The sequence below is a fragment of the Microcebus murinus genome, chromosome 18 (genome assembly GCF_040939455.1).
Source record: "Microcebus murinus isolate Inina chromosome 18, M.murinus_Inina_mat1.0, whole genome shotgun sequence".
Taxonomy (NCBI): Eukaryota; Metazoa; Chordata; class Mammalia; order Primates; family Cheirogaleidae; genus Microcebus; species Microcebus murinus.
The window spans coordinates 17909511-18052099 of record NC_134121.1 but is presented as its reverse complement, the minus strand read 5'-3'; the positions used below and the strand labels follow the sequence as shown (position 1 = coordinate 18052099).

At 46.8% G+C, this 142589-nt stretch overlaps 3 protein-coding genes across 3 annotated transcripts in view; all 3 read right to left on the bottom strand.

The window, feature by feature from the left end:
* The window catches only part of LOC105866826 (uncharacterized), a 4102-nt gene extending 1933 nt beyond the window's left edge, over positions 1-2169 (bottom strand). Inside the window, exons 1-4 of the mRNA XM_075993939.1 lie at positions 1974-2169; positions 1253-1298; positions 603-663; positions 1-323 (exon numbers count right to left, since the gene is read on the bottom strand). The exon at positions 1-323 is cut by the window's left edge and continues 1933 nt beyond it. Coding sequence (XP_075850054.1) covers positions 1-323; positions 603-663; positions 1253-1298; positions 1974-2147 — 604 coding nt within the window. The 5' untranslated portion in view covers positions 2148-2169. The remainder of the gene's footprint in view (positions 324-602; positions 664-1252; positions 1299-1973) is intronic.
* A 7853-nt stretch (positions 2170-10022) lies between these two features.
* LOC142861035 (uncharacterized) lies at positions 10023-45150 on the bottom strand. Its single transcript, XM_075993901.1, has 6 exons — positions 44374-45150; positions 42017-42088; positions 41123-41173; positions 13222-13267; positions 12571-12631; positions 10023-12304 (listed from the first exon to the last, which is right to left on the bottom strand). Exons 1-6 carry the CDS (start codon positions 45148-45150, stop codon positions 10075-10077), a joined length of 3237 nt encoding a protein of 1078 aa, XP_075850016.1. The 3' UTR covers positions 10023-10074.
* Positions 45151-67121: 21971 nt separating this feature from the next.
* Positions 67122-132487, bottom strand: LOC105866821 (NACHT, LRR and PYD domains-containing protein 1-like). Its single transcript, XM_075993900.1, has 16 exons — positions 132399-132487; positions 102124-102294; positions 99339-99509; positions 97078-97167; positions 96202-96362; positions 94735-94900; positions 92437-92660; positions 83538-83800; positions 82930-83055; positions 79658-79799; positions 77744-77788; positions 77041-77313; positions 72667-72728; positions 69079-69124; positions 68316-68368; positions 67122-67223 (listed from the first exon to the last, which is right to left on the bottom strand). The coding sequence occupies exons 1-16, from the start codon at positions 132485-132487 to the stop codon at positions 67122-67124; spliced, it is 2184 nt and encodes a 727-aa protein (XP_075850015.1).
* Between the last annotated feature and the right edge of the window lie 10102 nt (positions 132488-142589).

Sequence of the window (142589 nt, the reverse complement as noted above, 5' to 3'; positions counted from 1 at the left end):
TATTCTCCCACGAGACAGTGGCCTCTGGTTTGAGAAGCGGCCGTGCTCGTGGAGTGTGACCTGAGGGATGGGGAACGGCAAGAGGCTGGGGCGCAGAAGGGTGGGGCGGAGGGGCTGGAGGCAGGAGTCCTGGAAGGCTTGCTGACGGCGAGGCGGTGCTGGAGGCGAAAGGAGCCGCAGAGGGAGCAGCAGCATGGAGGGATTCCCTGAGCAGGGATGGTGGGGCTTTCCTTGCTGTTTTGTGGCACAGCTCACAGAGGGGGTGTGGGTGTGCCGGGTGATGTAGATGGAAGATGATGTTCATATGGCTGTGTTGCAGGGGTCTGCAGAAGACAGGAGGTACAAAGCTGCAGCCAGGACCATGACAAGGGAAGGAAAGCCTGCACATGTACTGGGGTGGGGCCCCCTGCAGCCTGCCGCCCCCTCCTGTGACATCACAATCCACTTGCTAGCCTCCCCCAAGCCCTTTGCTCACTGTCCTGTTCCCATGGCGACACCCCCGCCCCCCCCCCCCCGAGGCCCTGTCAGGGTGCTCTGAATCCCTGAAATGCACCGAAAATGCTTTCAACAGGGCCCTGGAGACAAGGGGAAAGATCCATCACCTTTCCGTGGAAGACAGTAGCCTCTGTCTCTCCGCGGCCTCTATCGGGGTCATTCTCTGAGCTGAGAACCAAGAGAGAAGGTGATATGTGAGGAAGGTAGAAGATTAGGATCACCCGGGGCTCCCTTTATGGGAGACCCTGGGCTTGTTAAGCTCTGGCAGCCCAGATATCAGCAGATGTGGTCAAATGGTCAACAGTAATATTAGCAAGGTTCACGTGTGTGTGGGTTCATCTAGAAAGTCCTGTCCCACCCTTTGTCCCACATGATGCTCAAAAGCACCAGGTGAAGCCCAGAAGTCAGTGGTTCCCTCAGAGCAACCCGAGCACCCAGGTAGTCGGGGCTCTTATGCAGACTCAGGGGACAGAAGTGCTGACTCCAGACCCACCGGGAGTCCTTCCTGGACGTCTCCCATGGCCGCTTACTGGGGAGACCCAGGGCCCCGGCCCATCCCTCAGTCATGCCCACAGGTGGGCAGAGCGGGACTCTGAGAAGTGTCTCAGGTCCCAATGCCTTCCTGTGAGCCTCCCCTGAGCTCTGCTTTCCCAGACACTGTGCCCAGCACCTGACAGCCTTGAGATCATGGACCTGGGGCCCCATGGGAGGAACAGGAGGCTCCCCTGGAGAGCTGAGGGACGAGAGAGAACCTTACCCCTCAGGGTCGCGCCGTTCCTCCTCCTCTTTGCTCTGCCCTGGTGCTGGGAACAAAAGGAAAATAATGAGGTGCGGTCACTAGCCTCTCTGCCTCCTCTTCTCTAAGAAGCTGTTCATTCTCCAACGTTAACATGACTATCCACTTTCATTACTAGAAATGTGTTCCTTTTACCCATTTTTAAAGTGATGAATGAATTTCAATGTTTCCTTTTTTGAGAAACTCAAAGGAGGATTTGTCTGTGAAATCCCCACTTGGTGTTCTCCCAAGTGCTGTGCTCGAGGAGGACACACTAGAGCAGAAGGCAGCTGTCACTTCTGCGCCTTCAGGACCCTGTATCCTGGGGACAGAGCATGGACGCCTGGACAGTGTCTCCTGATCAGCCAACATGTTGGAAGGCTTGGTCAAGTGACACCTGACATGGAGAGTGAGGATCCAGTGTCAGGGGAGACTGTCCTCCTGAGAACCCGCACTGTGAGCACAGGCCAATCCAGCAGCTCGAAGTCCCTGTGTTTGGGGGTTTGCGCTGGATCCTCCACCACAGCCTGGCAGGGAGCCTGTGAGCCTGAGGTGGAAACCTTCCTCCTCCCGAGCCCCAGCCCTGCCCACCTCTTCCCCTGGAAGACTGCCGTCATGTCACTCTCCAAGCCACCCAGACTCTGGTAGAATGTGGGATAGGAATGGGAGCCAACAGCAAAGTATCTCTCTGGGTGTCCCTTACCTTTATGAAGATTATATAATTCCGGGTGGGTTTAACAGGTTTTATAAAAACATAGCAAATACATATGAATAGGAAAATCAGAGTCCTCAAGAAGGTGAGGATAGGGATTGTCTCCCCTAAGGATGAGCCATGTGGCTCAGAGTCATTTATAAAATCAAGAGTGCTCTCCATCATGAGAACAGTCGGGCTGCCTGAAGCAACTGAGTGCTGAGGGGGCCCGGGCTGGCCTATAGCCTCAGGCCCGCATCACCCAGAACAGGAGAGTCACAAAGGGGTCCTAGGTGACAAAGAGAGGAGGGTGTGGCCAAAGCCCCTGTCCCACCTGCCAGGACAGCAGATCCCTCCTGCCTTCCTGGTTCCATGGGTCCCTCTGCCCTCCCCTGCCATCCCATTGTCCAAGTCCACCCTTTCTTCCTAGCACATGTTTGCCTCAGTGACATGTTCTGTGCATTTCATCTGGAGCTAGATATGAGCTGAGTCCCCCTTTACTTGGCAGAGCCCTTGACTTGTACCTTGAAAGTCTGAAATACAACCTGGGATCCACTTGTACCCAGACATTTGTACTCTCGTGACCACGTTTGCAAATCCAGACTATCTACAGAATGAATGTTTGCCTTTTTCTAACCGAGATAGAAAACCTAACATTCTTTTACACTTATTTAGTTTTATGAATGTTGCCTAGCAAACACTGTGTTCTCAAGTCAGCCTTTACTGTTTTAAGTCGGGGGAATGACTCAGTTAAAACTAATAATTGATTACTCAACATCCACAAAAGTAAAATAAGTGCAAAATAAATGTATATAATCACAAGAGGTGTGTGACTCCCCAGAACCAGGACCAGGTCACAGTGTGATAGCAATTTTCTCCCTCCGTCCCTGGTGGCAGAGTAGGACTTGGGAGTATCATAGCCTTAGGGCAGAACCTAGTCTTGAGCAGCCTGATCTGATTATCCCCTGGGCCATGTGAGTGAGTGTGACGTTTTCCTGACAATGCCTTTGAGTGAGCACGCACACACACACACACACACACACACACACACGGGCGTGCACGCACTTGTCACACACGCAAACCTTAAGAAGATCTGCTCTGTGTAATCGCTCCTGCAATGTCCAGATAGCGACTAATATGTCACATGTAATTCAGGCTCTTCTTGCCAGGTTTAAACAGTCCTCACATTCCCCGATCCCTTTTCCTCCACCTTCTTTTCTAAAGTCTTTATCAGCTGACAGCTGTCCTCTGAGCTGTCTCCTAGTTACTCATGTCTGTCTTAAACTGTGCAGCATGTCACTTGGCACCCATGGGCCAACACTGTGACTTGATCTCTTGGAGGGGAGAGACAGCCCTCCAGCCTGGCCACGTCTCCCTTCAGTTTTGCAGGAGCAGGTAGCCTGCCTTGAGGAGAAAATCTGCCAAGACTTGTCATTTCCTCCCCTCTCTGATATGCATCCTCAGTCATTTTTTCATTTAAAATATATTTACTTCCTGTCGCTGGGAGTCACACACATGTGTAATTTGGGGGCTCTGTCCTTGACCTCATCATGCAGGTTTAGCATGAAGGTCTGCCTAGCTGAAGAGCTACACAACTGCAGGGAAGAGGTGTCCCCAGTCCCAGCATTTGTGACTATCCAATGGTCTCTGGGACAAATCAGATACTGTGGAGCTAACTACTCAGACATATCATGCTCCTTAACAAAGCGTTTCTGATAGTCTGTCCTCCCCAGTTTTCTGATATGAATTAGTGATTCTTTGAGAATTGGTCAAAGAACAGCTTTTTTCTTTCAAATAGCATTTCCTTGGCTCAGTAGCCTTGCAAGTAAATATATGTGTGCCTAGAGTTAAATCCTACAAGAAGCTTCAATAGAGAAGGCTTTTCCTCAAATTCTGGTAAGATACCATTTCTGAACCTTGTAGAAGCTCCTTCAAAATTGAAAGGAACAGGCTGGGCGAGGTGGCTCACGCCTGTAATCCTAGCACTCTGGGAGGCCGAGGAGGGTGGATTGCTGAAGGTCAGGAGTTCAAAACTAGCCTGAGCAAGAGCGAGACCCTGTCTCTACTAAAAGTAGAAAGAAATTAATTGGCCAACTAAAAATATATAGAGAAAATTAGCCAGACATTGTGGTGCATGCCTGTAGTTCCAGCTACTCGGGAGGCTGAGGCAGAAAGATCGCTTGAGTCCAGGAGTTTGAAGTTGCTGTGAGCTAGAGTGATGCCATAGCACTCTGGGTCCGGCAACATAGTGAGATGCTGTCTCAAAAAAAAGAAAAAAAAATTGAAAGGAACAAGAGTTGAAAGGTACAACATTTAGTGTTTTTGCACCAACTACAATGGACTGCATTGACACTGTGTGGCAGAGCTTCATAGCATGCAGCCTTTCTACACGAGCATCAACTTTAATAATAAATTTGCTTGTCTAATTTATAAATGGTTTTTCTTACACTCTTCTCAGTGCATTTGTACAACCATCCTGTGAGGTAAGCAGATCAGGTATTATTGTGCCCATTTTATCAATGAATAAAGCCAGTTACAGCAAGAGGTATGCTGTAGTTGTGAGCTTGCTGTTCGCAGTCAGTTGTATACCTTCAGATGATCTCTTATTTCTCAGTAAAGTCCCGTTGTTTTGCATATTGAAGAACTCCTTTTAACATTTTTTGTAGAACGGCACTGGTATTAATGAAATCCCTCCACTTTTGTGTGTCTGGGAAAGTTTTTATTTCTCCTTCATGTTCAAGGATATATTTGCATTTTTGCATTATATAATAGAGTGTCACCCACTCTCTCGTGGCCTGTAAGGTTTCCCATGAGAAGTCTGCTGTCAATCCTATGAGAACCGCTTCATATGTTATTTTTTTCTTTTTCCTTGCTTCCCTTAGGGCCTTTTCTTTATGTGTGACCTTTTTGAGCTTGATTATGTAAAGCTTTGAGGTTGTCTCATTCCAGTGCACCGTTTCTCCTTCTTCACCTTCTGGTCACTCTTGGGCACATTTTAATCCATTGTCCATCTTCATCAGTCTACTGAAATTGTTGCTCAAGGTTCTGAATACATTCTAACTGCCAGACCCAGTGGTCATTTTAGAAGTCATTACCTAATCACATCTCTACCACTCTCTTTTGAATTTTTTTTAAAATCATTCCTTCCCCATTTCGTTTTTAGAAACTTTGATCCACCTTTTAAATGCTGATGTTTTTGAAGTACCTGGACTTTCCAGGAATTCTTCACCTAAGGTCCATACATTCCCGAAATTTTATAAAATATTTAACTCACATTTTTATGTGTGTATTGTTTTTCTAGAGGAGTGTATTCGTCAGCTTCTTAGGGGTCAATTGCTGTTACCCAAGATACTCCTTCCAAGAGAGTCCACCGACTCTCACAGTCTCCACTGCCATCCCTCAGTGGGTGTCTTCTGCATGTTTTCCTCAAGCTCAGATCTTGCTGTCAATTATGAATTTGATTTTCCCTCGACATCGCTTTCAACATGTCACATAGGTTTCTCACCTCGGCATGTAAAAGATTAAATCTTTTTTTCCCCAAACCAGTTTCTTTTCTCGGTGTTCTCCATGTCTATTTTACTTAGCATCACCCAACCAGTATCCAACCTGGTAACAAAAAGCTCATTCTCTCCCCTCCTTCTCAGCTTCCTCCTCTCTGCCACCACCCCCACCTCCACTGCTGCCACCATCCAAATCAGTCCCAAGGTCTGGCTCATACTGCCTTTTCAGCATCCTCTCTGTGCTCTGGTCTCTTCATCCTGGTACTACTGTTGCACATTCCTAAACCATTTTCTAGCCCTCTGTCAAGTTCCATTCACATTCAGTCCTCACACAGTTTCCAGGATGCATATAAAAGGTAGTTATAAACACATAGGTGTTTCGGTGGCTTCCTATCACCTACACTGGATTGGGAAACACTGTCTACTGGCCCACTGCTTGTTTTTATAAATAAAGTTTTATTGCAACATAGCCAATTTGTGTTGTCTGTGGCTGTCTTCATGCTATAATTGCAGGGTCGAGTAGTTGCAATGCAGAGTGTATGACGAGTAAAGCCTACGATATTTACCCTCTGTTAGGAATGAAATGTTTTCTGATCCCTGGCCTCCAGGGTCAAGTTAAAACTCCCATAACATGGCACGTCAGGAAGTTTATTACCTGGGCCTGTGTCCAAGACATGATATCCCCCTCTTTTTCCTTAGCAGTCACTCTCACTAACACAGGCCTGCTTTCGGGTCTGTTTCATGATCTTTCCACCCACGGGCTCTATCATGCCTCCATGCACTTCTGGTCCCTCTTTCCCTGGACATCTGCTACTACTCACCTAGACCAAGATGAGGCATGACCCCCTCTTGTGACAATTCCTGTGCCTTATGTCTCACATCTTTCACGTAGGAGCCCACTTTGGCGTTTATAATAATATTCTTTTTTTAGTATTTTTTTTATTTCAGCATATTATGGGTGTAGAAATGTTTAGGTTACATGTGTTGCCTTTCCTCCCATTCCCCTCCCCAGAATCAGAGCTTGAAACGCGCCCATCCCCCAGACAGTGCGCATCACACCCATTATGTATGTATATACCCATCCCCTCCTCCCCCCTGCTACCTGCCTGATGCCCGAGAAATGTTATTCTTAATAGAGATCATTCCATGTCCATGTTTCATAATTATTGTTTCTTTCACGCCCCTACAAACCGACACACACTAACTACTAGGTTGTGAATTTTGAAGATAGTGCCTTTCCATTATAGGAAATTAATGATCAATTGATTGATCAAAAGAAATAGTTTAAGGTTGAAACCGACTCTTCAGGCTTGTAAGCCAACCCCTTGTTTTATGAAAGTGGAACTGAGATTCTGTAGGTTTGTTGAAAGTGCAGAGGACTTGAGTTGCTTATTTGGAGTAAGAACCCTGCAATTGGCTCTGGGTGTACCTACTCTTCCCAGGATATTCTAGTCCAGAAGAAGAAAAGCACGTTGGTGATTCAAGTTATACCTGCACTTTCAGTCATTAATAAATGTGGCAGAGAACTAAAATTTTGTCTCAGTTTTCTGTGTCCATAGGAGGGTCATAGTAATATTTGTATCTACTTTTCTTCAATGAGTATTTATACACATAAAGCTGCCTCCTAAGTGCCCTGAGTGTGCGGGTGTGTGTTATTAAGTGTTGAGTGTTGCTTGGGTGCGGTAGCTCAGGCCTGCAACCCCAGCACTTTAGAAGGCTGAGATGGGAGGAGTTCAAGAATAGACTGGGCAACAGTATTCCTCTATATGTTTGAAAACATTTATATGGCAATCTTAAGTACTTATCAACATAGAAGGTTGTCTGCTTCTGTAGTCCTTTCCCGTTATGGTCACCTTGTGAGACACGGGCGGCAACGTTGTGCTGAGTGTGTGTGTGCAGATCGCTGCTTGCAGGGAGCGGGGAGGGGGAGCAGGCGGCTCCTCAGGGCTGACACAACGCGGAGCAGAGCCCACGCCAAAGCCAGTAACTCAGTGTGTTTCGGTCACCGAGGCTGCGTCGGTGCGCTGTGGGTGAGTGTGGCAAGTACCAAGGAACGTGGGAGCATTGACACAGGGCACGTAGCAGGTCTTCGGAGGGTTAGTTGGAAGATGTTTGGTGGGCTTTTATACTTTCATCACTGTGTAAAAGATGGGTTCATCGTGCCTGGTAGTTGTGAAGGCTGAATGGTGGAATGGGGGATACGTTGTTCTCTCTGCTCTTGTGTATGTTTAAACATGTTTGTAGTCAAAAGCTTTAAAAATAAAAGGTGTGGAGTGCCTCCTGAGGAGGTGCGGGACAGTAAGGACACCTGGCAGCGGTGGGCCTGTCCCTCAGGACTGTATTTGATCTCTCTCCCGCGGAGTCATTTCTGAAAGTGCAACTATGAGAAAGCAGAGGGAGAGCAGAGGGAGGAGGTGAAGGTGGAGGTGGAGCTGTGCTGTCACCCCTGTGAGCCGGGCTCCTGATGATCAGTGTCAGGAGTGGCAGTAGCTGAGCTGGAATGCAGGTAGAGAAAACAAAGGTGGGAGGAGGAGGAAGTTAGAGGCCGGGTTAGTGGCTGACCTCTCCGCGTGGATGTCGGGTCCTCCACTGATTCTCCACCTCCACAGTTCCTCCCTCCAGACCCATCCCTCCTTTCGTCCTTCCCAGGGCCTCCCAAGACTCTGCATTCCTTCAGCAACCCTGGGCTTCACACACTGAGGGTCAATGGCATAGCTCGGAGATGTAGAGGCAGAGTCGAGGCTGCAGTGCACATCTGTTGTTTGTTTGTGTTCTGACAGCCAGCATTCACAAATTGTTTTTTCTGGAAAAGCTATCTCAAGTGTCCTGCAGGAAACTCACCTATCTTTGAGTCCAGTCCCTGTCTGTCCTAGTGGAGTTGCCTTCTCTCCAGACCTCTATTTGATGGGTGGCCGGTCGTGGCCAAAAAGACTGTTCTGTCAATGTCCATTGGAAGCCCCAAATCTCAGCAATCCTGGGCACAGTCCAGGGCTCACCTGTGGAGCATGAGGGGCAGGTGTTCTGGGGGATAGCTACGGTGGCTCCCCCAGGCCCGTGAAGATCACAGGTGGCCCCTCAATCCTGATGGATGAACTGTGCACACTAAGGGAAGACCTTGCAAGCCGTCACCAAGCATAGACGGAAGGAGGGCACTGAGGTCACCTTCCCTAAGGGGGCAATTGTTGAGCCCGACAACAGCCTTGCAGATGTTGCTTTGGTGCCCAGAGAACAGCCCCGTGTACGCTTCTTCCAAACGCCATCAGTGAGCTGAGCAGCGCCCTGATGAGCCTCACGGAAGTGGTGCCTGGATCAGACTGGGAAGGGGGAGCAGGACAGGGGCACGACAAGGGCAGAGACACCTTTATACCCCAGGAAGGACATTCTTTCCCATCTTCATTTTTTTCTCCTTACTTTTCCACTTATGTGAGGCATGTTTTCCTTATACCGTGTTTCCCCGAAAATAAGACAGGGTTTTATATTTATTTTTTCTCAAGAAGGCACTCTAGAGCTTATTTCCAGGGGATGTGTTATTTTCCCCTCCAAGCCTCAGCTTGCGGCACATAAGACAGCTGGGACCTGACGGGGGTGCTGACCTTGGTGGGGCTGCCTGCACCTTTCAGGTCACCTCTGGGATAGTAGCTGTCACGATGGGCAGATGAGAAGGGCTGCTCATCTTTTTTACCACTCCGGGACGAAAGGCATGGGTTGTGCAGATGCACTGTGTAGCCATGCCCATCACTAGGTCTTATTTTCGGGGTGGGTTTATATTATGAAAATGCTTAGAAATCCTGCTAGGGCTTATTTTATGGGTAGGTCTTATTTTCAGGGAAAGACAGTATCAACTGTATTTGACCCTGGGAGGTCAGGGATTGCCTGGGCGACATTGCTGCATGTGATAACACAGTGATCCTTTTGAACTACAAATGTCATCAGTCCTGGCAACCTGTGAAATGTGCCAGGGAGGGGCCACTTCCCACGGGGACTTGCAGAACGGACACCACAGCATCAGGGTCCACGTGTGCTTCCCCAACTCCTGAGCCAGCCCCACGGGACAGGTTCTTGGGCAGCATCTGCCGTTCCTCAGCCCTCCCCCACCCAGGCCAGCCCCCACTGCAGCAGTGACGCCCCCACCCTGCACCCACGCATGTGATCCTCTAGTCACGGACAGATGTTTCTTAGAAATGATTCAGCCACTATGTTCTTAAACATTTGCCTGTCTTTGCCCTGGTCTTCAGCTATGGAAGACTCGTTGTCTTTACTGCCCTAAAGGCTGTGAACAACATGAGGGGGAAGGCGTGAGCTGCAGCGTAATGTCACGAGGCAAAGCTACGTGGAAGGACACAGAGCCCATCTACTCCAACTTCAGGCAGGGAACGAGTGTGGGGCCACATGGTAGCCATTCCTCCACAAGAGCTCCAGGGGAATGGTCACCTTTTGGAAGCCAAAAGAGGCCATGAGGAAGTGCTGAACTAACTCCAGCCTGTCCCTACGAAGCACGTGCTCTAGGTGACTCGAAACTTGTGCCCCCAACACAACACACGCAACAGATATCACTCTTGCAGAGCATTTATTCAGAGAACCATGTTGAAGTTTTTGGGGAGTGATTTTCCCCCTCAGCAAATGCAGGGGAAAAGTTTCCTAATTCTTCCAGTGTTCTGAGGACGGGAAGGGGTGGCCGGAGGACCGTGGACTCCCTGAGCCCTGGAGGGGGAGCTGGGAGCGTGCTGAGGCCCCCCAAGGAGGGCAGTTGAGGAAGTCTCTTGAGACGACAGGGAGCTGCCCTCCCACAGACAATTCTTTTGCCCCTTGGGCTTTCTTCTGGGCTTACGAAGCCACTGCCACAGTCGGAGCATTCGCTTTCTCAAGCGTGGTTGATCCGGAGGCTGTCCCTCCGCTGGCGTGGCTGGGGAAGTAGCGCTCCCAGGGGACTCCTGTAACATGTCATCTGTGCTGCCCTGAGGGGGCTGCAGGCCAGTCTGCCTGCCATCCTCAGCTGTCCAGACGTTCTCTGGAAGTTCACAGTTGGCACCAGAGGGGGACGGTCTTAGGTCTCCCTGTGCCCCTTTTCCCGCAGGGGATGAGGCAGGGAGGGGATGATGCAGGCTGGGAGCTGATTGTGTTGTTCTGACTTTTTCTCCAAGAAATTCTTTAAAGCTTCTTCCTGTGGACTTGGAGATTCCATGTTTTGAATTTTTTGTGCTCAGATGAACTCTTGCGCCATTCTTCTTGCTTAGTTCCTGATTCTTGCTGACATCCTTCTTTAGTGGGATTTTTGAGCTGGTCTCTCGGAAGCTAGGTGGGCTGAAGAGCAAATATTGAAGGTCTTTTCTGCCATGACCGCGTATGAACGAAACCCAGGAGAGGGGACGATGGCACATTGACATGGACATGGCGCGAGTTTGTCTGTGATCAGTTACTAGTGACCGACACCCACGGGTGCAGCAGGTGTTGCATGAGCCCCACCCGGGTGGTATGAGCCTGGGTTGACAGTGGACTCCGGTTTTCTTCTGAAGGAAACTCACCCCACAGATCTGAATCGGGCCTAGAGGCCCAGGTGGTGGGATGGGGAGTGGGGATAGAAATGGGGCCAGAGGCCGGACCTGGGTGAGGGTTAGGGACTGAGACTGGGGCAGGGTTTGGGGCAAGCACAGAAGGTCGAGGTGGTCAATTGCCAGGAATCCTTCAGCTTTGAAGGTATGTGAGCTTGTGGTGATGAAGACTAATGTGGGGAGACAGCTGTCTTGGACAAGGACTACAGAGTGCAGGGACTTGCCACACAGAGACAGCAGCTGCCAGAGCAGCTCCAGGTGTTTTTGCTGCTGTTCGTCTTCTGAGGTGTCAGGGCACAGGGGCTGTGGGCGCAGGTGCAGCTCCGCTGCTTTCCCTTCGCTGCTGCAGCGAGGGAAGGAACCTGGGGTGCCCTGCTGAGTGGCAGCTGCTGCCAACGTGGTCCCTGAAGCAGTGAGATGTTCGCCTGGCCTCAGATGGTTTAGAATAGAGCCCACGTATAGTTCCACTCCCTTCCACATCAGGAAATTCCCCCTCTTGCTAACTAGTCTCTCCCAGAGAGCCAGCAGGGCAGAGTTGGGCAGGGAGAGGGAAGCAGACACTCCGAGGCTGGCTGCAGGGTCTCCTGCATATGAGGCTTCAGAACAGCGGAGGGCGAGAAGCTGCATCTTAAAATCACATGGTGCCCATTTGGAGGGGAACAAGTCCTGGGCATGAGGCTGCCACCAGAAGAATGCTGACACTGTCAGCTTTGGAGGGTCAGTGCCTCTCTTTGGAGAGAAAAGAGGGGACGGTTCACGAGTGCTACCACCACAGAACATGTCCAGACCAAGGTTCTGAATGGCGCGAGCTGGTTTAGGTGGAGTCATCCCTAAAGTGCCATCTGGCGGTGGTGGAGCAGACGGGGCTGGCGGTGCGTGGTGACGCGCACCGGCGTGAGTGGGATGCGTGGCCGGGGATGAAAGTGGAAAGTGGAAAGTATCTCGGGAAAGGCAGAGGCCGAAAAACAGTATGTTCTCCAACGAGACAGTGGCCTGAGGTTTGAGAAGCGGCTGTGCTCGTGGAGTGTGATCTGAGGGACAGGGAACGTCAAGAGGCTGGGGTGCAGAAGGGTGGGGCGGAGGGGCTGGAGGCTGGTGTCCTGGAAGGCTTGCTGACAGCGAGGCGGTGTTGGAGGCGAAAGGGGCCGCAGAGGGAGCAGCAGCATGGAGGGATTCCCTGGGCAGGGATGGTGTGCCTTTCCTTGCTGTTTTCTGGCACAGGTCACAGAGGGGGTGTGGGTGTGCCGGGTGATGTAGATGGAAGACGATATTCATATGGCTGTGTCCCAGGGGTCTGCAGAAGACAGGAGGTACTAAGCTGCAGCCAGGACCGTGACAAGGGAAGGGGAGCCTGCAGGTGCAGTGGGGTGGGGCCCCATGAAGCCTGCTGCCCCCTCCCGTGACATCACAATCCACTTGCTAGCCTCCCCCAAGCCCTTCGCTCACAGTCCTGTTCCCATGGCGACCCCTCCCATGGCCTTGGCAGTGGGCACTTAATCCCTGAAAGGCACAGAACATGCTTTCAACAGGGCCGTGGAGACAAGGGGAAAGATCCATCACCTTTCCACAGAAGACAGTAGCCTCCGTCTCTCAGCGGCCTCTCTCGGTATCATTCTCTGAGCTGGGAACCAGGAGAGAAGGTGATATGTGAGGAAGGTAGACGATTAGAATTACCTGGGGCTCCCTTTATGGGAGACCCTGGGCTTATTAAGCTCTGGCGGTCCCGAAATCAGCAGACGTGGTCAAATGGTCAACAGTAATATTAGCAAGGTTCACGTGTGTGTGTGGATTCATCTAGAAAGTCCTGTTCCACCCATTGTCCCACGTGATGCTCAAAAGCACCAGGTGAAACCTAGATGTCAGTGGTTCCCTCAGAGCAACCCGAGCACCCAGGAATTTGTGCTCTTATGCAGAGTCAGGGGACAGAAGTGCTGACTCCAGACACACCGGGAGTCCTTCCTGGACGTCTCCCATGGCCGCCTACTGGGGAGACCCAGGGCCCAGGACCATCCCTGCGTCATGCCCACAGGTGGGCAGAGCAGGAATCTGAGAAGTGTCTCAGGTCCCACTGCCTTCCTGTGAGCCTCCCCTGAGCTCTGCTTTCCCAGACACTGTGCCCAGCACCTGACAGCCTTGAGATCATGGACCTGGGGCCCCATGGGAGGAACAGGAGGCTCCCCTGGAGAGCTGAGGGATGAGAGAGAACCTTACCCCTCAGGGTCGCGCCGTTCCTCCTCCTCTTTGCTCTGCCCTGGTGCTGGGAACAAAAGGAAAATAATGAGGTGCGGTCACTAGCCTCTCTGCCTCCTCTTCTCTAAGAAGCTGTTCATTCTCCAACGTTAACATGACTATCCACTTTCATTACTAGAAATGTGTTCCTTTTACCCATTTTTAAAGTGATGAATGAATTTCAATGTTTCCTTTTTTGAGAAACTCAAAGGAGGATTTGTCTGTGAAATCCCCTTTTGGTGTTCTCTCAAGTGCTGTGCTCGAGGAGGACACACTAGAGCAGAAGGCAACTGTCACTTCTGTGCCTTCAGGACCCTGTATCCTGGGGACAGAGCGTGGATGCCTGGACAGTGTCTCCTTATCAGCCAACATGTTGGAAGGCTTGGTCAAGTGACACCTGACATGGAGAGTGAGGATCCAGTGTCAGGGGAGACTGTCCTCCTGAGAACCCGCACTGTGAGCACAACCAATCCAGCAGCTCGAAGTCCCTGTGTTTGGGGGTTTGCGCTGGATCCTCCACCACAGCCTGGCAGAGAGCCTGTGTGCCTGAGGTGGAAACCTTCCTCCTCCCGAACCCCAGCCCTGCCCACCTCTTCCCCTGGAATAGTGCCGTCCTGTTACTCTCCAAGCCACCAGACTCTGGTAGAATGTGGGGTAGGAATGGGAGCCAACAGCAAAGGATCTCTCTCGGTGTCCCTTACCTTTATGAAGATTATATAATTCCGGGTGGGTTTAACAGGTTTTATAAAAACATAGCAAATACATATGAATAGGAAAATCAGACCCCTCAGGAAGGTGGGGATAGGGATTGTCTCCCCTAAGGATGAGCCATGTGGCTCACAGTCATTTATAAAATCAAGAGTGCTCTCCATCATGAGAACAGTCGGGCTGCCTGAAGCAACTGAGTGCTGAGGGGTCCCGGGCTGGCCTATAGCCTCAGGCCCGCATCACCCAGAACAGGAGAGTCACAATGGGGTCCTAAGTGACAAAAAGAGGAGGGTGTGGCCAGAGCCCCTGTCCCACCTGCCAGGGCAGCAGATCCCTCCTGCCCTCCTGGTTCCATGGGTCCCTCTGCCCTCCCCTGCCATCCCATTCTCCAACTCCACCCTTTCCTCCTAGCACATGTTTGCCTCAGTGACATGTTCTGTGCATTTCATTTGGAGTCTAGATATGAGCTGAGTCCCCTTTACTTGGCAAAGCCTTTGACTTGTACCTTGAAAGTCTGAAATACAACCTGGGATCCACTTGTACCCAGACATTTGTACTCTCGTGACCACATGTTTGCAAATCCAGACTATCTACAGAATGAATGTTTGCCTTTTTCTAACCGAGATAGAAAACCTAACATTCTTTTACACTTATTTAGTTTCATGAATGTTGCCTAGCAAACACTGTGTTCTCAAGTCAGCCTTTACTGTTTTAAGTCAGAGGAGTGACTCAATTAAAACTAATAATTGATTACTCAACATCCACAAAAGTAAAATAAGTGCAAAATAAATGTATATAATCACAAGAGGTGTGTGACTCCCCAGAACCAGGACCAGGTCACAGTGTGATAGCAATTTTCTCCCTCCGTCCCGGGTGGAAGAGTAGGACTTGGGAATATCATAGCCTTAGGGCAGAACCTAGTCTTGAGCAGCCTGATCTGATTTTCCCCTGGGCCATGTGAGTGAGTGTGACCTTTTCCTGACAATGCCTTTGAGTGAGCATGCACACACACAGACACACAGACACACACACACACACACACACGGGTGTGCGGGCACTTGTCACACACACAAAGCTTAAGAAGATCTGCTCTATGTAATCGCTCCTGCAAATGTCCAGATAGCAACTAATATGTCACATGTAATTCAGGCTCTTCTTGCCAGGTTTAGACAATCCTCACATTCCCCCAGCCCTTTTCTTCCACCTTCTTTTCTAAACTCTTTGTCAGCTGACAGCTGTCCTCTGAGCTGTCTCCTAGTTGCTCATGTCTGTCTTAAACTGTGCAGCCTGGCACTTGGCACCCGTGGGCCAACACTGTGACTTGATCTCTTGGAGGGGACAGACAGCCCTCCAGCCTGGCCACGTCTCCCTTCAGTTCTCAGGAGCAGGTAGCCTGCCGTGAGGAGAAAATCTGCTAAGACTTGTCATTTCCTCCCCTCTTTGATATGCATCCTCTGTCATTTTTTCATTTAAAATATATTTACTTCCTGACGCTGGGAGTCACACACATGTGTAATTTGGGGGCTGTGTCCTTGACCTCACCATGCAGGTTTAGCATGAAGCTCTTCCTAGCTGAAGAGCTACACAACTGCAGGGAAGAGGTGCCCCAGTCCCAGCATTTGTGACTATCCAATGGTCTCTGGGACAAATCAGATACTGTGGAGCTAACTACTCAGACACATCATGCTCCTTAGCAACGCATTCCTGAACCTCTGCCCTCCCCAGTTTTCTGATATGAATTAGTGATTCTTTGAAAATTGGTCAAAGAATAGCTTTTTTCTTTCAAATAGCATTTCCTTGGCTCAGTAGCCTTGCAAGTAAATATATGTGTGCCTAGAGTTAAATCCTACAAGAAACTTCAATAGAGAAGGCTTTTCCTCAAATTCTAGTAAGATACCTTTTCTGAACCTGGTAGAAGCTCCTTCAAAATTGAAAGGAGCAGGCCGGGCACGGTGGCTCACGCCTGTAATCCCAGCACTCTGGGAGGCCTAGGTGGGTGGATTGCTGAAGGTCAGGAGTTCGAAACCAGCCTGAGCAAGAGCGAGACCCTGTCTCTACTAAAAGTAGAAAGAAATTAATTGGCCAACTAAAAATATATAGAGAAAATTAGCCAGGCATTGTGGCACATGCCTGTAGTTCCAGCTACTCGGGAGGCTGAGGCAGAACGATCGCTTGAGTCCAGGAGTTTGAGGTTGCTGTGAGCTAGACTGATGCCACAGCACTCTAGGTCCGGCAAATAGCGAGATGCTGTCTCAAAAAAAAGAAAAAAAAAATTGAAAGGGAACAAGAGTTGAAAGGTACAACATTTAGTGTTTTTGCACCAACTACAATGAACTGCATTGACACTGTGTGGCAGAGCTTCATAGCATGCAGCCTTTCTACACGAGCATCAACTTTAATAACAAATTTGCTTGTCTAATTTATAAAGGGTTTTTCTTACACCCTTCTCAGTGGATTTGTACAACCATCCTGTGAGGTAAGCAGACCAGATATTATTGTGCCCATTTTATCAATGAATAAAGCCAATTACAGCAAGAGGTATGCTGTAGTTGTGAGCTTGCTGTTCGCAGTCAGTTGTATACCTTCAGATGATCTCTTATTTCTCAGTAAAGTCCCGTTGTTTTGCATATTGAAGAACTCCTTTTAACATTTTTTGTAGAACGGCACTGGTATTAATGAAATCCCTCCACTTTTGTGTGTCTGGGAAAGTTTTTATTTCTCCTTCATGTTCAAGGATATATTTGCAGTTTTGCATTATGTAATAGAGTGTCACCCACTCTCTCGTGGCCTGTAAGGTTTCCCATGAGAAGTCTGCTGTCAATCCTATGAGAGCGGCTTCTATGTTATTTTTTTCTCTTTCCTTGCTTCCCTTAGGGCCTTTTCTTTATGTGTGACCTTTTTGAGCTTGATTATGTAAAGCTTTGAGGTTGTCTCATTCCAGTGAAATCTGCTTGGTGAAAGAAGAGACGACACACACCGTTTCTCCTTCTTCACCTTCTGGCCACTCTTTGGCACATTTTAATCCATTGTCCATCTCCATCAGTCTACTGAAATTGTTGCTCAAGGTTCTGAATACATTCTAACTGCCAGACCCAGTGGTCATTTTAGAAGTCATTACCTAATCACATCTCTACCACTCTCTTTTGAATTTTTTTTAAAATCATTCCTTCCCCATTTCGTTTATAGAAACTTTGATCCACCTTTTAAATGCTGATGTTTTTGAAGTACCTGGACTTTCCAGGACTTCTTCACCTAAGGTCCATACATTCCTGAAATTTTATAAAATATTTACCTCACATTTTTACGTGTGTATTGTTTTTCTAGAGGAGTGTATTCGTCAGCTTCTTAGGGGTCAATTGCTGTTACCCAAGATACTCCTTCCAAGAGAGTCCACTGTCTCTCACAGTCTCCACTGCCATCCCTCAGTAGGTGTCTTCTGCATGTTTTCCTCAAGCTCAGATCTTGCTGTCAATTATGAATTTGATTTTCCCTCGACATCGCTTTCAACATGTCACATAGGTTTCTTACCTGGGCATTTAAAAGATTAAATCTTCTTTTCCCAAACCGTTTTTTTTTTTTTCGGCGTTCTCCATGTCTATTTTAGTTAGCATCACCCAACCAGTATCCAACCTAGTAACAAAAAGCTCATTCTCTCCCCTCCTTCTCAGCTTCCTCCTCTCTGCCACCACCCCCACCTCCACTGCTGCCACCATCCAAATCAGTCCCAAGGTCTGGCTCATACTGCCTTTTCAGCATCCTCTCTGTGCTCTGGTCTCTTCATCCTGGTACTACAGTTGCACATTCCTAAACCATTTTCTAGCCCTCTGTCAAGTTCCATTCACATTCATTCCTCACACAGTTTCCAGGATGCATATAAAAGGTAGTTATAAACACATAGGTGTTTTAGTGGCTTCCTATCACCTACACTGGATTGGGAAACACTGTCTACTGGCCCACTGCTTGTTTTTATAAATAAAGTTTTATTGCAACATAGCCAATTTGTGTTGTCTGTGGCTGTCTTCATGCTATAATTGCAGGGTCGAGTAGTTGCAATGCAGAGTGTATGACGAGTAAAGCCTACGATATTTACCCTCTGTTAGGAATGAAATGCTTTCTGATCCCTGGCCTCCAGGGTCAAGTTAAAACTCCCATAACATGGCACATCAGGAGGTTTATTACCTGGGCCTGTGTCCAAGACATGATAGCCCCCTCTTTTTCCTTAGCATTCACTCTCACTAACACAGGCCTGCTTTCGGGTCTGTTTCATGATCTTTCCACCCACGGGCTCTATCATGCCTCCATGCACTTCTGATCACTCTTTCCCTGGACATCTGCTACTACTCACCTAGACCAAGATGAGGCATGACCCCCTCTTGTGACAATTCCTGTGCCTTATGTCCCACCTCTTTCACGTAGGAGCCCTCTTTGGCGTTTATAATAATATTCTTTTTTTAGTATTTTTTTTATTTCAGCATATTATAGGTGTAGAAATGTTTAGGTTACATGTGTTGCCTTTCCTCCCATCCCCCTCCCCGGAATCAGAGCTTGAAACGCGCCCATCCCCCAGACAGTGCGCATCACACCCATTATGTATGTATATACCCATCCCCTCCTCCTCCCTGCTACCTGCCTGATGCCCGATAAATGTTGTTCTTAATAGAGATCATTCCATGTCCATGTTTCACAATTATTGTTTCTTTCACGCCCCTACAACCCGACACACACTAACTACTAGGTTGTGAATTTTGAGGATAGTGCCTTTCCATTATAGGAAATTAATGATCAATTGATTGATCAAAAGAAATAGTTTAAGGTTGAAACCGACTCTTCAGTTTTGTAGGCCAACCCCTTGTTTTATGAAAGTGGAACTGAGATTCTGTAGGTTTGTTGAAAGTGCAGAGGACTTGTGTTGCTTATTTGGAGTAAGAACCCTGCAATTGGCTCTGGGTGTACCTACTCTGCCCAGGATATTCTTGTCCAAAAGAAGAAAAGCACGTTGGTGATTCAAGTTATACCTGCACTTTCAGTCATTAATAAATGTGGCAGAGAACTAAAATTTTGTCTCAGTTTTCTGTGTCCATAGGAGGGTCATAGTAATATTTGTATCTACTTTTCTTCAAGGAGTATTTATACACATAAAGCTGCATCCTAAGTGCCCTGAGTGTGTGGGTTGTGTGTTATTAAGTGTTGAGTGTTGGTTGGGTGCGGTAGCTCAGGCCTGCAACCCCAGCACTTTAGAAGGCTGAGATGGGAGGAGTTCAAGACTAGACTGGGCAACAGAGCCAGGCCTTATCACTACAGAAAGTTTAACATTAGCTGGGTCCAGTGGCATGCATTTGTAGTCCCAGCTACGTGGAAGGCTGAGGCGGGAGGATTGCTTGAGCCGGAAAGTTCCAGGCTGCAGTGAGTAATGAACTCGCCACTACACACCAGCCTGGGCGACAGTGCCTCTAAAGAAATATTTTTAAATATTTATTTTGAAAGATTCCTATATTCCTTATTATATGTTTGGTGTTTACTTAATTGATATATTCATAAAATATTTCATATTTGTGCCCACTTTTACAAAATTTATTCATTTTCCTTTTTAGAGACAATCTCACTCTGTTGCCCAGGTTGGAGTGCATGGCATGATCTTAGCTCAAGCAGCCTCAAACTCCTGGGCTCAAGGGATCCTTCCTTCTCAGCCTCCTGAGCATCTGGGAGTATAGGTGTGCACCCCCACGCCTGGCTAACTTTTATTTTTTTATTTTTGTATAGGTGGGGTCTTGCTATATGGCCCAGGATGGTCTTGAACCCCTGGCCTTAAGTGATCCTGCCTTTTTGGCCTCTTAACGTGCTGATATTACAGGCATCAACCACTGCAGCTAGACAATTTTCTTGTAACAACAATTTTCATGGGGAAAATTTATAAATTTATTAATGGAATAACAAAGATGAACAAACCCAGCGTCTGAAGCAGTTAGGTGGCTCCTCTGATTTTCTTGCACAGATTCCAATCCCGCAGCCTTGGATGTGCCGTGTTGGTGCTCCAACCCCATCCCCGTCAGTCTGCTGGTCACTCTGGCAATTGTGAAATATATTCAGGCTCAGTAGATAAACTGGGTGAGTATTAAAATATGCATGTTTTTAGAAATTCACTCTTGAGCTGTGGCTTTCGTTTTTCTTTAGCAAAAGGTGGACGTAACCGAGTCCCCACGGGAGGCTGCTGCACTGCGGGCGGCTGCGCTCTGGACAGACAGGCTCAGCGCTGTCCCAGCCTGGCGCAGCCGCGCGTGCGCTTCGTGATGTTCATTCACCTCCACCGCTTTTATTTTCGTATTATTTTAGCTGATAGGAAAGATTTAAGAGATACTACTTGATAGTTGGTTAGTAGTGTTGAGCACCTCTTCTATATCTTTAATGACCTTTTGTTTTCTCTCGTATCCATTATTATTGAGGGGGAGATACTGAAATCTGTAACTGTCCTGGTGGATTTGGGTTTAGCTTGACGTTGTTTTAGCTTTTGCTTTGCATATTTTTTATGTTGTTGTTGTTGTTTTTTTAGCTCGTGAGTGGTAGGTGGGAGTGGGACGGTCCCCCCACCCTGCCGCGGGGAGGGTCTCGCGGGGCAACGACCGCAAAGGCGGGCGAGGGCTGCCCGCTGAGTCACGGGGACCCCGACCTGACGCCAGGAGGCCGAGGGCTGGGGCGCAGGGAGGTCGCCGGACACCCCGCACCCCGCCCCTCCCAGCAGCCGCGGGCGGAGGACAGAGAGGCCCCGCGGGCAGAGCGGGAAGAGCCGCCGTCAGCCGGCACGGCCGGTCCCTCGCCTGGCGCGAGGTCAACGCCCGGAGAGCGCGACGTCACCGCGTCCGTCTGCGTCCCGGGTTTAACCTCTCTTGTTAGGTACGTGGAGATTGAGGGCTGTTTTCCCTATTGATTAATTGGCCTGTTTGTCACAGTGAAATGATTTTTTTCATCCTTGTCAATATTCTTTACTATGAAATCTATGTCGCCTGACACAGACAGGGCAGTTTTCTCTTGATTAGTGGCTGTTTGGGTTATTTTTTACTTTCTTTTAACCAATGTGTGTCTATATTGTCTATGTTTCTACTTAATGTTTTGAAAATACAGACTACAGTTAAAAGAACTCTTCATTAAATGGTCTGTTTATTTTAATATCTGTATCCTGCTTGGGTCAATATTGATTTATTGAATTATCTCCTAATTTGGTGATGTTTTTTCCTACTTTTTTAGCATGTCTGATAATTTTTGATTGAATGTCATACATTTTTAATTTTGTCTTATTGGGTGTTGGAGTATTAAAAAGGTTTTTGTTTCAGATAATTGTATATTTTGCTGAAAATAGTGTCATTGTAACAAAGAATGCAGAGAAACCTTATATACACTTCACTCAGTTTCCCCCAATGCTAACATTTTGCATAACTCAAGTGCAATGGAACAACCACGAAACTGACATTGATATAAGCCACCAATCTTATTCTGATTTCAGATTATATGCACTCATTTCTGTAGTTGTATGTGTGAATTTTGTTTTGTGTAATTCTTAAAGGTGGTAAAAAACTTTACATAAAGTGTACCATGCTAACCATTTTTAAGAGTAAAATTTAGTAGTGTTAAGGTCATTCACTTTGTTGTGCAACCAATGTGTTTATGCAATTTTACCCTATGTGTAGATTTGTGTGACCAGCAACACCATCGGGTATTGGATCTCCTTGTATTCATATAATTAGCTTGAACTTTGTTTTAGAACATGTTTATGTTACTTGGAATAGATGCATTCAAACCTGGTTTTAAGATTTGTTGACTGTGTCTGTAGCAGTGCTCAATTAGGACAAACTATTTCCCACTCGTGAGTGAAGATGTTTCCGAGTCCTCTACCCAGTGGTTCATAAATCATGAGTTTCTCCAGTTTGGCTGATGGGAATAGGCATTGTATATCTGTCTCTATGTGAGCCTTGGGAACCTCTACCCCTAATTGCTTCTAGTGGTTCTTTCTTTGGAATCTGACACTGTCTTTATATGCATTAATCAGCACTCAGCTTGCTATTTGAGGGGTTCTCCTGATCTTTGGAGTTCTCTTTATGCAGCTTCTTCTGTTTGGCACTCTGCCCCATAAATACTAGTTTTCTGATCTTACTAGGATCTCAACTCCATTTGCTCAACTGAAAATGTCCACTGGACTTCATCTGCATTCCTTCTCCCTGCACCTTGGACTAGGAAACTCTCTCAAAACAATGAGCTGGGCAATCACTGGGCTCACCTTCTTTGATTCCTGTCTCTCCGGCATCACTATCCTTGTTGCCCAATGCTCAGTAGCGTGAAAACCATTGTTTCATACGTACAGATCCTGTCCCTTCCCCTCCAGTTTCTACATGTTTTACTCTCCCTTTGTTTCATAGCCTGTTGGTTGTAAAACTGAAGACACTTTGGGCTCACCAATCCATTTTATAAATGCTTTGGTGAACAGTGTGACCGTTATCAAAATTATTGTAGGAAAGTTGCGGGAGGGAGTTTATATTGTTTATATCTCAGCCTCTCATTTCCAACAGCAAAGCACTTAAAAAAGCATATTCAAAATGTTGGAAACATGCCTCTACCATCATGCTTAGCCCACCTTTCCTCTTCCTGCTCCGCCATGGAGGTGGTGGAAATCAGGCTCTTCCATTCTGCACCCTCCCAACTGCACAATCAAGCTCATCTCAGGCTCAGCCCAACAGATGTCCAGGAAGTGTAACCCATGCTCCTTAGAGGGCACGGCAGGCATTATTTGACACTGGCTCAGCCCACTGATGTCTCATGGCCTCTAGTCTCAGCTCTCCCCTCACCAGAGAAAGCATCACATGAAAGTGTTTCCTCCAGTCATTTATAGTCCTCCCTGTACTAGCAAATTTGTAATAAAAGATTCACCATTTTGTTACAAATTTATAACAGTATATTTTCTATTGGATCTATTTCATCCTAACTTGCACGGAATGAAAATACATTTTTTCCATAATCTCAGAAGAGTACAGGAAGGTACTGTGAATTGTTAAACTGTACCTGAAATATGTAGCAAGAAATTCAAGTTAACGTTTTCTCTCTTTGCTTTGTTCTTGACCAATAGCGTCTCTGATCTTGGAGTGTCTGTTGAAGAGAGTTCCACTTGGGCTGCGACCGCCTAACTGCTTCTTCAGGGCTAGCAAGTTGGCTTGCCTTTGAAGAATGTAGGATGTGGCATTATTTCTGGTAAGTGTCATGTTTAATAGATTTTATTTTTTATTTCTCGGATAAATTTGAGGATATGTAAAGCAATGGAATGTCTCATTACTCTCCCTGCTTTGTGGTCTTCTCCATCATGTTTTATTGGCAGTGATCGGACTTAGTTTTCTTTAAAACGACTCCACCAATCCATACGTTAAAGCTTATTTCTAAGTCGTTCTGGACTTGTAGTTTCACTGTGGGTGCTCAAACTCCTTCACACCTATTAGATCTAACAATACAATTGTAAAGTAGTATTTACAATTCTGCCTGGAAGGCTTATATAAGATTTTAATCAGGGGGAATTTTTGTATAGGATAAAGTGATTTATGAAAGACTTTCCTGGAATTCTGTTTGCGAAGGAGACATTAACTCATCTAGAATATTTTGCCAGAGATGGTAAGTAAAAATTGTTTGGAATCTCATTCCCTCTAGAAATGCTATTCTTAAATGTTGAAATTACAACCTGAATACATGCCATAGATGCTTATTGGGCACATAGGTGGACAACGGTAACATATGTGTGATTTTGCAATGGCTTTTGTTTGCTTAAATGTATGTGGTTTCCAAAAGACACCCTAGGGAGATACTATTATTCCATTATTTTCCTCTTTTTCCCCTCTCTAGCAATTTAGTTTATAAGCTGATGCTTCATACAGCCACATGTGTCTAACCTTAAAGTATGGGTGTTTTGAAAGGTTGTACATTGGCCCTTTTATTGTTATCTTAAAATATAGATGTGTTGTAGGCAGGTTGCACCAGGTAGAAATATTTATTAACTATATTATAATTGAATACAAAAATGAATAACTTCTGTGTATCTCTTATGTGGAGAGTTAATTTCTATGGAAGCCACAAAACTCTGGATATTTTATAGGCTTTAGCCTAAAATATTAGAGTATGTTATGGATTTAAAATTTCTAAAGTCCTTGAAAAATAAAATTTAAATGAATTTTCCGTTGTTTTTGAGATTATTTGATAAGTGACTAAAAACCTGAACCCTTGTTGATTCTTTTATAGATTTAACAAATTGTTGTTGAGCATCTACTAAATGCCATCCAGTGTTCAGAGCCTTTGGAACAGTAGTGCATGAAACACAGGAAGCTCAAGCCTTGAACAAATTTACCAATAAGTAGGTACTGTCAGGTGGCACTATGTGCTGGGAATAAAAATACAGCAGGTAAGGGAGCAGAGAGTGATTCCGTGCTCCTTCTATAGGGTGACTTAAGCAGAGGCTGCAGGGAGGAAGGTAGAGCTGTGTCCCACCAGGGTAAAGTTTTCCAGGTAAAGGGTAAAGAAACTACAAGAATGTGGAAGTAAGCTGTCTAGCTGGGATGCCATAGGAAGTAATGAGAAGCAGGGAAGAGAGAGCAGGGGAGCCAGAGGCAGACTGGATAGGGCCATGTGAAGAACTTCACGTTTCCGTGAATGCTCTTGAATTTCATTTTCAAATGCTCCACTTCTCCCTGATCACTGGTTGCATGACCAAGTTCTACTACGTTCTTTCTTGCAGGTCTGAGAACTCTCTGTGTTGCTTATAGAGATTCAATGAGAAGGAATATAAACAATGGTTGCAGAAGTATAAAAAAGCTAGTACGGGTTTATACAACAGAATTCAAAGAATGGACAAATGTTATGATAGTATGAAAAAGGTAACATTGCCCATATGTCCTCTGCATGCTAAGATAAATAAGTGAAGGAAATCCATTTATTAATATTTTTATATCTTAATGTTTAAATTAATTATTCAAACAGTAAAATTTTGTTTTTTTCTGCAAAAATGTAAATCTGTTTTATCACACTGAAAATTCATAAAATGTCTTTATAAAATATTTCAAAATATTTTTTCTTCTGAATCATATTATAGTCACTCATCATCTTTTTTTAATAACTTTTCCCATTTCGAAAGAATTACACATTAATTATAGAAAAACAAGGTGGCATAAAGAATAGAATGATAATGAAAGTACAATATAATATAATGAATAATAATAATAATGAATAGAATAGAATAATGGCCTTCTGTATATTATTGGGCTAAATGACTTCTAGTGTATAAATTTCCAATCTCTCCTCTTTTTTTCTATGTTTGTGTTGCATATATAATATTCCATAGTATATATTTAACACGAACACTAATTTTTCCAATTAAAATTAGAATGTGCTGTGCAGACTGCTTGAATGATACATTTTTCACTTAATAAATTGAGAACTTTTTCATATTATTGAATATTCTTAACTGTTATCTTTGTCAGCCTAAATAACAGAGGGAGACTTTCTAAAAGAAAATGATATGTATATAATGAGTGAGATGTGCACCATCTTGGGGATGGTCATGCTGGAGAGACAGACTTGTGGAGGGAGGGGAGGAATGGGCATTTATTGAACCTTAAAATCTGTACCCCCATAATATGCCAAAATAAAAAAAAAAGAAACTGAAAGGTTCATAAAACTGATAATCATGATCAAGCAAAACAAAAACAATGACATGAAATTAAGTAGTTAATAAAGATAATGTTTTTATTACAAAAAAAGAAGAAAGAAAGAAAATGATATGTATTCAGGAATAGGCCTCTGCAAGGAAACTGCATGTGCGATAGTGGACTATGTGTGTGTGTATTCAGGGAGGTAAGGCAAATCTTACCTTAAAGAAAACAGTGAGGAAGATTGCATAATGATTTTGAGATAATTATTCTTGGCTACAAGGATCAATAACAAGGGTGATGCCAGTCTGAGGTTGTACAGGCAGCTGGTGGGCAGAGGCTCCTGCAGAAGTATTTTTTTATGAAAGGTTGTGAGGGCCTTTGTGCAAGGTTGTAGTTTTCTGTGGTCCTTCGTGATAGTTTTGATGAGGTATTTATGCATGAGAACCCTACCTGTATGGCCGTTCCTAGCATGATATGTCAGGGTTTCTTATTAAAACACGGTGACTCCATTTTGATTGTGACAATTTTCATATTTCCCCCTTTTGATCAAGATGTTTCCCAAAAGCATTGCTGATGACTGCACTGACAGTTCGGTTTTGATGTCTATTGGTGCCAGGATGGACCTGCCCCGGGTTGCTGGTCCGATCCCACATGGGAGGAAATAAATGGCAGCTGGGAATCAGTGTCAAAACCTTTTAAACCAAATTTGAGTAACAAGGGAGGTTTCAAGGAAGTGGCTCTCAGGCTCAGTCTACCTGGAGTCCATTATAAAGTTCATTTTTGTCTGCCTGGTAGAGGTGATGGTTATCATCTCAAAGAGATGGGCCACTATTATTCTATTGGGAGTTGTACTTCTGCAACAATTTAACAAGTAACAGATACAAAATTTAAAGAGGGAAATATAAACTACAGTTAATAGTAACTTGATAATCCTAGCTTGGATAATAGTTTTCAGCCTTGAACTGAGGCTTAAAGGTAACCCATCTATTGAATAACTCAGATGACAATTATCCCGTGAAGTGAAAAAAAATGTAGTCACTAAGAGAAGTAAGAGTCTCCTTGGTATATGAAGTGTTGTTCTGACATCTTGGGAAAATCATATACAGAGTGAAAACATCCTCTGATTTTGGCTTGCTGTTTAAATGTCTCTGATTATGGCATCAGGCAATTCAGTGCACTTTTAGTGTGGCCTGTACATCAGACATGAGACTTGTTCCTTCCAAATTGTCTAGTTTTAGCTTATAGGGCTGTAGGAACAGGGAGTTTTCTGTTTTTGGTAATTCCATGGAAGAAAATTAGGTTGGAAAAAATACAGGATCTAGTAAAATCTCTCCGTAGATCACAAGAACTTGAAAAGAATGCACAGAGCTATAATTTAACAACAGGTATATTGTAGCATTTCTGTGGAAACATAACTTTTTTGCTCTCTACATTTTTGACCACATAGGAATACCAGATATAACAATATCCTGAAGCTAGGAAGCAAAACCAAAACAGATTTTAGATATTACTTATAGTCTTAAAGTTCCTGGGCCTGCCAGGAAATGACCATTTCTACTCACCCACCGTAAGCTGGGGAATATTGAAATCAAGCATTCTATGCACACTCTCAAATATGACATTGCAGTCCAAGCCCTGGTAATATAATCAGTTATTTTAATTGTATCCTATTATGAAGACAGGGCATATTTTTATTGAACTCATACAAATGGCCATATTGTCATAAATAAGAAGAATACTCATGAATAGTTTTAGAATTTTGAAGCGATTCATTAGGGGAAAAAAGCAAATGCTTCCATCTCTCTCCAAAAAAAGAATACTTGACAAGGGTTGTAAATGATAGATAGATTAGGGGAAAATAAACCCCCTCGAATCTTGAAAATAAAAGATTTAAGTAAAGAAACGATAATGTTTGAAATAAAAGTTATAAAAATGATTTTCATTAGCTCAGCTCACGTAATTAATTTATATTCTGCTCCATCTTGATTCATGGTTTCATGAATTCATCAGTTTCTTCATTAAATTTCTGAAAAAATTGTATTTATTCCATTAATCTAAAGTAATGAGAAATCTGCATTTAAGGGTACTTATTAGTGTTTTTCATGAATCTGATTGCAGAGGTGCCTCAGGGAAAAGGCAAAACTACGAATGACAGAGACTTAGAATAACCAAGGTTAAAAGTCTGATGGAAGTTCCATATGATCCACAATTGACAAGGAAATGTGGTGGTTTTTGTGACATACAAATGATAAGCAGAATTATCACTGATGTCATATTAGATTTCTAAGAGTTTTATATAATTTTAGAACATCCGTATCAGTAACATAACCATAAATTTAAATGAAAGAAGACCTGGTATCATTTATCATTTAGCAATGTCTCCCATCTAACTTACCAGATCAACTTATTTATGTCAAATCTACCCTTCCTTGGTGTGAGTGAACAGAAGGGACATCACTTGTTGACCCCGGTCAGATATGATGAGCAGCAGTTACTTGTGTTCTTTTGTCATCTCTCTTTTGCCCAGTGACTCAAACAGACATTATAATGAACTGGATTTTTACATTTATTATGTCCTACTGATTGCTCACTTTTACCATGATAGCCCTTAGCATATTACTCATGGTTATTTCAAATTTTTCATCTGATAATCACAAAGTCTTTGCTGTACCTGAATCTGTTTCTGATGTTGGCTTTGTCCCTTTAGATGTGATGTTTGCCTTTTAATGACAGCCAGACAGGGTATATGAGGGAAAGCAATGAGGTAAACAGACCTTTACTGTGATATTTGATGTTTATCTGGCTAGAAATTAGGCTGTGTTAACTGTTTGCAGTAGCTGTGGTATCAGAGGTTAAAATTTTAGCTAGTGTCTTTTTTTTTTTTTTGTCTTGTCCATTGTCTTGGAGTTTCCCAGGAAACTGTTTCCTTCCTAAACAGTGTCTGAGACTTGTACTTCTTTCATCTGAAATCCGTTTTTTGTTTTTAAATTTTTTATTTCAAATTTTAAGGGGGAATAAATGTTTTTGGTTATATGGATAGCTTTTTTTTCGTTAATTTTCTTTACATATGATTGATTGATTTTATTTCAGCATATTAGGGGGTACAAATGCTTAGGTTATGTATATTTACCTTGCCCTTCCCCCCGAGTCAGAGCTTCAAGCGTGCCCATCCCCCAGACAGTGCACATCGCACTCATTATGTATGTATATACCCGTCCCCTTCTCTCTACTCCTATCTACCGGACACCTGTTGAATGTTATTCCTATATATGCCCTTAGGTGTTGATCGGTTAAAACCGGTTTGATAGTGAGTATATATGGTGCATATTTTTCCAATTTTGGCATACTTCATTTAGTAGAATGGGTTGCAGCTCCATCCAGGAAAATACAAGAGGTGTGCTATATCACCATTGTTTCTTATAGCTGAATAGTACTCCGTGGTATACATATACCACATTTTATTAATCCACTCATGTATTGATGGGCACTTGGACTGTTTCCACATCTTTGCAATTATGAATTGTGCTGCTATAAACATTCAAGTGCAGATGTCTTTTTTATAAAATGTATTTTGTTCTTTGGGGTAGATGCCCAGTAATGGGATTGCTGGATCTAATGGTAGATCTACTTGTATCTCTTTAAGGTATCTCCGTATTGCTTTCCACAGAGGTTGCACTAGTTTGCAGTCCTACCAGCAGTGTATGAATGTTTCTATCTCTCTCAATCCATACCAACATCTATTGTTTTGGGACTTTTTGATAAAGGTCATTCTCACCTGAGATAAGTGATATCTCATTGTGCTTTTGTTTGCATTTCACTGATGATTAGGGATGCGGGCATTTTCTCATGTTTGTTGGCCATTATTCTGTATTCTTCGGAAAAGTTTCTGTTCATGTCCTTTGCCCACTTTTTGATAGGGTTGTTTGATTTCTTTGTCTTGTTGATTTTCCAGAGTTCTGAATAGATTCTAGTTATTAGCCTTTTATCAGATGTGTAACATGCGAATCTTCTCCCATTCTGTAGGTTGTCTGTTGCCCTCGTGATAGTTTCTTTGGCTATGCAGAAGCTTTTTTGTTTGATCAGGTTCCATTTATTTATTTTCGTTGTTGCTGTGATTGCCTTTGGGGTCTTGTTCATAAATTCTTTGCCTAGGCCAATGTCTAGAAGAGTATTTCCAATGTTTTCCTCTAGAATTCTTATAGTTTCACTTCTTTGGTTTAAGTCTGTTATCCAGCGTGAGTTGATTTTTGTGAGAGGTGAAAGGTGTGGATCTGTTTCAGTCTTCTCCATGTGGCTATCCAGTTTTCCTAGCTCCATTTATTGAATAAAGGATTCTTTTCCCCAGTGTTTGCTTTTGTCTGTTTTGTCAAAAATTAGATAGCTAAATGAGGATGGTTTTATATCTGGGTTCTCAGTTCTATCCCACTGGTCTATGTCCCTGTTCTTGTGCCAGTCCCAAGATGTTTTAGTTGCTATTGCCTTGTAGTTTAGCTTGAAGTCTCGTAAACCAATGCCTCCTATTTTTCTGTTTTTACCTAGAATTGCTTTTGCTATATCGGGTCTTCCCTGGTTCCATATGAAGTGTAAAATTATTTTTTCTATATCTGTGAAAAATGATGATGGTATTTTAATAGGGATTGCATGGAATCTGTAGATCTCTTGGGGTAGACATTTTAACAATGTTGATTCTGCTGACCTACAAGAATGCTATGGTTTTGCATCTGTTTACATCCTCTGCTATTTCCTTCCTTAGTTTTTCATAGTTCTCCCTGCAGAGGTCTTTTACCTCCTTAGTTAAATATATTTCTAGGTATTTTATTTCCTTTGTTGCTATCGTGAAGAGTATTGTGTCTTTGATTTGGTTCTCAGTTTGACGGTTATTGTTGTTTATGAATGCCTCTGATTTGTGTGTATTGATTTAGTATCCTGAGACTTTACTGAATTCATTTACCAATTCCAAGAGTCTCTTGGTTGAATCATTGGGATTTTCTAGATATAATATCATATCATCAGCAAAGAGTGATAGTTTGATGTCTTCTGTCCCCATTTGGATGCCGTTTATTCTGCTGTCTTGTCCAATTGCTCCAGCAAGATCTGCCAGCACTATGTGGAATAGAATTGGAGATAGTGGGCAACCTTGTTTGGTTGCAATTTTAAGTGGGAATACTTTCAGTTTTTCCCCATAGAGTATGATGTTGGCTGTGGGTTTGTGATATATGACTTGTATCATTTTTAGGTAAGCCCTGTCTATGCATATTTTGTTAAGTGTTCTTATCATAAAAGGGTTTTGAATTTCATCAAATGATTTTCTGCATCTATTGTGAGGATCATACGGTCTTTGTTTTTGCTTCTGTTTATGTGGTGAAATACATTTATAGATTTGCATATGTTGAACCATCCCTGCATCCCTGGGATGAAGCTCACTTGGTCCTGATGGACCATTTTCTTGATAAGCACCTGAATTCAGTTTACTAGGATTTAGTTGAGAAATTTTGTATCTATATTGTTAAGGGATATTGGTGTGTAGTTTTCTTTTTTTGTGGCATCCTTTCCTGTTTTGGGTATCAGGGTTATGTTGTCTTCATAAAATGTGTTGGAGAGGAATCCATCCTTCTCGATGTTGTGGAATAATTTCTGCAGAATGGGCATCAATTCTTCCTTGTAGGTGTGGTAAAATTCAGGTGTGAAACCATCTTGTCTGGGACTTTTCTTTTTAGGATAGTTTTTCATTTCTGTTTCAATTTCAGTACTTGATATTGGTCTGTTCAGGAATTCTATTTCTTTCTGGATGAGCCTAGGAAGGCTGTGTTTTTCTATAAATATATAGCTCAAATATAAATAAAACTTATGATATTGTTTAGAAAAAAAGATGCAATAAGTGTATTTTTAAGGGTTTTTTCCCCCAGAATAGTATTGCCTGAGAGAGGAAATAAAGCAATAGGATTAAGGAGGGATATGCAGGAGTCTTCAAATTCAATTCAGTTCAAATGCAGAAACTGGGTACTAGGTAGGATATTTGCCTTATTGTTTTATTTTTTTTATTTTATTTTTGATTTCAGCATATTATGGGGGTGCAAATTTTAAGGTTGCAAATAATGCCCTTGGCCCACCTCCCCTCCCACGTCTAAGCTGCAAGTGTGACCATCCCCCAGACGGTGCACATCTCAATCATTATCTCTGTATATACCTGCCCCCTCCCCCCGGCCCTCTACTCAATTAATGTAGTTCCTATGTGTCCACTTAGGTGCTATTCAGTTAATACCAGTTTGCTGGTGAGTATATGTGGTGCTTGTTTTTCCATTCTTGGCATACTTCACTTAGTAGTATGGGTTCCAGCTCTATCCAGGAAAATACAATAGGTGCTATATCACCATTGTTTCTTATAGCTGAATAGTACTCCATGGATTACATATACCACATTTTATTAATTCACGCATGTATTAATGGGCACTTGGATTGTTTCCCCAGCTTTGCAATTGTGAATTGTGCTGCTATAAACATTTGAGTGCAGGTGTCTTTATTGTAGATTGTCCTTTGTTCTTTTTGGTAGATGCCCAGTAGTAGGAGTGCTGGATCAAATGGTAGATCTACTTGTATCACTTTAAGGTATCTCTATATTGTTTTCTACAGAGGTTGAACTAGTTTGCAGTCCCACCAGCAGTGTAGGAGTCTCCTGATTGAATCTATGGGATTTTCTAAATAATATCATATCATTAGCATACAGTGAAAGTTTGATCTCTTCTGCCCACATTTGGATACCCTTAATTCTGTTTTCATGTCTGATTGCTATAGCCAGGACTTCCAGCACTATGTTGAATAGAAGTGTATATATTGGGCAACCTTGCCTGGTTCCAGTTCTATGTAGGAATGCTTTCAAGTTTTCCCCATTCAGTCTGATGTTGGCTGTGGGTTTGTCATATATAGCTTGTGTCACTTGTACGTATGGCCCTTGTATGCCAATTTTATTAAGTGTTCTTATCATGAAAGGGTGATGAATTTTGTCAAATGCTTTTTCTGCATCTATTGAATGGATCATATGGTCTTTGTTTTTCTTCTGTTTATGTGGTGAGTTATATTTATAGATTTGCATATGTTGAACCATGCCTGCATCCCTGGGATGAAGCCAACTAGGTTGTGATAGATTATTTTTCTTGATAAGCATCTGGATTTGGTCAACTAGGGTTTTATTGAGAATTTTTGCATCTATATTCGTAAGTGATATTGGTGTGTATTTTTCTTTCTTAGTGGCATCCTTTCCTGGCTTTGGTTTGAAAGTGATATTGGCTTCATAGGATGACTTGGGTGAGTTTGCTTCCTTCTTACTGTTGTGGAATCATTTTTAAAAATAGCACCAGTTCTTCTTTGTAGGTGTGGTAACATTTGGGTGTGAAATCCTCTGGTCGGAGAATTTTCTTTTTAGGAAGGTTTTTAATTGCTGTTTCTATTTGGGCTCTTGATATTGGTCTGTTCAGGAATTCTATTTCTTCCTGGTTGATCCTAGGGAGGCTGTGTGTTTCTAGAAATTTGTCCATTTCCTCCTCATTTTTCAGTTTGTATGCAAAAAGGTTTTTGTTGTATTGAGAGATTATGTATTGTATCTCTGTGGGATCATTTGTGATATCTCCTTTTTTGTTCCTGATACAGCTTATTAGAGATTTGTCTTTTCTGCTTTTCTTGTTACTCTAGCCAAAGGCTTGTCAATTTTGTTTGTTTTTCCAAGGACCAACTTTTTGTTTTATTAATCTTCTGTATAGTTTCCCTGTTGTCAATTTCATTTAGTTGTGATTTGATCTTGTTAATTTCAGTTCTTCTGGATTGGTCTGTTCTTCTTTTTCCAGCTCTTTGAGTCAATTCATGAGATTGTCTACTTGTGATCTTTCTGACTTTTGGATATAGGCATTTATGGAAATAAGCTTTCCTCTCAGTACTGCTTTAGCTGTGTCCCAGAGGATTTGATAACTTGTCTCCCCATTGTCATTAAGTTCAATGAATTGTTTGATTTCCTCATTTATGAAGTAATCATTTATCAGAAGGTTGTTTAATTTCCACATTTGTGTGTAGAAATGTGAGTTTCTGTTAGGGTTGATTTCTACTTTTATTCCATTGTGATCTGAGAATATACATGACATAATTTCTGTGTTTTAAAATTTTTTTGAGACTTTGTGGCCTAGGATATGGGGAATCTTAGAGAATGTCCCATGAGCTGATGAGAAGAATGTATATTCAGAGGATTTGGGGTAGAATGTCCTGTAAATGTCCGTCAGTCCCAAATGTTCTAGAGTTTTGTTTAAGTCCATTATTTCTTTATTAATTTTCTGTTTGGAGGATCTGTCCCATGCAGTCAGTGTGGTGTTGAAATCTCTGGCTGTTATGGGGCTGCTGTTTATCAATTTGCTTAGATCCAGTAAGGTTTGCTTTATGAATCTGGGTGCACTAAGTTCAGTGCATATATATTTAAAATTGTTATGTCTTCTTATTGAACTGTACCCTTCACCATTATATAATGACCCTCTTTGTGTTTGACTTGTTTTGTTGGTTTAAAAACTAAGTTATCTGAAATCAGAACTGCCACACCAGCCTTCTTTTGGCTTCTGTGTGCTTGAAATACTGATCTCCACCCTTTTACCTTTAGGCTAAATGCATCCTTGAAATTTAGTTGTGTTTCTTGAAGACAGCAGATAAATGGTTTGTATTTTTTTTATCCATTCTGCCAGCCTATGTCTTTTGAGCGGGGAATTTAAGCCATTCACATTTATTGAGATAACTGATAGGTGGGGCAGATTTCTGTTCATTCTATTGGGTTGGTCACTGTTGCTTTGTTTGCTCTCTAGATTCATTGTGATATCTGGCCTTTAGTCTTTAGCTTCTGGGTGCTTTTACGTTCATGAGCATTTATTATGGTGATCTGTGTGTGACACTGTTTTCAGTACTTCTTGTAGGGCTGGTCTTTCTCAATGAATTCTCTCGGTCTTTGCTTATCTGAGAATGTCTTGATTTCTCCTTCATACATAAAACTTAATTTTGCAGGGTACAAGATTCTAGGTTGGGCATTATTCTATTTCAGAAGAGTGAGAATCGGCTGCAGTGTCTCCTTGGTTGTAATGTTTCAGTTGACAAGTCTGGCATTACTTGAATCAGTTTTCTTTTGTATGTATCTTGCTTCTTTCACCTTACAGCTTGTAGAAGTGTCTCTTTTGTTGATATATTCGTCAGTGTGATGACTACGTGTTGTGGTGTTTTCCAGTATGCACTGTATCCAGGGGTCCTTTGAGCTTCTTGTACTTGGATATCTACCTTTTCAGGAGACCTGGGAACTTTTCTTCAATTATGTCTTCAAATAGCTTATCCAACCCTTGGGTTTTTTCTTCCACCCCTTCCAGAATCCATAATACCCTCAGGTTATATTTCTTCAATCCTACAATTCTTGTAAACTTTGCTAATGTCCCTTATTTTTCTGCTCTATCTCTGTGATAAACTTATTTGATACGAAGGTGTTATCTTCAATCTCTAAGATTCTTTCTTCTGTTTGGTCCACCCTATTTTGAGGCTTTCCACTGTGTTTTGTAGTTCCCTGAATAAATTCTTCATTTCCAGGAGATCGGATTGACTTTTCTATAAGATCTCGATTTCTTTAGTGAATTATCCATCTACCTCCTGGAGTTTTTTTGTGGGTTCTTTGTGTTGGTTATCCATTTTTTCTTGTATATCATTGAGCTTTCTCACAGTCCAATTATGACTGTCATTTTAGTATTTTGGGTTTGGTTAATATCCATTGCTTGAGAGCTGGTATATGCTTTTGGGGAGTGTTTTTGGTTTGATTCTTCATAGATCCAGAATTCTTTTGCTGAGGCCTCCCCATCTGAATCAGCTGTTGTTTCTTCATATGATACGTAACTGACTCTGTGTATACACTATTTCTGTCGGTGTTATACGAACGAAGCACCCTGGGCGTCCTCCCTTCTGTGGTTTCTTGATCTCCCACTGAGGGAAGCTCTTCCACCACATTTGGCAAGCTACCCCCGATGGGAGGGGTTACTTGTGCAGCCTATTGTGGGCACTTGCAGGGGATTTGTTCCTTGACCATGGCCCTTACTGTTGGCAGCTGACCGGGTGAGGAGATCCAGCCCCAGCGTTTTGATCAACTGGGGGACCTAAACCAGTCTGGATAGCAAAGTCATTAGGCTGTCAGTTATTAATCAGTGCCAGGGCCTGGAGGATTCACCCTAGATCAGGGGGAAAGAGGCTTTTCTTGTCTCACCCAGACTCCACAAGTGAGCCTACTCCTTTCGGCAGGAAAGATACTGGTAGGTGTAGGAGGTTGCTCCCCAGTCTGCCCAGCACCCCAGCATCTGTAACTCCCTTGGTGTTAGTCCCCTCAGCACTAGAGTTCAGAGTTCCTTGATCGAGACAGGCCTGACTAGTTGATCATAGATTGTGTAAGGGCGGAGTTTGTCAGGAGAGTCTCTGGCGTGGAGGAGGGGATCTGTCTGCCACACTGTATCACACCACAGCGACTGGGCTGTAGACCCCCTGAATGGTGACCGCTTGCCCTCTCGCAGAGTACCAGAACTGGGGGTGACTGTTTAGGAGGTGACAGGTGCCGAATGGGGAGCTGGGTCATCAGGACACCCCGTTGTCTCCTCTATGCCGCCTTCCCACTGGCTCACGCCTGTTCAGCCATAGCTGTCACTCTTACCGTCCCACCCCGGGTGAGCCTATTCGCCTGAGGCAGTCGCAGCTTGGAGTCCCTGACTTGGTGAACAGCTCTGTGGGACTGGCCCCACTGGGTATCAGAGGCAAGATATGTAACTGGGTCCCCTAGCAGTTTAGACCAGTTTCCTCTCCACTTGATGCCGTCCTAGCATGGAGCTCCAGGGTGTTCAAGGTGCTTTCTGCTAATGACCACTCTCTAACGCACCCACTGCTCCTGCTGCGATGTTGCACCAACTTCACGCAGGTCCCTGGCTGAGTGGGTGTGGAGGTCAATGGGGAAGCAAGCAGTTCTCGTGTGGGTCTGATCCCACTTCACTCCCTGGCCTGGTGGGCTGGAGCCCTCCCACTCTCTATGCCCTATTGTTTGTTTTGCACTCTCCAGAGAATGTGATCTTATCTCTGGTTCACCTTGTTTTTCCCATTTTTGAGAGTCCCATGCTGAACCTCTGGTGATTCACAACGCTGTTCTCGTGGAGTGAGATGCACTCGTGTGTAGGAGAACAAGATCTATGCTTTTTTCTCTTGGAACAGGATATTGGGGGGTGACCTTTACTCTGCCATTTTTTCTCCTATTATTCCTTTTTAAAATTCAGGTATAATTTACAAACAGTAAAATTCACCCTGTGCAGGTGCCTAGTTCTATAAGTTTTCACCAATGTATACAGTTGTGTAACCACAATGCCTATCAAGATGTAGAGTATTTCCAGCATTCCAAAAGGTCTTCCATGCCCATTGTAGTCAGGGCCACTCTCCCATCCCTGTTTTCTGGAAACCACTGACCTGTTTGTCCTTCACCACCATCTGTTTGTTTTGCCTCTTTGAGAATGTCATACAGAGATGATTATATGGCCTTTTGTGTCTACCTTCTTTCACTTAGCAAAATGGTTTGAGATTCAGCCGTGTGATGCTGGCGTAGTCGTTGGTTCCTTTTCATCCCTGGGTAGGATTCCATTATATGGACATACTACATGTTTTCTATTTCCCAGGTGGTGGACATTGGAATTGTTTCAGTTTGTGGTGATTATGAATAAAGCTGCTATAAATATTCACAAGCAAATATTTGCATAGGCACATGTTTTTATTTATCTTGAGTAAATACCAAGAAATGGGATTGCCGAGGCATATGGTATCTGTATGTTTAAATTTACAGGAAGCTGTCAGCTGCACTGTAGTTCATGCTCACTAGAAATGTATACAAGTTCCCATTGCTCCATATCCTTACTTATGAAAATACCTCTGTTTTAATTCCTATAGCTTTGTTAATATATTTTTATATCCAATGTTCAATTTCTCCTTCCTTTTACTTAATTATCAAACTTTTTAGGCTATTCTCCCACAATTACCAATCCATATGAAATTTATAATCATATTAATAAGTTCCATAAAAATAGTGAGGCATTTGAAATTGTTATTTGTTGGTGTTGTTTGCCTTCTGACTCATAATTGCTCTTGGGATTCAATTGTAAACAGAACTGTCACTCTGTTATGAATAATCTGCTGTTTCTCTCTGAAGGTTTTTCAGATACCACTCTCACATTAGGGTGATGTGTTTCACTGTGATTTTTAAGGTGTGCATTTCTTTTTATATATGTATTTGAGATTTGTGGTGCTTCCTGATTCTGAAGATTCTTTGTTTACTTCTTGAAAATTCCCACCCATTAACTCTCAAAATATTGCCTTGATTCCTTTTCTTTATTACCCTCTTTTGGAGCTGTTAGATAAATGATATATGCTATCTTCTTATGCTGTCATTCAGGTCTGTTAATGACTCTTTTATAGTTTATATTCCTTTGTATCTCTCTGTGTGGCTTTCTGTGCAATTATATCAGAACTATCTTTTAGTCCACTCATTGTTTTGTCAATTGTTTTTATTCTGATGTTTAACTCATCCATTTATTTTAAATTAAATCATCATATTTTTCATCTATAAAAGTTATTTTTAGTATTTTTAAATCTCCTTGATTAAGTTTTAGTAGTCTCTTTTTTCTGTATCATCTTTTTCTTTTATTTTTCATCTTAGCTGAATGGATACTTTTTAATCTTTGTGTGTGTGTGTGTGTGAGTGTGTGTGTGTGTTTTATTTTTTGAAAGGTTCTAAGCCATGTCTTCAAATTCACTAAACTTATTTTCTGCAGTGTGTGTAATCTGGTGTTAATACCATCTAGTATATATTTTTTTCAGATACTGTATTTTTACTGTTTAGAGCATGAGTCCTCACACTTCGGCCTGCCGTCCACATGTGTCTTGCCCAGGACATTTATCCGGCTTGCCGGGTGTTTTTGCTGCCACTGCCTGTTCTGCTTAGCAGCCATTTCGCCTACTTAGGAGAATATTCTTTTTTCGAGACATACGCAATGAAATATTCAAGGAGAAGCTGCAAGATGTATGAAATATATTTACAGATATTTAGGAATGTAAGTGTATTTTCCGTTTGTGAGTGTGTGTGTTTGTGTGTGTGAAGAGAAAGAAAAAAGGGAATGAGGGAAGGAGAAAGATCATAAATGGGTCAAAATATTACGAATAGGTGAGTCTGGATAAAGGTGTACTGAAGTTGACCATCCATGCCATTTTTCTGCAAATTTAATGACTTTCAAAGAAATACATTTTAAAGATGGACAGTTGACTATATTGTCTCAGTTTTACATAATGTTTCCGATTTTTGGCTTTGATTCTCGCAGTTGCCACACCACACCCAGCCCCCGGCAGTGTGCACTGCAAGCTTAAAACAATGGTCTCAGGGTCTGTCCCAGACAAGAACCTGGGATCCTCTTTCCACATTTGCAGCATGCTGACATTTCAACAACATTTTAGAAAATACTGAAAAAGAGTAAAAGCGACCCAACCAATTTTTAACACATTATATAGAATGTAAAACAAAAAAGGAAAAAAAATTTGAAGAACCATGTTTATAGCATATAACTGCCAATCCTTATTTGGTGCCACCATGTCACTTTTTTCCTGGGGTTTTGTGGTGAGAACTGGTTTGCCGGTGTTTTCTCTGCTTTGCTAAATCGTTTACCTGGATTTCTATCTTCCAAAAACTTGCTGACCTCTTCTGCTGTATCCACTCCTGATTTTGTCATCCTTACACACTTCCTCTCTTTAAATGCTTTATTTTTTTAACAGTTTTACTGAAATATGATTCATAGACCATAGAATTGACCCACCTAGAGTGTGTAATTTAATGATTCTTAGTTGATCACAGAGTTATACATCTATCACCAAATCTATCCATCAGTTTTATAATATTTTCATCAGTTTTAATTAAACAAAAAAAGCCTATACTCCTTCCGTCCCTGATTCCCCCAGCCCTGAGCAGTGACTTATCCACTCTCTGTGCCTGTCGATTCCCTGCTCTGAACATTTCATAACAAGGATGCACCTATGGTCCTTTGCTCCTGGATTCTCTTGCTTAGTGTAATGTTTTCAGATCCATCCCTGTGTGGCAGGTGTGAACAGGTCATGGCTTCTCATGGCCGAATAGTGTTAAGCTGGACATGTGGGTGTTTCCAGCTTTTGGCTATTACGAATAATGCTGCCATGAACCTGTGCATGGGAGTTTCTGTGTGGACACATGTTTTCCTTTTTCTTAGGTGTGTACCGAGGAGGGGGATTGCTGGGTCATAGGTCAAGCCCATTGAATGATGTGAGGAACAGCCAGACTGTTTCCGAAACAGACATTTCCATTCCCGCCAGCAGTGGGTGAGGCTGCCAGCTTCTCCACACTCTCTCGAGCACTTAACTGACTTCCTCTTTCTACCCATCCTGGTGTGGGTGTCCTGCTGTCTCTTAGTGTTTTGTGTTTTTTTTCATTTCAAGAAACTATGAGAGCACAAACATTTTGGTTGTATTTTATATCTTTGCCTCTCCCTAGCAAGGGTTAGAGCTATGCCTTTCCTCCACATTGATCTTCCCATCCCTCAGATGTGGGTCTACCCACAGACCCCCGAATCCCTGGTGAACAGCACCACCATTTGAGCACCATAGTGTTAATCAGTCAGTACCAATTTGATGACTCATAGTGGTTTTGACTCATGGTAATAGTTCCCTGATGATGAATGATTTTGACCGGCTTTTCATATGATCCTTTAGTTTTAATAACGTGTAGGGAAAGAGACAAGATAGACGGGTACATGTGATCTATTGTATTTAACTGGAAACACAGTACGTCATTTTAAATGTGTGACAGAAAAAAATGTATTCCTCTATATGTTTGAAAACATTTATATGGCAATCTTAAGTACTTATCAACATGGAAAGTTGTCTGCTTCTGTAGTCCTTTCCCGTTATGGTCACCTTGTGAGACACGGGCGGCAATGTTGTGCTGAGTGTGTGTGTGCAGATCGCTGCTTGCAGGGAGCGGGGAGGGGGAGCAGGCGGCTCCTCAGGGCTGACACAACGCGGAGCAGAGCCCACGCCAAAGCCAGTAACTCAGTGTGTTTCGGTCACCGAGGCTGCGTCCCTGTGCTGTGGGTGAGTGTGGCAAGTACCAAAGGAACGTGGGAGCATTGACACAGGGCACGTAGCAGGTCTTCGAAGGGATAGTTGGAAGATGTTTGACGGACTTTTATACTTTCATCACTGTGTAAAAGATGGGTTCATCGTGCCTGGTAGTTGTGAAGGCTGAATGGTGTAATGGGGGATACGTTGTTCTCTCTGCTCTTGTGTATGTTTAAGCATGTTTGTAGTCAAAAGCTTTAAAAATAAAAGGTGGGGAGTGCCACTGAGGAGGTGCGGGACAGTAAGGACAGCTGACAGCGGTGGGCCTGTCCCTCAGCACTGTATTTGCTTACTGTCCTGGGAGAAATTTCAGGAAGTGCAACAATGAGAAACTGAGGGCCCCGCTGGGAGAGAGAGGGAGGAGGTGAAGGTGGAGGTGGAGCTGTGCTGTCACCCGTGTGAGCCGGGCTCCTGATGATCAGTGTCAGGAGTGGCAGTAGCTGAGCTGGAATGCAGGTAGAGGACACGAAGGTGGGAGGTGGAGGAAGTGAGAGGCGGGTTACTGGCTGACGTCTCCGCGTGGATGTCGGGTCCTCCACTGATTCTCCACCTCTAGAGTTCCTCCCCCCGGACGCATCCCGCCTTTCGTCCTTCCCAGGGCCTCCCGAGACTCTGCATTCCTTCAGCAACCGTGGACTTCAGACACTGAGGGTCAATGGCATAGCTCGGAGATGTAGAGGCAGAGTCGAGGCTGCAGTGCACATCTGCTGTTTGTGTTTTGACAGCCAGCATTCACAAATTGTTTTTCTGGAAAAGCTATCTCCAGTGTCCTGCAGGAAACTCACCCTATCTTTGAGTCCAATCCCTGTCTGTCCTAGTGGAGTTGCCTTCTCTCCAGACCTCTACTTGATGGGTGGCCAGTCGTGGCCAAAGAGAGCATTCTGTCAATGTCCATTGGAAGCACCAAATCTCGGCAATCCTGTGCACAGTCCAGGGCTCACCTGTGGAGCATGAGGGGCAGGTGTTCTGGGGGATAGCTACCGTGGCTCCCCTAAGCCCGTGAAGATCACATGTGGCCCCTCCATCCTGATGGGCGAACTGTGCACACTAAGGGCGAGGACTTGCAAGCCGTCACAAGAATAGACGGAAGGAGGGCACTGAGGTCACCTTCCCTAAGAGGGCAGTTGTTGAGCCCGACAACAGCCTTGCAGATGTTGCTTTGGTGCCCAGAGAACAGCCCCGTGTACGCTTCTGCCAAACGGCATCAGTGAGCTGAGCAGCGCCCTGATGAGCCTCACGGAAGTGGTGCCTGGATCAGACTGGGAAGGGGGAGCAGGACAGGGGCACGACAAGGGCAGAGACACCTTTATCCCCCAGCAAGGACGTTCTTTCCCATCTTCATTTTTTTCTCCTTACTTTTCCACTTATGTGAGGCATGTTTTCCTTATACCGTGTTTCGCCGAAAATAAGACAGGGTTTTATATTTATTTTTTCTCAAGAAGGCACTCTAGAGCTTATTTCCAGGGAATGTGTTATTTTCCCCTCCAAGCCTCAGCTTGCAGCACACAAGACAGCTGGGACCTGACAGCGGTGCTGACCTTGGTGGGGCTGCCTGCACCTTTCAGGTCACCTCTGGGATAGTAGCTGTCACGATGGGCAGATGAGAAGGGCTGCTCATCTTTTTTACCACTCCGGGACGAAAGGCATGGGTTGTGCAGATGCACTGTGTAGCCAGGCCCATCACAAGGTCTTATTTTCGGGGTGGGTTTATATTATGAAAATGCTTAGAAATCCTGCTAGGGCTTATTTTATGGGTAGGTCTTATTTTCAGGGAAAGACAGTATCAACTGTATTTGACCCTGGGAGGTCAGGGATTGCCTGGGCGACATTGCTGCCACTGACAACACAGTGATCCTTTTGAACTACAAATGTCATCAGTCCTGGCAACCTGTGAAATGTGCCAGGGAGGGGCCACTTCCCACGGTGACTGGCAGGAATGACACCACAGCTTCAGGGTCCACGTGTGCTACCCCAACTCCTGAGCCAGCCCCACGGGACAGGTTCTTGGGCAGCGTCTGCCGTTCCTCAGCCCTCCCCCACCCAGGCCAGCCCCCACTGCAGCAGTGACGCCCCCACCCTGCACCCATGCATGTGATCCTCTAGTCACGGACAGCTGTTTCTTAGAAATGATTCGGCCACTATGTTCTTAAACTTTTCCTGTCTTTGACCCGGTCTTCAGCTATGGAAGACCAGTCGTCTTTACTGCCCTAAAGGCTGTGAACCACATGAGGGGGAAGGCGTGGGCTGTAGCGTAATGTCACGAGGCAAAGCTACGTGGAAGGACACAGAGCCCATCTACTCCAACTTCAGGCAGGGAACGAGTGTGGGGCCACATGGTAGCCATTCCTCCACAAGAGCTCCAGGGAACTGGTCACCTTTTGGAAGCCAAAAGAGGCCATGAGAAAGTGGTGAACTAACTCTAGCCTGTCCCTACGAAGCACGTGCTCTAGGTGACTCAAAACTTGTGCCCCCAACACAGCACAGGCAACAGACATAACTCTTGCAGAGCATTTATTCAGAGAACCATGTTCAAATTTTTGGGGAGTGATTTTCCCCCTCAGCAAATGCAGGGGAAAAGTTTCCTAATTCTTCCAGTGTTCTGAGGACGGGAAGGGGTGGCCAGAGGACCGTGGAGTCCCTGAGCCCTGGAGGGGGAGCTGGGAGGGTGTTGAGGCCCCCCAAGGAGGGCAGTTGAGGAAGTCTCCTGAGACGACAGGGAGCTGCCCTCCCACAGACAATTCTTTTGCCCCTTGGGCTTTCTTCTGGGCTTACGAAGCCACTGCCACAGTCGGAGCATTCGCTTTCTCAAGCGTGGTTGATCCGGACGCTGTCCCTCTGCTGGTGTGGCTGGGGAAGTAGCGCTCCCAGGGGACTCCTGTAACATGTCATCTGTGCTGCCCTGAGGGGGCTGCAGGCCAGTCTGCCTGCCGTCCTCAGCTGTCCAGACCTTCTCTGGAAGTTCACAGTTGGCACCAGAGGGGCACGGTCTTAGGTCTCCCTGTGCCCCCTTTCCCGCAGGGGATGAGGCAGGGAGGGGATGATGCAGGCTGGGAGCTGATTTTGTTGTTTTGACTTTTTCTCCAAGAAATTCTTTAAAGCTTCTTCCTGTGGACTTGGAGATTCCATGTTTTGAATTTTTTGTGCTCAGATGAACTTTTGCGCCATTCTTCTTACTTAGTTCCTGATTCTTGCTGGCATCCTTCTTTAGTGGGATTTTTGAGCTGGTCTCTCGGAAGCTAGGTGGGCTGAAGAGCAAATATTGAAGGTCTTTTCTGCCATGACCGCGTATGAACGAAACCCAGGAGAGGGGACGATGGCACATTGACATGGACATGGCGTGAGTTTGTCTGTGATCAGTTACTAGTGACCGACACCCACGGGTGCAGCAGGTGTTGCATGAGCCCCACTCGGGTGGTATGAGCCTGGGTTGACAGTGGACTCCGGTTTTCTTCTGAAGCAAGCTCACCCCACAGATCTGAATCGGGCCTAGAGGCCCAGGTGGTGGGATGGGGTGTGGGGATAGAAATGGGGCCAGAGGCCGGACCTGGGTGAGGGTTAGGGACTGAGACTTGGGCAGGGTTTGGGGCAAGCACAGAGGGTCGAGGTGGTCAATTGCCAGGAATCCTTCAGCTTTGAAGGTTCGTGAGCTTGTGGTGATGAAGACTAATGTGGGGAGACAGCTGTCTTGGACAAGGACCACAGAGTGCAGGGACTTGCCACACAGAGACAGCAGCTGCCAGAGCAGCTCCAGGTGTTTTTGCTGCTGGTCGTCTTCCGAGGTGTCAGGATGCAGGGGCTGTGGGCGCAGGTGCAGCTCCGCTGCTTTCCCTTCACAGCTGCAGCGAGGGAGGTAACCTGGGGCGCCCTGCTGACTGGCAGCTGCTGCCAACGTGGTCCTTGAAGCAGTGAGATGTTCGCCTGGCCTCAGATGGTTTAGAATAGAGCCCACGTATTGTTCCACTCCCTTCCACATCAGGAAATTCCCCCTCTTGCTAACTAGTCTCTCCCAGAGAGCCAGCAGGGCAGAGTTGGGCAGGGAGAGGGAAGCAGACACTATGAGGCTGGCTGCAGGGTCTCCTGCAAATAAGGCCTCAGAATAGCGGAGGGCGAGAAGCTGTTTCTTAAAATCACAGGGTGCCCATTTGGAGGGGAACAAGTCCTGGGCATGAGGCTGCCACCAGAAGAATGCTGACACTGTCAGCTTTGGAGGGTCAGTGCCTCTCTTTGGAGAGAAAAGAGGGGACGGTTCAGGAGTGCTACCAGCACAGAACATGTCCAGACCAAGGTTCTGAATGGCGCGAGCTGGTTTAGGTGGAGTCATCCCTAAAGTGCCATCTGGCGGTGGTGGAGCAGACCGGGCTGGGTGAGTGGGATGCGTGGCCGGGGATGAAAGTGGAAAGTGGAAAGTGTCTCGGGAAAGGCGGAGGCCGAAAAACAGTATGTTCTCCAACGAGACAGTGGCCTGAGGTTTGAGAAGCGGCTGTGCTCGTGGAGTGTGATCTGAGGGACAGGGAACGTCAAGAGGCTGGGGTGCAGAAGGGTGGGGCGGAGGGGCTGGAGGCAAGTGTCCTGGAAGGCTTGCTGACAGCGAGGCGGTGTTGGAGGCGAAAGGGGCCGCAGAGGGAGCAGCAGCATGGAGGGATTCCCTGGGCAGGGATGGTGTGCCTTTCCTTGCTGTTTTCTGGCACAGGTCACAGAGGGGGTGTGGGTGTGCCGGGTGATGTAGATGGAAGACGATATTCATATGGCTGTGTCCCAGGGGTCTGCAGAAGACAGGAGGTACTAAGCTGCAGCCAGGACCGTGACAAGGGAAGGGGAGCCTGCAGGTGCAGTGGGGTGGGGCCCCATGAAGCCTGCTGCCCCCTCCCGTGACATCACAATCCACTTGCTAGCCTCCCCCAAGCCCTTCGCTCACAGTCCTGTTCCCATGGCGACCCCTCCCATGGCCTTGGCAGGGGGCACTGAATCCCTGAAAGGCACAGAACATGCTTTCAACAGGGCCCTGGAGACAAGGGGAAAGATCCATCACCTTTCCACGGAAGACAGTAGCCTCCGTCTCTCAGCGGCCTCTCTCGGTATCATTCTCCGAGCTGGGAACCAGGAGAGAAGGTGATATGTGAGGAAGGTAGACGATTAGAATTACCTGGGGCTCCCTTTATGGGAGACCCTGGGCTTATTAAGCTCTGGCAGCCCCGAAATCAGCAGACGTGGTCAAATGGTCAACAGTAATATTAGCAAGGTTCACGTGTGTGTGTGGTCTCATCTAGAAAGTACTGTCCCACCCATGTCCCACGTGATGCTCAAAAGCACCAGGTGAAGCCTAGATGTCAGTGGTTCCCTCAGAGCAACCCGAGCACCCAGGAAGTTGTGCTCTTATGCAGAGTCAGGGGACAGAAGTGCTGACTCCAGACCCACCGGGAGTCCTTCCTGGACGTCTCCCATGGCCGCTTACTGGGGAGACCCATGGCCCAGGCCCATCCCTGCGTCATGCCCACAGGTGGGCAGAGCGGGACTCTGAGAAGTGTCTCAGGTCCCACTGTCCTCCTGTGAGCCTCCCCTGAGCTCTGCTTTCCTAGACACTGTGCCCAGCACCTGACAGCCTTGAGATCATGGACCTGGGGCCCCATGGGAGGAGCAGGAGGCTCCCCTGGAGAGCTGGGGACAAGACAGAACCTTACCTCTCAGGGTCACGCCGTTCCTCCTCCTCTTCCCTCTGCCCTCGCGCTGGGAACAAAAGGAAAATAATGAGGGGCTGGACTCGCCTGTCTGCCTCCTCTTCTCTAAGAAGCTGTTCATTCTCCAGGGATAACGTGACTATCCATTTTCGTGACTAGAAATATCTTTCTTTTACCCATTTTTAAAAGTGATGAATGAATTCTAATGTTTCTTTTTTTTAGAAACTCAAAGGAGGATTTGTCTGTGAAGTCCCCACTTGGTGTTCTCCCAAGTGCTGTGTTGAGGAGGACACAGGAACAGAAGGCAACAGTCACTTCTGCTCCCTCAGAGCTTTCTATATCCTGGGGACAGATCGTGGACGCTCTGGACAGTGTCTCCTGCTCATCCCAAGCAGAGGGAAGGCTTGGTCAAGTGACACCTGACATAGAGAGTGAGGATCCAGTGTCAGGGGAGACTGTCCTCCTGAGAACAGCACTGTGAGTACAGGCCGATCCAGCAGCGCGAGGTCGCTGTGTTTGGGGGTTTGCGCTGGATCCTCCACCACAGCCTGGCAGGGAGCCTGTGAGCCTGAGGTGGAAACCTTCCTCCTCCCGAGCCCCTCGCCCTGCCCACCTCTTCCCCTGGAAGAGTGCCGTCCTGTCACCCTCCAAGCCACCCAGACTCTGGTTGAATGTGGGGTTGGAATGGGAGCCAACAGCTAAGGATCTCTCTGGGGTGTCCCTTACCTTCTGGAATGTTTTGTATTTCCAGGTTGGTTTAACAAGTTTTTTTATAAAAAAATAGAAAATAATTATCAGAAGTAAGCCCAGAGCCCTCTGGAAGGTGAGGGTTAGGATTGTCTTCTGTAAGTTTGAGCCATGTGGCTCAGAGTCATTTATAAAATCAAGAGTGCTCTCCATCATGAGAACAGTCGGGCTGCCTGAAGCAACTGAGTGCTGAGGGGGCCCGGGCTGGCCTATAGCCTCAGGCCCGCATCACCCAGAACAGAAGAGTCACAAAGGGGTCCGAGGTGACAAGGAGAGGAGGGCGTGGGCACAGCCCCTCCCCCACCCGCCAGCCCAGCAGATCCCTCGTGTCCTACTGGCCCTCTGGGTCCCTCTGCCCTCCCCTACAATCCCATTCTCCAACTCCACCTTTTCCTCCTAGCACATGTTTGCCTCAGTGACATGTTCTGTCCATTTCATCTGGAGTCTAGATATGAGCTGTGTCCCCCTTTACTTGGCAGAGCCCTTGACTTGGACCTCGAAAGTCTGCAATACAACCTGGGATCCACTTGTACCCGGACATTTGTACTCTCACAACCACTCGTGTGTAAATCGAGAGTATCTACAAAATGGATGTTTGCCTTACTCTAACCCAGACAGAAAACCTAACATTCTTTTTTTTTTCTTATTTAGCATGATCTCCAGAATATATTATTATTTTTTTTGGCAAATTATGGGGGTACAGATTTTAAGGTTTCAATAAATGCCCATTTCCCCCCCTCCCCCCACAAGTCTGAATTTCCAGCATGACCATCCCCCAGATGGTGCACATCTCACTCATTATGTATATATATACCCGCCCCCCGCCCCCCTCCCCTCTGCCCAATACCCTATTACTGTAGTACCTATGTGTCCACTTAGGTGCTACTCAGTTAATACCAGTATGCTGGTGAATATATGTGGTGCTTGTTTTTCCATTCTTGGGATACTTCACTTAATAGTATGGGTTCCAGCTCTAACCAGGAAAATATAAGATGTGCTATGTCACCATTGTTTCTTAGAGCTGAATAGTACTCCATGGCATACATATACCACATTTTATTAATCCATTCTTGGATTGATGGGCACTTGGGCTGTTTCCATAGCCTGCAATTGTAAATTGTGCTGCTATAAACATTCGAGTGCAGGTGTCTTTTTTGTAGAGTGTCATTGGATCTTTTGGGTAGATGCCCAGCAATGGGATTGCTGGATCAAATGGTAGATTCACTTGTATCGCTTTAAGGTATCTCCATATTGCTTTCCACAGAGGTTGGACTAGTTTGCAGTCCCACCAGCAGTGTAGGAGTGTTCCTCTCTCTCCGCATCCATGCCAGCATTGTTATTTGGAGACTTTTTGATAAAGGCTATTCTCACTGGAGTTAAGTGATATCTCATTGTGGTTTTGATTTGCATTTCCCTGATGATTAGAGATGATGAGCATCCTAGGATATGGTCAATCTTAGAGAATGTCCCGTGAGCTGATGAGAAGAATGTATATTCAGTGCATTTTGGGTAGAATGTTCTGTAAATGTCAGTCAGACCCAATTGTTCTAGAGTTTTGTTTAAGTCCATTATTTCTTTATTAATGTTCTGTTTGTAGGATCTGTCTTGTGCCTTCAGTCAGGTGTTGAAATCTCCGGTGATTATGGAGTTGCTATTAATCCATTTGCTTAGTTCCAGTAATGTTTGCTTTATGAATCTAGGTGCACCTAAGTTGGGTGCATATATATTTAAAATTGTTATCTCTTCTTATTGAACTGTGCCCTTCACCATTATATAATGACCCTCTTTGTCTTTCACTACTTTTGTTGCTTTAAAAACTAAATCATCTGAAATTAGAACTGCCACGCCAGCCTTCTTTTGGCTTCCATTTGCTTGGAATACTGAGCATCCTTGCAGGTTAGATGTGTTTCCTGAAGACAGAATATACTTGGCCTGTATTTTCTTATCCATTTGGCCAGCTTATGTCTCTTGAGTGGAGAGTTTAAGCCATTCACATTTATTGAGAGAACTGATAGGTAAGGTAGATTACTGTTCATTCTGTTGGGTTGGATGTTGTTGCTATGATTTCTGTCTTGAGCTATTGTAATATCTGGCCTTTAATCTTTGGGTTTTGGTTGTTTTTATATTCGTGGGTTGCTATTATGATGTTCCGTGCGTAACGCTGTTTTGAGTACTTCTTGTAGGGCTGGTCTTGTCGTGGTGAATTCTCTGAGCCTTTGCTTGTCTGAGAATGTTTTTATTTCTCCTTCATATACGAAGCTTAGCTTTGCAGGGAATAAGATTCTAGGCTGGGCATTGTTTTGTTTCAAAAGAGTGAGAATGGGGCCCCAGTCTCTCCTTGCTTGTAAAGTCTCATTAGAGAAGTCTGGTGTTATTCGAATTGGCTTTCCCTTGTATGTCACTTGCTTCTTTCGTCTTACAGCTCTTAGAAGGGCCTCTTTAGTTGATATTTTGGTCAGTCTGATGACTGCATGTCGTGACGTCTTCCTGTATGCATTGAATCTCCCAGGGGTCCTCTGAGCTTCTTGAACTTGTATATCGAGATTTTGAGCAAGGCCTGGGAAATTTTCTTCTATTATATCTTCAAATAGCTTGTCCAACCCATGAGTGTTGTCTTCTTCCCCTTCTGATAACCCTATGACTCTCACATTGGGTTTCTTCACATAATTCCACATCTCTTGTAGGCTTTTCTTTTTTCTCTTGTTTCTCTGCTCTATTTCTGTGACTGATTTATTTAATTGGAGGGTGTTATCTTCAAGCTCTGAGATTCTTTCTTCTGTTTCATCTACCCTGTTCTTGAGACTTTCCACTGTATTTTGTACTTCCCTGAATTGATTCTTCATTTCTAGGAGTTCGGTTAAACTTTTCTTAATTGTATCTATTTCTTTAGTGAACTTTTTTTCCAGATCCTGGAGGCTTTTTGTGGTTTCTTTGTGTTGGTTATTGAGTTGTTCTTGCAGGTCGGTGAGTGTTCTTATGATCTACATACAAAATTCCTCCTCTGTCATTTTGGTTGCCTGATTTTGGTTGGTGCCCGTTTCTAGGGGGCTGAGGCTCCTCTTTGGGGGTGTGTTTTCTGCTTGGTTCTTCATATTTCCAGAGTTCCTTTGCTGATTTCTTCCCATGTTGATCAGTTGTTGTTTCTTTTTTTTTAGGTTTTTGTTTGGGTATTCACACGCCTTCTTTAGTTTCTGATCCGGTAGGTGGTGTCGCTCACTGGCAGCAGGTCTCTCCACTTGCTGGGGAGCCCACCAGCAGTCCGGGATGCAGGGAAGGGGAAACGGACTATCCACCTACACTTCCCACTGGTCTCTGGGCTGCTCCAACTTCCAGTTCTTCTCCATGACCTCCTCCTGTGGAGTCTCCCATGGTCTCAGGTACTCCACCTTCTGACCCTCATCTGATGTAGGCTGGTCTTCTTGCTTCTTTCTTCTAATTTCTGCTAGAATCTATCTTTTCTGCAGAGACACTCTTTTTGGTGGTGTTTCTCATCCGCCATCTTCTCTGAATCTCCTCCCTAACATTCTTTTATACTTACTTAGTTTTATGAATGTGGACTAGCAAACATTTTGTTTAAAGTCAGCCTTTGCTGTTAGTGTTGTCAATCAGAGTACTTACTCAAGTAATTAAAACTAATAATTCATCACACTAAAATAAGTGTAAAATCAACATATATGATTAAAACATCAGGTGATTTGGGGGTGATAAATTTATGGCACTTATTTTTCTGAAGTTATTGTAGCTTGAATTGTTCAAAGACTTTTGGGACATGCTCTCCACACACACACACCATTTCACAAATCAGTCCAGTATATTCAAATCCGGGAATTGATCATTTCCTCTTGTATTGCAATCTTCTATTCATTATATTGACGACAATTTTTCTAATCCTTCCTAAAATACAGATAGTCCCAGCCCTCTACATCAGCTTCACAACAGGTGTGTGACTGTGTGACTCCCTAGATCCAGGCCCAGGTCAGAGTCTGATAAGCTTTGAGTCCCTGAGCCCCTGGTGGCAGGTTAGGACTTTGTAGTGCCACCGCCTTAGGGCAGAATCTAATCTTGAGCAGCATCACTTGATTATACCATGAGCCATGAGAATGTGACCTTTTATTGACAATGCCTTGGCATGAGCGCGCTCACACAAACACACACGCGCACACACCCACACACATACACGTGGTCATGCACACACACAAACACATGTGCTCAAAGTTCGAGATTATCTGCTCTATGTAGTCACCCCTGCAAATGTCCAGATAGCAACTACTATGTCACACTTAATTCAGGCTCTTCTTGTCAGGTTTAAACAATCGTCACATCTCCCAGCCCTTTTCCTACACCTATTTTTCTAAAGTCTTTATCAGGTGACAGCTGTCCTCTCAGCTGTCTTGTAGCTGCTCATGTCTGTCTTGAACTGTGCAGCCTGTCACTTGGCACGCATGGGCCAACACTGTGACTTGATCTCTTGGAGGGGACAGACAGCCCTCCAGCGTGGCCACATCTCCCTTCGGTTCTGCAGGAGCAGGTAGCCTGCCTTGAGGAGAAAATCTGCCAAGACGTGTCATTTCCTCCCCTCTTTGATATGCATCCTCTGTCATTGTTTCATTTAATATATATTTACTTCCTGAAGCTGGGAGTCACACATGTGTAATTTGTGGGCTATCTCCTTGACCTCACCATGCAGGTTTAGCATGAAGCTCTGCCTAGCTGAAGAGCTACACAACTGCAGGGAAGAGGTGTCCCCACCCCCAGCATTTGTGAATGCCCAATGATCTCTGGGACAAATCAGATACTGTGGAGCTAACTACTCAGACACATCATGCTCCTTCGCAAAGCGTTCCTGAACCTCTGCCCTCTCCAGTTTTCTGATATGAAGTAGTGATTCTTTGAGAATTGGTCAAAGAATAACTTTTTTCTTTTCAAATAGCATTCCTTAGCTAGATATCCCTGCAGGTACATGTGTGCCTAGAGCTAACACCTACAAGAAGCTTCAATAGAGAAGGCTTTTCCCCAAATGCTGGTAAGATTCCTTTTCTGAACCTGGTAGAAGCTCCTTCAAAATTGAAAGGAACAAGAGATAAAGGTACAACATTTAGTTTTTTTGTACCAGCAACAATAAACCGCATTGACACTGAGTAGCAGAGCTTCGTAGCACTCAGCCTTTCTCAAGTAGCATCAACCGTAAATTATAAATTTGCTTGTCTAATTTATAAAGAGGTTTTCTTACACTGTTCTCAGTGCATTTGTACAAGCATCCTGTAGGTAAGCAGAGCAGGTATTATTGCGCCCATTTTATCAATGAAGAAAACCAATTACAGCAATACCTATGCTGTACTTGTGTGCCTGCTGTTCGCAGTCAGGTGTATACCTTCAGATGACCTCTTCTCAGTAAAGTCCCTTTTTGCATATCGAAGAACTCCTTTTAACATTTTTTGTATAACGGCACTGGTATTAAAGAAATCCCTCAACTTTGTGTGTCTGGGAAAGTTTTTCTTTCTCCTTCATGTTTCAAGGATATATTTGCATTTTTGCAGTATATAATATTCTAGAGCTAAGGTTTTCTTTTTTTTCCTTCAACACTTTGAATATGTCACCCACTCTCTCATGGACTGTAAGGTTTACCATGAGAAGTCTGCAGTCAGACCTGTGAGAGCTGCTTCATAGGTTATTTTTTTCTTTTTTCTTGCTTCCCTTAGGGCCCTTTCTCTATGTGTGATCTTTTTGAGCTTGATTATGAAATGCCATGAGGTTATCTGATTCCACTTAAATCTAATGGTGAAAGAAGAGACGACACACACTGTTTCTCCTTCTTCACGTTCTGGTCACTCTTGGGCACATTTTAGTCCATTGTCCACCTCCATCAGTCTACTGATATTATTGCTCAAGGTTCTGAATACATTCTAACTGCCAGACCCAGTGGTCTTTCTAGAAGTCATTACCTAATCACATCTCTGCCACTCTCTTTTGAATTTTTTTTAAATCATTCCATCCCCATTTGGTTCATAGAAACTTGGGATCCACCTTTTGAATGCTGATATTTTTCAAGCACCTGGACTTACCAAGAATTCTTCATCTTAGATCCATAAATCCCTGAAAGTTTGTAAAATATTTAACTCCTATATGTATGTGTGTATTGTTTTTTCTAGAGGAGAGTGTTCGTCAGCTTCTTAGGGGTCAATTGCTGTTACCCAAGATACTCCTTCCAAGAGAGTCCACCGACTCTCACAGTCTCCACTGTCATCCCTCAGTGGGTGTCTTCTGCATGGTGTCCTCCAGCCCAGATCTTGCTGTCAATTATTAACTCAATTTTGCCTGGACATTGCTTTCCACATGTCACATGGGTTTCTCAGCTGGGCATGTAAAAGATTAAATCTTTTTTTTTTTCCCCAAACCGGTTTCTTTTTTCAGTGTTCTCCATGTAAATTGTAGGTAGCTTCATCCAACCAGCATCCAAGCTAGAAACAAAAAGGTCATTCTCTCCCCTTCTTCTGAGCTTCCTCCTCTCTGCCACCACCCCCACCTCCACTGCTGCCACCATCCAAATCAGTCACAAGGTCTTGCTCATACTGCCTTTTCAGCATATTCTCTGTGCTCTGGTCTCTTTAATTTGGTTCAACCGTTGCAGAATTCCTAAGCCATCTTCTAGCCGTCTGTCGAGTTCCATTCACATTCATTCCTCAGGCAGTTTCCAGGATGCATATAAAGGTAGTTATAAACTGTTTCAGTGGCCTGTCTATAAAATAGTCATACTAATATTTGTCTCTACTTTTCTTAAAAGAAGATTTATACACATAAAGCTGCATCCTAAGTGCCCTGAGGGCACGGGCTGTGTCTTCTTCAGTCTTGAATCTTGCTTGGTTGCTTTAGTTCAGGCCTCCAATCCCAGCGCTTTGGAAGGATGAGGTGTGAGGGGTTCAAGACTAGACTAGGCAACAGAGCCAGTCCTTATCACTACAGAAAGTTTAAAATTAGCTGGGTCCAGTGGCATGCACTTGTAGTCCCAGCTACCTGGAAGGCTGAGGCAGGAGGATTGCTTGAGCCAGAAAGTTTGAGGATGCAGTGAGTTATGATCTTGCCAGTACACACCACCCTGGGCGACAGACCGTGTCTCTAAAAAAAAGTTTTTTAAAAATGTTTAATTTGAAAGCTTCCTGTACTCTTTGTTATATGTTTGGTGTTTAACTAATGAATATATTCTTAAAACATTTCATATTTGTGCCCACTTTTAAAAACTTTATAATCATTTTGTTTTTTAGAGACAGTCTCACTCTAATGCCCAGGCTGGAGTGCAATGGCATGATTTTATCTCAGGCAGCCTCAAACTGCTGGGCTCAAGGGATCCTTCCATATTACCCTCCTGAGTAGCTGGGAGTATAGGCATATGCCACTAGGCCTGCCTAACTTTTATTTTTTATTTTTTGTAGAGATGTAGTCTTACTATGTTGCCCACAATGGTCTTGAACTCCTGGCGTGAAGTGATCCTGCCTATTTGGCCTCTCTCAAAGTCCTGGGTTTACAGGTGTGAGTTACTGCAGCCAGACTGTATCCAGTTTTAACAATAATTTTCGTGGAGAAAATTTTTTAATGTGACAGTGCAAACAAAGATGAACAAACCCAGTGTCCGAAGCAGTGATGTGGCTCCTCTGATTTTCTTGCACTGATTCCAATCCCGCAGGCTTAGATGTGCCGTGTTGGTGCTCATCGTCTTGTACCTCAACCCCATCCCCGTCAGTCTGCTGGTCACTCTTGCAATTGTGAAATATATTCAGGGCCAGTTGAAAAACTGGGTGAGTATTAAAATCAGAATGTCTTTCTTTCTTTTTTTTTCTTTGTTTTAATTTTAGCGTATTATGGGGGTACAAGTGTTAAGGTTACATACATTGTCCTTGCCCCCCTCTCCTCTCTAGAAGAGCTTCAAGCGTGACCATAGAAAATCACTCTTAAGCTATGGTTTTTGGTTTTCTTTTGTAAAGAATCAAATTAACTGAGTCTCCACGGGAGGCTGCTGCACTGCGGGGCGGCTGCACTCTGGACAGACAGGCTCAGCGCTGTCCCAGCCTGGCTCAGCAGCGCGTGCGCTTGGTGATGTTCACCGCCACCGGTTTTTTTTTGTTGTTTGTTTGTTTGTTTTTCTTTTTTTTTTTTTAGGTGATAAGATTCAAGAGACATTAGTTGAGAGCTGGTTCATAGTGTTGTGCACCTCTTCTATATCTTTGATGACTTTTTGTTTACTTGCTCTATCAGTTATTGAGAGGGAGATTTGAAATCTGTAACTGTAATTGTGGATCTGTGTTGACCTTGTCGTACTTTTAGATTTGCTTTGCATATTTTATTTATTGACCTTGACGTGCTTTTAGATTTGCTTTGCATATTGTATTTATTTGTTATTTTTAGCTCGTGACCCTACTGCAGAGCGGTCCCCCCACCCTGCCGCGGGGAGGGTCTCGCGGGGCAACGACCGCAAAGGCGGGTGAGGGCTGCCCGCTGAGTCACGGGGACCCCCGACCTGACGCCAGGAGGCCGAGGGCTGGGGCGCAGCGAGGTCGCCGGACAGCCCGCACCCCGCCCCTCCCAGCAGCCGCGGGCGGAGGAGAGAGAGGCGCCTCGGGCAGAGCGGGAAGAGCCGCCGTCAGCCGGCACGGCCGGTCCCTCGCCTGGCGCGAGGTCAACGCCCGGAGAGCGCGACGTCACCGTCTGCGTCCCGGGATTTAACCTCTCTTATTAGGTACGTGGAGATTGAGGGCTGTTTTCCCTATTGATTAATTGGCCTGTTTGTCATTGTGAAAAGATTTTCTTTATCCTTGTCAATATTCTTTACTATGAAATCTATGTCGTCTGACACAGACAGGGCAGTTTTCTCTTGATTAGTGGCTGTTTGGTATATATTTTACTTTCTTTTAACCAATGTGTGTCTATACGTTTAAATGGTGTTTCTTCTAGGAAGCATTTGGTGGCTCCTGTGGTTGTGATTCCTTCTGAAAACCTCTGCTGTTTAACTGGGGCGGTTAGATCACGTGCATGGTGTTGTTATTGCTATGGCTGGGTTTAAATACATAATTTTACCATTTACTTTCCGTTTGTTCCATCTTTTCTTTTTTCCCCAACCTTCTTTGGATTACTTTTTTATTCCAATGTTTCTCCTTTAAAAACTATTTTAGTAGTTTATAGTAAGTGTTTTTAATTTATTACCATCTACCTTCAAATGTTGTTATTCTATTTCACATATAGCATGAAAACCATACAATTCCACTTTTCTCCTCAAAATCTTTGTGCTATTGTGATTATAATTTTAATTTTATTTGTATTTATTTTTTCATTTTAGCATATTATGAGGGTACAAGTGTTAAGGTTATGTATATGGTCCATGCACCCCTCCACCCTTGAGTCCAAGGTTCAAGTATTTCCATCCCCCAAATGTTGCACATCTTACTTCTAGTGTTTTGTATATACACATCCCCTCCTCCCCCCTCCCACCTGCCTGACACCCAATAAATGTAACTCCTATATGTCCACTTAGGTGTTGCTCTGTTAATACCAATTTGCTGGTGAGTACATGTGGTGCTTGTTTTTCCATTCTTGAGATACTTCACTTAGTAGAATGGGTTCCAGCTCTATCCACGAATATACAAGAGGTGCTATATCACCATTGTTTCTCAAAACTGAGTAGTACTCCATGGTATACCACATAAATAAAACATATACCACATTTTATTAATCCACTCATGAATTGATGGGCACTTGGGTTGTTTCCACAGTTTTGCAATTGTGAATCCTGCTGCTATAAACATTCGAGTGCAGGTATCTTTTTCATAAAGTGACTTTTGATCTTTTGGGTAGATGCCCTGTAGTGGGATTGCTGGATCAAATGGTAGATCCACTTGTATCACCTTGAGGTATCTCCATATTGCTTTCCACAGAGGTTGAACTAGTTTGCAGTCCCACCAGCAGTGTAGGAGTGTTCCTATCTCTCTACATCCATGCCAGCATTTATTGTTTGGGGACTTCTTGACAAAGGCCATTCTCACTGGAGTTAAGTGATATCTCGTTGTGGTTTTGATTTGCATTTCCCTGATGATTAGAGATGTTGAGCATTTTTTCATATGTTTGTTGGCCATTATTCTGTCTTCTTTGGAAAAGTTTCTGTTTATGTCCTTTGCCCAATTTTGATGGGGTTGTTTGATTTTTTTCTTGCTGATTTTCCTGAGTTCTAAATATATTCTAGTTATCAGCCCTTTATCAGATGTGTAGCTTCCAAAAATATTCTCCCATTCTGTGGGTTGTCTGTTTGCTCTCCTGACAGTTTCTTTGGCTGTGCAGAAGGTTTTTACTATGATCAGGTTCCATTTGTTTATTTTTGTTGCTTCTGTGATTGCCTTTGGGGTCTTCTTCATAAATTACTTGCCTAGGCCAATGTCTAGAAGAGTATTTCCAACATTTTCCTCTCGAATTCTAATAGCTTCACACCTAAGGTTCAAGTCTGTTACCCAGTGTGAGTTGATTTTTGTGAGAGGTGAAAGGTGTGGGTCTTGTTTTAATCTTCTACATGTGGCTATCCAGTTTTCCCAGCACAATTTGTTGAATAAGGATTCTTTTACCCAGTGTATGTTTTTGTCTGCTTTGTCCAAGATTAGTTGGCTGTCTGAGGATGGTTTTATATCTGGGTTCTCTGCTCTGTTCCACTGGTCAATGTCCCTGATCTTGCACCAGTCACAAGCTGTTTTAATGACTATAGCCTTGTAGTATAGTTTGAAGTCTGGTAAATTGATACCTCCTATTTTGTTTTTATTGCCTAGGATTGATTTAGCTATAAGGGGTCTTGTCTGGTTCCATACGAAATGTAAAATAATTTTTTTATATCTGTGAAAAATGATGATGGCATTTTGATAGGGATTGCATTGACTCTGTAGGTCACTTTGGGTAGTATACACATTTTAATAATATTGATTCTGGCAACCCATGAGCATGGTATATTCTTCCATCTGTTTACTTCCTCTGCTATTTATTCTTCAGTGTTTCATAGTTCTCCCTGTAGAGGTCTTTTACCTCCTTAGTTAAATATATTCCAAGGTACTTTATTTTCTTTGTTGCTATTTTGAAGGGAATTGAGTCTTTGATTTGGTTCTCACTTTTACTGTTGGCATATATGAATGCCTCTGATTCTGTGTATTGATTTTGTATCCTGAGATTTTACCAAATTCATTTATCAATTCAAGGAGTCTCTTGGTTGAATCCTTGGGGTTTTCTAGTTATAATCATGTCGTCAACAAAGAGTGATAGTTTGATCTCTTCTGCTACCATTTGGATGCCCTTAATTCTCCTCTCTTGTCTTATTGTTGTAGCAAGGACTTCCAGCACTATGTTGAATAGAAATGGAGACAGTGGGTAACCTTGTCTTGTTCCAGTTTTAAGTGGGAATGCTTTCAATTTTTCCCCATTCAGTGTGATATTGGCTGTGGGTTTGTCAAACATATGTGGCTTGTATCATTTTTAGGTAAGCCCTGTCTGTGCCTATTTTGTTGAGCGTTCTTATCATAAAAGGGTGTTGAATCTTGTTGAATGCTTTTTCTGTGTCGATTGAGAGTATCATATGGACTTTGTTTTTGCTTCTGTTTATATGGTGAATTACATTTATAGATTTGTGTATGTTGAACCATCCCTGCATCCCTGGGATGAAGCCCACTTGGTTGGGATGGATTATCTTCTTGACAAGCACCTGAATTCGATTGGCTAGGATTTTGTTGAGAATTTTTGCATCTATATTCATAAGGGATATTGGTCTGTACTTTTATTTGTTTGTTGCATCCTTTCCTGGTTTTAGTATAAGAGTAATGTTTGCTTCATAAAATGTGTTGGGGAGTATTCCATCCTTCTCGATGTTGTAGAATAATTTCTGCAAGATAGGCACCAGTTCTTCCTTGTAGGTGTGGTAACATTCAGGTGTGAAACCATCTGGTCTAGGACTTTTTTTTAGGAAGGTTTTTTATTTCTGTTTTATTTTCAGTACTTGATATTAGTCTGTTCAGGAATTCTATTTCTTCCTTATTGAGCCTAGGGAGGCTGTGTGTTTCTAAGAAATTGTCCATTTCCTCTACATTTTCCAGGTTGTGTGCATAGAGGTTTTTGTAGTATTCATGAATTCTATGTTGTATCTCTGTGGCATCTGTTGCAATTTCTCTCTTATTGTTCCTGATGGAGCTTGTTAGAGATTTTTCTTTTCTGCTTTTTGTTAGTCTAGCCAAAGGTGTGTCAATTTTGTTTATTTTTCAAAGAACCGTTGCTTTGTTTTGTTAATCTTCTGTTTAGTTTCTCTGTTGTAAATTTTGTTTAGTTCTTATTTGATCTTAATGATTTCAGTTCTTCTGCTGGGTTTGGGGTTGGTCTGTTCTTTTTCTAGCTCTTGGAGATGATTCATTTGGTTGTCTATTTGTGATCTTTTATAGTTTTGGATATAGGCTTTTATGGAAATAAACTTTCCTCTCAGGACTGCTTTAGCTGTGTCCCACAGGTTTTGATAACTTGTGTCTCCTTTGTCATTTAGTTCAAAGAATGTTTTGATTTCCATCTTGATTTCCTCATTTATGACGTGGTCATGCAGCAAAAGGTTATTTACTTTCCATGACTTTGTGTAGAAATGAGAGTGTTAGGGTTGATTTCTACTTTTATTACATTCTTATCTGAAAAGATATATGGTAAAATTTCTATTTTTTAAAATTGTTTGAAACATACTTTGTGTCCTAGGATATGGTCAATCATTGAGAATGACCCATGAGCTGATGAGAAGAACATATATTCAGTGGTTTTGGGGTAGAATGTCCTGTAAATGTCAGTCAGGCCCATTTGTTCTAGAGTTCTGCTTAAGTACATTGTTCCTTTGTTGTTTTTTTGTTTGGAGGGTCTGTCCTGTGCTGTCAATGGGGCGTTAAATTCTCCCACTATTATGGTGGTGTTGTTTATCCATTTGTTTAGATCAAGTAGAGTTTGCCTCATGAATCCGGGTGCAGCATAGTTGGGTGCATATATTTTTAGAATTGTTATGTCTTCTTGTTGAACTGTACCCTTCACCATTATATAGTGACCTTCTTTGTCTTTTATTACTTTTATTGATTTAAAAACTAAGTTATCTGTAATCAGCACCACCACGCCAGCTTTCTTTTGGCTTCTGTTTGCTTGAAATATTGTTCTCCACCCCTTTACCTTTAGTCTATATGCATCCTTGCAGGTTAGATGTGTTTCCTGAAGGCAGCAGACACTTTGCTTGTGTTTCTTTATCCATTCGGCCAGTCTGTGTCTCTTGAGTGGGGAGTTCAAGCCATTCACATTTATTGAGATAACTGATAGGTGGGGCAGATTTCTGTTCATTATGTTGGGTTGAACTTTGTTGCTTTGTTTTCTGTCTTGAGCCATTTGGTTTCTGGGCTTTTATCCTTAGCTTTGAGTAGATTTACATTCGTGAGTGTTTATTGTGCTGATCCACGTATAACACTGTTTTGCGTACTTCTTGAAGACCTTGTCTTGTTTTGGTGAATTCCCTCAGTCTTTGCTTACCTGAGAATGTCTTAGTTTCTCCTTCTTATACAAAACTTAGTTTTGCAGGGAATAAGATTCTAGGCTGGGTGTTATTCTGTTTCAAAAGAGTGAGAATGGGGCCCCAGTCTCTCCTTGCTTGTAAAGTTTCAGTAGCGAAGTCTTGTGATATTTGGATTGGCTTTCCTTTGTATGTAACTTGCTTCTTTTGCCGTATAGCTCATAGAAGGGCCTTTTAGTTGATATTTTGGTCAATCTGATGACTGCATGTCATGATGTCTTTCTGTTGGCATTGAATCTCCCAGGGGTCCTCTGAGCTTCTTGAACTTGTATGTCGAGATTTTTTAGCAAGGCCTGGGAAATTTTCCTCTATTATATCTTCGAATAGCTTGTCCAACCCTTGAGTGTTGTCTTCTTCCCCTTCTGGCAACCCTATGACCCTCACATTACGTTTCTTCACATAATCCTGCATCGCTTGTAGGCTTTGCTCTTTTCTCTTTTTCTCTGCTCTATCTCCATGACTGATTTATTTAATTGGAAAGTGTTATCTTTGATCTCTGAGATTCTTTCTTCTGTTTGATCTACCCTGTTTTTGAGGCTTTTCATTGTGTTTTGTAGTTCCCTGAATTGATTCTTTATTTCTAGGAGTTCCGTTAGACTATTCTTCATTGTATCAATTTCTTTAATGAATTTTTATTCCAGGTTCTGGAGTCTTTTTGAGTTTTCTTTGTGTTGATTATGCAGTTTTTCTTGCAACTCATTGAATTTTCTTATGATCCATACTTGTAATTCTTCTGTCATTTTAGTGGTCTGATTTTGGTTGGTGTCCATTTCTAAGGGGTTGGTGTTCCTCTTTGGTGGTGTGCATTCTGTTTGTGTTTTCATATTTCCAGAGTTCCTTTGCTGATTTCTTCCCATCTTGATCAGTTGTTGCTTCTTTCCTTTAAGTTTTCATTTGGGGAATGACACACCCTGTTTAGTCTCTGAGCCAGTAGGTGGTGTTTGTGGGTGAGAGTCAACCATAGCCTGTATGATGAGTCAGTAGGTGCTGTGAAAAGGATGTGCAGAATGTCCTCCCTGTCAGTAGGTGGCGCATGCTTCAAGGAATAGGCTACGCTGTTGCTTTTGGGTCCTGTAACCAGTTCTTGTTCCTCTGGAGAGGCACTCTAGTGCTTCAGGTGGTGGGTGGGGCCCTGGGACTACCAGGTGCATCCTTATTCTCCCCCTCAGTGAGGGCTGGTTGGGGAGTGAGTCTGGGCAGATCTGGGTTGAGTAAGCCTGCCCTCAGCCACCACCGATGCTGTTAACAGGAGTCAAAGTTCTGTTCTGTGCTTCCAGAAAAAGCTGTCAGGGTGGGTTTGGAATGCCCCCACTCAGTCACATAGTCTGCGTGTGGGGGTGGGGCTGTCTGAAACCTGCAGTCTAGAACAGGCCTCACTCCTTTCCCCCCTTCCCAATTCCGCGGCTTCTCTTAGGCCTCTACCAGCAGGCCAGACCTCAAGCTACCATGTCTCCCCTGGCTGTGATGCGGGCCAGGAGGTTCACTGCGCAGGGTCACCGCCTGGGCTGGGCGCACGGACTCCCTTTGGGAGGAGGGTTGCCTTCTTGGATGCTGATCTGCCCTTTATGGCACACACACCTCAGTAAGCTGTTCATGAATATCCCGTCTGTGCCCTGGGCAATGCAAGACCTTGGTGCTCGGGATCTGGTCCACAGGTCTGACCTCTGGGCCCCAGAGTTCAAACTATATCCCCACCAGGGAGAGGAGTGCCAGTCCCAATTCACCCCCAGGAAGTCCAAGCTGGGTCTGTGTCTCTCAGCCTCAGGGTCTGCCCTGTTCTCTTGGAGTCACCAGGCCAGCAGCACCTGGGAGGGCTGGTGGGTAGGGAGCTCACAGTCTGAGTACTCCTCAGTCAGCTGAAGGGCCCCAAAAGGGAATGTCTCGTTCCCAGGTGATGCCTCCAGCTGGTGGCTATATAGTCTCTCTCGGTGCCCTTGTTAGGGTCATGGGAAGAGAGAATGGAGCAATATGGCGTCTGCCACATGCCTTGGGTCTGTGCACAGGGAGGTGCACCTCAGGAGTTGGGAGTTTGGTAGTTCACTGGCCGTGGCCGTCTCTGGCCTGGTGTCCGCGGGTCTGTCCTCCCACTGGGGAGCCCACCAGCAGTCTGAGATGCAAGAGAGGGGAAAGTTAAGCACTGCACCTACCCTTGCTGCTGGTCCCCAGACTGCTTGGGAGGTCTCTGCTTCCAGTTCTCCTCTGTAACCTCCTCCTGTGGAGTCTCTCCCATAGTGTCTGGTACCCCTCCTTCTTACCTTTGGTGGATGTATGCTCGTCTGCTTGCTTCTTACGTCTGATTTCTTCTATATACAGACTTTTTTACAGCGACACTGTGTCTGGCAGTGTTTCTTGTCCGCAATCTTGCTCCGCCCCCTATAATTTGAATTTTAGAAACATACTTAATACTATATTGTTATTAGTTTCATTTAAATAGTCAATTATGCTTTAAAAAGAATTAAATAACAAAAGATTTGTACATATGCTCATGTCATATTCATTTCCAATGCTCCTTAGATCCGTCATTCCATTTGAGATCATTTTTCTTCTACCTGAAGGGCTCTCTTTACCATATCTTACAGTATGGATTTGCTGATAATAACCTGTTTTTCAGCTTGTTTATGTCTAATAAAATCCTCATTCATTTTTGCACCTTTATTTTGCAATAAACTTTGGCTTAGTTTGTAATTATAGTTTGACGTTTTTTCGTTTGATACTTTAAATATGTTGCTCCACTGGCTTCTCACTTGCATTGTTTCACTGAGAAATCCACTGTCATCCTTATCTTTATTCTTCTGTATGGAACATATCATTTTTTTCTCATTTGGCTTCTTCTCATTTGGCTTAGTCAGAAGGAGGGGTACCAGACACTATGGGAGACTCCACGGGAGGAGGTTACAGAGGAGAACTGGAAGCAGAGACCTCCTGAGCAGTCTGGGGACCAGCGGCAAGGGTAGGTGAAGCAGCCCCCAACTCTATCACCTGCCTACAGTGCAGTGGTGTCATCCTAGCTCATAGCAAGCTCAAATTCCTGGGCTCAAGTGATCCTCCAGCCTAAGCCTCCTGAGTAGCTGGGAGTACAGGCACATGCTGCCAAACCCAGCTGATTTGTTTTATAGAGATGGAGTCTTTCTTCTGCTTAGGCTGATATCAAACTCCTGACCCCAAGTTGTCCTCCCTCCTTGACCTGCCAGGGTGCTAGGATTATAGATGTGAGCCACCATGCCTGGCTTCCCTCTGGTTCTTTGAAGATTTTCTTTTTATCACCTCTGAGAAATTCGATTATGATGTGCCCTAGTATAGTTTTGTACTTGTTAATAGTGGGTTTATAACGCTTTTTCTACTACTTACACTTAATGCCCCCTAGGTCATTTACTGTTTTCCTTCCTCCAGCCCTGAGCAATGACTAATCCACTCTCTGTCTGTCGATTCCCTGTTCTGAGCATTCCATAAGAAGGATGCACATGTGGTCTTTTGTTTCTGGCTTTCCTCCCTTAGAGTAGTGTTTTCAGGTCCATCCCTGCGTGGCAGGTGTTATTAGGTCATCACTAATTATGGCTGAACAGTGCTATGTTGTGTGGACACAGCGCATGTTGTTCACCCATTCCTCAGTTGGTGGACGTGTGGGTGTTTCCAGCTTTTGGCTATTACGAATAATGCTGCCATGAACCTTTGCATACAGGTTTCTGTGTGGACACAAGTTTTCATTCCTCTTGAGTATGTATCTAGGAGGGGATTGCTGGATCATAGGCCAAGTCCATTGAATGATGTGAGGAACTTCCAGACTGTTTCCCAAACAGCCATTTCCATTCCCGCCAGCAGTGCGTGAGGCTGCCAGCTTCTCCACACTCTCTCGAGCACTTACCTGACTTTCTCTTTCTACCCACCCTGGTGGGGGTGATGTGGCCTCTCATAGTGGTGTTTTTTTTTTTATTTTCAGAAATATGAGAGTACACATATTTTGATTGTATTTTTTATCTTTGCCTCACCCTGGTGCCTGGATCTGACTGGGAAGGAGGAGCAGGACAGGGACACGGCAAGGGCAGACACACCTTTGTTCCACCAGCAAGGACAGTCTTTCCCATCTTCATTTTTTTCTCCTTACTTTTCCACTTATGTGGGGCATGCTTTCCTTATGTCAACTATATTTTACCCTGGGAGGTCAGTGTCTGCCTGGGCAACATTGCTGCCACTGAAAAGTGGGTGATCTGTAAATGCAATCAATCCCGGCAACCTGAAGATGTGTGCAGGGGAGGGCCCACTTCCCACGGTGACTTGCAGGACAGACACCACACCATCAGGGTCCACGTGTGCTTCCCCAACACCTGAGCCAGCCCCATGGGACAGGTTCTTGGGCAGCGTCTGCTGTTCCTCAGCCCTCCCCCACCCAGCCCAGTCCCCATTGCAGCAGTGACGCCCCCCAACCTGCACCCACGTGTGTCATCCTCTGGTCACTGAGAGCTGTTTCTTATAAATGATTCAGCCACTATGTTCTGAAATGTGTACCTATCTAACCCTGTCTTGCTATGGAAGACCTATTGTCTTTAAAGCTCCAAAGGCTTGCTCAATGAGGGGGAAGCTGTGAGCTGTAACTTACTGTCACGAGGCAAAGCTATGAGGAAGGGCACAGAGCCCATCTCCCCAAACTTCATCAGGTGGGAACGGGTGTGGGGCCACATGGTAGCCATTCCTCCACAAGAGCTCCAGGGGACTGGTCACCTTTTGGAAGCCAAACTAGGCCATGAGGAAGTGGTGAACTAACTCCAGCCTGTCCCTACAAAACATGTGCTCTAGCTGACTCGAAACTTGTGCCCCCAGCACAGCACATGCAACAGACATCACTCTTCCATAGCATTTATTCAGAGAACCATGTTGAAGTTTTTGGGAAGTGATTTCCCCCCTCAGCAAATGCAGGGGGAAAGTCTAAATCTTCATGTGTTCTAATGATGGGAAGGGGTGGGTAGAGGACGGTGGAGTCCCTGAGCCCTGGAGGGGGAGCTGGGAGGTTGCTGAGGCCCCCCGAGGAGGGCAGTTGAGGAAGTCTCCTGAGACGACAGGGAGCTGCCCTCCCTCAGAGAATTCTTTTGCCCCTTGGGCTTTCTTCTGTGCTTAGGAAGCCACTGCCACAGTCGGAGCATTCGCTTTCTCAAGCATGGTTGAGCAGGAGGCTGTCCCTCTGCTGGCGTGGCTGGGGAAGATGCGCCCCCAGGGGACTCCTGTAACATGTCGTCTGTGCTGCCCTGAGGGGGCTGCAGGCCAGTCTGTCTGCCGTCCTCAGCTGTCCAGACCTTCTCTGGAAGGTCACGGTTGGCGCCAGAGGGAGATGGTCTTAAGTCTCCCTGTGCCCCTTTTCCCGCAGGGGAAGAGGCAGGGAGGGGATGATGCAGGCTGGGAGCTGATTTTGTTGTTCTGACTTTTTCTCCAGGAAAAGGTTTAAGAGCTTCTTCTAGGGGACATGGACATCCCACCTCCTGAATGTCTTCTTCCCAGATGATATTTTGGGCCATTCTTCAGGCTTCGTTCCTGATCGTTTCTCGCATCTTTCTTAAGTGGAGGCATTTCTGAGCCTGCCTCTCGGAACCTTCCAGATGGGCTGAATACCAAATTCTCTAGGACTTTTCTGCTGTGACTTGAATGAAAGAAATCGAGGAGAGGGGACGATGGCACATGGACACAGATGTCTCAGGAGTTTCTCTCCGAGGACTAAACAGTGACAGAGACCTATGGATGCAGCAGGTGTTGGATGAGCCCCACCCGTGTGGGATGAGCCTCAGTTGATGGTGGAGTCCGGCTTTATTCTGAAGCTCTGTGCTGGGAGAATTGGAAGGTAGACCTTGGAGGACTGGCTGAGCCATGTGAGGCAGGGACCTGGAGGACAAAAGTCTTCCGGAAATTTCTGGATTGCGGAGCATAAACCCCAACCGTTTCCTGATCTTTCTGGGGCACGTTTGCTTGCAGGTGGGGAATGTCAGATGTCACAAGACACCAGGCCTCATTCTGGGGTTTATGCAAACTCACCCCATAGGCCGAATCGGTCATAGAGGCCCGGGTGGTGAGATCGGGAGTGTGGATTGAAATGGGGCCTGAGCCGGACCTGGGTGAGGGTTAGGGACTGAGACGGGAGCAGGGTTTGGGGCAGGCACAACAGTTGGAGACGGTTAAGTGCCGGAGATCCTTCAGCTTTGAAGGAACTTGAGATTGACTGAGGAACACAAATTTGGAGGAATAGCCACCTGGGAGAAGGACAACAGAGCGCAGGGACTCGCCATGCAGAGACAGCAGGTGCTAGAAGAGCTGGAGATATCTTTGCTGCAGGTCGTCCTCCAAGGTCTCATAATTCAGGGGCTCTTGGTGCATGTGCTGCTCCTCTGCTTTGCCTTCGTGTCTCTGGCGAGGAAGGGAAACTGCCGCATCCTACTGAATGGCAGCTGTGGCCACATAGTCCTTGAAGAATTGAGACGGTTGCCTGGCCTGAGCTGCTTTGGAATAGACCCCACTTTGTGTTCCTTTCGCTTGCACATCAGAAACTGCACCCAATTGCTAACTAGTCTCTCCCAGAGAGCCAGCAGGGCAGAGTTGGGCAGGGAGAGGTGAGCAGACACTACAAGGCTGGCTGCAGGGTATCCTGAAAATGAGGCCTCAAAAGAGTGGAGGGTGAGAAGCTCTTGATTGAAATCACGGGGTGCCCAGTCAGAGGGGAACAAGTCCTGGGCATGAAGATGCCACCAGGAGAATGCTAACACTGCCAGCTTTGGAGGGTCAGTTCTTCTCTTTGTAACCACACAAGGGGTCAGTTCACGAGCGCTACCAGGAGAGAACATCTCCAGAGGAAGCTTCAGTAAGGCGGGAGCCGGTTTAGGTGGAGTCACGGCTAAAGTGCCGTCTGGCGGTGGTGGAGCAGACGGGGCTGGCGGTGCGTGGTGACGAGCACGGGCATGAGTGGGATGCGTGACAGGGGATGGATGGGGAAAGGGGCCGATGTATCATGAAAGGCTGGGGTCAAATACCATGGTGGTGTTCCACGAGAAAGTGGCCTTTGGTTGGAGAAGAGTATGTGCTTGAGGAGTATGACATGGGGGACGGGGAACGGCAAGAGGCTGGGGTGCGGAAGGGTCAGGCGGAGGGCTGGAGGCAGGTGTCCTGGAGGGCTTTCTGAGAGCGCGGTCATGCTGGAGGCCAAAGGGGCCACAGAGGGAGCAGCAGCATGGAGAGATTCCCTGGGCAGGGATGGTGTGGCTTTTCTTTCTGTTTTGCGGCAGAGCTCACAGAGGGGGTGTGGGTGTGCCGGGTGATGCAGGTGGAAGATGACATCAATATTACACTGTCCCAGGGGTCTGCAGAAGACAGGAAGTACAAAGCTGCAGCCAGGACCGTGACAAGGGAAGGGGAGCCTGTACGTCCAGTGGGGCCCCTGCAGCCTGCCGCCCCCTCCCCTGACTTCACAATCCACTGTCTAGCCTCCCCAAGCCCTTCCCTCACATTCCCATTCCCATGGCGACCCCTCCTATGGCCTTGGTAGGGGCCTTGAATCCCTGAAATGCACAGAACATGCTTTCGACAAGACCCAGAGACAAGGGGAAAGATCCATCACCTTTCCACGGAAGAAAGCAGCCTCCGTCCATCTGTGGCCTCTCTCAGGATCATTCTCAGAGCTGGGAACCAGGAGAGAAGGTGATATGTGAGGAAGGTAGAAGCAGAGAATCACACGGGGCTCCCTTTATGGGAGACCCTGGGCCTGTTAAGCTCTGGCAGCCCCAACATCAGCAGACGTGGTCAAATGCTCAACAGTAATATTAACAAGGGTCACGTGTGTTTGTGGTCTCATCTAGAAAGTACTGTCCCACCCATTGTCCCACGTGATGCTCAAAAGCACCAGGTGAAGCCCAGATGTCAGTGGTTCCCTCAGAGCAACCCGAGCACCTAGGAGTCAGGGCTCTTATGCAGAGTCAGGGGACAGAAGTGCTGACTCCAGACCCACCGGGAGTCCTTCCTGGACGTCTCCCATGGCCGCCTACTGGGGAGACCCATGGCCCAGGCCCATCCCTGCGTCATGCCCACAGGTGGGCAGAGCGGAACTCCGAGAAGTGTCTCAGGTCCCACTGCCTTCCTGTGAGCCTCCCCTGAGCTCTGCTTTCCCAGACACTGTGCCCAGCACCTGACAGCCTAGAGATCATGGACCTGGGGCCCCATGGGAGGAACAGGAGGCTCCCCTGGAGAGCTCAGGGACGAGACAGAACCTTACCTCTCAGGGTCCCGCCGTTCTTCCTCCTCTTCACTCTGCCCTCGCGCTGGGAACAAAAGGAACATAATGAGGGGCTGGGACTCGCCTCTCTGCCTCCTCTCCTCTAAGAAATTGTTCATTCTCTAACGATAGTGTGACTCTCCATTTTTGTGAATAGAAATGTGTTTCTTTTACCCATTTTTATAAGCAGTAAATGAATTCCAAAGTTTCCTTGTTTGAGAAACTCAAAGGAGGATTTGTCTGTGAAATCCCCACTTGGTGTTCTCCCAAGTGCCGTGCTCAAGGAGGACACATGAGCAGAAGGCAACTGTCACTTCTGCTCCCTCAGAGCTTTCTATATCCTGGGGACAGACCGTGGACGCTCTGGACAGTGTCTCCTGCTCAGCCCAAGCAGAGGGAAGGCTTGGTCAAGTGACACCTGACATGGAGAGTGAGGATCCAGTGTCAGGGGAGACTGTCCTCCTGAGAACCCGCACTGAGTGCACAGGCCGATCCAGCAGTGCGAGGTCGCTGTGTTTGGGGGTTTGTGCTGGATCCTCCACCACAGCCTGGCAGGGAGCCTGTGAGCCTGAGGTGGAAACCTTCTTCCTCCCGAGCCCCTCGCCCTGCCCACCTCTTCCCCTGGAAGAGTGCTGTCCTGTCTCTCTCCAAGCCACCCAGACTCTTGTAGAACGTGGGGTAGGAATGGGAGCCAACAGCAAAGGATCTCTCTGGGGTGTCCCTTACCTTCTGGAAGGTTTTTCATTTTCATATTTTGATGTCCATAAACTGTGTCAAGTTCTGCATCTCATATAAATAATCTTTTCTTCTTTTTGATCAGAAATCTTGAAAGAAGAGGTGACACACATTATTTCTCCCTCTTCACCTCCTGGTCACTCTTGGGCACATTTTAATCCACTGTCCACCTCAATCAGTCTACTGAAATTGTTGCTCAAGGTTCTGAATACATTGTAACTGCCAAACCCAGTGGTCATTTTAGAAGTCATTACCTAATCACATCTCTGCCACTCTCTTTTGAATTCTTAATAAAACCATCACTTCCGTGTTTGGTTCATAGAAACCTTGAATGCACTTTTAAATGCTGATGTTTTTCAGGATCTAGAACTTACCTTAGGTAATTCTTCACCTTAGGTCTTTAAATCCTCCAAATTTTGTAATATATTTTACTCATATATGTATGTGTGTATTTTCTTTTTCTAGAGTAGAATCTTATCAGCTTCTTAGAGGTCAATTATTGTTACCCAAGATAATCCTTCTAAGAGCGTCCACCTACTCTAATGGTCTCCACTGTCATCTCTCAGTGGATGTCTTCTGTATGTTTCCCTACAGCCCAGATCTTGCTGTCATTTATTAACTTGATTTTGCCTGGACATCGCTTTTCACATGTCACAGGTTTCTCACCTCAGCATGTAAAAGATTAAATCTATCTTTCCCCCCCAAATCAGTTTCCTTTCTTCAGTGTTCTCCATGTCAATTGTAGGTAGCATCATCCAACCAACGTCCAAGCTAGAAACAAACAGGTCATGCTCTCCCCTCCTTCTCAGCTTCCTCCTCTCCTCCACCACCCCCACCTCCACTGCTGCCACCATCCAAATCAGTCACAAGGTCTTACTCATACTGCCTTTTCAGCATCTTCTCTGTGCTCTGGTCTCTTTATCCTGGGCCTACTGTTGCAGATTCCTAAATTGTTTTCTAGCCCTCTGTCGAGTCCATTCACATTCATTCCTCAGGCACTTTCTAGGAGGCACATAAAAGGTAGCTATAAACATATAAATTAGGCAAATTCAATTCCTATCCCTTTCTGCTTAGCAGTTTCCTTCTCTCTCAGGCTTGTATTGAGTGGTGTGTGCTCTGGCCAGATTTATGGAGGGGTCTTCTCTGACACTGTCCCAGCTGAGACAGCCCTATGCCTGTAGCCCCTGAATCCTGTGCAGCCTCTAAGGTGACAGTGTTGGGATTCAGGGAACTCCTGCAGCCACTTCTGACTCACCCGCTACCCACCGTGTGCTCTGAATGGGACCTCGGAGGATTGCCTACTGTTGGGACCACTTTGTGATGTATTTTAAAACATGGATTTTTCTTTTTTCCTGCATTTCGCTTATTTGCATCAAAAGGGTGGTTCATGTTGTTAGTTCATCATATTGCACTGAAGGGAAGATCACTTTTGCCCTTTCCAGTAGTAGATCTTTGTTCACCTTCCAATATCAACTTCTTGTTTTAATTTCATAATTTATTTTTACCAGGAGATTAGCCATCATCTCGGCTAGTTTAATAATTTGTTAGAGTTGCAAGTAATAGTTTTAAAATCTCTTATGTATCTATAGTTAATATCTCCTTTTTATTTCTCATCTTATATATTTTAACACACACTCTTCCTTTTCCTTAAGGATTCTCATACAGACTGTATTATTGATCTTTATAGCAAATCAAATTTAAGATTTATTTATAATTCCAGTAATTTATATTTAATTTCAGTCCTTTTAGTTTTCTATTCTTACTAATTCCTTCACCTGTTTATTTTTACTTATTTTCTGTGTTTTCTTAAACTAAGCAATAAATTCTTCTACTTTGAGGTTTTAGTATTTAATAATGAAATATTTCTACATATTTCCTTCTGCTTGCAGCTGTGACTGAATCCTATACATTTTGTTATGGAGAACTTTCCTTATGTCTTTTTAGATGATTTATTTATTATATCCAGGTTGATTTTCTCATTGACTGAAATTAACAGTGTATTTCTTCATTTCCAGGTAGTTAAGGTTTTTGGTCCCCACCTGTGCCTCACTCAGAATCTTACAGTGTGAGCTTCGAGCCTCTGTTGAGTGCACGGATGGAGGAAGAAAAGCTCTTGGGAGGTGTTCACGCAGCATTTCCGACCCCTCCAGGATGGTAGATCTGTGGGTTTAGTGCGGGTGTCGGACTTGGGAACAGCATGGCTGGCAGGAAGCCAGGACCCACGCACCGTCACAGGGACCACACCCTCAGCAATGGTCCTGTGTCCAAATGAGCTTTCAGGGATTTTTTGACAGGCTGCTTCTCTGGGCCTCTGAGTAAGCAATTATCTCATTTATACCTCTGGAGCCTAATCCATTTCCCATCTGCCTCCTCCTCCTCCTCAACATTCTGTGGAACCTTCAGTGAGCTGTTTCTTGAACCTGTGCATGGATCCTCTGGGCATCTCTCCAGATCTTGCCTTGGGTTCCTGCTTGGGTCCTTGTTTCTTCCACCCTCATGGAGCCCTTCCTGGAGATTCTTCCCAGCACAAAACCCACAAATCTGCCATCCTGCAGGGGACATAAATGCTGCATGATCACCTCCCAGGAGCTCTCTTCCTCGATCTGTGCACTCAACAGATACTTGAAGGTCACATTGGAAGGTTCCGGGTTAGGCACAGGTGGGGCTGAAACCTCCAGTCGTTGGAGACCATAGAACTCAAGGCAGGGCACTGGCCACTTCCACATGCTGCTTTTCCCCCTGGGCCATCAGTGAGTTCGGGGACGACTCTATAGGTGAGGTTGACAATTTCCTGAGAGAACATCCTTGGAGAGGTCCAGGAGAGAAGGTGACAACAGAGAAGTAAATCCTCACCTTGACCGGTTTTCTCTCTGTCCTCTCACCTGTGACAGAGGACGTCCCTAGACGGCTGCAGTCTGGGGACAACCGTGGGCACTTAGAGGCCCCTCCCACTGGACGGGGGGGGGAGGTGACCTTCTCAGCTGCTCACATTCAACCACGGAACCTGGCACAGTACGACTCTCCAGGGGATCAGGAGAGGCAGGGCAGTGCCAAGTCCAAGTCCAAGGAATGTGTCAGGGGAGGAGAAGGAGAGTTTGGCCTCAGGAGACCCCTTCAGTAGCGGAGCAGTGCTGGAGCTGAGCTGCGGGTGTGAATCCTGAGAACCCAGGAGACCATAGAGGCTGAGGAGGAGAAGACTCCTGCTTGGAAAGTCACCTTGGGAGTAAGTGTGATCACAGACTACCAGACCATCGATGTGAATCTGAGTTCAGGCTCTCTGGGGACCAGTAAGAGCTCCCCATTCTCTAGAATTTCTCCCAGCCAGGATCCAGGAAACCTATGCCTCAAAGCAGAGGTTGTGAGTTAGTGTGAGTTCAAAGTGGAAGTAGAGTCAGAGAACCAGCTTCAAGGTTCTGCCACTGGTGTCCTTCTCCAAGAGTGTGACACTGGCCTGGCTTTCCAGGCTGTCCCAGTGACGTTGCCTCCCTCCGACCCCCGTAGACATGTTGTCTTCTCAGGTCCCTATGTCTTATTCCTTGAGTGTATCCAGTAGGGATGTCATCCTCCTAGGGGCTATGTGACCCCACGTGGAAGGGAGGGAGCAGCCAGGGCGGCAGGAGCCCAGCAGCCCCAAATTCAAGGTGCCGTGGAAGAGTCAGAGGAGAATTTTGTTCCTACTGAGAAGACAGAGTCCTGTGAGAGGCCCAAACTAGCAGAGCACTAATAAAAATCTGCAGGACCAAGGACTTCCCAAGACGGTGGGATGAGCCGTGCTGCCTGGGTCAGGGAATATTATCATTTTCTGGCAAAACATTTACAGAAGAAAGCAGCTTCAGTAAAGGGAACACTTTCTGCAGTGCCTGAAGCCCAATAAAAAAGGCAAAAGGCAGGAAGGTCCCCTGTAGAAAGGCAAGCCTGGGTCAGCTCCAACCCAGAGCTCAGGGCCAGCCACTAGAAGAGTGTCTGTGCACAGCAGGGCTGCTCAAGTCCCTGCACTCGTTACACTAGTTGGACAGATCCTAGTGGAGAAATTGGGGTTCAGGTAGGACTTAGTCCCTTGGAGTTCAGTTGTCACAAGGAGGAACTCCAGGCCCTGGCATGTGTGTGTTTCTGCTACCCCAGGGAACCCTTCGACTAAGAGCAAAAGAGAGTGATGCAAGATGTGACCTGTGGTCACTACACTACCACCGTAGGCTACAGCCATCCTAGGAAGAACAGGGAGGTCCAAAACAGGGACAGCAGTTGGGCTTCTCCACTCAGGGAGCTGGTGCCCCCAGCCAGTTCCTGCCACCATGAGCTAAGGATGGCAAGAGCCTTGGGCCACCTTCACTATCACCCGACATGGTTGTCTGCTCCACCAGACCATGCTGCTCATGCCTTTCATGGTGGGAAGTTTTCTCCAAGAGAAAGTTGGTACATTCAGAGAAGACCTGTTTTGTCTCATGGTATCACATCCCTTATATGCTAATGGCTTCCTCCTACTAAGACATGTATTGCTTCCTAATGTTCCTAATAGATGTATTGTTTCTCATTAGTGCTGGTGGCTTTTGTCTGTGGGGTGCTGGGTTGGAGGTAAGGGGCCAGTGTCATCTCCCTGAGCATGGCTCCTAGAAGGGACAGGCATGGAGGAGCAGACCCACCCCCACCCCAGGGTCCCTCACTGTCCTTTGTTTTCATAACATGGTCATTACAGAGAGTCTTCGGGACTGTCAGACTCAATGGAGACCCCACCCTGGGTTCTGGCTCACCTCTATTTCTTGGGCTTTCCCTCTGCCGTGAACTTTGTGTAGTGGTAGGGGATGGGTTTCCAGAGGCTTCTTAGGGCTGAAATTCCCCTCAGGCTCTAGGAATGTGGGAGCCAAACAGCCTCCCATGCTCAAGTCTGCCAGGAAGTTCTGGAGGTGGAGGGGCTGGCCCTGGGTTCAGAGACAGGAAAGATCAGGACCCCAGAATGCTATGGTGGGGAAGAGATGACCCTGTCCACTGAATGCTGGGATAGATCCAGGTCCTGCTGACCCCTCTGGGCTCAGCCTAGACACCAGGAGCAACCCCCATTCATTGTCCATGTGCATGTGGAAAGTATCCAACAAGTGCCTATTCTCATTATATTAACAATGGCTGCATACATTCCAGAGAGCCCTGTATATATACACAGAACCTAGTGCATATGTTTGTCTAGACAAACCTGACAAATACACGGTTGTACTTAAAATTATTGAGTTAATACATGTAATACTTTTAGAACAGGGCAGGCCTGGGTAGCCATACCTGCAGACACATGTCTGGGTTCAGCTTCTAGGATGCCTGTGCTCTCTTGCTCTTTGAACACACCCCCAGGATATTGGAAATACCATCAGCAATGGAACAAATGCTGTTTGAGTCTGCCCCCAAAGTCAGGCACTCCTAGAGGTGGTCTGGCAGGAAGTTGCAGGCTGCTCCCATACATCCTGCTTGCAATGATGGTTAATGTTGTGGCCCCAACAATCACTGCAACCCCCAACTGGAAGCTAAAACTTGGCAACAGCAACTTGGGCAGAACCTGAGCTACCAGACTCCACCTGTAGGTTCCTGATAAAGAGGATCAGAGCTTCCTGTAGAGAGATCTGGGTTTTTACCTGCCAAATGGAGTCAGAATCAGCTCTTAGGCTGATGTGGATAGGCACTGTCCCGTGAGATGTCATGCCCAGTGCAGGGGAATGAAAATAGTTCTGTCCTAAGAAGACTCTCTCATGCTTCTGAGGGACTTCCATGAGGGCTTTGGCCATATGGAGAGAGAAATAATATCTGAAACAAAGATGGCCCACTTTTATCTCTTAAGATAGCTGAAGATGCAAATTGTACACCTGTCACATTCAGCAGAAAACTGCTATCACAGGCAGCTGATGTACAGTTTGTTCAAACCAGCAAGTTTATCATGCACAGCTTTCTGGTCTTTGGAAGTGGAGAGCCCGAAACTTGAGTGCAGAGTCCTGGCAGTATTGTGCTATCAGGCTTATCCTATGTGGGACCAAAGAATAGCACAGTTACCTGGATCACAGGTAAAGAACATCTTAGAGTGTTGGTGTCCTGAGACTTCATTCTATTAAGGACATGTGCAAGAGCTGGGACACAAAAGTTCAAGAACACTCTGATCTCCAGAGGAAGGTCCCCACAGCCAGCCAAATTTATCGAACGTGTGAGCAACATGGTCTGGGCAGAAAAGTCAGGGAGTCAACAAGGTGTGTAGCGTCCCCCCAGTTGCCCCTGTTTTCTTTCTGTGTCCTGATGGAAAATCACAGAATGCCTTGACTGCTCTGTGACCCAGCCAGCTGCCTCTTTTCCCAGTAGGCTTGAACCAAAACTAGGGCCTTGAAAGTTCGCAGGCACTGATCAAGGTATCTAGGTTGTTGCCCAAAACACTGAAAGAATCTGGCCCCTGCCTTGAGCCAAATTTCATAAACCATCATGTAAACTGCATACCTGACCCCTTGCTGTGGACACACCTGGGTAGAACAGCCCTTTTCTCCAGCCTGGAGGGTGCACTGCAGCCCGCTCTGTGTAGTTCCACTAACACATGGTTTGGACTGATCACTCTGCTGTTCAGTGCTTCTTTCTTTGGAATCCAACTGGCCCCATCTTGGGACTGCTTGGCACACTCCCTTGCGAGAATTCCCCTACTGCTGCTTTTGGGGTGACTCCCAACAGCAGGAGTGGGTTTGGCTGGATAGAACAACAACTGAAAAATAAATCATGGATCTTCACACGCTGCCCCCCCCCCCCAATTCATAGCCAAGTCAGCCTCCCCAAGGATGCGTGTCCATTTCCATTGTCTGTCTCCAGCCAGAGTGGAGCAGTCCCATGTTCCTCCTACACCTCCTTGCATCTGGATGGGACAGGGAGGGCTCTGGGCTTGGCTGCTGTGGCCACCAGACGGGTCTCTGCGAGGTCTGCAGGACTCTTGCCAGTTCCAGATGGACGTTATTCCCTGAGATGCAGTTATCCCACCTGGACCGCAGCCTGTGAAGGCCACAGGAGGCAGTCTGGAATCTGTGTGGCATCACTGGGCGTGGACATATCAAGCCCAGAAGCAGCAGCAGCAAAGCTCCATCATTTTTAGTGCTGAAGATAAGTCAGATGGCATCTTGTTTACAGATGAAGAAACTGAGACCCAAAGAAGGGTCAGGCAGAGCCAGGACTCAAAGGTGGGTATTCAGACTCAGCTTCTGAGTGACGGGAGGCCCCCTATACCATCCCCCTTCTCCCAGAGTTCCATGATGAGGTGAGGGTGGGTCTCTTTCAGGGCTTGGTAGAGTTGATCTTTGCAGGCCTGGTCCCAGGACTGGCTGAAGCTGAACAGCTTTCGCATCTGGCACGGCCTGGTGGCCTCGGCCCGCACCTGCTCATACTGCTCCTCGCTCAGCACCTGTCCATACAGCTTGTCCAAGACAGGGTCCACCGATGTCACTCGTGCCACCAGCTGCTCTCGGTACCAGTCTACAAAGTGCAGCAAGGCCGGGGTGTCTGGGGATGAAGGTGAGGCTGGCAATGAACAAAGAAGGGCTCCCACTGTATACTTCACCTCCAGCCCCGATGTCCAGCCCTCTTCTCTCTCCCTACTGCATCCCTGGCTTCCTCCTCCCTTTGGAAAGGCATTTGACCATCAGAAAGGCATCTCTGCTTTCCCTCATGTCAGCATCTAGCCTGGTATTCTGCCCAAGTGGGGTGTGGTAGTGGGGTTCGCTATGAGGGAATTTGAGGTTGTTCAGTGGGGGGTTCTAAGACTTCTGTGGGCAAGAACTAGGGGGATGGGGAGGGACTCTGCCCCAGGGCATGCACCCCTCTCCAGGTCTTGATCCTTGTGAGTTCTGCTCTCTTTCCCCTCTGTCCATGACCAGAGTGTGCACTCCAGAACTCCCACTGGCCCCTGTGCTCCCTAAGAGCTGTTACTGACCTACGGGGGCTGGAGGGTCCAGGATAGCTGCAGGTCTGAGATCTCCTGGAGGAAAACAGAGATAAATGAGCATGTGTTGCAGTAGTAGTTATTAACACATGTGATACACCTCCAAGCTCCCACTCACTTCTGAGATTCTTTGATTCAGAATCTCTTCCTTATGCATATGGGGAAACTGAGGCCCAGAGGCTATGAACATAGACCAATAAAGAGAGAGAATTCATCTGAATGAGCAGTAGCAATTTCTCCCACACATTGTAGACTTGGTTTTATGCAGTCCTTACTTCAACAAAATCAATCCCTGTTGGACAACTAACCAAATGCCTTGCTAGGTAAAGCTTAAACTGTTTGACATCTCCTTATTCTGAGTAGAAATCTACTTCTCTGTCCTTGTTTGGCCTTGTAGACGGGCACAGACCAAATATGTGAGTTCCGGATTTGGATGTCAGAATCAAGAATCAAGATCAAGCAATTTTAGCACAGGGGAAGAATGAGTGACTTTGAATAGGAAAAACAAATAAGAAAAAAAAGAGAAGAGACTTGAAACATTTCTTTCAAAGGAGAGACAGGGGGAGTTCACTGCATTTCTTGTCAATAAGGCCTGAGAGTCTGAGCAGATCCCAGGTTCAGTGTGACCTCACAGTGCAGGAAGGCGCACAGGAGAGGGGAGTTCAGGTTTGGTTCGGGGAGCACAGGGTCCATGTGGATGGAGGGAGGAGGGTGTTCTACAGCCTGTGGGCTGATTGCATAGTCTGGGAGTCAATACTGACTCATTTCTCAACTGGAGAATCTACTGTGCATGGTGGCAGCAAAGAATTTAAAGACCAAAATAGAGGAGGAATGATGGAAGGGACTGGAGATGTTTAACTCCTATAAGATGAGACATAAGAGAGGCCATGATCACATCAAGAGTCTGATGGGTTTTCCTGTGGGGAAAGAGATAGACTTCTTCTGTGAGCTCCAAGAATTCAGACTGTCAGGAGGAGGACATTGGCTTAATATGAGGAAAAAGAATAATATTGCTACTATTTATTAGGTACCATGCATGAGGCATGTACAAGCCTTAATCTTTCTAAGTAAATTAAGTAAATCTTTTCTAAGATTTACTTAATCTTTCCATCATTCCTACAAATTGGTCATTATGATCCTCATGATGTAGATAAGGAACCTGAGACTCAAATGAGTTAAGTAATTTTCCCAAGATCACCCAGGAAGTAAGTGCCAGATTGGGATTCGAACCCAGGTCTGAAGCTGGGGCCGGTTAGTTCTCCACCTGTGGTTGCACACAGGCAAGAGTGAGCAAAGCTCGCCATTTTCCCACACACTGTGTAGCCTGTTTGTAGCAGCTCAAGAAGAAGCTCCATTTTTATGACAGCTGACAAGGGCTGGTTGTCTCTAGAAGGAATGTTTGAGGATTTGGGTTCTTAGCATGTTGGTAAGGCTATAAGAGATTCCTCCATCTCTAAAAGTTCACCATTTGATTCCCTCTTCTCTACCTGAAAAATATTGAACGATCCAGGGAGATTATCTGGTATTGCAAAATCCATATAATGGCTGAATCCATTTGTATGGCTGAATCCATACAAACACATAATCTTCTAGTTCCTATTCTTTCATCCCTCATCCAAGCTGTCATGAGAAGCTTTGCCAAAAGGCTTGTGGATGTCAAGATCTGTTAATTCAAGGGTAGTGTGGAGACACCATGGTGCACAGGGGAGAGCACAGACTGACTTGAGTTTAAATTCTGGTCATAACAACAGTGATGTGACTTGAAAAAGCCACCTAACTTCCTTGGGCTACTTCTTCTCATGAATAAACTGTGATAATGTACACTGTCATACATACATGAACACATGTTCGCTGACTTTCTTTCTCCCTGCATCTCTGGGCTCCCTGGACTTGTCCTGGTTTTACCTGGTTTCACCAAGGCCTTCCACACCACCGTCCTGTCTTTCTTGTCTCTCAGTCGCAGCCTGATCCCTGACCCCAAATGGTCAACATAGATCTCCGAGAACAGTTGGGGTTCTCCAAGGCTCCGATAGCAGAGCTCCAGTTCCTGAAGAGACAAAGAGTCGCCATCCTGTTCATCCTGTAAGTGAGATCCTTCCCACATCCTTCCCACCTTCCTGGCCCTGTTTGACTCCATAGGGACACTCCAATAACTTCCTGTACTGAAATCAGTCTCCACTGTCAGGCAGTGCTCTTTTCCATTTTACAAATGGAAACTCAGAAGGATGAGGACACAGTTGGGAACCTCATGGATGAGTCAGGACTCCTCCTTAAAAGTAGTGCTCATCCATCCTAAGCCAGATCCTTCTCCACACATCTTGAACCAGATCCTTTTTCCTCTGCTTTCCCCGTCTTGAATCCAAACCCTCATTCCTCCAGCCCAAAGCCTGTCTTCCCAATGGATCCTAAACTTGACCTGCTTTCAGTTAACAGGAAATTTATATGCATCCCCTTTACTGAGTTATACCCAAGACAGAACTCTTTATTCCCAACTGTCTTCCAAACATGCTGCTTCTTCAGTTTCTACAAACTTGGTAAAGGGTTCCAAATTAGGGATTATCCTTAACTCCTACCACATCTAAGATCCCAAGTCCTATTGACACTTCCTCCAAAATATACCCTGAGTCCATTAACTTTCATCTGTCTCCACTGCTCTCTTCGTAGTCAAGCTACCTTCAACTCTACCCTGCAGTATTTCAACAGCATTTATTTTAGAGATGGGGTCTTGCTATGTTGTCTAGGCTGGCCTCAAACTCCCAGGCTTGAGTGATCTTCGTGCCTCAGCCTCCCAAGTAGCTGGGACTACAGGTGTGCATCACTACGGCTGGCCTTGTAACAACCTTTTGACTTGTCTCTCTGCTTCCACCCTTGTCTGCTTATCACCCATTCTCACTCAGCAGCCAGAGGCATCTTTTTAAAGTAAATCTGGTCTTGTGTTACTGTGATTATGACCATCCAAGGACTTGCCAATGCACTTAGAAGAAAATCCAAAATCCGTATCAGGGCTGTCTGGGCCAATGAGCCCTGGGAGACTCTGCCTCTGATATGACCCATCTCTTGCTACGTACACTGAGCTCTGCCACACTGGCCTCCTTTTTGTCACCTGCAAGTGTCAGCTTGCTTCCACCTCTGTGCCTCTGCACACATTCCTCTGCCTGAAACGCTCTGCCACAAATGTCCACTTGCCTGAACCCTTCTTGTCACTGAGTCTCAGCTTTAATGCAGTCTCAGAGACACTTCTCCTGACCACTGGTGTAAAATAGCCTGAGTCACTCTCTTACAGTGCTGTATTTTCTTCACAGCACATCATGGTACTGGGTCATTATGTCTTTCATTGTATATGTAGGTTTCATCCACCAGGATATAAGCTTCACAAGAGCAGGGATGAGTCTGTCTTGTTCACTGAATTATCTCCACTAAAGACAGCATATACTTGGCACTGGGCAAATACTCACTGAATGACTGGATCGTGTCTTTCTCTCATCCCTTGTTAACAACTAGCACAGCAGGAAGACTCCAAGATATTCATCCTTGGAGTCATGTTTCCCAACTCAAAAGATAAACATCACTTCTTCCTAATTACTGGATATCTAGTCCCTCTGGAGACATTAAATTGAAGATTTCTAGAAATCCTTCAGAAACCATAGACTTCAGAGATGGACAGCTTCTGCCCGAGATGTTGGAATAAGGTAAATTTTCTGATTCTTCAACACTCTTTGCTGTCCCTTTATTATATTACTAATCTTGTTCTATTATTCTACCTTGACAACTTTTGAAACACTTATTTGATCGCCCTTATCTTCATCCTATTATTTCCTTCTACCACATAGGAAAAACAAACCTCTCATGTATGTTTTCCCAGCCCCAGCTAATGCTCTGAATTTAACGGATTGCTGGATCCATCACCCCCCACCTTACCTTGCAGGCAAACATTTATTAGCTACACGAAATGGAATTTTCACTATAGCAAATACTTCCATTTGACTTATACTTGTAAGCAGAACAATTTGTAAGTAGGGACAAAAAAGGAGCACACCCCCTGGCTTTCATAAATAGACCCAGCCGGATTCAGGGTTTGTTTTATTGACTGGTTTCCATAATCCAGGCCCCTGCTTTGGAGACCTGTTACAAAGACTGATAGTCCTTTTGTTTTTGATAACTGCCTGTGTTACAGTTGGCCAATGTACCCTGTCCTGACTCTTACATGCTGCACAGCTGTTGTGATATCAGATGGTTCAAAGACTCATCTCACAACAAAAGGAGAAAGAAAGAAGGATTAACCCTGGTTCAACTACAGACCACCATGCAGTAAACGGTGTTCTGATCCTACGCAGCAAATGTGGGCCAGAGGGAAGATTTGCATATCAAGGATTAATGCCCAGGGGCCCAACTTCATGTGTCTTTCACTCTAAGAGCGGACTGAGAAAGCACAAAAACAGCCGCTGACACCCAGGAAGGGATCTGAGGCTCCCATCGAGACCTCAGTGTTATCACAAACTGACTGAGGCTCACACCTCTGCTGTGTTGTCCTTTGGTAAGACACACACAATCTCAGAACATCCACTACAGACATGTCACTGGGTAGTCAGAAAATGCCAAACATCCTCCCTCTACTAACTGAGTGACGGCTACTTGTTTAGCAATTACAGCTTTGTGCTTGCTTTCGTTTGCCCTCCCCAGAGACATTTGTTGAGATTCCCATTCATAGAATTGCCCGTTTGCAGAAAATGCCAAATCTAGAGCCAATCTCCATTTCCTCAGACCTTCCTTCAAACTACCGAACTAAGGCCAACAATCCTATAGCAGGTTCTTTCTAATACTGTTTCACTGAGATGCCCCATGTTTTCCCTGCTGTGTGCCCTGACTCAGGGAGTGACAGACACAGCGTGTTGGGCTGCAGGTGTATTCCTGTGGAGCTTCACTGGAGGCCAGTGGCTCCCCACAGCCCAAGCACTTCCCAGTGATCCCAAGTCAAACCCATCGATCTCCACATCCTGAGTGTGGTCCTCCCTCCCTGTCCTCCAATCTCTGCAGCATTCCCACTCACCCTAAAACCCACTCTTCTTTTTGCTCAACCCCAATTTGCTGCACCCCTGGGACGGCCCTGAGACCTATCCCACAGGGATTCCTGAGCATGCCCTCTGATCCCGGCAAGGGGCAAACACTGGGATGCTCACTTTGGGGATTATTTCCAGTTTTGCTGGGCCAGACACAGTGTAGCAAGAGCCCATATACAGTGAGGTCAGCGGGGGTGGCTTGTGTATTTGCACAAACTGGAACTTCTTTTCTTCATCATCGATGGCCTAAGGAACATGCAGAACAATGATTAAGGGAGGATTCTGCTCCATGGGATCTGGTCTCAATAGGTGAGATGGTGCTTCTGTGTTTGTATGTGGGGGCTACCACCCCTGCACCGCTCACTCCCAAGCACAGCCACACAGATAGCCCCACACTGGGCCTGTGCCATCCTCAGGGTGGGAACAGGGTCATTGCTGCAGAAGAAGTGAGAATGGGGAAAGGCTGGTTTTAGGCACAGAGCCCTGCCATCCTTTGACTCCTGGAAAGAGACTGCAAACACTTGTGCAAAAATGAGTGATGGAGCAGTGAACCAAGCTGGGGAGACCTTGGGGAGTCAGGAGCCCAGCCTGTGGCTGAGTGGGGGGCAGGACTGTTCACCCACATAGAGGTTCCCTCTTACAAGAGGCCCATCCTAGTCAGGAACCTCTCTGGGGCCTCTCTGTCTGCATTTCGTGTTTACCACCAGCCCACCCTGGCCCAGTGTCACCTTCCGAATGGAGCAGTCACTGGGGATCACGTAGAGGTGGAAGACGACTTCCTCAGGATGGAGGTGATGGTAGAGCAACACTGTGGAAGTGATGGGAATGAAACGCAGGGCTGCATGGACCATTCTCATCAGAACTCCCATGGGGGAGAAGCTGGGGTTTTCCAGCACGGTGTGATGTGGCTCCACTCTGGCTGGCTTCTCCAGGAGCATCCCCTCCTCTTTAAAGTGGGCCACTTGGAACAGGGAGATGTCCACATGGCCGCCTGTCAAAGAATGGAATAGAAAGGCATGGATTTAGGGCCCTCACTGAGTCAGGCTTGGCTGGCACAGAAGGATCCAAGGGCTTCGGCTCAGGGACCTTCTTGGGGGAACCCATAGGTAGGGTCTGTATGTTTGTGTCTCTGCAAAACGGATATGTTGAAATTCTAATGCCCAAGTGATGGTATTAAAGGTGGAATTCCTATGAGAATAATAGAAAAAAATTAGCTGTGTGTGGTGTATGCTTGTAGTTTTAGCTTCTAGGAAGGCTGACAGGGCAGGATTGCTTGAGCCCAGCCTTGGCAACATAGCAAGAACCTGATCTTAATAATAAAAGAAGTGGAATCTTTTTGGAGGTGACTAGATCATAGGGACAGAATCCTCATGAATGAGACCAGTGCCTTAACAAAAGACACCTAAGGGAACTTGCTCATCTCTTCCACTCTGTGAGGACACATCTAGAAGGGACCATCTATGAGGAAGAGTACCGTCACCAGACACTGAATCTTCTGGCACCTTGATCTTGTACTTCTCAGCTTCCAGACCTGAGAAATTAATCTCTCTTATTTATAAGCTACCAGCTGGTAAGATTTTGTTATAGTAGCCTGAATGGACTAAGCCATCCAGCATGGAGAAGGGGTTATGCCTGGGTCTGGGGCCTTTGGAGATTGCAGGTGATACTGTCTCTAGGGTGGGAGCACCTCAGGAACTTCTTTGGGCAAAACTCATACCCAGGTCCATCCCCTGGACCCAGTGCTTGGAAAGATATTGAATGCTTGGCTACCTGTGCTCATGTGGATTCTATACCTATGAGGGATCATTGAGTGATGCTGGCAGGATTGACTTTAGGCAGGTAGAGAACAAGAAGGAAGGGACTGTGGGAAATGGAGTGACCACAGATAGCCTACATTGTCAAGTGGTCAAGGAATCTACACTGGTCACTCAGCAGGCAAACCCCTCTTTTTGGGAAGAGCCACCTCCTCCAGCATTGTGTGGGGCTTGGCAGGAGGCAAGCTGAGGCTCCCACTCAGGAAGCTGCTACTCCCTGGCAGCTATGACACACGCATGTGGCCAAGACTTGGCTAAGTGGATGTCCCTAACCAGGACCTCCAGCCCAGAGGGGCGGATCACAGACGAAGAGACAGAGATTATTTTGGCAGTGGCAGTGGAGTCAGACGCCCAGTGGCCCCATGGCAGGCAGATCCCACAGCAGCTGTGTCTGCAGCATTGGTCTCTCCATATTTTTCTTGGTTTGACCGTGGTCATGTCCTTGGTTTCTCAGCATCATTGTGTCACTGTCTTTTTTCTTTGCTCCACTTAGATTTGTTGTAGAAGCTTTTGTTAAGTCTATGAGCTACTTGAGAATCTTCCAATACATTCCTTCATCACACAGAATTGGTATCTTTGACTTCAGACCAGTACACCACGTAAGGATGTTAAAACCACAGGAGACAGTTTTAGCGACGAAGGCTGGTGGTGGAAGAGATGCTGGCCTGCAGATGAGGAGTCCTGGCTCCATCACTGCGTTGCCTGGCAACTGCTGTGATGCAGGTGGTTTCTGGGCAACATGACACCTAGAAAGCTGAACAAGGACCTTAGTGGGTGGAGTACCAGTCAGAATATCACCGAATGATGTTAATCCCACAAGGAGCTATGAAGATCCTTACTTAAGTTTTCTCATTTATTGATTGCAGTTTTTGGATGAAAAATAATACCACAGTGGCATACCTCATCTGAAACAATGAGGATAATTCATCTATGAATCTCACTAAACAACACAACTATTGTGCTATCGTACCCTTTTCCATCCCAGTCTTTCCCTGCAGCAACACCTTTTCATATTTCCACTGTAGTTCATGTAGCTCTTTGTCTCCTGTTTTTCCCATGAAAACATCTCTCAGCATCTCTCAGACCTTTCTATGACCACAGCATGTGACCCTCCTAGTGGATGCCTCACCCTGTAATTCTCCATCCGCCTCTCCTGTCAGGGTTGAGCACGCTTCCAACTTCCCACCACGATACACAGCACTGCAATGCACATATTTCAGCAGGGAACATTTCTTTTTCCCTTGGGTTATTGCCATGAAGTCAGTAAGTACCAAGGGATAGAAAAGTGTGTGAAAGGTTAAGACCTTTTGTTTCCCCCAATTACTTCTCCAAGAGGTGGTGCCACTTTGCTCTGTCATCAGTGACACTAAGTGGATGGTCTCACCTGGACCTCCACAGCATTGGACTGTCCTCGTGTGTCACATGTGGGAACTGAAACCCTGGGAGGGAAGTGCTTTTTTCAAGGCCACACAGCTAGTGTTGGCCATAGGACCAGATCCCAGCACTCTGACCACAGTTTGTGGCACTCACAAATGTTCTGTGCCTAGCTGATTTTGGCTGAATTCTGGAAGGTGCTGTGTGTCTCCAACTTCCCTTCTTGCTAGGGTGGCTGACTGTGTCCCAGCTTGCCCAGGACTGAGAGGGTTCCCAGGATGCAAGACTGTCAGTGTTAAGGTCAAGAAAGTCCTGCACCATCCGAGAGGAGTTGGTCACCTTCCTTCTTGCCTATTCTGTCCTTTCCATAGACAGTAGCAGAATCACCTTCTCCAAACCTGACAGTATGTTAGTGTTGATAGATTGGAGAGAGAAGAGAAGCAACAAGGAAGATCATGGCCTGAAGGAAAAGAAGCTTGAGTGTCGACTGGGACAAGTATCATTGTCAGGAAGACCTTCTAGGCAGAGGTGCCTTTAGCTGGTCTCATTAGAAATATTCAGAACAAGCCATCACGGGGTAGGCATGTTTCTGTGGTAGGGTCTGAGGCCCAGGGGTTTACATCTGCTCATTAAACAAAAGTTTATTGAGCCCTTACAATGTGCCAGGCCCTGTGCATGTCGCTGTGAGCAGGAGGACACAGGCACTGCAATCCCAGAGCTCATGGCCCAACAGGGAAGACAGGCTGATGTCCCAAAGCATGACACGTGCTGTGTCAGGGGAAGCCCGTCGGCTCCCTCCTCATTTCCCAGAGGCATGCCCAGTGTTTGCCTTGGGCCATTGCTGCTCCTGCTGCAGTCCAGGGACCTGGGGACTCTCCCACCCTTAGACCCTGCCCTTGGGCCTGTGGCCTTTCTGCCATGGCCCTGCCTTCCCTGCTGAGTGTGTTGTCAGCAGCTTCCAGGCTCAGGTGAGCTGTTGAGGCATAGAGACTCCTGCTCAAGGAGGGACAATGGGACCCACATTACGTGAGAGCCATCTAGCAATGCAGTTAAATGATGTGGACTGCCTGAGTGTGACTCCCAGCAAAAGCCCTAAGCAGCTATGCAACTGAGAGCAGATTACTTAACCTCTCCACACATCAGCAGTGGAGCCAATAACAGTGTCCACCTCCCAGTGTCATTGTGCACATTGAATTGGTTTGTGTCTGTAGAGCACTTGGGATAGCAAGGGTTACCTGCTGTTATCACGGATAAAATGCAGCCTGACCAAGCACATCACTCATGGATATTGTGTTTCTTTTTCTTCCTCAAACAACTTGGCATAGCCATCCTCATAACCCTTGTGGTTTGGGAACAAAAAATTCTATGATCTTTTTTATTATTTTTTTATGACAGTTCTCACTCAGTCTCCTGGGCTAGAGTGTAGTGCTTCCCTCCTGGTGTGCTTCGCTCCCAGTATGAAGCTTGAATTGTCGTCATAGGTCACTGCCACCTCAAACTCCTGAGCTCAAGTGATCCTCCCACCTTCACGTCTCAAAGTGCTAGGATTACAGGTGTGAGTCACCGCGCTCAGTCCTAAGGTCTGTTCAAGATAAATTTTGCTGAATCTGTGTTTTGAGATGCTCTTTTTTTGCATGAGTCAGAAGGTGCTGATTCCAGAGAACCCACAGTTTTGAGGCATGTGGGATACCACTGTGGTTCCTTGTAATCTAATCTCGTTCAGGTGAGCTCCTGGGTGAGTGGGGAAAGGGAGAGAGAAGAGCTGGTGAATGAGCCCACCAGGGTGGCTATGTGAAGTGCCTTTGTTCTCCATGGGCAGCACAGAGAGGAACCAGTGAGGCAGAAATGAGGAAGTGGAGAGCAGGGGTCTGTGTGTTCTGAAGGAGATGGAGTGGTGGGGAAGGTAAGGGTTCCAAAAGACGGAGCCAGCTTCATGGGCATGTGGCCTGTGCAGTTGGTTGCTCAGAGTCCTGACCTCAGAAGGACTTGGCACTTGGTTTAATGTTCTGCTGTCACCATTTTGATAGTATTCTTAATCATTTTTGAACAAGAGACATGGCTAATAAGAGATATGCATTTTGTACTGGGCCCTGCAACTGATGGAGCTGGTCCTGCAGAAGGGTGAGAATGCCCAGGGTGGTGAGGTCTGTGAGGCCCCAGGGTGAAGCTGGGAGGCTGAAAGCTCTAAGCTCTAGCTATGCTGGGAGGAAACTCACTGTGGAGAGTTGGTCACTCAACAGAGGAACTCAGCAATGACAGTCAAGTGGCCAGTGCCCAAGTCCTAAACCAGACCTCTGATTGGCAGTGAGGTCATCGTTTCCAGGGCAACAAACAGCTTCAGCCCAGAGAGCAGGCAGCAGGGATTCCTGGAAGGGGCCCTGCCTGTCCCCAGGGTTGGTTTCCTGGCTGGGCATGTGCAGAGCCAGCTCAGAAATGGCCTTTGTGCATTTTGCCTCTTACTCTGGGTACAGAAGCCAAAGGGAGTAATGTCTTGTCTGGCCAGAGGATGTGACCTAGAATTTGGTATAGAAAAGGCTGATGAAATATGGGCTTGGGCATGGCTGGGGTGGGGTGGGTGTGTAGATCTTACCCTGGGATAAATGGGACCCAAGTTAGAATCCCAGGTCTGGACAAGGATATTCACCTCTCTGATCTTCAGTTTCCTCATTGGTACATCAAGGGAAAACCGCAGTCCCTAACTCACTGGGTCATTGTGAAAATTGAGAAGATATTAATGTATATGGTACATTTTGTGGCACCTGGCACAGATTGCCCACTCATTGTTCATCATTCTTATTAGCCATTTTCCAGGAGCCGTCAAAGGACAGTGCCACCAACACAGTGACTTCACTCCTGTCCGGATCTGGCTGTCAGCCTGGCAGACTTAGGCTAGATTTCTGTGCACTTGGAGGTTCACCCAATTCCTTGGGCAAGTCCTGTTTCCTAGGCCCACCTGATGGATGTGTGAGACTGACCAGGGTGTGACTAGGGTGTCTCACCAAGGGAAGGGCCAGCTTGCCCACCTCTAGGAGTGGGATATGAGGGGCTCTGGAGCAGAGGCTAAAGGCACATTTTGTCCCCTCAGGCCCTGCTGGTGCATTCTGGCTCAGGCCTTAGCTGTGTGAGATCTCTCCTGGGATCCTGGTGCAGAGCTGGGAGTGGTGGTGCAGCGCCGAGCATCCCAGGTCCAGGCTGCCCAAGTGGTCTTGTTGCTGGGCACGGGCAGATCTATGGCAGGCTGAGCCCACTGCCTCCCTTGGCCAAGCCTGTCAGGTCTTGCTGTCAGTGCACCCAGAGAACACTTGGGCCCAAGAGGCAGCATGGTTGCTGTCATGGCTGTAGTCATTATTCCTTAGATTGTCATGTGGGAAGAATAACTTGTCCCAGCTATTTTCTGAGCTGTCAGTGCCCTCTCCCCAACTTCCTCCTCCCTGGAAGGACCTCTACAGCCCCTTGAGCTGTCTTGCTTCTCCTTGCCTCCCTCATCCTGCTCTACCATGGAACCTTCCCTGGGGAACTCTGCATGGCCCTTTCTGTTAAGCCAGGCTCCCCAGGGCTCCTGAGGCTCCTGAGGCCCTGGCCTGGATCTCCCTGCCCTGCACTTCCCTCCCGGTGTGCAGCTTGAGTTGTCTACTGAGCTTCCGTGGCCGCTATAAACAAGACTTCTTGGGTACTGGGTACAGGGCAGCTCCTTGCTTTCTATTTTTCTCATTCCATTTTTTTCTTTCTACTACTTTCTAAATAATTTTTCTTATATATATGCTTTCAGTGATAACTCTAATATTTTAATGTGTATACTTAAAGTCTAGATTAATACCTTTACCTCGAGGTGATACCAAATACAGTGAACTACTCGGACAACAGTATAAATTAACATAACAACCAATATATACATTAAAAATTAAAAACATATGCAATTTCACTACTTATCTAATGTGTACATATCATGAAAGTGCTTACAACTGATGGAAGCTGTAACACAAATTGTTTGTCCAGTCATTCTGTCATCAATTAGAGGAAGCTCCTGCCTGAGTCTTGATTTGACGTGGGGAAGCACATCAGATTCATCTAACTTTATCACTACACGTTAGACATTAGGTCCCTGGCACCCAGCATTGTCTGGGTTTCATCTGATGCCAGGGCTACCCAGGTGGCCAGGGGTGGGGAGCCTGTGCTGCAGCCCTTGCTCACAACAGTGCTCTGTGTGCCCCCATCTGCTGCCTCACAGGCTCCGACCCTCCCGCCTGCCCTGGGCTGGTCCACGGCAAAGCTGCCTCGGCCACCCCTGCCACCTGCACCGCAGCCAACTGAATGATGTTGTTAGGTAGTGTGTGGTCTCAATACATAAAGAATTTCCCTTTACTGCCCTGTTCAGAAGCATTTCGGTATTTAAACCTGGACAGTATTCGTGGCGCATCTGTTTGAAGGTCAGCCTTGCCTACCAAGATCATGGAATCCTTTAACACTCTTAGATGCTATTATTGTTGGTATTTATTTAGTTATCTCTCTCTATTAAATCCCCACATATCAGACCTTAATATCATTGCTTTCTCTAGGTGACGTTGTATTAGATTTACCCACACATGTCTCAGGGGCTTTGCTTGTCATTCCATTTTGCACCTCGGATCTTCCGTGTAGGACCGGTTTCCTTTTGCCTGGGCTGCAAAGAATTTCCAGCCGTGGAAATTTCCTTAGAATTTCCTTCCGTGTGCGTTTGTTTGTGATAAGCACTCTTGGTTTTGCTTTTTAGTTTGTTTTAAAATGTTTTATTTTACTCTCTTCTTAAAAAGTACAATTATTAATTCTCTGTTTGCAGTTTTTGACTGGCAGTATTTTTTTTTTTTTTTTTTTTTTTGAGACAGAGTCTCGCTTTGTTGCCCAGGCTAGTGAGTGCCGTGGCGTCAGCCTAGCTCACAGCAACCTCAAACTCCTGGCTCAAGCAATCCTCCTGCCTCAGCCTCCCAAGTAGCTGGGACTACAGGCATTCGCCACCATGCCCGGCTAATTTTTTGTATATATTAGTTGGCCAATTAATTTCTTTCTATTTATAGTAGAGACGGGGTCTCGCTCTTGCTCAGGCTGGTTTCGAACTCCTGACCTTGAGCAATCCGCCCGCCTCGGCCTCCCAGAGAGCTAGGATTACAGGTGTGAGCCACCGCGCCCGGCTTGACTGGCAGTATTTTAGAGTACATTGAAGAGGTAATTTCATTTTCTTCTGCCTCCATCGGTGCTGATCAAAAATCAGTCATCGGCCTCATGGCAGTTCTTTCTAGGCAATCTTTCTTCTGGCTGCTGTCAAGACCTTCCATATATTTTGTTGCTCTGTAGTTTCACCATAGTGAGTCAGATCTTGTTGTCTTTCTCTCACTTATCTGTCTGTCCTGCTGTGGAATTTTGGATTTTTCATTCTGAGAAGTATCATATCTCTCAAAAACTCTAGAAATTTCATGGCAATTATTAAATATTATCTCTATGAATATTGCATCTTTCTTCATTCTCTCTATTAGATCCTTCTGGAATTCTAATTAGATGTATATTAGGTCTTCTCATGGTATACTCTACTACTTTTTCTTCCTTAAAATTTTTCTTATATTTTCTGTCAATTTAATTTGATTCCAAATTTGGTTTATCATGTTTAATGGTTTCTTGCTTCTTGCTCATATGTTTAAGACTACTTATTTCTTTGAGCATGTTATACACACTTGTTTTGTGTTCTGTTTCTGATAATTCCAATTTCTGAAATATTTAGGGGAATGACTCTGGTACCTGTAGTTCCCACCAGCTCTCATTTATGGTGCCTTATTTACCCTTTGCAATATTTTTGACTGTGAGCTTCTTTCTGGGAACTTTATCTGTGGGAAGTCTCAGAGGTGACCGAGGTTGGGATACACTATGACTACTGTCTTCTACTGGGATGCCTGTCTCTCATGGCTCCAGCTCTCAAATGCTATCTGGTGACACTGTTTCTTCTCCCTCCTGTAGGTGTAGTAATGGCTTCCCAGGGTTGCTAGTCTCCAGGTACCCCAACATTCCACGTTAGTTCAAGTCGCCCTACCTTGTATATAGTCCTGTCTTTGAAAAGTCTCTTCAAAAATCTCCATGGAGAATATCATCTGTTTCCTGTTGGGACCCTGAGTGACACAATCTATATAAAGAGCACTGAATAAATGCTAGTTACTATTGTCATTGAGGAAATCATTTTCCATTTAGGGAATTTTTCAAGTAAGCACAGGCAAAAATAATTGCGAGGCTGGCGACATGAGTTTCAAGACACATATGTTCAAAGAAGACCAGAATGAGGAACAATCTCAGTCTCCACCTCCATAACCCTCTCCCCGTCCCTCTAAGGAAGCCACAAGCCCCTCTCCCAGGACAGCATTGTCCCACACTCCCCTTCAGGGCCATTATTAGCCACCCGCCATCTTTCCCTCTTGTTTACCTTGGAGGTCCACAAAGTGAGGGAGGTGCACAGCTGCCACGGATCCCGCCTCAGCCCTGATGTCAAACAGAGGCCCTGCCACCATCCAGCTGTGCTGTGGGCTGGTCCCACGCAGGAACTGGTCCCAGGAACAGAACTCAATGTCGATGGTCACTGCCCCTCTCACCACAAAGTGGAGGCCTGTGTTGGGCCAGTAGTAGGAGCCAGACCCGGGGAAGTGAACTCTGGGAGGCAGAGGGAGAGGCAGACACTACATTACACAAACTCGCTGAGTACCTGCTGGACACCAGACACTCTGCAGGGGCTTTTGAATATGGCAGAGCAGTTGCAAGCCCAGACTTCAGAGTCAGACAGATTTGGGGTTTACTCCTGGCTGCTCTGCTCTGGAACTACCGTGTTTCCCCGAAAATATGACCTACCCATAAAACAAGCACTAGCAGGATTTCTAAGCATTTGTGCAATATAACCCCTACCCCGAAAATAAGACCTAGTGATGGGTATGTCTGTGCAGCGCATCTGCACAACCTATGCATGTTGTCGCAGCGCAGTAAAGAAGACGAGCAGCCCTTCTCATCTGCCCCATGAGAGCTCTATTGCTGGACATGAGAGATTGGGGCCAATGGTTCTAAAGGAAATAGAGTCACAAGAAATTCAGGATGGAATTTGGGGTTTGGAGAGTTATGATGTGTTCCAGAAGAAGATGACTTAACTATATTTGAATAAATGTAGATTGTTGTACCACACTTAAAAAAATGAACACATCCCCTGAAAATAAGCCCCAGAGTGTCTTCTTGAGGAAAAATAAATATAAAACCCTGTCTTATTTTCAGGGAAATATGGTAAGCAAGTCATGTAACCTCCCTATTGTCAGTTTTCTCATCTCTAAGTAGGAATAGTAACAGCACCCATTTTATAGTTTGAGGACACATGACTAATGCATGCTGGCAGCTTGTACAAACCTGGGGGAAGTTAGCTGTTCCTATCATGATGACATGACAGTGATGATGATGATGATGAAATAGGCAAATGTTCTTATTTCTAACTGGTCATTTGCCAATAATGGAAATTTATATTGTAACTTTTTTTATTTGCTTTTTTTTTTAGAGACAGAGTTTGGGTCTGTCACCCGGGCTGGAGTGCAGTGGTGTAATCATAGCTCACTCTAATGTCCAGCAATACTCCCAAGTCAGCCTCCTGCGTAGCTAGGACAACAGGTACTACCACCCCTGGTAAATTTTTTAAAATTTTTGTGTAGAGAGAGGGATAGCTCTGTGTTGCCCAGGCTGGTCTCAAAGCCCTGGATTCAAGTGATCCTCTCACTTTGGCCTCCCAGAGTGCTGTGATTATAGGTGTGAGCCACTGCACCCGGCCCACATGCTAATATTAATGTTCAACCCTCGGAGCTGAAAACAACACTTTACAGAGATTTTAATTGACTTTTCCAAGACTCCCACGTGGCAGTGGCGGGGTCCCAGGATGCCGGCTTCTGTAGATGGCAGTGACACTGTCTCCCAGATGAGATAATGGCTGTGACAGTGTCTGGTGAGTGGCAACGTGTTATATGAGAGATCAGGGTGGCCTTGGAGGGCAGGGCCACCATACTCATTTTAGGGTTCTCAGCTACTAGTACATTCCTTAGCATGTAGCAGCTATTAATAAAATGAGAGCTTATAGATTCAAAAAGATTTAAATGAGATTTAAATCTCATTTAGTGGACATTGTTTGGATCCTGATTAGAACAAACCACCTGCAAGAACACATATAATTGAGCAAATCTGAAAATGGCCTGGGTATTAGATAATATGAAAGACTTATTGGAGGCTTTGTTAGATGTGATAATGGCACCGTGGTTATGGAAGAAAGGTCTTTATTTGTATTGTTTGACACACATAATAAAATATGTAAGGATAAAAATCAGCTGATGTCTTGAATTTAAAATATTGTAAAAATTTCTGTGAAATAGGAAGTGTGTGAAAAAAATAAAATATTGTAAAAATAACAAAAGAGGGAGAAAGGTAATAATTGAATTTGGCACAGCTGTGGTTGAAGCTGTGTAATGAGTACATGGAAGTTGCTTTTACTCTTTATTTTGGTATATATTTGAAAATTTTCATAATAAAATATCTTCTTCCATAGTAAAACACGCACACTCAGCGTCTCAGCCCTGTCCCTGCCTGCTGGCTTGGCAGGAGGAGGGACCCAACAGGGGGTGGCTGGGGTGCTGACTGTGCGAGGGGACCCAGTGGGGAAGTGGGGTCGGGGAGGCTGCCCTCAGACCAGCAGAGCCCCTGCACTCACCGGTACAGGCTCCTGTCTTTGTCCACTACCTCAGTGGCCACAGGTCCTGTGGGGCCCCAGAAGTCATCTTCGGTCCCCAGAGGCTCCATGTGCAAGTCCCTCGGAGAGGCAGGAGAAGACAGACAGAAGGGTTCCACCGTCTGTGCTACCTGTGAGGAGCTTCCCTCTGGAACAGTGGGGCAGTGGTCAGCTCTGGATTCTCCCACCTGGTGTCCCCCAACCTGTACCCTGGATCCCAAGGGGCCCTTCCCAAGGCTGGCCTGTGGCAGGGTGGCAGGGAGTGTCTGCAGTCTCCCCCCTGCTCCTGGGGCTGCCTGCCTGTTGTCAGTGGAGGCCCATCCCCTGCCCCCAACCCAGCCTCTACCAGCCTCCCCCACCTTCCCCACTGGTCCAGGTTGTTGCTCTTCCCAGCATGCCCTAGGAGGGCAGGTTGAAAATGGAATAAGGCTCAAGAGATGGAAGGGCAGGGATGGAGAAGGGATTCCCAGGCCTCAGCAGCCTAGACTGGGACACTGGGCCCTGGTTCTGAATCTTATCCATGCCACAGAGGTTCTGGAAAGGGACAGCACCAACCTCAGAGCCTGGGGGACAGGGAAGGAGAAATCTAGCTGGTGCTAGGCTTACGAGAGCATGGATGGGGCGAGCCCTTCTTAGGTGGCAAACTTGCCCCATCTGGCATCAGAGACAGGGGGATGGAGGGGATGACCTCCCCCACCCATCATGACCCTCCCAACATGGCTCCTTCACACTACCTGATTCTGGCCTCTGCTTATTCAGGAAGGGCCTGTTTCTAGTCATCTTCCTTCTGTCCCAGCGCTCCTTAGGGATCACCGCACTCCGTTTCCTGGAACACAGAGTTGTTCATTCTCTCCAAGTTCTCGGAGGAAACTAGGGCTGTCTGCATGACATCCCCACTTAGAATTCAACTCTGCCGCATTTGAACTCCAGCTCATGCTCCTTCTGTGGTCCCTGTTTCTGTGAATGGCCACCCCATCCCCCACTCCACCCATCCTTCCATGCCGCTGCTGGGATATCATCATGACTCCTCCCAACTCTCCCCTGAGAGCTGTTGGCTTTGGCAGCACCTCCCAATAGCTCTTCTTTCTGTTCTCTTCCCTCCACCCTAGTGCCAGGCCCTGGCACCTGTGGCCTGAACCCCTGTAGTGTCCCCCGAAAGGTTTCCCTGCTTCCCTTGGGTCCCCTGCAGCCCACTCTGCACAGCAGCTGAGCTTCACATGTGAATCTGACACATCACGTGGCTGCTGAAGCCCTGTAATGTCTCTCTGTTGTTTCTTGGGTGAAACAGATACTTCTTAACATGCTCTAAGAGGCTTTGCTGTGGCCCCTGTCCCCCGGCCACTCCACCAAGGCCACTTTCTCCCTGCCCACTGGCCTGTATACTAAGTGAACCTCACTCTGGCTCTTGTGGTTTCTGGGTGTCTTCTTAGCTCTGTGTGTCTCTTTCACCCTGAGAATATTTCCCCCTCAGCTGGCTCAGCCCTGGGCCTGGGCCAGCCAGAGGGAGTTCGGGGCCCCCTTGCCCTCTGCCAGAAATGAACAGATGAGGCTTCTGTTTCTGCAGGGCCCTCAGCTGCTCCCAAAGCTCCTGGTGCCAGGTGTGGTCCAGCCTGCAAGCAGAATGGAGCCTGGTTCTCCTTGGATCCCCCGTGCTCCTCATGCCCTTGGGGCTTGCCCAGATCCCTGGACCTGCACCTACATCTGGGAATGTCTGAGCAATGGATGGTGCCTGCTCCTCAGCCTAGGAACTCTTTTCTCTCCATTTCAGGTGAGGCACAGCAGCCAGCAACTTGGGGACAGCTGCACTTACAGACACAGGCTGAAATGCACCAACTGAGACAGCATGGGGCTGCAGCAGATTCCTTGGGAGGGAGATGGACTTCCCCTCAAGCCAGGTGTGTGTGTGTGTATCTGTATCTGTGTGTGTGTGAGGGTCATCTCTTTCTCAATGCGTCTCTCTCTCTGTCTCTGTCTCCCCCCGGTGGCCGTCGCTTCCACTGTTTCAAACCTTCTCTGTTCTGCACTGAAGGAGCCTGTACTAGTGGCCATTAGGAGTCACACTGTGCTGGCCCCAGAGGATTCACTCACTCACTCACCCACTCACTTCTCCACTTCCCTACTTCCCCTTCCCCTTGTCTGTTTAATGGAAGAGTTTAAGCAGGGAGGTGATTAATTGTATTTGCACTAAATGAACCTCACTCCGGCTGCTATGGTTTCCTGGTTTCTTCCTGACTCTGTGTGTCTCTTTCACCCTGAGAACCTTTCCCAGTCTCCTGGCTCAGCCCTGGGCCTGCACCAGCCAGAGAGAGTTCGGGGCCCCCTTACTCTCTGCCAGAGATGAGCAGCTGAGGCTTGTCTTCCTGCAGGGCCCTCAGGTGCTCCCTCAGCTCCTCACTCAGCGGGGCCTGGTCCAGCCTGCAAGCACAAAGGTGCCTGGTTCTCCTGGGGTCCCCGTCCTCCCCGTGCCCTTGGGGCTTGCCCAGATCCCTGGATCTGCACCTCCTGAAGGAATCTGTGGCAGGCTGTTCTCCCTGGGGGTCACATCTAAGGCGGAGAGTATCGTGAGGAAGTTCATCAGGGAGTGCTCTGGGGGCCGTGCCAGGGCTAGGGAAAGGAAGGAGGTGTGTTTGGCAGAGGGGGAGGTGGGACAGTGGGGTCTCAGGAGACTCCTCAGTGCACCCCATGGGCAGTTCTGCAGCTGGGATGGCCCTTTAGAGTGGACTGGAGTTGGGACTAGGGGCTGGGCCTTTGTACCCCAACATCGGTCAGTCGTTGGATGCAGGCCACCTAGGAAGGAGGTGTGGGCTTGGGTGAGGGGCTGTCACTGTCAGGGGCCAACCCTGCAGCCAGACACCAGCAGCACTCCCCACGGCCTCACAGTGACCACCTGGGCTCTGGTCCTGGGGTTTCCTTCTCAGAGGTCGGAAGTTTTGCTAGAAAGAGAAAGCCCTGGTTCCATCCTCACAGCCCTTGTATTCTGGGATTTCTCCAGATTTGGGATAGTTCTTGCCTTCTCGGGGCCTCTGTGTCCTGAGTCTGTAACATGGGGTGAATCACGCCTCCTCTGCCTGTTGGGAGGCACAGCGAGGCAGGAGGCGAAAAGTCCCTGCACCTGTACGGGGCCATGCATTTGTCACCCTACCGTGATCAGAGCTGTTCTCCCCTTGGGAGGGGGATGAGCCCAGGCAGGAGAAAGTTGTCCCTCTCAACCAAGTCCTGGGATCCAGGAGGGAAGGAGGGGGAACCTTCGCAGGACCTCAGAGAACAAGCTCCCTGCGGAGCCAGGTGAGGTTTGACAACCACTGTGGGCAAGCCTTGAGGAGGCTCCAATATGGGGCAAATGGCAACAGCCAATATACTGAGCCAGGAGAGGCTGGGGTACATAGGTGCTGGACCCCGGGGATGGAGACCCCTGGTTGTAGTGGCCAATTTCAGCTACAGCAGATCCCAAATGTAGACAATCTATTCCTGTTATGCTGCCTGACTCCTCTTTTAGGTCTGGGAGTGGATGCAGGAGGCCTGGCTGGGGCAGCTCAAGGGCGCAGGACTCCCACACCCGGTCCAGAGCTCAGAGCAGGACCTGAAGGCTCTGTCAGCTCCCTGAGCATGTGGCCCAGCCTCTCAGGAGCTGCAGGGAAATGTTCAGCCAGAAATGGCCCATGGGCTTGTTTTCAGGGAGGTGGAATAAAGAGGAAGTGGCCCATCGGTGGTATGGGGGTGACTACTCAGGGAAGGACGTTAACCTCCGGGGCCTGCAGGATGGAATCGAGGGCGAGGGGCTCGCTCTGCTCCAGCCACACAGGGTTCTCCTAGCTCTCCAGCGCTCCAGCGCTCCTTTCTGTTCTGGGGACTCTCCCCATGGCACCCCTCTGCCTGGATCACTCTCCCCAACTTGGCCTGCGCAGCTCCTATTTCCTTCAGGCCTCAGCCTGACACCACTTCCTCAGAGAAGCCCTTCTGGGCCTTGAATCTCATTCCATCCTCTCCCGGTGTTTCATTCTCATAATACCCTGTACTTCCCCTTTATACCATTCAACAGAGCTGATACTAGTATACACATACTTGTGCATTCATAAGTGATCAACTTCTAGCTCATTCCCACTAGAGTTTAAGCTTCAGGAGGGCAGAGCCCAGGTCTGTTTGCTCACCATCTTATGCGGAGGGCCTGGCCCAGTTCCTGCACATGAGAGGCAAGTAGTGAATTAATGAATGAGTAAATGAATGAATGAAGTGCTGCCCTGGAGTGGAGAGAAGCTGGGAGTCCCTTAGAACACACAGCCTCGCTAGTAGTTATCATTTGATCATGCCTAACTCTCTTCCCAGCACTGTCCTTGTTCTTACATACATTTTATTTGATTATAGTCCGTGATGTGGGTGGGATACTCCCATTCACAGATGGAGAATTTGAGTCTCAGGGAAGACAGTGTCTTGCCCGAGTTGCACGTGTAAGTAGGTGGCAGAGCTGATAAGAAACCCAGGCAGACTGTGCATTTATCAGTCCCTCTTCCTTCCCTTATCCAATCCCCCTCCACCCTACCACTCTCCCTTCCCTGCCCTCTGCTCAGAAGGGCCCCACAGGGCCTTACCCCAGGAGCCTGAGTCGGCAGGCGGGATGCCATAGCTCCTCGCAGAGCAGCCTCACGCCAAGGTCTCCCGGGTCGTTCTCCTGCAGGTTGAGCTCCATCAGGCTGGGGCTGGTGCTGAGCACAGAGGCCAGGTCCTGGCAGCAGCTGGATGTGAGGCCACAGCTGACCAGCCTGCAGGAGAGAGACGTGGGCCCACAGCCACTGTCCTGAGGGCTCACTCTCCTGGGTAACTGGGGTCTGGCCTCCCTTTCCTGTAGCTATGGCCCTTTGGGGGCCCTGCAGTGACATTAAGGGAAGATAAAAACTTTCCTCTTGCAGCCAAGGAGCCCCTCAGGATGCAGGCAACCTCCCTTCCCCACTCCTGTGTGATTCCCATGAATTCTGCCCCTCCCCATATCAGCCTTGAGGAATGATTTACCTGATGTTCCACTTGTATACCTGGTCCAACTTTAATCACATCAGCCCTGCCAAACACCCAGAGTCAGCTGCCATAGGGTGCTCTGGTGGGTCTCAGTATTAAGGGCATCTGCAGTCCAGGAGAAAAATGAGTGAGCTAAGAGAGGAATGGAAGGTGAGGGGGAGTATGATGGCTTCAGTAGGAACTGAAGACCTAGCCTGGGCTCCCCATTACATGCTGGGTCTGGAATGTGCACTGTCCTAGGACAGGGCCGTGACTGACACCCTGCACACTGTGCTGAGCAGTGCTGCAGCTCGTAGGCCCACCTTGTCTATCTGGGTGGATACCTCTGCCTCTCATGTGGCTGAGCCACAGGCGGAGGGGAGTTGACGTGGGGCCTGTTGGCCTGTTGCTGCTGGGCCTGGGGGACAGCCTGAGTTCTAGGGCAGCCCTGGTCCTCACTGTTCATGGAGCAAAAACACAGGGAGAGGATGGGACAGCTCACACAGGAGGATGAGCAGGGGTGGAAAGGCCATCTCGTCTAGGCTACCTTTCCGGATACAGTCCCTCCCACTCCCCTCTGTAACCCCCCCGGGGTTACAGAGATGCACTGGGCAGGGACTGACATCGGGGTGGTTGGGGAGGAGGCTCACTGTGGCCCATTTAATCCTGGAAAACAATGTACCCCTTGATTAGTGCAACCTCTCTAGAGGGCACCATTAGCAAGGCACATATCCTTCACCCAGCAATTCTATCTTTCAGAATTTAGGCTACAGAAGATTCCTTGTGAGGAGGATGTTAACTGCAGCTGTTTATGGAGACAACGACTGGAGAAAGGCCAGATGCCTATAAAAAGGTGCTGATTAAGATCAGATGGTAAACACAGATAGTGAATTCGTGCTGCCATTAAAAAGGATGAAGCAACTTTGCACGTGCCGATGCGGGCCGTCTCCAGGATAAAGCAAGGTACAGGACAATGTCTGTGGTGTGTGACCGTTTATGCAAGGAAAGGGCTGTGTGTCTGATGTACTCTGCGTGTACGTAGGCTGTCTCTGGGGACAGACTGTCTCAGGGTCCTCTGCTCTTGGGGGCTCAGCCATGCTTCTAGAACCTTCGGCTCCCACAGCTGGGTCTTCTCAGCCCCCAGTGGAAAGCTCAGGACCCTATCTGCAGTCCAAGCTGGTGACATGTCACGCAGCCCTCACAGGGTTCTGGCTAAGAGCCAGGCCTGAGAAAGTGGGAAACCAGGCATCAGACCTGGCTTCACGTCCTGGTGCTGCTGCTTCCTGGCTACGTGACCTTGGGAAAGTAATTTAATCTGTCTGAGACCTCATCTTGCCATCGGTAGTAGCAAGGATGAATCTCACAGGAACTGCCGAGTTCCTAGCCTTCCAGGGATCACTGACCCCTGATAGTAGTAGGGAGTCCCAGCTGCCTCTCTTTTCTGTCCCCCATCCCATCCACTCTTGGTTCAGGGTTACTGAGGGGAAACAGGCAATGGCCCCTCCCTGGGAAGGGGAGAAGTTTGGCCTTGGGATAAAGTGAGGGAAGTGCAAGGTAGGACCAGGGCTGTGAACAAGGGTCTCTAAGGCAGAAACAAAAGGAGACCCTCATGGCAGCCCTCTGAGGGGGTGAGCAGAGGGCCGTGTGTGCCACTTTGTGCATCAGAGCAGGGGACACCCGGGAGAGGATCCTGGGAGCCCTCAGAGAGGTGAATAATCCACTTGTTTCTATATCGGTCATGGCTCTGCCCACTTGGATGAGGTAGAAGACTGAAGTAAGTGGATGCCAATGGTTTCAGCTCCCAGACGGAGCGCCGTGCCAGGCAGGCAGATGTGTTACTAGGCAGACCACAGCTGGCGAGAACAGGAGAGCGGCAGCACGCACTGTTCTAAGCACCTGACCCATTAATCCTCAAAAGTCTGTGAAGTTGGTACTGTTGTCATCGCCCTCGGTGGTAGACTATGAACATGGCCACAGAGTCTCCCCCAACCCCCACCTGTGTCCTCGCCCCTGTGTTGTGTCCTCCCATGAAGAGGTTTAGTGTATTTCGCTCCCCCCAGAATCTTAGCATGGCCATCATAGGCCTTGCTTTGGCCAATGGGACAATAGCAAACGTGACTCAAAGAGGGGCTTGGAAAGTGTGTGTACACTGGGACTTGGATGCTCCTGGTGCATTTGGAGGCCGGAAGCCACCTCCCTCAGCCCAGGTGTGGGCCAGCTTCCTCCTGACCCCCACAGCCTGGCTGACATTCTGCAGGCTCCTTCCTCCCCCCAGAGAAGGTCTCACCTCTGTGCCCCTCCTCTCGGCCTGCCCCACAGAGGCAGGCAGGTCTCCCCACCTCCTGTGCCCTCCCCACAAGGCAGTGTCACCCCAGGCACAATTACCGCAGTCGCTGCAGCCTGCAGCTCAGCGGTCTCAGCCCCTGGCAGAGGTGCTCGGCTCCTGCATCTGTGAGTGCGTTGAAGCTCAGGTCCAGCTCGGTCAGGGTCTGGCTGGCGCTCAGCCCAAAGGCAAGGTCCTTGCAGTCCTCGGCCGTGAGGCCACAGCTGGACAACCTGTGGGAGACACACACCCATGGTCTTGAGTTTCCTAATCCCTTGATTCCATAGATATCCACAAGCACCATTGATCACCAACTGTGGGCCAAGCCTATGGGCCAGGTGAAGGTCAACAAGAACCTCCCCCCTGGATTCCAGAAGTGCACAGGCTACTGGGGACAGACATAGAAACAAATAACAGTCAGTCAGTTTGAGATCTTTTTTAAATCAAAACCTTCCTGTGTTTTCTGACGTCACTCAGAGCAAAATTCAAGGTCCATGTCCTGATCTACAGGGCCCTGGGGACCTGGATCCTTGTCCCTTCTGTCCTCATCTGTAATTTCTTTTAACTCTATCCCCATTGGCCTCCTGTCCCACCCCAGGGCCTTTGCACTGCTGTTTCTTCTGTCTGGAACAATCTTCTTGCCTGTGATCTCATGGTTCACTCTGCCACCTGCTTCAGGTCTTTGCTCAAAAGGATGTGGAGTTGAAGCTGCTGCCACTCACTGAGAGAGCAGACGGGAGAGGCAGGATCGGCTTCAAGGGCAGATGACCAGGCAGTCGCACAGTCGCTCAGGGCTGTGCACTGGGAAGGGCCTGTGACAGGGGCTTAAGGCTCTGTGGCTGCCACCACCTCGAATTTCTTAATTTTGTGTTTGGATTTGCGTCTTGTGAGTGAAGTCTGATGGGACGATGGAACCTTGCTTCATGTGTGATCTTTTGTCACCTCCCTCGTTTCCCCCGCATGAAGCAGTCTTGGCCACTCACTTGCCTGCCTCCTGGTGTGGGGCCCCTACCCAGCCTTCCCCTCAGCCCAGTGACCTCCACCACCTGCTGTGAGGCTGGGGAGGTTGGGCTGGGGCATCTTGGGGTACGGTATGGTGGCAGCTGTCCTCGATCTGGGCTAGAAAGGCCAGGTATCTCCCCTTCACCATCACCCAAATCCACAGGGTATTTTCCACCCACTTTGGGGCACAGGCCGTGGGTCTGGTGGCTAGTGCGGGTGGCACCTGGCATCCATGTGCGCATGGCACCTGCCAGCGTCTGCACGCACTCTGCTAGTGTCCCACTGCCTGAGGGAGTGCAACATTAAATAGCAAATAAAAAACGCCAGGCAGGTTGGGAGAGAAACTATGGAAGAAAGAAGAAAGCTTTATATCTTAGTACCTTTCATGTCTCTTTCCTCCTGAGTTTTGAGCAAGGGCACTGCATTTTCTTCTTGTGCTGGGTCCTGAAATTGATGTCATTGGCCCTGAGAGGAGGAGCAGGTGTTCTTTAGTTGGGGGAGAGCCTAGTTTAGAACGTGCTGAGTTTGAGGAGGCTCTGGGACCTCCCAGAGGAAGGCATTTGGTTTGGGTCTGGGCTGCAGATGGAGGCTTGGCAGGCACCATGGGAGGGGACATTGGACATGGTTGTGGCAGGGCCTATGTGTGAGGAGGGAGGAGGCCTGGTTTGACATCAAAGAGCCCTGCCTGTCTAAAATCCCCGTGTCTCCGGCTTTCACAACACCTGTTTTGACTGTCCTACCCATCTGGGAGTCCAAGGTCAGTTGTATTAAAGACAGATTCCAGCACTTGCCATTTTAGAGTGCCCCTGGCCTTTTCTTATGTCCGTGCTCCCAACCCTGAGCTGCAGAGAGTGGCCCAAGAAAGTCGGGGATCCGGCTGGTAGATCACCACCTGTGCATCTCACACTTTAGGGCCCCTTCCCAGACATCTGTGTCCTGCCAGCCCCCACCCTCCCTGGATGGCAGGTTGTGGCCCTCTGGGTTATCTGGTTTCCTGCTTGTTGATCTTCCCACCTTCCTTGGGCATGTTCCTGCCCTGAGGACTCATCTCAGCATAAACAAATGTGCCTTTCTTGGGGCTCTATTCCTCACCAAGCGAGTAGCCATTATAAGCTGTGCTGTGTGGATTCCTCTTCCTCAAATCCCAACCTCTCCCCCACCCCCCACTGAGGACACTTGACCTTGACCTCATTGAGGAGCCTGAAGCCACTTGACTCTGGTGGGTGGAGTGGGCTGGCGAAGGGCAGAGGCTTTGGTGACAGACAGAGATGGGTTCAAATCCCTCCCCTGTCAGTTACAAGTTACAGACTATAGGCAGGTTTCTTCATCAAGTTTCAGTTTACTAATCAATAGCATGAATTTTCTGTGCCCATTGCACAAGGTGCTTCCAAGAAATCCAAATGTGAAATAAGCCAGACAGAGAGAGTTAGAAATAGTGCATGATCTCACTTGTATGTGGAAACTAAAAGAAATAAAATACATAGGGTATAATGGTGGTTACTGGGGTGAGGACAGGGAGGAAATGGGGAGATGCAGGTTAGTTGGCCCAACATACCCCTCTGCTTTTGGACGCTTCTCCCTTTCCCTACAAAAGTCTTTGAAGGACGTGTTTGTATTTGCAGTCTATTTTTTTTTTTTTTTTACTTATGTGCCTCTTCAATCCATTCCAGTTTGCATTCTGGCCTTTTGAAACCACAAAAGCTGACTCTCCTTTCTCCTGACTCTCCTGACTCACCAGGAAACAGATTTCAGTTCTTATCTTATTTGACCTCCCAGCAGCAGTGGTCCCTGCTGACCCATCCTCCTTGAAACCAACCCTTTCCTCTGTTGGGTTCCATGACACCACACTGTCTTGGTGTCCCTGTCCCCCACCTGGCTGCTCCTTCTTGGGCTTCTTTGTTGGCTCTTCTTTGATTGATTGTTAAACATGGGGAGTGGAGGGATTCCCTGAGGCTTTCTTTACATGCAATCTTCTCTTTGCATATGAATTTTAGGATCAGCTTGTTCATTTATGCACAAAATGCAGCTGGGATTTTTTATCGGGATTACTTTGAATCTGTAGATTAATTTGGTGATATTGTCATTTTAACAATATTAAGTCTTCCAATCCATGAACATGGGATATCTTTCCATTTATTTAGGTTTCATTTAACTTCTTTCAACTGTGTTTTGTACTTTTCAGTGTGCACGTCTTGTTCTTCTTTTGTTAAATTTTATTTCTAAGTATTTTATTCTTTTTGATGGTATTGTGAGTGGAGTTGTTTTTCTAATTTAATTTTGGGGTTGTTTATTGCTAGTATATAGAAGTATGATTACTTTTTATATATTTATCTAGTTTCCTAACACTTGCTGAATTTGTTTGCTAGTTCTAATAGTTATGTTTGTGGATTCCTTAGGATTTTCTATAAACAACATTATGTCATCTGTAAATAGAGATAGTTTAATTTCTTTTTTGTTCCAATCAGGAAAACTTTGATTTTATTTTCTTGCCTAATTATGCTGGATGAAGATTCTTGAGCACCATGTTGAATAGAAGTGACCAGAACAGACGTCTCAGTCTTATTTGTGTTTTTAAGGGGAAAGGATTCAGTCATTCACCATTAAGTATGATATTAGGTGTGGGTTTTTCATAGGTGACCTTTATCAGGTCGATAAAATTCCCTTTGATTCCTATCTTTCAGAATGTTTTCAATGTGAGAAGTTATTGGGTTTTGTTTAGTGCTTTTTCTGTGTCTATTGTGATAGTCATGTGGTTTTTATCCTTCATTCTATTATTAATAACTTAGTACATTGCATTGATTGATTTTCCTAGGTTAAAAAATTTTATATTCCTGAGATAAATCCTACTTGGTCATAGTATACAATCCTTTTTATATGTTGCTAGTATTTTGTTGACGATTTTTGCATATGGGATTTGGTCTATAGGGTTTTTTCCTCTTGTGGTGTCTTTGGTTGTCTTTGTCTGATTTTTGTATTAGGGTAATACTGGTTTCATAGAATGAAATTGGCAAGTGTTCCCCTTTCTTCTATTTTTGGAAGAATTTCAGAAGGTAAGTTTCTTTAAATGTTTGGTAGAATTCACCAGTGAATTCTAAGCTAGGCTTTCTTTTATAGAATGATTTTGTTTAGTGATTCGGTGTCTTTACTTGTCATAAGTCTCTTTGAATATTGTATTTCTTCTTGAGTCAGTTTAGGTAGTTTGTGTCTTTGTAGAAATTGGCCCATTTTACCTAAGTTATCTAATTTGTTGGCTTATAATATTTCATGATATTCTCTTTTAGTCCTTTTTATTTCTGTAAGGTCAGTTGTGATGCCCCCTCTATCATTCCTGATTTTAGTAATTTGAACCTCATCTCTCTTTATCTTAGTCTAGCTAAAATTTGTAAATTTTGTTGATTTTTCAAAGAATCAAATTTGGTTTCATTGATTTTATATATTGTTTCTACTTTATATTTAATTTATTTCCACTGTAGTCTATATTATTTCCTTATGTTTGCTTTTCATTTCATTTGCTTTTAAAATAAATTACTTAAAGTGGAAGCTTAGGCTATTGATTTAAGGTCTTTTTTTCTCTTATCTTATCCTTTCTTTTTTTTCTTCCTTCTGTTATTTCTTTCTTTCTTTATAAAGCAGACTTTATTTCTTTTTCTTTTCTTTTAATCCTCTTTTTTAATTTTTAATTTTTTATTTAAGCATATTATTGGGGTACAAATGTTTAGGTTACATGTGTTCCCTTCCCCACCTTCCCCCCCAGTTTCAGAGCTTCAAGTGTGTCCATCCCACAGATGGTGCACATCGCACTTATTATGTATGTATATACCTATTCCCACCTCCCCCCTCCCATCTGCCTGACCCCTGATAAAAGTTATTTCTGTGTGTTCACTTAGGTGTTGTTCAGTGAAACCAATTTGCTGGTGAGTACGTGTGGTGCTTATTTTTCCATTCTTGGGATACTTCACTTCATAGAATGGGTTCCAGCTCTATTTAGGAAAATACAACAGGTGCTATGTCACCACTGTTTCTTATAGCTGAATAGTACTCCACTGTATACATATACCACATTTTATTAATCCACTCATGTATTGATGGGCACTTGGGTTGTTTCCACATCTTTGAAATTGTGAATTGTGCTGCTATAAACATTCGAACGCAGGTGTCTTTTTTTACAGAATGTCTTTTATTCTTTGGGGTAGATATCCAGTAATGGGATTGCTGGATCAAATAGTAGATCTACTTGTATCCCTTTAAGATATCTCCATATTGCTTTCCACAGAGGTTGAACTAGATTTCAGTCTCACCAGCAATTTAGGAGTGTTCCAATCTCTCCATATCCACACCAACATTTATTGTTTTGGGACTTTTTAATAAAGGCCATTCTCACTGGAGATAAGTGATATCTTATTATGGTTTTGATTTGCATTTCCCTGATGAATAGAGATGTTGAACATTTTTTCATATGTCTGTTGGCCATTCTTCTGTCTTCTTTTGGAAAGTTTCTGTTCATGTCCTTTGCCCACTTTTTGATGGGGTTGTTTGATTTTTCCTTGCTGATTTTCCTGAGTTCTAAATAGATTCTAGTTATCAGCCCTTTATTGGATGTGTAGCTTGTGAAAATGTTCTCCCATTCCATAGGTTGTCTGTTTGCTCTCGTGACAGTTCTTTGGCTGTGCAGAAGCTTTTTAATTTGATCAGGTCCCATTTATTTATTTTTGTTGATGCTGTGATTGCCTTTGGGGTCTTCCTCTTAAATTCTTTGCCTAGGCCAATGTCTAGAAGAGTATTTCCAATGTTTTCCTCTAGAATTCTAATAGTTTCACACCTTAGGTTTAAGTCTGTTACCCAGCGTGAGTTGATTTTTGTGAGAGGTGAAATGTATGAATCCTATTTCAGTCTTCCACATGTGGCTATCCAGTTTTCCCAGCACCATTTATTGAATAAGAATTATTTTCCCCAGTGCATGTTTTGTCTGCTTTGTCAAAGATTAGATGGCAATATGAGCATGGTTTTATATCTGAGTTCTATGTTCTGTTCTACTGGTCAGTGTCCCTGTTCTTGTGCCAATCCCAAGTTGTTTTAATGACTATAGCCTTGTAGTATAGTTTGAAGTCTGGTAAATTGATGCTTCCCATTTTGTTCAGTGTCTTTGTGAATTCCCCAAACTTACTTCAGTTGTTGATTTCTAATTTTATTTCATCATGATCACAGAAATAAAATTAGATCACTTTATATAATTTTAATTTTTTCAAATTTGTTGATATGTGCTTTGTGGGGGAGCCTTATATTTGCATAAGCTTTATTTGATGCCTGCTTGGCATGGCCATTTAGATACCACAAAGGACCTTGAGACCAGCAAGCCAAGATCACACTCATGACACCCCAGCCCCCAGCCACACCTCTTTCAGTATTCCCCATCTCAGTGAAGCTGCCAGCTTGTCCTTCATATCTCCCTCTCCCTTTCTCTGTAAATCCAATCCCCTACTGAGCCCAGTTATTTTACTTTTATACATCTTTTGAATCCTGTCACTTCTTTCCATCTTAATGCCCAGTACCACAGTCTAAGTGATTACTGTCTCTTACTGAAACTACTGTCATTTTCCTTAGTCTAAGATATCACCATCTTTATGGAAATTACTGCAATTTTCACACTAACTGGTTTCCCAACATCTACCGTTGTACCCTTTCCATACATTTTTTTGCATAGCAGCCAGTTTCTATGTTGGAAATGTCCTGATCTTGCCAATTTTATGCTTAAAACCTCACTGCATCAGGAAAAGACCCCTAATCCCAATAAGACCCACTGGCCCTGCCTGGTCTGGTTCCTGCTGATCTCTGTAGCCTCATCTTACCCTTTGCTCTCTGCCCTCCAGACACACAGGCCTGCTTCCCTTCCTGGGCTGCCTCGTCCTCCCTCCTGCCACAGGGCCTTGGTACATTTGCACCTGCTGTTCCTTCTGCCTAAAACTTTCTCCCTCCTGCTGCCCTTAGTTAAATCCTCTGTGTTCTTCAGATCTCTTTTAAGCTTCACTTCCTCAAGGACATTTTTTCCATTGGAGTCCTTATTTGGGTTCCAGTGGAGAAAACTTATATTATAAATTTGTTAGTATAGTTCCTTGTTATTATAAATTTATTATATATTTGTTAGTATGGTTCCTGGATTAATGCCAGTCTCTTGCAAACTCCGTGAGAAAACAAAATCCTGTCCCCGTTTGTTTACCGCAGTAGCCCTGGCACAGTGCATAGGCAGAGAGGGGCGCAATGAATATTTGATGAATACAAGGACCAATCCCTCATCCTAGACAGGCAGAGCAGGAAGGAAATGTCACCAAGAGGAAACCCATGGCAGGTGTGGCCAGAGGAGGTGTTGCAAGTGGCTCAGGCCCAGACAGGCTGTTGCTGCAGCGGGGGCAGACCATACAGTACATGCATGTTCATACAGGCCTCCGCCAGCCCAGCACCCAGAGCCTGCCCACAGGGCGCAGACTTTCCTGGCACTCGGGTGTGGGGCCCAGGCCCAGGAACTCGGGATGGGTGGGGCCCCTGTGTCTACCAGGGGGAAACATTAGACCTGGGCCAGGGAACACCCTTCCCAGCCTTTCATGGTTTTGGGGGCTTTCTGAGCCCCAAAGCTCCTCCTTCCATGCTCCGAGGGGCACTGAAGTGTTTGTCTCAGGCTCAGGGGTCCCTGTGCTTTGTGAGCAGCCAGACACGCAGCTAGTAAACATTTCCTCCTGAAAGCAGAACAGCCCCACCTTATGCCTGCAAAGCCAGGCCTTGGGGAGCTGGGCCCCCACTTTCTTCCTCTTTTGTAGAAGCAGTGCATGAAAATGGAGAAATTAAATGGGTAGAAACTATACAAGACAGAGTCTACTCTACACTGTCAGACCAAGTCCATCATGCTCTCCCCACCAGGCCGTGAATATTCTCCCCTAGGATGTTCCCTTAGCCACCCCTCTCCTGCAAACCCTCTCTATGGTCTTGCTATCCGTGGAAGGGGACAGGGTCCCATGCAAGCCAACCTAGACAGCAGTATATATATGATCACACACAACCTTGCAGCATAAAGTCACCCTCAGATCACCTCTCCCAGCCTCTGTGCCCACCTCCCATCTGCTCCTCTCCTTTCTGGGCACTGGGCATACAGAACGTCTGTGCCAAAGGAAGACAGGTGTGTCTGCATCAAAGAGAGGAAGGCTGTCCATATCACCAAGCTCCTGCTCTGTGCCAGGCCCCATGCTGTGCACTGCAGATAATAGGGATGACAAGTATCTGCCCCTGCCTTCAAGACACATCAGGAAACAGACACACAGCATGAACGCTTCAGCATGGTATGGTAAGGGCTGTGGAATGAGGAGCCACACAGAGCAGTAGCTCCCAGCCCAGGGTGGCAGGGGCAGAGGGCCTGGCGGGGAGCCTGGCCAGTCCCAGGGATGGCACTGCGCACTGTGGCCTGGTGCTCAGGGGGACAGAACCCCCACTGTGTAGTGCAGGGCTGTGCACATCAGACCCCCCCACACAGATCACATCTCTCCCGTCCCTCTCTCTCTCTCTCAGCTTCACACGGGCCCTGGTCACAGATGCCAGTTGGCTGGTTCTCTTCTCCGTTCTCGAGGTCTCCGGAACCCTGAAGGAGCTGAACCTAAGTGGAAACTCGCTGAGCCGCTCAGCAGTGCTCATCTTTGTGAGACCCTAAGTCATCCTCGCTGTCACCTGGAGACCCTGCGGTGAGTCTGGCCTGGGTTCTGCTCTGGAGCAAGGATGGGCAGAAGATCCAAGGCAGAGGCTGAGTCTAGGATGAGGTCTCCAGGTTGAGGAGTGACATTACCCAACTGATTTGCTGTTGTGTAATAAATAGCACCAGGGGCGTCTGGAGAGGCATTGGCTTGACCTGGGCTGCCAGAGCCCAGGCTGCAGCCCATGGCTGTTACCAAAAGCTCAGCACTTGCCCACGAGGCTGAATCAGAAGAACGAGGACAATTAGTCTGAGAAGGAAAAAGATTTCTTACTTTTCCAGTAAAGGAGGGAAAAGACAGAATATCGTCTCCGAATCCAATTTTTCCTGCACACAGGCAGAAATACAGAGCTTTTAAAGGCAGAGCCCCTTAATTCTAGGTTAATGTGGTTAACTATGGTAACCTTCCCATCTCTGCCAAACACAAAGCCTGTGAACTCTGCCAGCTGCCCACCTGGGGGGGCTGGTGACACCTGGGACAGGAACAAATGGCCTTCTCCCTGTCCCTGTCTACCACTGGCCTGAGGCATGGAGGCAGGTTTCAGTTTTCAGAAAGAGTGGAGGAAGTTTTAAAGAGACAGAAAATATTTTTGCTGCCCCCCCCCTGCAGTCCATTCCCTGCTACATATTCCCCACTTTCAATTTTACCTTTCCATATCTATGGGAGGAGGGGCTACGACTCTGTTCTGTGGCTGCATGGCCACTCACTGCTTGTGTGGCTGATTCACTTCTCTGAGCCTCAGTTTGCTTATCTATTAAATGGGACATCATAGGCTTGCCAAGAAGCTCAAATTCAATAAAAGCTCTTCATAATTATTAAATATATTAGATAAATGTTAGTGTTTTTAAATGGCTGATAAACCCATTGTAGGACATTCTAATATCAGACTTAACCAGAAGAAGAAAGTCCGGCACTAAAAGCTGGGACGACCAGAGGGATCTGAGTACTCCATGAAAGACCCTGAGACCCCGTGTGGTGGGAGGAATGTCCTGGGGGAGGGGTGTGTGGGCTTTCTTCCCTCTCCTGACACCAACCAGTTCTGACGCCAACTCTTCGGACACCAACCGGATGTGCTACAGTTCAATTCAATTCTGACACTAACTGCCTGGAGCTGGCGTCAGACCCCACAGGTTTATGGGCTCAGTCTCGCAAAACTGCCCTCACTTCACATGTGAGTTGCAAATGGGGTTCCCAGACCACTTGCACCAAATAACTTGGTGACCAATTCAGGGGTTCCTACAGCCCCCCTCAGATTCGATAATTTGCTAGAACAACTCACAGGACTCAGGAAAGCATTTATGATAAAGGACACAACTCAGGAACAGCCAAAGGGAAGAGCTGCCCAGGGCAAGGCTGGATGGGGGACAGAGCTTCCTTGCCCCCTCTGGGCACAGCAACCACCCTCCCCGCACCTTCCTGTGTTCCCTACCAGGAAGCTCTGTAAACCCCAAACAAACCAAACCTTAGGAGTTCTTAGGGAGGTTTCATTTTGTAGGCAAGACTGATTAAATCACTAGCCATGGGTGATCAGCTCAACCTTCAGCCCCTCTCCCCTCCATGGAGGTTGGGAGGTGGGGCTGAACGTTCCAACCTCTCCTCCTGCCTTGGACTTTCTGATGACCAGCTGCATCCCGAAGGCATCTGGGGGCCTCCAGCCACCAGACATCTCAGCAGCATACAGAGGACACTCATCACTCTGGGGATTCCAGGAGTTTTAGGAGTTAGGTGCCAGGAACTGGGGACAAAGACCAAATACTTATGTTTTATTACGTCACAAGGGGGCTCCTAGAATTCTTTTCTTTTAATTTCAAACTATTAAGGTTTAGGTTACCTGGATCATTATTGTAATGCTTGAGTCCTGGCTGTAGGTGTGCCCAAATAGTGTTCATAGTACTGATTAGATTGGTTTATTCCCTTCTCTTCCTGCCCCCTCTCCTCCGGTTGCTCTCCACTGAGATTTACCTCCCTGTGTGCACTCGTGTGCTCATTGGTTGGTTCCAATGTAATAGTGAGCACACGTGGTGTTTGTTTTTCCATTCTTGAGATACTTCACTTAGGAGAATGGTGTCTGTGGTTCCTGGATTCCGAGTGTGTGACTCTGGGTCTGGAGGCCCAGGCCAGGCAGAGGGAAGCCAAGGAAGCAGAACAATAGCAGAAAATATGCTTCCTCAGTGCACGTCCCTGGCACCACCCCAGCCAAGCAGAATCCTTAGCTGCCCAATCACCAGCCCACAGTTCACTTGGGTGTTTCTGGCCTGCGGGCATGAACATATGAGCTTGTGTGCCTCTGAGTTGTCTGATATGAAGCCTGGGACTCCTGGACTAAGCTGTTAATTTCAGGCATGTCAAGAAGGAAGGCCAGTGAAAGGGCATGTGGAGGCCCAGAGAAGCAAGGGGAACCTGCTCGGATCCCGTAGCAGGTCAGCGGCCAAAGACCCTTCCTCTTCCAGTCCACTCTATTTAGTTCTAGGTCAGCAGGATTTGGAGGGAAGGAACATGGGCTTTGGAGTCAGATGGTGCAGTTCTGCCTTCAGCAGTTTTGCAGTCGTGGAGAAGTCATTTAACTTGCTAGGTCTCAGTATCTACATCTGTAAAATGGGGCAATAATAGCTACTTCATAGGATATAAAACCAAATAATGCACTCGAATGCAATAGGCACAACTGCTAGAGCGCTAGGTAGGTGCTTAACACAAGTTGAATTATCCTAACCTCCTCCTTCTTCTTTTTTTTTTTTTTTCAATTTTGCCTCCCAAAATCTTACTCATTCTTTTAGAGCCAACCCCTCCCACCACACATTCCTAGATACCTTGCAAGTTCAGTCATCTGTCCCTGGAGGCCAGATAGCTCAGTGCAAGCCCGAGGGCTTGGCGGCTGGAGGGTCTGGGTTCTGATGCTGGCTCTGGCACTTGTTGACTGTGACCTTGGACAAAACCTGCCTCTCTGTATTTTGTCTTTACGGTGAGGAAAGGACAGCCAAGTCCCAAAGTCCTTGCGAGGGTTAAATGAACAAATATGAATGTGCCCTGTATGGGACCTGGATGTACATAGCAGAGGGTCCATACATGTCAGTTACCTTCTCCTTCTTTTAGCATCGTGAGTTCCTTGGAGGCAGGTAGCTGTGTCTTGCTTTTCTGGCATCTAGAAAAGTAGCTCGGTGCTTTGCACAACATGACTATTCAGGTAATATAATTAATGAAGGAGTAATTTAAATATTACTGTTAATTTTAATCTTGCAGGCATATGTAGATACAGTTTCATTGTTAAAACGCCAAGCAATACAGACATTGCTCCTCGACCTTCCCAGTCCCAGGCCCTCCAGAGAGGTTATGCGTGTTCCCTGTACTTTGTATGTTCTTGCACACACAAGCACGCACGCGTGCACACACACCCTTTCAGACCACCCTTCAAAAAGACCATGATCCCATTCACATCAAGCAGCAGAGGGACACTGCCCCCCTCTGGCCAACGTGGAGGAGGCACAATCTCCGATGCCAGTCTCCTACAGGGAAAGAAGCCTTCCTGTTGTTTTAGCCTGAATTTCCCCGAGGATGGAGGGAGGGAGATTTGATTTGGGATTTGATTGCACTTCCTGCACTGAAGGGGCTGTGGCCAGCTCTGTCCCCAGATCCCTCCTGTCCTCCGGCTACACTCCCTCCCTCCTCCAGTCTGTGACTTTGGATGCCCTGCGTGGGCTGACATGTGTACCTCTGATCTCCAGACCCTTACCCAACCCGTCCCCTCGGGCGTGTGGCCCTGCCTCCCACTGAACCCCACCCGCCCTCCTCCCCTACAGCCTGCCCCGCTCACAGACTCTTCACCGCAGCAAATGAAAGCTGGGTCCAAAACATCGGGTCATCTGTGTCTCCTCTCTCCCAAACCTCACGCTCAATCTCTCAGCAAGTCCGGCCCACGCTGTCTTTTAGGTGGGTGGGGAACCTGACCCTTCTCACCACGGCCTGCTGATATTGACCCTTGTCTGTGTCAGCCCACCGCCCACTGTCACTGGGATCGCTGTGGAAACCTCCTGACTTCCCCTGACGTTGCCCCTTTACCCTCTACTCTCAGTCCAGCAGCCTGAATAATCCAGGGACATGTAAATTAGGTCAGGTCACTTCTCCAAAACCTCCCAATCCTCCCCATCTCTCTCCGAGTAAAAACTTCAGTCCTCCCAATGGCTCAAGAGGCCCTTCAGGATCTGTCCCCTGGCATCTCTCTGGCATCACCTCCACCCTAGTCCCCCTGCCACATTCTGCTGTGGGTCCTACTGGTCTCCTTCCTATGCCTTGAACTCGCCAAGAATAAGCTCACCTCAGGGCCTTTGCACTGGCCTTTCCATCCTTTCGGAATGATTTTCTCCATATAGCCAGAGGTTTGCTACCCAACCTTCTACAAAGCAATACCTCGACTCTCTGCTTTATTTTCCTGCAGGACACTTGTCTCCTGACAATGCAGACTTGTTTATTTGTTTATTTTCTGTCACCTCCACCTGGCAATAGAAAGTTAGCTCCCTGAACACAGGACTTAGCCTGTTTTGTTCGCTGTTGTATCTGCTATGCCTAAATCCGTGCCTGGCACACAACAGGGGCGCAATGAACGCTACAGACCTTGAATGGCTTTTGAACTCTTTCCTTTTTAGCCTTCTAAACTCTGGCCACTAGATGGCACTCAAGCCTCATTAGTTTGGTGAACTGCTACCCGGCTGGAGCTCTCCCTCTGAGTCCTGGATTTTTAGTTATCCCTGGTGCTTTGGGTCTTTGTTCCCTGTCACTGCGGCCCTTTAGAAGCACCTTAAAACCCACTCTTATTCAAGTCATGCTAGTTTCAATTAAAAATTAACCTATGAGGATAATCCACCAGAGCAAAGTGATGCTTTCTGCGTATATTCAAATTATTGTGACTCAAATCCAAATCTGGATAACATCCGGATTAACCTCCTCCCGGGATGCTTGATGTAGAAACATCTATCCCTTCAGATGTGTGGTCAGAACTAGTACAGACCCAGCAGGGTAATCTCCATCGTTTGACAACTCATTTCCCCAAAAGTCGGTGTATTTTAGGTTTAGATAAAACTGTGCACAGAACACCAATAGTGAAAATCTTTTGTTAAAAAATATCATCTAGTGCAACCAGTCCCCTTCCTCCCCCTGTGCCTGCTCTTCCTTCTCCTTCTCATTCTTCCTCCAGGGTGAAGTGCAGGAGATATATGAACTCTGTGTCCTCCTACCATGGACTGCTTTTATTTTTATTTTTTTTTTAATTGTAGCACATTATGGGTGTACAAATGTTAAGGCTATGTATATTGCCCATGCTCCCCCTCCCCCCTCGAGTCAGAACTTCAAGCATGACACAGTCTGCTTTTAATCTCCTGTGAACTTGGACAAGAACGCATACAGACACCCACATCACCATCTTCCAAGGACAAACGACACCCAAAGTGTTATAGTCCGAAGTGCGAGTAAAGACCACTTTAGAAACTGAATTGGGCCAAATCGTGAGTCTTTATTTACCGGCCAGGACTACTCCTGTCCTGCAGAGTGGCAGGCACAGAAGGTAATGATGAGAAGGGGAAAACCGCCCCCTTTTAAAGGCAAAAAGCACACTCTAAAACTGATTAGCAAGCACCTTTACAGAAGCAAGAGAAAGCATTAATCTTACAATCTTATGTTTTAGCACAATGGGGGGGTGGAGCTTTGCGATGGGTTTTGTAGGAGTCACCTGCTGCAGCTAAGATTTAGCTGAGAGGATGCTTCTGAAGTATCCTAATTTACAGACAACATCAATCTTAGTTGGAGTACATCCTGCATCCTGTGATCTAAGCCAGAACGCATTCCACTGGGTACATGAAGCATGTCAGGCGCCTCAGGGGTCCAGGAGACTTTGACCCTGGCCTAGAGGCTATATTTTGTGGGCAGTTGTGCCATGCACCACCACCCTTCTCCTTAGTTTCTAAACTTAATCACACTAGCAGAGTCAGGATGGCGGGTGTGGAGTCAGATAAGGGTCAACTGAAAATTTTCCACTCTCCTAAGCAAGCAAGCAAGCATAATACAGAAACTAATGGCTGGTTATTGGCTATCTATGGGCCCTAGGCCCTAACAAAAGGACAGGCCAATTTACATCGCTTGCAGTAGGACACACCCTCTCCCTCTGAGTCCTCTCATTTGACTTTCTTAACTGCATTTAAGTCTCAATCAAGAGCAATGATTGGTTCCTGCCTTACAGACCTATAACATCCACCAATGGGGTTTTCCTGCTGTGCTTGAGGGCAGGGTGCTCTAAAAGGAAGACAGCAGGCATAAATTTTGAGACCCTTTTTACTTTGAAAACATCTCAAACTTTCAGAAAAAATGGCAAGAGTTGCACAATGAACTGCCATATATTCTTTACCTGGATTCACCAATTATTAATATCATGAGACTTGCATCCTAACTCTTTCTTACACATTTACTATTGTTTTATTTTATCTTTTAGGTGTTTTTATTTTTGCTAATTTTTGCTTATTTCAGAATACGTTGCGGATATCATAACCTTTTGCCTCTAAGGATTTTTGGCGAGTATCTACTAAGAATAAGGATGTTTTCTTATACAACAATAGTACAATGATCAAATTCAGGATATTTAACATTGATACAATACTTCTATCCAATTACATGCAACTTTTAAAATGACATTTCTGTGTTGTTATTTAATTGTTCTTTAATTGCTACCAGAAGACAATACAGAAATATATACAGTAAAAAATAAAAAATGTTCTTTTGACTTTCGCTGCCACAGTATCTACCTCCCAGGGATAATCAGTGTTACATAAATGTTTCAGTGTTACGTGAAAAAAACAGCAACAACAACAACACAATTTTACATGAATGCTGTTATTTTTCTATGTACTGCATGTATATGATCTAATTTTTTTCTCTTAAAATATATGCAGATTCTTTCATATTAGTACATGGATCTATGTCATTCTTTTCCCTTTTTAAAACATTTCTTTGTTTTATTTAACTCATGAAGTAAAATGGCACCCCCTTTTCTTTTTTCTGGGGAAATTGCAGGGGTCGACACATCCAGTGCAATGGATAAGCTTGCCCTAGGAAGACCACCTTCATGACCATGGTATCTTCCCTGCCAGGTAAGTATAGCACCCTTTTAAAAATTGTGCAGTATTTCATAGTTTGGATGTACTATAATTTATTCAGTTAATCCAGTTGGATGGAAATCTAGCTTGCTTTCATTTGTATTTTGCTGTTCCAAGCCACACTGTGATAACCCACTTTGTACACACATGTGTCTTTTTGCACACACGTGAATACCTCTAAGGGATAGAGTCCCAGAAAAGGAATTTCTGGGTTGAAGAGCTCATACATTTAAAAAATTTTCATTCAGAAATGTGCTTTTCTTGGGAACTCACTTATTTTTCTCTTTCAAGCACTGTATTAAGCAACCGGACATATGGCCTCTTTGATTTGTCTTCTAGAAAGCTTTTGAGTCAGAAGTTTGGCCCATCATGTAAAAATATACATACAAGCCAAATGCAGTGGCTCATGCCTGTAATCCTAGAACTTTGGGAGGCTGAAGCAGGAGGATCATTTGAGGCTAGGAGTGTGAGACCAGCCCGAGCAACATAGCAAGACCCCATCTCTACAAAAAATAAAAAAAGTAGCTGGGTGTGGTGGCACCAGCCTGTAGTTCCAGCTACTTGGGAGACTGAGGCAGGAGGATGGCTTCTGCCAAGGAGTTTGAGGTTGTGGTGGGCTATGATGACACTACTGCACTTTAGCCTGGGTAACAGAACAAGACCATGTCTCAAAAAAAATGCATACGTACATACAAAGTTCAATCATAAAGCACATAATTTGCATACTACATTAACTGTTGGCTTCATCTTATCTCCTCCCTAGTCTCATTTATGTGCTTGACATACATACTAACTTAATAAGATGTTTATTTTATCTTAGATCTTCATATGTATGTAAATTTGTGCACGAACTCCCTCCAGAACAAAATGGGCTGTGGTTACATAGAATGTTGCACTGAGGTTTTTGACGACAGGCCTGGAAGTGGGGAGAGGGGCAGATGACAACATCTCTTTACTGGGGTCTATTTTATGCCAGTTGCTTTGCAGAACGAGCTCGCTTCATCTTCCCTACTCTTTTCTAAGGTTGAGATTATCATCCCTATTTTGCAGATGAGAACCAGATCTGCGAGACCCCAGGCATAGTCACAACGCATCCAACGCACTGAAAGGTGTGCTCGGGGGGTGACCAGCCAGCGTCTCCCCCTCTAACAGGTGTGTCCTCCTGTCACTCCCAAGGCTGCTTCGAAAGGCAGCTGGGATGTGGGACGTGCACCTGGAGCTTGCTCTGGCCCCCGAGCTGGGGGAAGCCTGAGCCTCTCAGAGCACATCTGTGACCATTGCATTAAGTGAATTGTGGACCATCTTTCTCCCTGGAGGCTTTTGAGCTAGAACATGCAGAGGTCAAATGATGACCTGTGAGTGTATCCAGCCCCACTGATGCCAATCAAATCAAAGGGGCTTTGACTGTAACAGGAGGAACTGGGATTACCCCTGGGGTAGGACCTGTGCCCAGCCAGAGGTGCTAAGTGCAGGAATGAGTTAGAGGAGGTAAGTGTGGAATTTCATTCTAGGAGCCTTTAAGAACAGGCCAAATCCTCAGCCATCTGGGGCTTAGTGTGGAGAATTAATGAGGCCCCTTGTGACAGCCCTGCTAAGCCTCCCTAGAAAACTGCAAATCCACAATGTCAACTGGTCACTAAATCCCGTTACTCTGGGCTCTGTTTTCTTGATGAAATTTTGTGTAGGCCAGTAGATGGTGATAATTCAGCAGAAATAAGACTGTGCAGGGAATTTCAGCCATGAGAGAATGCATTAAAAGCAGTCTGGAAGGCTGTTTCCAGGACCAAGCGCGGTAAACATTTTCGTGAGTCCATTGCTGGGCGAGGTGCGATTAGCACCATGGGATGCTTCTCCTGCCTGGATCTCCTACACACCCACTGTGATCATGTTTGATCACACCAGACGACAGGGCCCTGCTGCCCAGCAGATCTTGGGCAGATGAAGTGGGCCCTCTTTCTCAAGAGGTGTGGCCTGGAACAATCACACCAAGGCCTATTGATCTGCAGAGCTTGTCCCAGACCAGGGAGGCCCATGGCTCCAGGGATAACACCTGCCGGGAAATGCTGCTGATCTTTTACGTGTTCTTGCCTGCCTGTCCCCTAGACTCCAATTTCTTTGTGTGCAGAGATTATGTCTATGCTATACACCACCACAGTCCCAGCGCCTATTACAGTGTGTTGGTTGTGTATAGTGGAAGCTCAATATGTATTTGTTGAACAAAGGAATGAATGGATAGTAGGGTAAGAGCTGGCTTCATGGGGCTGTCAAGGGTTCTTGGCAGTACCCGGCTTCCTTTAGTGGATTGGTCTTTTCCTTTCCTGTCTGCTTCCTGGTGCTTTGCTGCAACGCCTGCACAAAACCTGCTCCTAAGACGCATTTACTGAATCATGTACCCCCTTGACAGTCTCACTGTGCCCTTGGTGGCCACCAAGGCCTGATGAGTTAGGTCCAGAAGAGTGATTCTCTCTGCGCAGAACCAAATGAACCAAATGAGTCCAATACCTCATTCTTCATCTGTGTCTATGGAGTTTTTAAGTTCTCAGTTCCAGCCCCTTCCATGTCACTACAGTGAAGGCTGTGGGGTGGGAAGGAGCTAGAGATGGAGCTGGAGCAGTGGGCTGGGGCCGGATTGTAAAAGGCTTAAGGCAGCAGTCTCCAACCTTTTTGGCACCGGAGACTGGTTTCATGGAAGACAGTTTCTCCAGGGGTTGGGGAGGGGGAAGGCAGAGCTCAGGAGGTGATGTGAGCCACGGGTAGCGGCTGTAAATACAGACGAAGCTTCCCCGCCTGCCACTCACCTCCTGCTATGCGCTCCAATGGTTTCTAAGTTTCATGGAAGACAGTTTTTCCATGGATGGTGGAGGGTGGGCGGGGTGGGAGGGAGGTAGAACTCTGTGGCCTAGTCTCTAACAGGCCATGTGCTGGTGCCAGTCCAAGGGCTGGTGACCGCAGGCTCAAGGCATTAATTCATGGGCAGGGAGTGTGCCTTGTCCCTTTCTGAATGTTCACAGCATCCTGCACAATTCTAGGCACAAAATAAGCACTCAGTAAAAGATGCATGATTTTTAATTGTGCAGGACTGTGCAGAGGATATGAAGACTGTGGGTCTGTCTGGCTCTCAGCTCAGCCCCCTGGAAGGGCTCAGGTAATAATCTCTGAGGAGTAGGAGATGAAGGATCTCTACTTACATTTATCTCTTTATTTGTTTACTTGCACGTGGATTGACTAAAAGAACCAGTGCTTGGTTCTTCTGTGTTTTTTTCTCACTATCTCAGATTCTCATAGAATATAAGGTTAAGACAGAAAGGGGAAAGGTGAGAATCAGGAACAAAAGGTAGAGTTAGGGGATTGAATGTCAGACCAGGGGCTGCAGTTTGGCAGACAGGCTCTGGGGAAAGTAGGTTTCTGCTGCCCAGCTCAGAAATCAGTGGGCGAAGAGGGCCATCAATATAGATGAACCAAGGGGTGGAAACAGGGAGTGATTTGGGGAAAATGACTCAAACCTTGCTCTGGTATGATGCAGGGAACTCTGAACTCTGTGCCCAGTGTACATCTGCAGCAAAAAGAGTCCCCAAGGCCAGGCACCACCGGGCAGGGCACTGGGCATCTAAAGGCCAACCTCCCTCTGTGCACAAGCTCTGGGGCACTGTCCTCAGGACTCTGGGCTCAGCCCTGATCTCTGCACCACCTTGGAAATGCACTGAGACAGCAGAAGCTCAGTGACGGGCCGTGTGTCAGGCACCTGGATCCCTCACCGTCCCCCACAGGGCTCTGTCCCCAAGACAGCTCACTTTTGGCCTCTGGTCCTCCTCTCCATGCCCTCTGTGCATGGCCATTTCTTCCCTGGATTACTGTGGTAATCACCTCTCAAACCCTCCTCCCCACCTCTGGTCCTGCCTCTTCCAACCCATCCTCCACGTAGGCAGCCAGAGAGACCTTTCTGGAACCTGACAGACCTAATCATGTCACAGCTCTCAAGAAACCCCTTCGATGACTCCTCACTGCTGTGTGGCTCCCAAGGTCCTTTAACCTAGTCCCCGTGGCAGGCCTTATCTCCATCCCTCGTCCCATGTGCCTCCAAGCCAGCCTTGCCCTCTCTCTTTTGTCCCCAAAGAACCACCACATCCTGTCACCCACTTGGTGCCTTTGGGCAGACTGTCCCCTCTGCCTGGGGTGCCTTTTTCCTGCGTGATGAGCTCCTTCTCCTCTAAGATCCGGCTCAGATGTCACCTCTTGCAGGAAGGCTTCTCCCGTTTCCCCAGGCACGGTTCCTCCTTTGGCCTCACATGAATTATTCATTTCTCGTGCCTGAGAGCGAGCACATGTCCATCTCTCCTCTCCCCCACATCACAAACTCCTCGAGAACAAGAATTATGTCTTATGTCCCTCAGTGTCCCCTCCCTCCCATTGCCCTGCAGAGCGCCTGGCACGTATTTGGTGCAAGATAAGTGTTTGGAGAATTGCAAAATTAATTGAGCCCATAGGGTGGACATAGAAGGCTGCCTTGTGGGGACAGAGTCTTCAGCCTGGGAGGACAGGAGCCGAGAAGGGACAGAACAAAATGCTATAAAACAGGAAGGAGAACAGAGCAGGGTACAGGAACTACTGGCATCTGTCTGTCCCTGGTCATTGCTCCTTGCTTTTGGATCCATCCCCTGCCTTTCTCCTGCAGACTGTGTTTCCCAGGCACCCTTGCCTGGCTGTCTGTCTAGGTTTGGCAGGAGGTTGGAGTGTGAAAGGGAGGGAGAAGTCAAGACATTTCCCCTTTTCTCTCTGCTCTGGGTGGGGGAGGACATTTTCTGGCCACGTCTGCATCTGCACAGCTGTTCCTGGTCCCCACTGGACAGCCCCGGCCCTCCTGCGGTCTCACCTGTTGGTAGCAGCCCCTGCTGTGGTTCTAGCTCGAGCTGGAGGGCCCTGGCTCCAGGGTTTGTGTAATACCATCATCCTCAGTGTCCTGCAGCCGCAGAGGGGACACTGGGCTCCTGCCATTGCCTCGTTTTGGGTTGCTGCTTCATCCCTGACTGGCTTCTTGGCCTTTCTACCCTCAGCGTGGCTCATCCTCCCTGTTATGCTCCCCACGTTTGAAGTACTGGAGTGGTTTCAGGTTTCCTCGCCAGACCTGTACCATCAGAGCCTTCTTGCTTCGATCAGCTAAAGGTTCAGTCCTGGGGCTCCTGGACCAACCTCTGCCCTTGGCTCTACTCAGAGAGGTCCCTTGCCTTGACCACAATGTCCCTGCAAGCCAGCCCTTGGCCTTAGGAGCGCCAGAGCAGTCCCCTGCTGCTCCATGCCTTACTGTTTCCATGGGGTGATCTGGGTCCTTCGCTGCATCAACCCTCCCCTGCGGTTGGTTGGTTGGTTCTTACGAAGGAGGAGCCTGAGTCCTGCCAGAGCAGGACAGAGGGGGCTTGATGCAAGACCACAGCCCACACATAGCCACAACTTCCGGATGCTAATTACCTTCCGTGCCTTGACACTTGGAAGAGGCCTGTGTGAAACACATTCAGAGGGTAATAAACTTCAGCAATTCACTACACCAAGAGCTGGTCCAGCAGGAAAGATGAAAGCCTCCCTGAGAGAGGCCCTGCTGAACTCGACAGTTGATCCATGTGGGATTATTGAGGGAAAATGAGTCTGTCCTGCAGCCTTCCCCCTGCAGGGGACCTCTGGTGGCCTTAAAGGTGTAGGGGTTGAGAGAGGGAAGAGGAAATGCAGAGGAGATGGACGGGCTGCCCCAAGGAAGTGGCTGGACCAGGTGAAAGCTTCTCCCGGAGTGGAGAAATGAAAGTATCTGAAGCTCCAGTGTGACAAGTGAACATGAGCGAGGAGGAGAGAAAGCGCTAAGCGAGTGTGGGGAAAAGAGGTCTGGGGACCAGAAAAAGGGAGGGTGCTCCTCCAAAGGTCGCAGAGGAGACAGGATGCAGGAAAGGTAGGAACGCGACGTGCAGGGCCCTGCCGTCCCTTCCGAGAGGCAGGAGCTTCGGGCCTGGTTTATTTGGTCCCCCCCCCACGTGCCAGGTGTGTGGGACGGCGGAGGTGAGCGAGACGCGGTTCCTGCTCTCTGGGCACGCACGCTCCGTCTGCGGAGACCGAGAATAAAGCGGGTCGCGGCCACTCGGTGTGATAAGCACCCTGGCACGCGGGCACGCCTGCTGCCATGCAAGTTCATAGGGGGAGCTTCTGGGGGGAGGCACACTTGGGAGGCCAGGAAGGCTTCCTGGAGGAAGGGATTTCCGCGTGGCGTCTGGAAAGACGAATGGCAGCCATTCAGAGAAAGGGGAAGCATCGGGGTGCCGAAAGGTGTCACAGAGTGGTACCCGAAGGCCTGGAGTGAGAGAGAGCAGGGTGCGTTTTGGGGGCTGGGTGCGTGATGATGTTGGGGACGGCGGGGGAAGGAGCCCGGGGAAGCCTGGGGCCACACGAGGAGTTTGGACCGGCCTCCCAGAGCAGGGGCAGCTGACAAAGCAACATGGCAGAGGGGCATCGCCGTCGGATGCACGGTTTAGAAAGACCACCCTGGCTGCAACGGGCTGGGGAGGGGTAAGGCTGAGGCAGGGAGACTGCACAGGTGGCTGTTGCAATGGTTCATCTGACAACTGCCTCCTGCTCCCCCCTCTGCCCTCAGGCTGTGCTGTGAATCCAAACAGTCCAACTGTAACAACCAGGCAGGTAGAGGGAGCCCGTCCCCTCCCTGAGCAGGATCTGCGGGGACAGAGGGGTCTCGGGGAGCTGCTTTGGGGACAGACGTGGCAGAGAAGTCGGCTGCCGGGCTCTGAGACGGGCATCCCACCCTCTCGTGTGGAGGGGCCAGCACGGTGTGACTCGGTGGGGCCCGAGCTCTGCAGGTGGAGGCAGAGATTTAATGGCTGCTGATGAGTTGTGAGAGTGAGGGCTTTTCGGGAATGTATGTGAAGGAGGCATCTCTATACAGCTAAATTCCTTTATTAACTTAATGAGTTTGGCTGCTTTCCTGGAAATGCAAGTGCCATTTGGCACCGCCGCTGCTGCTTCAGAAAGGGTGTCATTAAACTAGGAATCTGCAGGAACGCACAATAGCGCCAAACGAAGCCGCTCGGGAGATGACATAGCGTCACGCAGACTTCCCAAGGACCTTCAGAATGGAGCGCGCTCTCGCTCTGGGGACGGTACCCAGTTGGTGGCTGAAAGTAAGGGGGTTGTGTGGATTATTCTAGTCTCCACTGCAGGTAATGCTGGTAATATTGAGAGGCCTAATATTAAAGTCACTTCAAAGTGACTTTAAAGACACTTGAAGGAGTCAAAACGTCTCCTAGCCCTTCTCTGTCCCCCATTGGCTGATGCACCCTCAAGTCCAGGTCTCTAAAGGCAGGACCTGGACCCGAGTGGCTTTGTTCCTTCTGTGCTCCGCCTTTGCATCAGACTGTCCTGGTGGTTCCTAGACCGACAGGGAGGAAAACTCAAGGCAAATTATTTCTTCCAAACATCGGGCCAGATTTGGAATACCAAGAGCTGAGACTAGAATCACTGGGGAAGGTGGAAACAGAAATCTCTCTTCTTGTCCCTTTTGTTTCTTGTAATGGGAGGGGCCTTGAAACTAGCAGGAGATTTTGGAAGTTATTGGGCTTTTGAATTTATAATGCACTTGCAGAAACCCTCTCTCTCTGAATTGAGTTTGAACCCAAGAGTTGGATGTGGACACTGTGTGACAATAAAACCTTCCCCGATGATGTCAGCCACAGTACTTTGTCTTAATTCATGGGATACCAGGTCCCCAGGAGCCACAGCTGCAGAGAGGATGGGACCAAGTATCTATAACACCCTCCTCTTCCTGACCACCTACTGTGTGCCAGCCATTCTCTCTACTTCTCCCAGCAAGCCTGGAATGGTGGCATTAGTCTTTTGCAGCTGAGAAGCTGAGGCTCAGAGAGGTTAAGACGCTTGGCACAGCACCCCCAGCCGGAAGGTGGTGGTGGAGGTGGGGTTGAACTCAGACTGTCTTATGCCCAAACTGGCGCTTTCTCCACCTCCCCCTCCTTGCTGCTGATGAGGAAGGTGTGTACTGGGAATCCACGAATAAAGTCAGGTTTGCGCTCAGCCCAGCTGAGAAAAGCATCCGTGGTTCCCTCCGCCCCCTCTTGGCTCCCATCCCAGGCAAGGATTCCACATGGTCGGGTGCTTTTATAAAAATTTTATTTTTCAATTACATGCTCATTGTAACAAATCCAAACAGTACAAAAGTGGATAAAGTAGGTGGAGAAAGGCTCTCCTCCCCCTCCCGGTTGGAGACCTTTTCCTGTGCTTCTGACAGGTGGAGGTGGAGCGTGGCTGAAGGTGCAGGCTCAGGGTGCAGACCGCCCCGCTCCAGTCTGCACTGCCACTTACCAACTCCACACGTATCTTCTGTGTGCCTCAGTTTGCTCATCTGCAAAACGGGATAATGGTACTTATCTCATGAGGCTGTTGTAAGGATTAAATATTTAAATAAGTGTTGGGCAAAGAATAAGTATTTAATAAATCAATAGCTATTTTTGTTAAATATGGCTTTTTAAATCCAAAATAAGTATTAACACTATACATATTGCGCTGCAACTTCCTTTTTCACTTTACAATATGTTATAGACTTCTTTCCAAATCTGTACATATGGTACTTTTTTAATGGTTGTGTAGAATCTTATTTGTAGGGATGTACTATAATTTATTCATTCAGATGTGGATAGACATTTAAATTATTTCCAATTTTCCTTGTACCATTACCAACAATGTCACACCTTGTGCTTCACTTGGTTTTACCACTATTTCTATAAGATAGAGTTCTACAGCAGGATGGCAAGATTTTAGGGTATTTATATTTGAAATTTGATTATGCATTTGTAATTTTTGACCAAAATATGGTGGAAATGATAGTCTCACTGACTGCATAACAAGAAAGCCTGTTTCCTCAACCTTAACCAACACTGGATTTACTCATCTTAAAAATGCTGGATTGAAGAGATATCCAAATAACTTTGCACATGATAAAGATGTTTGCACATAAGTAAGTTAGGTCACCACTTCACACCGTAGATGTGCACACACAATATAAAAGAAATGAACAGCCCAATAAAAGATGGCAAAAGACATAAAGCCCCTTCGCCACAATTTTGAACTAAAGATGTGTGTACGGGGAGCACTATTCAAACATTCTTTAGTTCTTATGACATCCACTTACTGTTACGCCCATTTTAGAGATGGGAAAACTGAGGCATAGAAAGATCAAGCAGTTTGCTTCAGATCAGGCAGCTGGTGAGTGGCGGGCCTTAGAAGCTGAACTCACACCTGCCAGGATCTGTTCTCTTTGTTCAGCCATGTGCCTCCACATAGAGGTCCACACATACTTTGGATTTGAAGAAATTGGTGAGGCCTCAAAGAAGTGGAATCTTCACTAGCCTGAGGTGCAGAGCTCTGAGCCATTTGATTCTGCCACTTTGCATTTCCTGCATGGCTGTAGACGGCCTTCTCATCTGTGATGCAAAGTGGCCATGCTGTCACTGGGAAGCATTGGGGTGGACAGAGAGCATCTTGTCCCTTTCTGCCCCTCAGCATGGAGAGACTGGCAGGCGGGCGGCAGGATGGTTCCTCCACAGTTAGGCTGCATTAGCCTCCCTGCACTTTTATGCCAAATAGCCCGTAGCGCCTCTGGGTCTCGTTCTCTGTCCATGCCTATCAGTGTAGTAAATCCTGAGCACTTCTGCCGTTTCCTTTTTTAAACAAAACAGAATCAGAGCCTTTTGTGTTCAAAAGCTAAATGTCCATAAATCAATGCTCCTCGAATAAGAAGATGTATGTGGATTTCTGAAGACAAGGCTTTGAATTATTTATCAGAGACTGATGCTCCTTGGAACCCCAGGCATAATCAACTCCATGGCAAAACTGAGTGACTTCCCGAGATGTCTTGGTGGACACCACGGAGGATGACATTGGTCTAAAGGGTTGTACATGGGGCCCCTCACCACCTGGTACCTGCTCACTCTTCCAATCTCCATGTGTCCCAGGCTGCAGCCACACCCAGGTATTACAGATTCCTGATGCATCCTGTTTACACATACTGTTCCTTCCCCTTGAATGTTCCTTTCAACTTACGCACCTGCATACTCCTATGCATCCGCCAAGAGCTAGCCTGGATGTCTCCTTCTTTCTGAAATTCAAAAATACTTCCCACCTTTCTTTGTCAGCGTTAGTAGCTGCCTTCTTTGTGAGTCTGGCTAGACACTGAACACTTCATGGGCAGAGCTGGTTTCATGTACCCATCTAGCACTAGAACAGTGTCAAGCACGTAGTCAGAATTGGGTTGTTGAATGAGGGCATGGTTTGACATTGGGGTGGGGGGACGTCTCTGCTTGGTCAGCACAATGTGTCTGGCACATGATGCTTATTTAGTTTCAAGCACAATGTGTCCAATACTTATGTGAGTGGCTTGCATAAAGATGCCCTGGGCAGATCCTTTACTGATTTTGCAGGTAACGCAAACCTGGAAGTGATAACTAACACATTGAATGGTTATTCAGTCTTTGAAAAAAATCTTGATAGATTGACAGAATTGCCTGAAACAAGATGCTCCTGAACAATGGATGAATTTGGAGTGTTAGTAATACAAAGTTCTGTGGACCAATGGCTGTTGGTGGTGAGGGAGAAGAAGATTCCCAGGTGGCTGAGATATTAAATTGTCTTCTGCATATGCCTTGGTTTTTTATACCTCTAGGTGAGAGGAAGCTTACAAGCTTGTCTGGGGAAGAGCAGGAAAATGCAGAATTTCGTTCACTGTGTCCTCTGTGCTTATAATGTTGCCTGTCACCTAGTAGGTGCTCAATAAATATTGGTTGAACTATGAATGAATGCTCTAGTCACTTTGTATTTACCTCCTGCTTGGGATATCCTTTGTCTCCAAATTTTTATTAGTTCTTCAAGACTAAAATCAGGAGTTAGCAACTCTAGGGCACTTTAGTTCTCTACTGGGCTATCATAATACCCTGGTTTTAAACATAAGATATTATCTCATGTGGATATTATTTGTTTATAGTATGGATCCCCCATTAGGCTGAGAGCTTAGCAAAAGCAGGGGTTGGGGTTGATTAATCTCCAATGAACCAGTGCATGCCATACCATTGGAGCTCATTAAATGTTTGTGGAATGAATGACTGAGAAGTGTTGGCACATGGTGCTTGTTTCATTTCCAAAAGAGCTCAGTTACCTGAGAATTAGAGATGGGTCCAAGGGCAAGGTCTTTGACCATGGAGGGCAAGACTGTAGGGCATGGGTTCAAAGGATCCCAGGGTGTCCCTGTGAGCAGCACTTGGTCCAGAATTTGTAGAGAGATAAGTGAAACAGGAGCTGGGATGTTGGCCTGTGAAAATAGATAGGTTTGATTTCCAAGCTCCAATCATCCTCCAAGAGCTTGGATATGGAGTCAGGTCTTCTGACTCTAGATCTAGTGCATTGTGCACTACAGCACAGCTGCATCTGAGACATTGAGGGTGGAAGAGTTCAGAGTTATGACAGAATCCCAGCCCTGGGGGGCAGTGGACTAGAGGAAAATGTCACTGAAGTTGAGAAGGTGGGAGAACTATAAGACCAACATGTTGGAGTAGCATCATCTTGGACATTGAGTTCATCAAGGATGATATCAGGGGATAGGATGTAGAGCACATTTTTAAAGAATTCATATTTTTTGGTAGAGATGGGGTCTTGCTATGTTGCCCAGGTTTGTCTCAAACTCCTGGCCTCAAGAGATCCTCCTTGCTCAGTTTCCCAAAGTGCTGGGATTACAGGGATGGGCTACCATGCCTTGCCTAAAGAATTATTCAGACTGAAAATTATAGAAATCAATCCCTCAAAAAACTTAAGCAAGAAAAGGATAATTTGCTGGATTCTAATATCTTAGGAAGGGTAGATCAGTCAGGCTGGGAAGCAACTGGGTCTCAGGAATGATTAGAACCAGAAATTTCAATGCCAGAAAGTCTCTCTTTCTCTGTCTCTCTGTCTCTGTTCTTTTCTCTCTCCACATCTTGCCTCTTGGGCATGTTTGTTCCATTTGCCATTTCCATGACGACTATCTCTCTTCATGGGACAGGACACATGGAAGTTCTGAGCAGTTAGGATGACTTTGGCAGCAAGTAGGAGAAAATTTGACTTATACTGGTTTAAACAAAAAGGAAATTTATTTGCTCATACAATGTGACATCCATATGTAAAATGGCCTTAGGGTCAGCTTCCTCCAGTGGCTCCACTGTCCATTTTTCTGCAATTCCCTCACCTGTGCTCTCTTCTTGCTTTGTCTTTGTCTTCAGACTACTTCCTTCATGAAGGTAAAAAAGATGTAACAATTTCTGGCTCCATGTCCCCACATAAAATCCAGAGAAAGGGAAATATTCTGGAAGATTTTTTTATAATAACAAGGAAGCTTTATTTTCAGAGTCTTCCAGCAAACCTCTCTCTGTGTTTTGATGGCTTGAATTGGTTCACATATCTTTTCCTGAATGGGTTGGTGGCCAGTGGATTCTGTGTGCTGATTAGCTTAACCCTACTCATCTCTGAGCCTGGGGCAAGGAGATTTGGATTATGTTGATTGGACTAGACTAATTAGAGCTCATCCAAAACACCTGAGTGCTGCTCTGTGGGAGAGGGTGTATCAATTAGATTTTGCTGTGTAACAAACCACTCAAAATTTAGTGGCCTAAAATATCATCTATTTTTTTGTTCAAATTTTGTGTGCGAACAATTTGGGCTGTGTTCAGCAGGGTGGTTCTTCTGTTGGGCCCAGCTCTGTTCTGCATTTATTGTCACCTGATGGACCATTTGGGGATATGTGATTTTTGAAGTATTTGCTGAGATGGCTGGAATGACTGGAGACTCTCTCCCCATGGATATTATTTTCCAGCAGGCTGTCTGGGCTTGTCTCAGGGAGAACTAGTCCCAGGGCACAAATGCTTTTCAAGTGTCTTTTCCTCACATTGCTGTTGTCCCATTGGCTGAAGCAAGTCACATGGCCAGCCCAGAATCAGGTGAGGGGAAGGTGACTGAAGGGTTAGATACAAGAAGGAGCGAACAAAGTTGGAGTCAAATGCAATCATCCACCACAGCAAGGGGAGCACATGTTGGGAAAGAGCCACAATTTCTACCACAGGATGCAAATGGAAAAGACTGGTTCTAGAGAAGGTACAGGATGCAGGAGAATTTAATTCCAATACAACAGGGGTTAAATAGAGCATGCTGTGCTGGAAGAAATGTTTAGGTGCAGTATAAATCTGGAGAAGAGAAGGGTCAATTCCATTAGGCAGGGAAAATGGGTTTTGCATTTAGGACTGGAAATAAGGATCAAGGGACCTTAATATCTTTTCAACCTCTAAACAGTGCCAGGCTCTGGACTAGGCACGTTGCATGCATTATCTCATTTAATACCTACAGCTGTAGGTGAGGAAATAGGCTCAGAGACGTTAAGCAACTTGCCCACATTCACATAGCAAGTGTCGGTTTAAGCCCAATTATCTCTGGATTTGAGGTCTGAAGGAACCAGGATTTGGCTGAGGCAAGATAGCAGTGACAGAGGAGGAGGGGAACAGAGCAAAGGACTGCTCAGGGGCAGGGTTCTGTAGCCCGACTCTCCTCAGTGCTGGGCAGAGGGAGCCTGGATGAACATGCCTCTTGCCAGCACGAAGTCCTGGACTGTGAGTTCCTGGGTGCATGGATCACATTTCTGCTGCAGCCCTCCTGCTCACAGCATCCGTCAGAGCACCAATGCCTAGCACTGAGGGGTCGCATCCCTTGTGCCAGGCACTGTGCTTGAGGGAGGCCTTACCGCCATCATCTCACTGGGTCCTCACAACAGCGCTCAAGTGGTGAGTGCTGCTATTATCCCCATCTGCACGAGAGACAGCCGTGTCTGGGGGAGAATGATGTCACTGTCTGTGTTCACAGAATTGGTGAGAGGAGGAGCCAGGGCTTGAAGGAGGGGCCGTGGAGCCCCAAGTGCAGGCTCTGGAGTGCTGGGCTATACCGCCTCGCAGGGGAGCAGTGCCCCAGGGGAGGTGATGGGAAGTGGACAGCCTGGATATGGGGACCCTCCTGGGGAGGAGTTTGACACATCACCGCCGTAAACACGTGAGAGCTTGTTGCTACTCCCCAGGATTGGACTATTTACCATATTTTACTTAATCCTCAAAAGCACTTGGGGATAGATGCTATTAACGTGCATATTTTAGGGATGAAGAAACTGAGGATCAGCAAGGTGAGCTCATTTGCTAAAGATACACACTACTACTAATAATCGGCAGGGCCACAGGCAGACCCGGTCGGGGCTGAGCTCAGAGCCACGCGCAGCCGCTGCACTACCCGGCACGGGGCTGTCCAGCCATGCAGTGTCCGGCACGGAGATGTCCAGTCCCAGGCAGGAGGCAGGACGAGTGTGCAGAAGCAGATGTTTGTGCAAAAGCGGATGTTGTTGCGAGACTTAATTACCTGAAAGGCTGCTGGGAGAAGAAGGGGTCAGTTTTCTCAGGGGTGAATTCTGGAACACTCTGTTGAGAGGTGAGCACCAGAGTGAGCATCCCGAAAATGATTGCTGTGCTGAACCAAATCGTGGCTCCTCCTGGCTGAGTCCGGCAGTTGCACGGAGGAACAAGGCCCCAGACCGCCCAGGACTCAGGACCTAATCCAGTGCAAGACGCCCAGACACAGTCTCCCGGTGGGAGAGGCACGGTGGGCTCCAGCCCTCCCCAGGCTGGGAGGGGAGTTCCTATCAGCTCGCACAGATCCGGTCAGGTCCCCGTGCACACTGTGCTTTTCTGCTTCCGCTCTGAACTGCAAACCTGCAGCGCGCGCCAGCCAGCCAAGCAGGAGCTGAGCAAGAACCACGTCCTCCCTCTGAATCAAACGTTTCCCACAAACCTTTTTCTCCCCAAAGTCATTAATAACAGTGTTCATCCCCCACAGCATCTGCTAATGATTTATTATTACATGGGTAGTCTAACATTTTCATATCCACACCATTTTTCATCCTAGGTAGAGTTAATTACAAATGACTCACAAGCAAGAAGCATTTCCTCCAGCAATCCACAGCGAACAATGGGGCTTTGTTCTTCCTCCCACCCGGACCTGCCGCCCCTCCCTAGCTTCCCCGGCCTTCCCTCATTTATCACCAGCGCTCTGAACGCCTCACAAGGGCCTCTGAAACTCTGGACTCAGTGGCTCCTTCCTGCTAAAAGCAGCTTCTAAAAATACGCGGATGGTTCTTGCAAATTGAGTCCACGGTTTCTCACTGAGTGGGCAAAGAACTTCAGGGGCGTCACTCACCACCTGTGTCTGTATGATGTACAAGAAATTGTGGTGTCTTGGAGGTGGCTGAGGGATCTCAAGATGCATTTAGTCAGCGACAGAATGTCGGAAGGTGGGAGCAGGGCTGTGGCTTTCCAAGTCAGTGCGTTTCCCGAAACTTAGAGGTAATAAAACGATAATAGCTAACAGCTAATGTTTATATAATTCTACCAAGTGCCAGACACTGTTTTAAGTCCTAGATGTATAGTTTTATATATTTAACACATACATTGCATAGCATCTTCACGACCATCCCTCGTCGATTACTATTAGCACTCCTACTTTGCAGATGAGAAAACCGAGGCACAGAGAGCTAAGTGACTTGCGACTTGGCTGCCATCGTAGAGCTGGTAAGTGTCAAGATTCAAATGCGGGTGATCCTCCTGCAGTCCGGGCTCTTACCCACTCTGTTCTCCAGCCTTGCTGTAGGGTGCGACCCGTTTACTTCCTCACGTCCATATGAGGGCTCTGAAGACCATGAAGAAGAGATGTTCAGTGAAGTGTAAATGAAGACGGTGGATTTTGAAGAAAGGGCATCCAAAGGGGTGCCCCTTCCTCAGGGCTTTCTACCCCTACCCAGCGATGGCACAGGCCCCCCGCCCACACCTGGTGGAGTCACTTCTCCCGGCTCTGTGTCTGTGAGACAGACCGTGGCAGAGGACGCTCTTGCAACTGGAAGACCTGCCTTTGGGGCTTGGTGCCATCCCTGTCTGGCTGTGTGGTGTGAAAGGAACGGCCTCCCACTAACCAGCTGTGCACACTCCGTCAAGCTGCCTTCCCTCTCTGGGCTTTAATGCCTGTATCTGCAGAACCAGGGAGCCGAGCTGGATGACGGCCAATGCCACATCTAGCTCTAACGGGGCGATTCTGCCGGAGGAGGCAAAAGTCATCCTTTTGGTGGCCACGTGGAGCAGCTTCCAGAGAGTAATTCTGAGTTCAAATTCAGGCTCAGAGGAAAGGAGTTAATAGGTCTATCTGTGAATCTGCTACAGACCCTGGAAGGGAAACAGTTGATACGGAAAATGGCGGGCGCTGGCACGCGGCTGCTTGCTCCGCGTCTCCGAGGGCCAGCGCAGGGCGTGGCCACTTGGAGGGCACGCTGCTGGGGCTGGGCCCTGAGGCAGAGGCGCCAGGACCCCGAGTGCTGGAATGCCCCTGCACCCACGTGCTTCCTGCCGCCCGGCTAGTGTGATCCTGATTGGGTAATTTTTGAATCCCACTGTTTTTGATTGGATGGTAAAGCTTGTTGTTGATTGGATGTTAAAGCTTGATGTTGATTGGATGTTAAAGCTTGTAGTTGATTGGACGCTTTTTGAGCCCTACTGAGGGTATAAAAGCAGGAGGAGAAGAAGGAAGGGGGGCAGAAGGGTTAGAAGATCGGGAGACATGAAGGGAGCTGTAACACTAGTTGTGCTGAGCCTCCTATGGAAGAATAAAGGCTGTTCTCCGACTCTTCGTGTGCCGCTCGGTTCTTTCCCTGGTCAAGAGCTGTAACACTAGCTGTACACATTGCCGCAACACGGTGACAGTGATATCAGGTGTTTGACATTCTAGTCCCACCGCTCTCGCTTTCTAGATGAAGAGACCAAGGCCTAGAGAGGTTAAGTGGCTTCTCCAAGGCCTCACAGGGAGGTAGTGGCGGAGCTGGGATCGTAAGCCAGGTCTTCTGCCCATCTGCTACTGGACGCCACTGTATGAGGGGTTGGCATCACGGCCAGCAATGGCTGACGTTTATTGACAACTCACTATATCCTCACTGTGTGTGGAGGATTAAATTATTCACCACTCATTCCTTCCTCCTTTATCTCCAACCCACAGGCAAGTGTGTGAGAAATAAATGCTCCTTTTTGTATGACACTGAGATGTCATGGTGGGTACGTGGCAATAGCTGACTGATACAGCAGTTGGCATCTGACGTGGGGGTACTTTCATAACAAAAACCTGAAATGTTTGGCATTGGCTTTGAGGCTGGGCCGCAAGTGGTGAGGGGAGTGTTCTAGGAGGCTGGTGAAATGGCACTCATGTTATGGAATGGGGGAACATTTGGCAAAACTGTCACTTGCAATAATAACCGGGAAGGTAGAAAATGTCCCTGCAGCATTTGTCAAGTTGGATGAAGGGATTTTGAGGCACGATGTTGAAATTACATGCTGGCTACTGCTAATGCATTAAGCTCAAGAAGGAATTGGCCAGTTTGCATAAAGGAATTTCAAGGAACTACAGAGACCCCAGAAATTGCAGGGTGGGAAAACAAAACAATTTCTCATCAAACCAGAGGTGGGGCCACTGTAACACAGCTTTGGGAGATGAAATTTAGGGCTTTGTCTGTAAGATTTTTGTGGATTATTTTGCAGCAATAGCTTGGTACTCTACCAGTCACTTGCATGTATTATCTCATTTAGTCCTTATACTAATCTCAGAATGCAGACACTATTATTAATATTGCTATTTTACAGATGACGACACTGAGGCTTAAGGAGGTTTGGGAACATGCTGAAGGTCACACTGCTATATGAGGCAGAGCCAGAGTTGGAACTTGTTGGTGTATCTGATTCCCAAACCCATAGTCTAACCAGAAAGCTGTCCTGCCTTTCATCCTGTAAATGTCCCTGCCCTCTTTTCTTAGAGTGCATGTGTGTAGTAGGCAGAATAATGGACCCCCCCCAAGGATGTCCACATCCTCACCCCCAGAAATGGCAAAGAGGGGTTAAGTTTGCAGATGTTATTAAAGTTGCTAATCAGCTGCCTTCAAATGGGGAGGTCATCCTGGCTAACTTTCTCTGTGTGGGTCTAAGGCAGTCACAGGGTCCTTATAAACAGAGGAGGGAGGAAGTAGCCTTAGAGTCAGAGAGACATAGGAATTGTCATGCTGAGGCTTTGGAGGCGGAAGAAGGAGCCGTGACCCAGAAATGCACAGAGCCCACAGGAGCTGGGCAAGGCAAGGACTCGGATTCTCCCCGAGACCTTCCAGAAGGAATGCAGCCCTGTGGACACCTTGATTTTAGCCCAGTAGACCCATTTTGGAGTTCTGACCTCCAGAACTATAAGAGGATAATTTGTGTTGCTTAAGCCACAGAGTTTGTGGTAATTTATTGTAACAGCAATAGAAAAAGAACACAACGAGCATCCCTAAATGTGCGACGTATGTGTATGTACATCCGTGGTTTCCTAAGTGCGTGTCTCTCTGTAATCATCTACGTGTCTCGAGGGAGGGAAGCCCCTTTGGTGACCAAACGGGGATGAAGAAGCCAGCATATTCCTGAGAAGCCTGCAGACTTCCCACCCCTTCCTTTACTATTAGTCGGCCGCAGTGCTGTCATTTAACTCAGCAAGCGCCATGTGCTGAGGATCTGCAGGTCGGTGTCTCTGTGAGCGCGTGTGTGCAGGCACCTGTGTTTGGGTGCGCACACATGCGTGTGAATGTTTACACGTGCACGTGTGTGTGTGGACTCGTGTCATCTTTGCCTGTGCAGGTGTGTAGACAGATGTGAGCATGTTCATGTATGTGCATGAAGATGCACAGGCACGGGTGTACACAGGTGTGCATGCGTAATGCACACGAGAACACATACGTGCGTCTCTATGTGCTGTGTGCCTATGGGCCCACCCTGGATTCGCCTGGGGGTTTCAGGCCTGAGATGAGGACTCCTCTAGCCCCTTCCCGAGCTGGCCTGGCCGGAGCGGCAGCGCAGGAGCCCTCGGCAGGAGCCGTTCGTTCATTCGCTCTTTTTTTCTCCCTGGGCAGGAGGAAAATGAAGCTTGTTTTCCATTGCTACACAATGAGAAGAAGTGGATCGATTTTTCCTCACCTCTGATTGCTCACATTAGAGGCTTGTTTCTAAATAATTGACACCAGGATCATTCATTTTGCTGCACAAATGTATTTTACGGGTCGTTTTCCCCTCTGAGACACAGTCCCGGGTGGGCCCGAGACAAGTCCATCTTGTAGACTGGTGTTTCTCCGCATGGAGCACGTCCTCAAAGGGCAGCTTCGGCTGCCCCGGTGGCCCCCTTTCAATTGCTTCTTTGCTCACCCATCAGTTTGTCCCAGAAACTGCCCCGCGAGCCAGCGCTGCGCAGACAGAGTCTAGGGGTGGGCGTGGGCGGTGCTCAGGGTCCTTGCTGCTGACCCGGTCAGTCTGGGACTGATGTGTTAGCCTGGCAGGGGTTCTGCCCATCCTCCTCAGGAAGCAGTAAAGGAGCTCAAGGGCGGAGGGAAAAGGGGAGGGGGAGGGAGGGACAAAAAGCCAAAGCCCCCGGCTGGCGAGGTCCCTTTGCTCAAGCCACGCTGGCATCTGAAAGGCTGCTGCCCCGTCTTCCCCAGCCAGGCATCCTCACACTTAACAGTGTTTAGACAGCTAAAACTCCCCCAGGCTTCTCCGAGCCCCCACACTGGAGGGTCGCCTGCCTCCCCCGACCTTCTGCCTCCAGCTCAGCGTCTGCAGCTCTTTCCCCGCACTCTGACCGGGGTTCCAGGGACTGCTCCTTGGGGCGTAATGTTTTTAAGTCATGCCTGCCTCACACACTTCGGCTTCTCCAAGTGGGTTTCTTCTTTCTTCCTCATTTAGCACCTTGCACCAAGAGGGGCTCTGAATGTCTTCACCTGTATGCTCGAGTCACCCTCCTTCCCCAGGCTGATGAAATCCTGAGCGAGAGAGCTGGGATGGGAAATGGTGACCACCACTCCCAGCCGATGCTGGACAGCTCGCGCTGACCTCCCCCCGGCTCACGGGCTGGGGTGCTCTCCCTGAGGTCTTCTCAGTTTGAGTCAGGGCTAAGTTTCCCTCTTCAAGGTGGTGCTAAGAGCCGCAAGTTCTTGGATGGGAGCCTCGGTGCCTGGGCTGGAGATGAGGGAAGAGTCACACTTCCTGCCTCCCCAGTATCCATCCTCCTTGTTTCCCTTCATGGCAGAACCCCAATTCTATTCCACGTGGCAACAGGTCTAACAAAAGGACTGAGTGTTCTAGGCTCTCTTGCAGCTAGGGATGGCCAGTAGGTTGGAGGCAGAAGTGGCTGGGTAGAGATTCCGAGAAAGGGTTTTAGCAAAGGGGCAGACGATGGCATGCGACTCTTCCCCTCTTTCCTCTTTTGCTTGCTGTCTGCCTGGAACTCCAGACATAATGGCTGGAGCCATTCCTGCCACTTGTGGCTCTAATTCTTCATTCCAGCATGACGCCTGGCTTCTTCCCAGCGCGGGGCGTTAGTCTCTCCCTAAGATCTGTGGGACTCTCACTCAGGGCTCTAACCAGGGGTGAGAGCCCAGGCCCCCACTGCCTGTTTCCCACAGAGATTTTGAGATGTGTGTCCTCAGGTGTCCTTTTAGCAGTCCATCCGGAGTGGAAGTGGAAGTTCCTGTCCCTTCCAACGCTGAGCTCTGCTGCTCATCCCTTCCGCTCTGCCCTGGCTCATCCTGCTCCCCTTGCCCAGCCCATGGAGGAATGTCATTCAAGGTCGTGTGACAATGAGAAGACCTGGGGAAATTTCTGCAAGGCACAGCAGAGATCGGAAACGTACCTTTCTCCGTGAGGGTTTAAAGATATTTCTGGAGGAATTCCTGTCCGAGGTGCTGAACGGAGCACGCGCATTTTTCCCCCATCCTCTACTAAAATGACAGTGAAGGAATACAAATAAAGTACAGTCCTTCAGCAAGGAAGACAATGGAGAGGGGCAGTGGATGAGGGATTTTAACAGATTTCTGGAGGGCACAAAATGCATGAAGAAATTCTGCTTGACAAAGCCAAGTAGAGAAGTTTCAGCTCGGACGACTTGCAAAGGGAAGGCCTGAGACTCAGGGATGACAGGCACTCTAGGCTGGCCCAAGACAAGAAAGCGAGGTGGAAAACAAGGGGAGTAATTGAAGATATGTATAAAAACAGTCGACCCTTACAGCTCACTGGGATTCATGCCTAGTACAAAAAAGAATGATTAAGGGACTTCATGAGGTATACGGGACGAACCTGGCTGTGAGTGTGAGCTGGAGGCCCAGAATAAGGTCCCCTGCCCCTGGCATTTGAGGGGGGAGGGTTTGTTGTAGTTTTGACTTTCTGATCATTCATGTGGCATGAAGCCTCCTGGGGGGCCAGCCCCACCCTTGGATATAGGACTCCTGGCCAGACTGTTTCATTCATAAAAGTGGGTGGATGTCTAAGGATCCCCAAATATTTGAGGAGAGCCTGAATTAATCAACAAAGTAAGGAAAACGAGAAATTGACTTCAGAGGAAATAGGATGATTAGGGAATAGAAGAGAACTACTAAAACATCTCGCATCTCTAAACCATTCATCCTGTCCCTGAGTGTTCTGGACTTCCTGAGGGGTCCTGTTGAGGGTCCTCACTCTTGGCTCGAAGTGGACGGTTTATACATCTTGGTTTGGCATCTCACTTGGGTATCTGAAATCTATGCCATACTGTCTAAAACCATAGCCCATAGCCACATATATCTATTTGCACATAAATTTAAATTAATTGAGACGAAACAAAATAAAAAAAAAAAATTCAGGTCCTGAATTGCACTAGTAGGCACATTTCAAGTGCCCAAGAGCCACACGTGGCTAGTTTCTACCATATTGGACAGTGCAGATATAGAACGTGTATATATATCACTGAAGAAAATTCTATTGGACAGTGTTGATCTATAGCAATAAGTTTCAGCTGAAACTTGCATTTTAATATCCTTACGTAGATTTATACACACACACACATCAATCACTTCCTCTTTGAAAAATTATTTAAATCGTTTTTATATATTTTTAAATTGAGGCATAATTTATATATAGCAAAATGCACAAATCTTAAGTGTACAGGTCGATGAATTTTTAATGTGTGTATATCAGTGTGGCTATCACTAAAATCAACATATGGAACATTTCCATCACTTCAGAAAGCTCCTCTGCACCCCTTCCCAGTCAATATTGTGTCTCCTGCTCTCCCGTCCCCCAGGGAACCCCAGGTAAGCCCCCAGGTAACCACTGCCACTGCTCTGACACCTAGCACCATAGATTAGCTTCATCTGTCCCTTGAACCCATAAATGAGATCGTAGAGTATGTGTCTTTTGCATCTAGTTCTTTCTCTCAGTGTGACGCCTTTGCGATTCATTCACACTGTGCATATATTGTGCACCTTGTGTTTGTGCTATTGCTAAGTCTATTGCTTCATTGTATGAATAGACACAATTTGTTTATTCATTCACCTGTTGATGGACATCTGAGTCATTTCTAGGTTTTGCCTATGATGAATAATGATGAACATTTGTCTTCAAGTCTTTTTGTGGGGTGTGTCTCCCTCTGTAAGAGGATCTTTAGGGACTGGCTGGCTCAGACACCGTCGGACTGCCGGACTGACCTGGACCAGGGGGTTCCGGGTAAGAACTTGAAGGGAAATTCTTAGCTGAGCCTGTCTTCTGGGCTAGGGGAGGAGGATGGTGAGTATAAAATTTAGCCGAGAGGAAGACAAAGAAAATTATTTGGAGCGGACTCTCTGATGGCTGAAAGTGGGTTGATGCCTTGGGTGTTGCTTTTGGCAACATCATTTATTTCGCAGGGTTTCCATGTAAGATCATGGGCTGCACATGAGCAAGGCAGGGGAGCCTCAGGCCCCCGAGGTCCTTGGCAATGAATAGTGTGTCACTGGCTGCCGGGGACAGGAAATTGAAAGTGAAGGGTCTATTGTTTACTTGTCTCTGATGCCTTCTGGTTCCTAACCAGCTCCGGCTGGGGGCCCCCGCACAATTTAGAAGACTACACGTCTGATTCCGGCTGGTGTCTGTCAGAGCCTTCTCGCTGGACTCCGCTCTGGCTCACGGGGAAGGGGCTGCAGAGGAAATTTACTTTCTCCTCTGGGCGGGGGAATGCGGCTGCCTTCTTGGCCCCTGTCTCCCGGATGCCAGCCCCGGCGCCGGCCACGGTGCAGCCTCCGTCTCTGGGTAGTCTCCGAGTCTTTCCAGACTCAGCTTCCTGTGGCTCAGGCCTGGGAGCTCTGGCCATGTCACCCACCTCGTGAGCCCAGCCTTCATCTGCACAGCCTCTGCCCTCGGTCAGGCCTTGTCCCTTCTTGTGTGACCAACGGGTCGGCTTCCTGGTGGCCTGGCAGGCAGGGTGAGACCTTGTCCCTTTCATTAAAACACTTGTCCCTCTTCATTAAAACACTTCAGGGGCTCCCCGTTGCCTACAGGATGCACCTAAATTCCTGATGATGGCACCGCAGGCCCTCTGGGGTCAGGTCCAAAGTCACCTGCCCAATGTCCTCTCTTCTGCCTGCCCACGCCCACCCCTGGCGCCAGCTAGCCCAGGAGCCCTCAGGGCCCTCTGCCTCGGGACTGGGGTGAGGCAAGTGAGGCCCTTGCCTCAGGTGTCAGAAAATTCCGTAGCCAAGATTTCAAATCAATGTCTCAAAAATGAATGCAAAAAATCCACAAAGAAACAAAATTTCACTTGAAGACAGGCTCTGACGGTGCCATGCCGCGCCATGGAGGAGCCTGAGGCACAGGGAAAATGTGCATCCTGAGAAGTTGTTTTTATGCATTTTTAAAGGGTTAATTTAAATCTTGAAAAATGGAAAAGTGGATGTATCCACACTAGCAACATTATTTTAAGTTTAAATATTTTATTTTTACTCGAACCAGAATTTATTATGATTTTACTTTCCTGGCTTTAATGGAAACAAGTGCATCAGTCATATTTTTCAAAATCCAGTTCTAGAAAAGGGCAGATTTTGAGTCTGGCTTCAGCATGGCCTTGCACAGCCCTGATACAATGGTGTCATCTTTACCTGGGACACCGCCTTCTCCTGTCTAGGCAGGGTGGGCTGGTGGTTGAGAACAAGGTCCTAAAACTGGGCCACTGTGGTTCTACATTTTGGTGCCACTGTTCACCAGCTATGTGATTTGGGGAAAATTATTTGACTTCTCTTTCTGCATCTCGGCTTCTTCCTCCACAGAAAAGATATCGCAGTGGAAGCTCCCTATGAGGGAGGCCGAAAGGATCAAATGAGACAGTCCAGGACACACTCAGAGAAATGTGGGGCCCACAGTAGGCCCTCGGAAAAATAAAAAGTGAGTTATTATTATCCCCAAGTGCATTCTTTAAATGTATCTTCATACTTTTTTATTTTAAATATTTTTTGTAGAAATGGAATCTTGCTGTGTTGCCCAGGCTGATCTCAAACTCCTGGCCCCAAGTGATCCTCCAGCCTTGGCCTCCCAAAGTGTGGGATTACAGGCGTGTGCCCGTGCCCCTGCCCCCAAGGTGTATTCTTACCCATCCTTCAAGACCCAACTTAAACCTGAGGAGTCATCTCTGACTATTTCAGGAAATTTAGAACTTCCCCTTTCTCTGGGC

Excerpts from the sequence above, each read along its gene's own strand:
- LOC142861035 (XM_075993901.1), bottom strand. The coding sequence starts at position 45,150 with ATGACTCCACCTAAACCAGCTCGCGCCATTCAGAACCTTGGTCTGGAC. Across the intron at positions 42,089-44,373 it reads AGTCCCTAACCCTCACCCAG|TCTGATCCAGGCACCACTTC; the intron begins GTCCGGCCTCTG and ends CCCCCTTCCCAG. Across the intron at positions 12,305-12,570 it reads CTACTGTCTTCTGTGGAAAG|ACCCCTGGGACACAGCCATA; the intron begins GTGATGGATCTT and ends TGTCTTCTGCAG.
- LOC105866821 (XM_075993900.1), bottom strand. The coding sequence starts at position 132,487 with ATGCTCACTCTGGTGCTCACCTCTCAACAGAGTGTTCCAGAATTCACC. Across the intron at positions 102,295-132,398 it reads TTCTCCCAGCAGCCTTTCAG|GTTGTCCAGCTGTGGCCTCA; the intron begins GTAATTAAGTCT and ends TGTCTCCCACAG. Across the intron at positions 92,661-94,734 it reads AAAGACAGGAGCCTGTACCG|AGTTCACTTCCCCGGGTCTG; the intron begins GTGAGTGCAGGG and ends TCTGCCTCCCAG.